The following is a 101,203-nucleotide window of genomic DNA, read 5'->3' as shown; positions in this document are numbered from 1 at the left end:
AGCAGCGCTGCCTGTCTGTTGGAGCCTATGCTGGGAGCCTCAGCGCTGCAGCACCTTCCCTTAATTACTTTTTTCCACACTAATTGGATCTGTGGGTATGCCTGGGGGGAGCCCTGGCTGCTGGATCTGAGCTCCTGGTTTGCATGGGAAAGATATGGCCACAGCAGCTTACCTCTTCTTCTTCTTCTTCTTCTTCATCATCCTTCTTCTTCTTCTTCTTCATCATCCTTCTTCTTCTTCATCATCCTTCTTCTTCTTCTTCATCATCCTTCTTCTTCTTCTTCATCATCCTTCTTCTTCTTCTTCATCATCCTTCTTCTTCTTCTTCTTCATCATCCTTCTTCTTCTTCTTCATCATCCTTCTTCTTCTTCTTCTTCTTCATCATCCTTCTTCTTCTTCTTCATCATCCTTCTTCTTCTTCTTCTTCATCATCCTTCTTCTTCTTCTTCTTCATCATCCTTCTTCTTCTTCATCATCCTTCTTCTTCTTCATCATCCTTCTTCTTCTTCTTCATCATCCTTCTTCTTCTTCTTCATCATCCTTCTTCTTCTTCTTCATCATCCTTCTTCTTCTTCTTCATCATCCTTCTTCTTCTTCTTCTTCATCATCCTTCTTCTTCTTCTTCATCATCCTTCTTCTTCTTCTTCTTCATCATCCTTCTTCTTCTTCTTCATCATCCTTCTTCTTCTTCTTCATCATCCTTCTTCTTCTTCTTCTTCTTCTTCATACCCCACCACCCATCACTCTCAGTTCCCAGCCCACCCCTTGGGTACCAGCCTTTGTACCTCTGTCTTGCTCAATTATCAATCAATTATCACCTGGAGCTAATTATGAGCTCCTCACCCACCCCACAGCCCTCAGCTGGCCCCCGCTGCCTCTTCCCAGCAGGAACCAACACAACCCTCACGTGGTTCCCCCCAAAAATAACGCGGAAATGCTCGCGCTCCCCACGCTCCACTCAACTCCAAGGATGCAGCTGCATCCTTCCTGGCCGGGGGCCAGTGGCGAGGAAGTTTCCTCCAACCACTCGCCTCCTCCTCGGCTCCTACAGAAAAGGGTTCTGGGGACCCGCTGGCCCCCCAAGGGCCCCCAGAAAGTGCATTTTCCAGCCAGGGTGGCTCGGAGGTGCTGAGCCTGGGGCTTCTCGTGCTGTGGGAAGCGAGGGTTTGCGAGAACGGCCACGTGCGCATCCTCTCCGGCCTGAAACCCCATCCCTCCCTGTGCGCAGCCCGGCTGCTGCCGGTGGATTCACTGTCAATAAAACCACTGCAGGGAATGACTTGTCATCTGGAAGAAGAAGAAAGGAAGGGAGGGAGGAAAACAAAAACACAAGCCCTTTTAAAATGTTGTTATCCCTTATCCCAGCAGCACATCCTTCTCCAGGGTTCCATCAGGAGCCCGAATTAGAGGGCGATCAGCAGGCGGTTGTCGTCCCGGCACGGAGCGATGGCGCCGCGCTGCAGGATGGAGCGGGGAAGGGAAAGGCAGAGCTGGTGCCAACTGGGGATGCTAAAGCCACTTCCCCGGCCTTGCAGCCACGTTTCCAAGTGCTGGCAGGGCCATCTCTGTACCCAGTGGTGACCAAGGGAAGACAGTGGCTCACGGGGGTGTCCCTGGGCCCCATCTCCCCCTAGATGTCCCCCAGCAAAACCCCAGGTTCCTGCTCCGATGAAGAACGGGCGAGGGCCCAGTTTGGGAGAGGATGTTCCAGAAAAGCAGCAAACCAAGTGTGTCCAGGACGGGATTTGGAAACAAGGTCCAAACACCTGATGCTGCTGCACCCTTACCTGCCCATGCTCCCATTGACCCCAGCTCTGACAGGGATGGCGAACTGGGAGGGCAGGGACACAGTTTGTGGGAACAACCCCAGGGTCTGGCTGTCCCTTTCCATCATCCCACTTGTAAAGGACACGGAAACACGCTTTTCCATTCAACTGCAGTCGCCTTACTGGGAGCAGCGGGCAGGCGCCTGCTGGGCAGAGGTCTGCAGTGGGGTGTGTGACCCCAGCACGGCTCGGGTGACGAGGACACCCCGTTCTCTAGGCATTCACAGGGAGCAGATGGAGGCGAGGCCCGGCTGGGGATGCTGCGGCGCTGGGGGGAAACGGGCAGCGCTGGGAAACCCTTGTGCTGTGCCCTGCGGGGAGAGGGTGGTGAGAGCCTGGCCCAGGTTGGCCAGAGAGGTGGTGGATGAACCATCCCTGGAGACATCCCAGGCCAGGCTGGACGGGGCTCTGAGCACCCTGAGCTGCTGAAGATGCCCCTGCTCATGGCAGGGGGGGCACTGGGGGAGCTGGGATGGTCCCTTCAACCCAAACCCTTCTGTGATTCTATTCTGTGAGTATAAGGAGAGCACCCAGCACCCCATCCCTCCTGCCCTGGGCAGCACCCTGGGGACCACAGCACCTTCCTGATGACTCTGTACATGGCAGAAAGCAAATCGCTGGGACAGGAGCAGCACGTCCTGCGTGGGGCAGGAGCCCTGCGTCTCCAGCAGGGTCTCATCCCCATCATGGCGAGCACCGTACTGGGGACCACACCGCAGCGAGGAGCGGGGCTGTACCAGGACAGGCGCTCGAGGGACCACGGTGTCCTGGCCAGACTGGACTAGAAGGCACCCACCTCCAGTTCTCCCCAAAAGGACCAGCCCAAGCGAGTCCAAGCACCCGTCCCAGTGCTGGGGCCACCCATGGGTGCAGCCTGTGAGGGCAGCAGAGGCCGTGGCAGGCAGAGCGGGGTCAGGGCTGTTTGGGGGGGCTCCAGCAGAGCGAGGAGCCGGAGCATCGCTGGCGGCGCGGGGGGATGGGAGCAGCACACGCACACACACGTTACCCACATGCACACGCCAGCAGCACCAACAGCCCCTGCCAGCAGCCTGCAATCGCTGAGCGCCCCGCTCCTCCTCCTCCTCCTCCTCCTCCTCCTCCTCCTCCTTCTCTTCCTCCTCCTCGCTGCCCACCGGCCTGCAGCATCCCTCCGGCCCCACCAGCGCACAGACAATGACTTCATGCGGATTATGCATCTGAAGAAATCACCAGCTCGCAGATAGCCCCAGGGGGAGGTATCCATGTGTTTGGCAGGGACGCAGCCTCCCGCTCGCCTCCCTTCTCCCCCTCTTTCCTCCCGGCACCCGGCAGCTGCCTCCTCCCCGCCGATGGTCGCCTTCGGTCCCCCCGCACGGCGCTGAGCGAGGCCCCGGCGCATCCCACGCTTGCACCAAGGTACCGCCGAGGCTATTTTTATTCACCCTCTTCTTTTCCGATTCGCCTGCCGAGCTCGGTGCCTCTTTGCACCCTCCGTGCTCGCACGGCTCCCGCTCCCATCGTCTTCCCACCCAGCAGCGAGAGGTGGAGGGAGGCTCGTCCAAGCCCCGGCACCCGCGTCGCAGCGGTAACGCGGAGCAGAAGACGCGGAGCTCCGGCCCTGAGCCCAGGTTTGCATCTTCGATTCCTTCATCTATTTGTGGATGCGCCGGTGCCATTCGGGGGAGGCGGAGGGGGGACCGGGGAGGGGGGACGATGGGAGGGGTGGAGATGGTGGGGTGCTGGGGGGGCACAGCACGCTGGTCCTGCTGTGGGATGGGGAGGGCAGGGATGAGGTGGGAGGGAGGAAATGCAAAAGGCTGCACCCAAATAAATAAATATAGATATAGATATATATACACATCTATGTGTGTGTGTATATATATATATATATATGTAGGTTTGGGGCGAAGAGCAGGGCATGGCAAAGCATCTGCCCCACACAAGGGCAGCTGGGCATGTCCCCAGCGCCCCTGTGCAGGGGTGTCACGGGCCGGGCAGCGGCAGCACCCCCAAAACTGCCGCGGCACCGGGCACCCACGGGCTCCCTCCTCGGCAGAGTGGCCACCCCGGGGTGCCGGCGCGGACCATGATGGACCTGAAGGTGGACGAGGAGGAGGTGGACAGCGGGCACCCGGTGAGCATCCAGGCCTTCGCCAGCAGCTCCACCCTGCACGGGCTCTCGCACATCTTCTCGTACGAGCGGCTGTCGCTGAAGCGCGTGGTCTGGGCGCTGTGTTTCCTGGGCTCGCTGGCGCTGCTCGCCCTCGTCTGCACCAACCGCATCCAGTACTACTTCCTCTACCCCCACGTCACCAAGCTGGACGAGGTGGCGGCCACCAGGCTCACCTTCCCCGCCGTCACCTTCTGCAACCTCAACGAGTTCCGCTTCAGCCGGGTGACCAAGAACGACCTGTACCACGCCGGCGAGCTCCTCGCCCTGCTCAATAACAGGTGGGTGCCGGTGCTCTGAGGTGGCCCTAGGTGACATCTCCATGTGCAGGCCACCGCGCGTGGCCCCAGTCACCCCACCAAGCCCCGCGCCACGCAGGGCAGCGAGCAGCAGAGACGTGCACCCCATGACTGTGTGGGCAGCATCTCCTTATTCTCCGTGAGGAAGCAGATCCTGAGTTAGTTCAGCTCCGCAGCTGGATGCAGCTGCTGTGCAGCACCGCTGGCTGCCAAGAGCGGGGAGCCACCAGGTCCTGCTAGCTCCTGGACACGTGGCTTCCATGCTGGAGCTGTGCTGGACCGCTCTGGCATGTGTGGCTCCTGTCCTGGGTGCAGGGCACATGCAGCAAGGCCAGGGTGACCCTGGGGTGCTTGTGGGGCAGATCCAGCATGCACAGCTCCAGCACCGCATTCTGGGTGCCTGATACATGCAGCGAGGCCAGGGGTGCCAGCAGGTGAGGCCACTGAGTGTCACCCAGGCCAGGATGAGAGATCAGTGCCATCCCATGAGCCATGGGACCCTGCAGTCACAGGGTTCATGGGGAAGCTCCTTGTCTGCTCATCCCATCCCATCCCATCCCATCCCATCCCATCCCATCCCGGTTGTAGCAGCTCCTTGGTGGGATGGGTTTGGTACGTGGCCACTGCCCAGCTTCTCCTCCTCACCCATCTCCAGCCACCTCTCACGTGCCTCTGGGCCACTTTGTGCTGTGACAAGCTATGAAAACGCCACGTGCACAGTGCCTGGGACTTTGCTGAGCCCATACCGGGGTCAGGGCAGAAGTAGCTCATGTGAAGCCCAAGCGACCTTCACCAGCGGGAGCAACCACTATGGTTAGGCCTGATCCTCTCCTTGCCCTTTCCCCTAAGATACGAGATCCCGGACACCCAGACCGCTGATGAGAAGCAGCTGGAAATCCTGCAGGACAAGGCAAACTTCCGAAACTTCAAGCCCAAACCTTTTAACATGCTGGAGTTTTACGACCGGGCTGGCCACGACATCCGGGAGATGCTGCTGTCCTGCTTCTTCCGCGGGGAGCAATGCGCCCCCGAAGACTTCAAAGTGGTGAGTGCCCCCGCAGCCGCAGCCCGACAGCCCGAATCCCCCTGCGAGGAGGGCGTTTGTCTGTCCGTAGCCGCTCCTGCCTCCTTTCAGCTCAGAGAGGACCGGTGTCAGCTTTATTAAGGGGTTGCCAGGCGATGGTGATGGTTTTAGAGGTCCGGGTGCTCCCCGGGAGCAGGTGCTGGTTGGTGCAGCTCCCCAGGGTGCTCCCACATGTGCGAAGCTCCCCAGGATCCCTTTGGCTCTGCAGAGCACGGTCATGCATGCCGGGCTGGAAACCTCGTGCTGGAAACCGCTGCGTGGTGAGGAGGCACCAGTGGAAAAGCAGGGAGAGCCGCGGCGGTGGCCGCTGGGTCCCGAGGGACCCCTGGGGACAGCGGGTCCTGGTGGCACAGCACAGCGTTGAGCCCCACCATGGAGGTTGTGTCTTGCGCTGGTGCATGGACCCAGTGCACAATAAAGCCTTTATCCCCCCGCGGCTGCCGCTCCCCCGTCCAGCTGGGAATTACACAGTGCCGGCTATTCGGGTGCTGCCTAATAAATTCGGCAGCCGGGGTGGCTGTTTGCAAGGTGGCTCCGGTGTGAAGCGCGCGGCTCTGTGGTGTTCGGGGTCCCTGTCCTGGGGACATCCCGCTGGCGTCCCCCGCCAAGCAAGGACAAAGCCAAGGCATCAGCTGGGTGTCCGTGGAGCTGCTGCCCAGGTCCCAGCACAATTCGGGTGATTTTAATCGTCTGCATTAAGTTCTCTTGGTGGGCTCTTTGCGTAGAGCAGCTCTGTGTTGTCAACCGTCAGGCGTTTTATTTGTTAAATGGAGGCAAATTGCAGCCAGGGGAAGCTGGACCTTCTCTGCTGGGGCTGGCGAGCGGGTGCGTGGCCGCCATCCAGATTCGATACTGAGCTCTTCCCAGTGCACGGTTGTGTTTTCTGCGCCGAAACATCCTCATGGACCCTCATCCCAGCTCCAAATCCCTTCATCCTCATCCCTCCATCCATCAGGGTGCAAACACCCTGCTTTCCACATACCCTCCAACCAGCAAAGGCAAAATAACCTCGCAGCTGGTTTGTTATTCCTGCCTGGATTATTCCTTGCGAGCAGGTTGGGTTGATTTAATGGATTTGATTAGGAAAAGCTGGCTCTGTGCTGTGTTTCTGCTACTCTTTGGGTTTCCCTTGCAGCCTTGTGCAGGCAGGTCTGTGCGTGGGGCTGGGACGGTGCCACCGACACGGGGGATCCACGGAGCAGTTTAGGAACCCTTTGCCCTGGCCCTGCGGGGGTCTCGGGGTCCACAGAAGCTTTTTTGGGGGCTGTTTGACAGGTTAATTCCCACCGCCTCGCTGCTCCCTCCTCCCAGCTCAGACCACCCTGTGCTGGGCTCCGTGCTGCTCTGGGCCCGGTGGCACCGGTCAAGCCTGGTGGGTGCTGGGGACCGTCACCCAGTGATGACCCCTTGTCCCCCAGCCCCTGCCGGTCCCACCGCCCCGTGCCAGGGAGCAGGGGCCACGTTCACCTCTGCATTTCGGGAAGCACCATCCAGCCTCGAGCGCGCGGTTTTACCGCCGGCGCTGCCCCTCTCTTCCTGCTGATTCAGAGATGCTGTGTGTGGAGAGAGGCCTCGCTGGGGAGGGGGTTTGGGCTGCCCAAACACCCCCAGGCTGGGGGGAGCTGCCTGCATGCAGGGATGCATGTCGGTCCTCTCCCTGCGCCCGTCCCCTTTGCAGCCGTTTAACTTCAGTGCGGTGGCCGGTGGGGACAGCCGGGGCCGATGGGGACAGCGGGGGCTGATAGGGACAGCGGGGGCCAACGGGGACAGCGGGGGCCAAGTGGCCACCCGGGCGATGCTGGCTGCATGCTGATGCTGGCCGGCGCAGGAGGTGACGGGAAGGACCGTGGCTCTGCCGCCCAACGCGCCGCGGCTGCCGCGGTATTGGTCCCCGGCAGAAATGAGGGCTCGGGGGGAGACGCGGCAAATGCAAATGAGGGGCTGCCGTAACCGAAATGTAAATAGCCAGGGTGACAATGAGGTAGCAGGAGCTGCCTCCTGCTCGCATCCCACCTCCTCTTTCATCCCGCATCATCACCAGGCCACGTCAGGGGGTCCCTGGTGTTGTTCGTCCCCCTCCATCTCCACCCAAGGCTGGGTGCTCCCAGCAGCAGCCGTGTGCAGGGTCAGAGAACACAGAGTCATTTTGCTTAGAAAAGACCTTTAAGATCATCGAGTCCAACCGTTAACCCGACACTGCCCAGCCACCCTCTAAACCATGTCCCTGAGAACCCCATCTCCACGTCTGTTAAACACGCAGGGATGTTCTAAGGGCAGAGGTGGAGCTGAGCAGGCTTGGACTCATCCTGTGTGGGGGACTGAACCCTCTCAGAAGACCCAGGGGGTAGAATTTTGCCCAGCCCTGCTCTGCCCTGACTCCTCACAGCCCCTCCTGCACCAGGGGCTGTCTGGCAGCCACCAAATCCCTGTCTGCACCTGTACAGGACAGGGTGGAGGATGCAAAGGGATGAGGATGCAAAGGGGGAGGATGCACAGGGAGAAGGATGCATAGGGAGGAGGATGCACAGGGCAGGGAGGATGCACAGGGAGAAGGATGCACAGAGAGAAGGATGCACGGGGAGAAGGATGCACAGGGAGGATGCACGGGGCAGGGAGGATGCACAGGGAGAAGGATGCACAAGGAGGAGGATGCATAAGGAGGAGGATAAACAGGGCAGGGAGGATGCACAGGGAGAAGGATGCACAGGGAGGAGGATGCATAAGGAGGAGGATGCACAGGGCAGGGAGGATGCACAGGGAGAAGGATGCACAGGGAGGAGGATGCATAAGGAGGAGGATGCACAGGGCAGGGAGGATGCACAAGGAGGAGGATGCATGGAGCAGGGAGGATGCACAGGGCAGGGAGGATGCACAGGGAGAAGGATGCATGGGGAGGAGGATGCGCGGGGAGGAGGATGCATGGGTAGGAGGGTGCACAAGGAGGAGGATGCACAGGGCAGGGAGGATGCACAGGGACAAGGATGCACAGGGACAAGGATGCATGGCGTGGGGTGGGGGACAAGGATGCCCAGGGACACGCAGCCGTTTCCTCATCCCAGCCCCTAAATCCTGACACAGCCTTAAAGCCCAGAGGAAAAAACACCAGACTGAGGGGCAAGTCCTGAACCCCCTCAAGGCATGGCCTTTCCAGCCCTGAGCGACACGGGCTGAGGACGTCCCTGTCACCAGGGCTGTCCCCAGAGCCTCATCCCCACAGCAACACACATGGGATGGGCAGGGGGCAGCCGCCCAGGTCCCCTTTGCATGACAGGGGGAATCACCCTCCCTGTCACCTCCGTTTCGGAACCGCGCTCCTCGATGTGCTTATTAGCAGTGGAGATCGATGTTTCACGCTTTGCTACTTCATTATTTATAAGTTCGAGCCCTCGCTTCTCTGCAGGAACGCAGGGCCCCGCCAGCTCCCAGCTTGCGTCTCCTCTCCCCCCACAGCCCCGCTCGCTCCCCATGCATCCGCTCCTCGCTCAGCCAGGGAAAAGCCCAGGAATCTTTTCTCTGGGCTCTACACCCCGTTCATTTTCTTTCCATCCCAGGGAAAAGGAGAAACCAGAGGAGAAGATTCCCCTCTACACCCCATGGGACGGAAACTGGGGCTGCACCATGTAAAACCAGCACTAAACCTTGGGATGGTGCCCCGAGCTTGTGGCAGCTCTTTTTGGGGGTCGGTGCTGCCAGGGGTGACGCGAGAAGCCGTGTCTGGCACGGTGCAATGTCCCTTTGCAGTTTCATTCGCACACCCCGCCAGCCGGTCCCCAGGGAGAGTCGCGTCCCCAGCTCTCGTCACTGAGCTGGGAGCCCTGGGGCAGCGCGCACGGGACATCCTCGATAAACCACAGAGGATTAAGACCTCTGGACCATTTCCCTGAGGCTCCGGGGCTGAGCTGGCACTGGGGAGAATTGAGTTTGACATGGAGATCATGCTGCTGACTTTTGCATTGGATTCTGCAGCCTCTGCCCTGGAAATACCGAGTATGCAGAGAAAGAGCAAGGGAGGGAACAGGAATGGTCTGGAGTGACCCCAGCAAACCCTGACCACAGTCCTCCTCACCCCCAGAGCAATGCAGGAGCTGCTGGGATAGAGGTCGTAGACTCGTAGAATCACAGAATAGTTTGGGTTGAGGGGATCATCCCAGCCCCCCCAGTGCCACCCCTGCCATGAGCAGGGACATCTTCAGCAGCTCAGGTTGCTCAGAGCCCCGTCCAGCCTGGCCTGGGATGTCTCCAGGGATGGTTCAGCCACCACCTCTCTGGGAACCTGGGCCAGGCTTTCACCACCCTCAGGAACAACTATTACTTATATCCATTCTCAATCTCCCTCCTTTAGTTTAAACCATCACCCCTTGTCCTATCACAACAGGCCCTGCTCAAAAGTCTGTCCCCATCTTTCTTCAGGCCCCTTTTAAGCACTGAAAGGCTGCACTAAGGTCTCCCCGAAGCTTCTCTTCCCCAGCTGAACACCCCAGCTCTCTCAGCCGTTCCTCCCAGCAGAGCTGCTCCAGCCTCCCATCATCATGGATGGATGGATCCAGCAGCATCTCACTGTACCCCACATCACCCCATTGCACCCCACTGAGCCTCTCCACTGCCCCCTGAACACCATTGCACCTTGGGGAACCCCACTGAATCCCCCCAGATCCTGCTGTGCCCCTCTGCACCCCACTGTGCTCCCTGTACCCCACTAAACCCCCCCTGCACCCCCAAATCTTCTCTGCACCCCGAGCTCCCTGCTCAGCCCTCACCCCACCTCGCTCCAGCCGGTTGCATTTGGGCTCAACTCCTGCCCCCCCAGATTCCCCCCTGAAAAACAACCCTTGTGCCACTCACACCTGCCTCGTTGGTGGGTACCAGGGTGTCCTCCAGCACCCATGGGAGCTCAGAGGGAGGTGCAATTGGACACCCTCATAGTGCTGCTCTCAGGGTTCTCAACCAGGGGATGCTCCTGGTCTCCCTGCTCTACCACAACCCCCAGCCCCCAGGGACCCCAGCACCTGTGGGGGGCCCCAGGCGTCCCCCCCATGGCCATCGCAAGCCCGGCAGCCCCGCGGTGAGCAGAGCTCCCCCGCCGTGCAGCGTTAGTGGATAATCATAGAGCCAGAGTGAAAAGCATCTCCAACACAGCTGGAGAGACCGGGCGCGGGAATTACTGATACCCAGATATTTCCTGGAGCTTTAGGCACTTCATAAACAAACCGCATGGCCCAGCTGGCTTTGGAAAAACAACCTGGGGACCAGGTGTGGGCGGCAGGGCCGGCTGCTGGCCCCAAAAAGCGTTGTCCTTCTGGTTTGGGGCCGGTCCCCATGGCACACGGAGCCGTGGCAGCTCCCACCGCAGTGCCTGGCAGAGCCGGCGCATTTACAAATTCTGTAAGACATTCAAGTGATTTATGTAAATCACTTTTTAAAGTGGCACATGGGTTCCTAAATAACTTATAAGTGTTTGAAACTGCTCGCGTGTATCCGTTATTTCTGAGCAGCGATCCACCTCCAGCATCCCAGCCCTTCTCCCCAGGGCCCATCTCCACCTGTATCATCTGCAAACTCCTGGCCGGGCTCACCCTCCACATCGGCCTCTTTCTGCTGTCAAACAGCAGCATCGTTTGACCCCAAAGGCTGCATCATTCTCCAGACAAACGAAGCAAACCCAGTGGGACGTGGGCTGCCTGGTGCAAAATAATTGGAGGTGATGGAGCAGAGGAGCAGTCGCTGATGGGACCGCAGCCGTTTGCTGGTGGGGACTCGGCTCTCCTGGGAAACACGGCAGGTTGGGATCACCCTGACTCCATCGCAGCTCAGAGCCTGTCAAGTATCACGGTGTTTTGCTCGAAGCAAATGATGCAGAAAGCAGCCGTGAGGCGTTTAGCCCTCAGGTGCGGAGCAGAGACGCCGGCGAGCGTTGCTCCGCAGCTGCGTCCCTTCCCCAGCCTCATCCAGCTTTTCCAGCCGCGGCCGCCCGCGGGGTGCAGGCGGCAGCATTGGGGATCCCTCAGCTGCTTGTGGCTCCGCTCGCCCCACGCTGACACCAACACAGCGCCAGCAGCTCTCACTTGAAGGCGGATGCATTTCACGCTCACTTTGCAGCGGGACAGCGACGCTGCGGTGCGGCCCCGGTGCCGTTCCTGTGCAGGAGCAACACCACCAGACCCGCCGCCATCTCGGCCAGGTTGGAGCAGAAACGGGTCAGGAACAAGTGGGCTGAGGACATCGGCGCCGGGCACAGCGGGAGGCCAACGCGTGCCTCTGCCTCGCAGCCGCTTCATTAGCAGCTCTGCAACGGAGCAGGTAAATTGTTTAGCGCCTGGAACCTCGAAGCTCTGAGCAACATCGCTCCCGCCCGAGCAGGCGATTAGGAAAGGAGAGAGAAGGACACGCAGGAGCGACACCAGGTCCCCACAGGGGTCGTTTAGTCCTTGGCCTGGCCCAGGGGTGATGTCCAAGCCCAGCAGCGTGCGCAGAGCCACGGTGCTTGGCAACACACGCTGAGCTGTGCACACCCGGACACACCGTGCACATCTGGAGCACTTCGCACACCCAGAGCGCTTTGCACACGCAGATGCACCATGCATACCCAGAGCACTTTGCACACCCAGAGGTGTCATGCACACCCAGAGCATTTTGCACACCCAGAGCGCTTTGGACATGCAGATGCACCATGCATACCCAGAGCACTTTGCACACTGGGAGCACTTTGCACACCCAGAGGTGTCATGCACACCCAGAGTACTTTGCACACACAGATGCACCGTGCATACCTGGAGCACTTTGCACACCAGGAGCATTTTGCACACCCGGAGGTGTCATGCACACCCAGAGCATTTTGCACACCCAGAGGTGTCATGCACACCCAGAGTACTTTGCACACGTAGATGCACTGTGCATACCTGGAGCACTTTGCACACCAGGAGCATTCTGCACACCCGGAGGTGTCATGCACACCCAGAGTACTTTGCACACGCAGATGCACTTTGCACACCAGGAGCATTTTGCACACCCAGAGGTGTCATGCACACCCAGAGCATTTTGCACACCCAGAGGTGTCATGCATACCCAGAGCACTTTGCACATGCAGATGCACCATGCATACCCAGAGCACTTTGCACACTGGGAGCACTTTGCACACCCAGAGGTGTCCTGCATACCCGGACCACTTTGCACACCCGGAGGTGTCATGCCAAGAACTCACAGCAGCTCAGATGCACCTCAGGCCATTCCTGCTCCTCTTGCGATGCCTTTGCACATAAAGAATCATTAACAAATGAATTATTAACTATCATTAATATGGTTTAATGGCATCTGTGGCTGCTGGAAGAGATGAGGAGGCTTTTGAGCGCTCTCCGGCTGCGATGGAGGGCAGGATGTCCCAGCTGGGTACCCTGGGCACACACTCTGCCAACACCAGCCCCCAGCCACCACCAGCATACGGGAATTTTCCAAATCCATCTTCTTTAATGCCTCTGTAGTGTTTATCTGAGCCCCAGCCAGGCACACGGCGCCTTCTCCAACCACAGGTATTGGGAAGAATCCACCCAGGAACCCTCCTGGTGCCATTTTGCGTCTCTGCCCCCGTGTCACGCAGGGAGCATCTGGGATGGAGGGGCCAGGCCCCCGAGGTCATGGAGCTGCATGGGAGGCAGAGATGGCCACAGGGAGATCTGGGAAATTAACTGTCTCGAGGCCTTTTGCCTCACTTTTAATTTATCTGGCGTTTTATAGACGCCTTTGTTTTATCGCCCGCGGAGACCCTGGCTGGAGCCGGGGCTCTCCATGCAGCATCACTGCGATTCCCGAAACAACCGTGACTCACGAAGCTTCTCACCATCTTATTTATTTATACAGGCCGTGACACTTGGATATTATAACCTTTTCTTTATGTTTTTGAGGCCTTTTTTTTGCTGCATGAAGGGTTTGGTGCATTGACATCCAGGCTTTTACCACAAGGACAGAGAGAGCACGGGATGGCGCTGGGGCTTCCCTCCCACCCTCCAGTTTATTGGGGGTTTTAAGCCCATTCTCCTTTCCTCTCCAGCAGCACCAGAGCCTGATAAAGTGACGGGGAGACCCATCCAGAGCAGCATCACGCTGGGCTGTGTAACCACCCTGCTTGGATTAGATTAGATTTGAAAACCGTGATGCGTGCAGAGCCGGAGCAAGCGAAGGCAGCAAGAAAACCAGATAGGAATACCATTTCTTTCCCCCCCCCCACCAATAAAACCGTCAGCTTGAATCCGCTTGCACAAACCATCTAAGCAATCGTGAAGGATGTCGGAAAAAATTGCAACCTGCTTATGGGTAATTTGTGATCAGCAGGAAACACGGAAAGGCATCAGGATAAGTGTTGGCACCGAATAATCCCGGCTGCCCCTCGGCAGCATCCCCTGGCGGTCCCAGTGACCCCTCCGTGGCACGAGGGGACGCGGCGATAGGTAAATCACCCGCAAAGCTCTATGCGTTACAAACTGTTTCAACTATAAGAGCATAAATAGATCCCCAGCAAGAAGGAGAAGGCGGCTGTGGGAGCCATGGAAGCGGATGGACAACAAAGGGCTCGGCTGCAGGTACACACTCGATGGCTGGGGAGTGCAGGGGGTCCTGGCTGAGCCCCCCAGAGACCCCGAACCAGCGGCACTGCAGGTGGTCCCTGCACCCGGAGCAGAAGCCTCAGCACCCGCTGGGCAGCACTGGCCCAGGGAAGCTTTGAAAGATTAATGGAGTTTAAATGGAAGCATTTGGAGAGGAGATAAGGCTCGGCTGATACGAAATCATATGGAACAAGGGGAGCCAGGGAGGCCCCGGGCCCGTAATGAAGTCCACTTAGCGCATTACTCACCATAATGTGCTTTTTATTAAAGTCCCGCGCTGCAGATGCCGGGGCTGCAGCCGATAAAGGGGACAGGATGCTCCAGGGACCCCTCCACCCTGAGCCTTACGACCAAAAGCAGCTGGGACAGAGCACACCAGTCCTGCACGGTCCCAAAAAGGGACATTCGGCTTCCCGTCTGAACCAGGATGGGGCTCCCACATCACCCAGCGCCGCAGCATCACTGGCCCCCATGGCTGGGGCTGAGCTACCCAGGCCTGCGGGGCCGGGGTGGAGAGGAGGCGGAGGTGGGGAATAATACAGAGGAAAAAACTCCTTTTTAATCATCAATTTTTCTGCATTAGAATGTGACATGCTAATCCACTGTGAAGCGTCTAATCTGGGGGATAAAGGGCCGGATAACACAAGCTGTGGCTGGCTTGGCCGGCGGAGCGAGCGGAGGCAAGGTGGCAGCATCTGATAAGGGGCAGCAGGATTAGTCCCGGCAGCCATGCCGGCACCGGGGCAATCCCACCTCGCTCGGCTGCCCCGGCGCTGCCCCTTGATGGGGTGGGGAGCGACCTGCATTGCAGAGCTGTCCCAGAGCGGCTCATCCTGCCCAGGGCAGCTCCGGGAGCTGCACAGCACCCTCATGGGCCACGGCACATCACAAACCTCTATCTTCCTCCCCTTTGATGCAATGAACCCACTGCGTGGTACCCAAACATCCATCCCCCAAATCCTGCTCCCTGTTGCGCCCATCTCATCCCTCCCCACCAGTTGCTCCAGGCACCCCAGGGGTGATAGAGGTGGCTCGGCAGCACCCAGTGACAAAGCCAAGCGGGTCCAGGGCACCCCAGGGGTGATAGAGGTGGCTTGGCAGCACCCAGTGACAAAGCCAAGTGGGTCCAGGGCACCCCAGGGGTGATAGAGGTGGCTCAGCAGCGCCCAGTGACAAAGCCAAGCGGGTCCAGGGCACCCCAGGGGTGATAGAGGTGGCTCAGCAGCGCCCAGTGACAAAGCCAATTGGGTCCAGGGCACCCCAGGGGTGATAGAGGTGGCTCAGCAGCGCCCAGTGACAAAGCCAAGCGGGTCCAGGGCACCCCAGGGGTGATAGAGGTGGCTCAGCAGCGCCCAGTGACAAAGCCAAGTGCGTCCAGCTCCCGGGGCTCTTTCTGTGACAGCCTCCCCGGGGCTGGGCTGGGATAACAGAGCTTGCAATGTTGTTTTCTCCTCGCCTCCTCGGGGATTGGTTTATCTCTATGAATAACTCCATCCCGGCTTTGATCTCCTCTGCCATTAAAGCGTGACAGGCTGTGAAATGTGCTGTTGCTGCCGTCAAATCCCCCTCCCGCTTCCCCCCCTTGCGCACTCCCCCGCTCCGGGGAACCTCCTTTCCCAGGCCCGTGATGAGCTGCAGAGCAGCGAGCGGGGCCGAGCCGCCCCGGGACGGCGGCCAAACGCTGTTCCGGAGCCAGGAAAAACCAGGCTCCTTCCACCATCCCGCATCCCTGGCTGCGGCACCGGGGGCCATCGAGCATCCCTGGTCCTAAGCGGCGGGTCGGGGTGCAGCGGCATCATCCCAACACGCGCCGCCACGGGGGCTGATGTCCCAGCTAATTATAGCATCCCCCGTCCCTCTCCCCCGCCAAAGCTTTACCTGAGAGAGGGTAAAAATAACTCCTGGTGAGGGAGGAGCTGGAACGAGCCCAAGGACTCCTCCAGCATCTCCAAAACTTGCACAAACCAGGACAGCACCCCCTTGCCCGCAATGTGGGGACACAGCCGTGGCTTGTCCCCACCTGGGGAGTCAGGACATGCTCCCGAGTGCCGGTGCCACTGTGCTCCTGGCTGCGGCTGTCCCCAGTCACCTTCACCCCGGCTCGGGTGTCAGCTTGGGGACAGGTGGTGGTAACGGGAGCCGTGTTGGTCCTCCCGCTGCTGGGAACCGGCCCCCACACGCTCCACGAGCTGCTTAGGCTGAAGGAGGCAGGTTAATGGCCCCAGCTGATGATGGAGCGTTTTCATTACAGCATCTCCCTCTCCCTGCTGCAATCGCTCCCGAGAAGACACATTAAACCTCCCCCCGCTGGGGGAGCAGCTCAGCCCCTCGCTCTCACCATCAGGGACTCCCTGGGCAGCTAAACAAACCCCTTCAGGCTTCTCTTCCATTTGTCTTCCCCTCTCCCTCCTACAGACGTTGCACAGAAACTCCCAGCCCCAGAGCTGGGGAATGCCAGGAATCCCACCCGACCCCAGCCAGCTCCAACCTGCTCCCTCCTGCCGAAAGCAGTGACCTCCAGCACCAGTCTGTGTGTGATCACCCCAGTTTGCTTCCAGCTTGTTCCCCCAGAGCTGAACCAGCCCAATATCCCAAAACCCCTCCCAGGCAGAGCCCTGATGCCTTTATAGCCCAGGGCTGCCCACGGTGCAGCTGCAGCTCAGTTCTATCAAAGGCAAAGGGCTGGGATGTGACCTGGTCATAGGATCATAGAATCACAGAAGGGTTTGGGCTGAAGTGACCTTCAAGTGTCACCTTATCCCCCCCTGCCATGAGCAGGGACATCTTCAGCAGCTCAGGGTGCTCAGAGCCCCATCCAGCCTGGCCTGGGATGTCTCCAGGGATGGTTCATCCACCACCTCTCTGGGAACCTGGGCCAGGCTCTCACCACCCTCAGGGCAACAATTTCCTTTTATCCAGCCTGAATCTCCCTCCTTTAGTTTAAACCATCACCCCTTGCCCTATCACAACAGGCCCTGCTCAAAAGTCTGTCCCCATCTTTCTTCAGGCCCCTTTTAAGCACGGAAAGGCCGCACTAAGGTCTCCCCGGAGCTTCTCTTCCCCAGCTGAACACCCCAGCTCTCTCAGCGGTTCCTCCCAGCAGAGCTGCTCCAGCCTCGCATCATTTCTGCGGCTCCTCTGGCCCCTCTCCAGCAGGTCCAGGTCTGTGCTGTGCTCAGGACCCCAGAGCTGGACGCGGTGCCTGGGGGGTCTCAGCAGAGCGGAGCAGAGGGGACAATCCCCTCCCTCCATGACACCATCTCCCCCATGACATGGGGGTTCCCAGCTCCCCAATCCTCCTCCCTGGCCCCGTTTTCCAGGATGAGTTTCCAGCTCAGACTCTCTGGCACGACCTTGCTCTCAGCTTTATGAAATTTCATCCTGTGGCCCTGGCGCTCGTCCCCAAGGTCACCTGCCTTTTGTCCCCAGTGCTGACAGTGTCCACAGCCTCGTGGCAACTGCCACCATCCCTCTTACACAAGGGCCACATTGGGAATACTGAGCTTTAGGAGCCCCAGAACGGAACCTTGAGGGGCAGCCGGCTGTCACATCATTGGTCGTAACCTCCCATTGTCCTGGCTGAGCCTGCCCGGGCAGGGATCCCCAGCACACACCCTGCCCGATACACTGACATCACTTGCTTGGAAATATCGGATAATTTTGCACCAGTATCAGATCAGATTTGTACAGGTTTCCCAGCTGCATTTGTCCACCTGGTTTGGTGGTGCCCATATCCATGAGCCAGGATGTGCCCAGCCTGGGGGTGCTCATCGCACCTGGGCATCAGCAAAACCCCCCATCCAGCTCCTGCGCATCGAGGCGCTGCCGTATTTAGATGCTCCCCTTCCCCTTGGGCTGGCGATGGCGGCTGCGGTGCCGGGATGGGGCTGGAGATTGTTCTGTGGTCGCATCGGATGCTTTTATGAAGTGCTGAGCGCAGGAAAACAGCAAACCGCAGCAGGGCCGTGCTGCTGCAGCGCTGCAGGAGGAGAAGCCTTTGCTCCAGCAGCCAGCCCGGCCACCAGCTCCGTCCCACTGCCCAGCACCAGTGCTGCCTCCCCAGGACCCCCAGCTGCTCGCTATGAGGCCTGGACACCATCCCTGGGGAACTCACAGGTCCCCGTCTCCCCTGGGGATCTGGAGCATTGAGATGGCACACCCTGAGGAGTCATCACGTGAACCATGGCAGCGCCCAGATCCTGCCGAAAACAGCTCTGGCTTGGAGGAGGATGGACCTGGCGCCACTTGGGACGTGGTACCACTCAGGACATTGCACCCCTTGGGACATGACACTGCTTGGGATATGGCACTGCTTGGATCATGACACCCCTTGGGACATGGCACCTCTTGGGATATGACACCGCTCAGGATGGGACATCGCCTTCACCGGGTGTCCCCACGCACAAGCTCCTGGCCTGCGGTGTGGGAAGACGATCCTGCAGGGACGGGTGCCACCAGGGCTGGAGGAGAACCACGAGAGCTTGGGAACACCACGGCATCCTTCCACCCCCCAGCACGACCCAGCTGGGCACTGCAGCAGGACGGTGTCACGGGCATTTTGGGTAAACCTCTGGCTCCAGCTGTCCCGATGAAGAGCGCGTTGAGCCTCGCAAACTCAGCATATGGCGGCTGCGGAAACAGCCCGGAGCCCGGCAGGGAGCGCCTGGCCGGAGCAGCCGGTCGGGCTGCCAGGGCCATGCAGCCCTGCAGCGAGGATGGAGGATGCGGGTGGGCAGCACGCTGGGGGCTGCGCACACACTTGTGCACACACTTGTGCAAATTGTGTTTGCCGGAGCTGGTGGTCCCTTGGGTCCCCGAGCAGCACCGGGAGCTCCCGGAACGCTGGTGCCTCTGGAGCCGGTGTCTCTGCTCCGTCCTGCAGCCACAGCCGGCCGGTCCCAGGGGACCCGGGGAGCCCGCAGAACCGCCCCTCGCTCCTCCTCTCCTCCTGCTCCTGAAATATCCTCCGTTCGCCGTCCCCGCTGAGCATCCCTCTGCTCCTGCTTGCCTCTCGCTCCTTTTCCTTTCTCCGTTTCTCTTCCCTGAACTTGCCCCTTGCTCCTTCCCTGCTCTCCCTCAACCCTTTTTCCCCACACCTGAACACACAGACCCACCATCGCAGACCCCCAGGCTGTGGCAGGGAGGGGGTCAGGACCCCCACACTGGAGCCAGGACCCACACACTGGAGCCAGGACACCCACACCAGAGCCGGGACCCCCACGCTGGACAATGCCCCTCCAGATATTCTGCACCATCTCCTTCTCCAGCGAGGAAGGACCAAGAGACACCGAGACCACCGGGAGGGGAGAGGACAAAGCGGACGAGTTCCTGTACGGGCAGGAGGAGGATGAAGAAGAGGAAGAAGACACAAGGGCAGCAACCACAGACTTCGTGGCCTTTGCCAGCAGCTGCACCCTGCACGGGCTGAGCCACATCTTCGTGGAGGGCAGCCTGGGCGCCCGGCAGGCGCTCTGGGCCGTCGCCTTCCTCCTCTCCCTCTCCGTCTTCCTCTACCAGGTGGCCGACCGCATCGTCTACTACCTGGAGTACCACCACGTCACGCTGCTCAGCGAGGAGGAGAGCCCCGAGATGACCTTCCCCGCCGTCACCTTCTGCAACATCAACCGTGTGCGGGTCTCGCAGCTCAGCCACGAGGACCTGCTCTACCTCGCTCCCCTGGTCGACTACGAGCCCGGGATGGAGCTGGGCTTTTCCCCAGCCCAGCCTGGCCCCGGGGACGAGGACGAGCCCCTAAATTTGTATGGGTTTTTTAACCGCACTTGCCACCAGCTGGAGGACATGCTGCTGAGCTGCAGCTACCGGGGCGAGCGCTGCGGCCCCAGCGACTTTGCGGCGGTGAGTAGCCCCGGGATGGCCGGGCAGCGGGAGCAGCTCTGGGCGCACCGTGCTGGATCCGGCACGGTGGGCGATGCTGTCCTTGCCAGTTCACTCAGCCACAGGCTGATATTTCAGCCCCATCCGCCGGCGCCTGGGTGTCTCGCTGGAGATGGGGACGGCACCGGCTGCAGGACATGGAGAAGCAGCCCCAGGGTTGTGTTTGAGGAGGTGGCCGGCACCTCCGTCCCGGTGTCACCACCACCCGTGGGGCACCACACACTCGGCAGACGGTCTGGCAGCGGCTCAGCGGCCTGGAGACGCGCCGGCTGCTGGAGGTGTTGGCTGGAACGGCCGAGGAGGGATGGGGGTTCAGGATCCTGGCCACCTCCGTCCTCTGCAGGGCTGGGAAGGGCTTGGGGCAGGCGCTGGTGTGCGGCTGAGCGCTGTCTTGGGAGGTTGGGGCTGCGGGGTTGAGGTGCAAAGTATCTCTGAGTCAGCACCGTCCCTGTGCCCATCACCTTGGTGGGGGACGTCTCCTCCTCTACCGGGGCAAGGACGGGCAGTTCCAACAGCAAGAGACACCCCGTAGGGCAGCAGCCAGGGTCGGATCATCCCCCAGGCCGGGGATGGCTGTGTCTGGAGGTGACGGTGCCCTCCCTGCTCCGTGCCATGGTCCTGGCAGCAGTTTGTGCTGGCAGAGGGTCCCGGCCTCAGCCCCATGTCCTCTCCGCAGGTTTTCACGCGCTATGGGAAGTGCTACACCTTCAACGCGGGGCAGGACGGGAAGCCTCGGCTCATCACCATGAAGGGGGGCACCGGTAACGGCCTGGAGATCATGCTGGACATTCAGCAGGATGAATACCTGCCGGTGTGGGGGGAAACAGGTAAAACAGCGCCCCAGCAGCTGTCCCGCGATCCCCTCAGTCACCGGCTCCCAGGTGCTCCCCAGCTCCTTCCCACCTCCCCACCCCATGGGTCCACGTCCCTCAGGCTCTATCCTCTTCCCTCCTTCCATTTCTCATCACTTTGGGTCCCTTTCTTCCCTTTTTCCTCCTTGTCTTTGCTCTTCGCCATGGCAACTCCCCATCGGTTTAGACAGGCAGCCACCACTTGTTTATAAATAGAGGCAAACGCTTTCCCTGCCACTCTCCCCAGGTGCTGGAGTGGGAGGGTCAGAGGGGACAAGGACACGAGGTAGCAAATGGATGGATGGATGGATGGATGGATGGATGGATGAATGGATGGATGGGACACAGGAATGAATTCACCAGGGGAAGGGTGGGAGACAGGAGAGGTTTGGGTCCCCCTCGCAGCAGGGCTGGGTGCAGCCCCGTGCTCACCTCACTCCCCTGTGCCACAGACGAGACCTCGTTTGAAGCCGGGATCAAGGTGCAGATCCACAGCCAGGACGAGCCGCCGCTCATCGACCAGCTGGGCTTCGGGGTGGCCCCCGGCTTCCAGACCTTCGTGTCCTGCCAGGAGCAGCGGGTAGGGGCTGAGGAGAGGCCGGGGGTCCCATCCCTCTCCAGGCTGTGGGCCAGACCTGCCGTGGGACACGGAGCCTCCTCCCTGTGTCCCCCACCCCATGTGGGATGGAGAGGGGGACCTAGCCCTGGGGACCGACACAGCGAGGGTGTTGGGGGGCTGCTCTCCTCACTCCTGGCTTCTTGCAGCTCATCTACCTGCCGCCTCCCTGGGGTGACTGCAAGGCCACGGCGGGTGATTCGGAGTTTTATGACACCTACAGCATCACCGCCTGCCGCATCGACTGCGAGACCCGCTACCTGGTGGAGAACTGCAACTGCCGCATGGTGCACATGCCCGGTGAGCCCCGCGCGCCGCCGCTCCCGTTCCCCCCACGCTCAGCCCACCGGTGCCAGCCCACCGGGAACACCTGCTTTGTCTCTCCCGCAGGGGATGCCCCTTATTGCACCCCGGAGCAGTACAAGGAGTGCGCGGATCCCGCCTTAGGTGAGGCTGCCCGGCCCCGGGAGACCGAGCAGTGGGTGTTGGGTTTGTCCACCTCTCCATCTCCTTCTCTCCCTGCACAGATTTCCTGGTAGAGAAGGACAACGAGTACTGCGTCTGCGAGATGCCCTGCAACGTCACCCGCTACGCCAAAGAGCTCTCCATGGTGAAGATCCCCAGCAAAGCCTCCGCTAAGTACCTGGCCAAGAAGTACAACAAGTCGGAGCAGTACATCGGGTAACGCACTGCGGCCGCGGGGACGGGGCAGCGTCTTGTCGCTCCTTCCCAAACCTCAGCCTGACCCCGCTCATGTCCTGCGCAGGGAGAACATCCTGGTGCTGGATATCTTCTTCGAAGCCCTGAACTACGAGACGATCGAGCAGAAGAAGGCGTACGAGGTGGCTGGCTTGCTGGGTGAGTGTTGGTGGCTGTGCTGGGGACCCCATGGCAGCACCTTGGTTGGCATCTCCAACAAATCGGTCTCATGTTGTCCCCATGCACCGTGTCCCTGATCCCGAGAGCGGGCACCTCAGGGGCTGGTCACAGCGGTGACGAGTTCTGCCCGTTCTCTGCTCCCTCTGCCACCAGACGCCAGACCTGACCCCCACTTCCCTCTCCTCTGCAGGCGACATTGGAGGGCAGATGGGGCTGTTCATTGGGGCCAGTATCCTCACAGTACTGGAGCTGTTTGACTATGCCTACGAGGTGAGTGTCTCTGCTCGGGGGGTCCAGGTTGTCCTGGAGCACCGAAACGCTTGTGTGGGACGTGGGGCAGAGCCCATGAGCCCCCGTGGAGCTGGAATCTGGCTCTGGCAGGTGATAAAGCACCGGCTGTGCCGGCGGGGCAAGTGCCACAAGAACCACAAGAGGAACAACACGGACAAGGGTGTCGCGCTGAGCATGGACGACGTGAAACGCCACGTAAGTGCCGGGCATGTCACAGGAGCTGCTGGTCCCCCCACGCAGCCCAGACGCTGCCACAGATGTGCCGTGGGGTGGGGGGTCACTGTTTTGGGGACCGCCTGGGACAGGAGAGAGGGACAGGAATGCTGTGGGGAGCCAGGACTTGGTCCCTACATGGGTCTGAGTGGAACTGATGCCCTCAGCACCCTCTCACCTTCTGCCCCACAGAACCCCTGCGAAAGCATACGGGGCCACCCGGCAGGCATGACGTACGCAGCCAACATCCTACCTCACCACCCGGCCCGGGGCACCTTTGAGGACTTCACCTGCTAACCGACGTCTGGATGTACAACCTGAGCTACCAAAGCCCTCCGGAGAGCTGCCCGTCTCCCTGCCAGCGCCAGCGGAGAGACACATCCAGGGGACATTGCTCCTCGCCACGGTGGGACATGGACAAGAGCGACGGCCTCGGATTGCGGGGCAGGCAGCCGGGCCGGTTCGGCTCACGCTCGAACTCAGCGCGTGGCCCCCGCGGCAGCTGCTCAGCGCCTGCCCCGCGACTTCAGAGACTCGAGGACGCTCCGGCCCGGCCGTCCCCGCGGCGCGGGGAGCGACACGCACAGCGGGCTGGGGCACGGGCCTGCCCTGTCCCCTCCTCGGCTCCCCTCGGCCTTTTTAACTAGAAACCCAGAAGCCAAGAAGAAGCAGCCGTTCGGCCGCAGAGTCTCCATCCACAGCCCTGTCCGTCTGTCTGTCCATTGTCTCCATGCCTATCCTGCTCCAAAGCCTTGGCCGGCGCTTGCTGGGACCCTGGTTCGTGGGGGAGCCCTGTGGTGTGTCCCCGGGTGGTCCCAGGAGAGCCTCGCTGTCCCTCAGCACCGCAGTGGCCCATGGCCCATGGCACTCCCGGCCGCTCCATGTGCACGAGGACGGGGCACCTCCTTTTCTCCAAAACGTCTTCCTCGGCACCTTGCCCCCCGGGCTCACTGGGAGCCCCACGGGGACCCAGCCAGGGGTGGCATCGAAGACCCCCCACCCAGGCATCTGCGCTGGGTTGGGCGATGGTCGGTCTCCCTGCCCCTCTCCTGGGCTCCTGGCCAGCACCAGCCCCGCTCTGCAGCCCCTCTATCCCCAGGGAACCTGGGTTTCCCCGTGCGGCCCCCAAAAACAGCCATTCTCGGGGAGAAAGGCGGAAGGAAAGCTCCGGGCCCCTACTTTGGCTGCAGCCACCAGCCCAGCTCGGCCAGGGGGACACGAGGGACAGCCCCGCGGCTCCGCTTCACCACAGGAGCCCCAACCCCAAAAGGGTTGGGAGGTTGAGGGACGCCCCATGGCACAGGGTGCTCTGGTCCACGGGGCCGCAGGTTCCCCCCCACTGAACCCCCCGCCGAACCAGCAGCTGCCCCCAGGAACCACCCGCCAGCTCCTGCCCCGGGACGGCCGCTGCTCCCCCTGTCACCGTCCCCTCCCCGGCACGGGGGGTCCGGCACCAGCCCCGTCTCTGCCCCCCGGGCCCGCAAGCGCCGCAACATTTCGCTCTGGGGTCAGTGGAAATTGGCCCCCCTGGCCCCAGCCCCCCAGGCCCCACACGTCAAGCCAGATCCCTCCCAGGGCCGAAGTGCTACTTATCTTTAGGAGCTTTTGCAATAAGTCTTTTTAGTAATTATTATTTCCAAACGGCGGTTTTGCTTTGATGATTGTCATTATTATTATTATTGTTATTATTGTTTGCTTCCTGACCAAAATTAGGAACTGGGGGTCAGTCCTTTGTATCCAGCGATCACCCAAAGATAACGGGTCGGCCACATCCATAAATTTTCTTATGGATTTCTCCTAATGTTTCATTGCGTTTCATTTATTTATTTTCTTCCTTTCTCTTTCCCATTCAAGCTTTTAAAGATGGGGCTGGGATTTCACCTTGACGCTCACCTGTTGACGCATACACTTTTTGTTTGTTTCTATTATATCATCCGCATTTTATATTTCTTATATATAATATATATGACTATATATATATGTGTACATATATATATATATCTCTATATATGCATCATACCAGTGTAGATACCCATCTAGAAGCATTTAGGCCTTGTTCTTGTGCCATTCTCTTTTTCTGTTACTGATCTCTGAATGCCTTCAAGTGTATAAAGTGTTGAATTCTCTCTGGTATCTGTACTATGTACACACATTTTCATAGGAAGCACAATACGATGACAGATGCATTGTACATCAATACCTGCTACTCTTAACGGTGATATAAAGAATGATATAAACTCTGAACGCTGAGCCTTTCTCTCTCGCTGAGCTGCGGGAAATGGTCCCCAAGGAGGTGCCGGTGGGGATGGTGACAGCTCGGGGTGTTCTTGAAGGTGGCACCGAAATCCCGGAGCCAAGAGCGAAAGGAAGGGGGGAGCATAAAGCTTCACTCCAGACTTCCAATCCTGTTTAAATGTGCACACAAATCCAGCAACACGGAGTGGATGGGGAATGGAGTCACGTTAAAGGAACATTTTGGGAGGGTGGGAGCTGCTTTTTGATCTCAAGCTGGAGGAGAATGAGCATCCGCACAGCGGCTGATGTCTGAACACCTCTGTGCTTTGGGACGGACACGTGAGATTCAGCAGAAACGAGTCGCTAGCGTGAACATCACCTGGTTTTAATTTAACCAAGCTCGTAGCAGTTGTAGCTCACACCATCTGCAAGCTCGCTTTTGTGTCCTAAAATTGCCCAGCGACAAAAGAGCAAAAGTAACCCGCAGGATCCAATGTTGGGCATCCAAAAAAGCCCTCGGGACCCCATGGGGGCTGAATAATAGTGAGTGAGGAGGGAAGACTGAAATGCCAAACTCCCGCTGGTCACTTGGCTCTGGCCACGTCCCTGTTGCTCCTGGAAATGGCAGACGGGTGTTTTGCATTTAAAGCAGAATGGTCTGACTGCTACTCTGGTCCTTCCCTGCCAGAGCTGGTGCTGCAAAGGCCACAGGGTGGGCTTTGAATAGGAACGAGATAATATAGCTGAGCCCAGAAGGGAGTTAATGAACCTAAATTAATTGCGGGCAGGCACTGTGAGTAGCCGGAGCAGCTGATGGTGTCGGCTCCCTCCATCCACAGCAGCTCCCGGTGCAGGGGCAGGCGGTGACCCCGGCTCTGCAAGCTCTAATCTCTTCCACAGCTCCCCATTAACCTGCCGGGCTGTGCTGGGAGCAGCTCGGCCCCTCCATCTGTCACAGCCGAGGTTTCTGTTGCCGGTTTGCGAGCCTGGAACGCGCGGCCGGGGAGGCGTCTGCGTCCCAAAGGTGCACAGCCCGTGGGGAAGCCAGACAGGACACCAGCGGGAGCAGCTTTGGGATATGAAGTGGAAAAGCTGCACATTGTCAGGCTCAAGTTGCACCAGGAAAGGCTGAGGTTGGATCTGGGCAACAATTTCTTCCCCAAAGGGCTGTGGGGCATTGAACAGGCTGCCCAATGGAGTCACCATCCCTGGAGGGGTGAGGAGACGCGGAGATGTCTCAGGGACACGGTTTAGTGCTAGATTTAGGTTATGGTTGGACTCGTGATCTTAAGGGTCTCTTCCAACCACAATGATCCTACGGTTCTGTGCGTGCGGTGCAGGCAGCGTGTGTACATCCACGTCTCACTCGGCGGTGCGAGACTCACGCTGCGCACAAGACAGGGAGTTAATTACATTTCACAGGAAGCATCTCTGATGATCCACGTGAGGACGGGGCGTGATACACCTCAGCCCGAGATACTGGGAAGCACCTGCTCGCACGGCGCCGTGTTTACCGTGCAGATCGTGCGGCTGCTGGAACCCTACAGAGCGAGGATTCATCATGCAACGCGCATAGAACCACAGCGGAGATAGCATCACCTCTTCTCCCTGGCAATAATTCCGATACCGCTTGCTCGCTGCTAACGCTGCCAGCAGAAACAGGCGCTGAGATATAATTACACAGTCCTGGATGCTGTTGGGCTGCCTGGAGCCAGAGCCACACTGGGTGGGGAAGGAGGTTTGAGCGGAGCTGCAGGTGCAGGAAAATGAAGGTGCACGGGGTAGCGTTTCGCAAACCATTTCCACTGAGAGGAGCGAAGCAACCAAACCCTCAGGGTAGAGGAAAGGAGAAAGGACAAGTGTAAGGAGACACTGCGCCAGGGAAAACGGGGATATTTTATGCCTGTGTTTCTTACCAAATGTGGCTGGTACAAGGGGACAAAGAGGACGGGTCAGAAAGTGTCCCTGGGGACAAAGTCCTGGGGTCACTCTCATAGAATCAGAGAAGGATTTGCAATGAAGGGACCTTCAAATGTCACCTCACCCACCCCTGCCATGAGCAGGGACATCTTCAGCAGCTCAGGGTGCTCACAGCCCCGTCCAGCCTGGCCTGGGATGTCTCCAGGGATGGTTCAGCCACCACCTCTCTGGCCAACCTGGGCCAGGCTCTCACCACCCTCAGGGACGACAATTCCCTTTTATCCAGCCTGAATCTCCCTCCTTTAGTTTAAAACCATCACCCCTTGTCCTATCACAACAGGCCCTGCTCAAAAGTCTGTCCCCATCTTTCTTCAGGCCCCTTTTAAGCACTGAAAGGCCGCACTAAGGTCTCCCCGGAGCTTCTCTTCCCCAGCTGAACACCCCAGCTCTCTCAGCCGTTCCTCCCAGCAGAGCTGCTCCAGCCTCGCATCATTTCTGCGGCTCCTCTGGCCCCTCTCCAGCAGGTCCAGGTCTGTGCTGTGCTCAGGACCCCAGCGCTGGACGCGGTGCCCGGGGGGTCTCAGCAAAGCAGAGCAGAGGGGACAATCCCCTCCCTCCACCTGCTGCCCACGGGGCTGGAGATGCAGCCCAGGGCACCCCTGATCTGGTGCCAGTGCACATTACCAGCTCATGTCCCATCTACGACCCCCAGCACCCCAAATCTCCGCAGGGCTGCTCTCCAGTGATATGGGGTCTCTCCAGACCCTGTCACTCACCTGCTCCCTGCACAATCTGAGCAGGTCCCCAGGTCTCACCTCCCTCTCCCCACTTCCCAGGTTACCCCTTGCTTTCTGTCGCCCCACCGCACTCCGTGTGTGCCCCCGGAGCCAGGCAGCTTGCCCACCTGCCCAAAAGCTCCTGCCAGGCTTTCAGGCTCAGTCCAAGTTGCATCTGAACAATACAGAGCAGATAAGTTCCACCGCTTTTCCTCCCCATGAATATTTCATCAGGCTGCCGGGCGCCAAGCCTGTCGGAGGTGGCATTAAATTAACTGCACGGACACATGGATGCTGAGACAACAGTTAACGGCCGCGCTCAAAGCTTTGTGCTTTCCATCACGGATAGGAACTGCCGTATCTGGCAGAAAAGGTGCCAACACATCCCCACTTCTTTGCTCAGTCACCAACACCACTCACTCCTCAGAACAGCCTCCAAAAGGACCCATGATGGTCATTAATTGCTTAATTAATACTTGTGGTGTGGCTGCTCATGGATTAATGTTGGCTGGATTCGCATCCCTTTTTATCTCCAAGGGTAAGTGCTCCGGGGAATAGCGAACTTAATGCTAATACTTGCAGAAAGTGGCCTTTAATTCTAGCATCGCGCTTGCTGTAGCAACCCAAGTCACTGTCAAGGGAGACAGGAATCATCTTCGTGGGTGCTCAGCCTAAATCTGAACAAACTGACTCCACTCACGTCCATTTGTGCCCCAGGAGTTTACCTCTTTTGGTGTTAAGGACGGCGGTTCTGGTGGGAGGTGTTCCTGCCGCGTCTCCATCCTGGGGCAGGTGAAGCCCCTTCCCCAGCACATCCCTGAGCAGACGAGGCCTCAGGAGCAGCATCTCCTACAACAGGCACATATTTATACCCACAAATGCTGCAGCTGTGGCCCGGTGAGCACAGGACTGACACCCCAACCCCCCTCGACCCCAAGGGATGCACTGGAAACCAGGGCCGCAGAGAGCAGGATGCGGTGTCCACTGAGGGAGGCGGACGAGTCCCTGATACACCTGAATGCAGCTCCATGGCTGCTGGGGAGGATTTGGGGAGCTGCAGATTCTCCTACAGGTGGTTTCGCAGATCAGAGCCTCCAGTGCACCTGCAGCCTCTCCCACCGTGTTCCCAATGCCCACAGCATCCCCACCTCCCCATGGCCTTTGCATCCCCCCTGGGCTCCCCATGAGCGTTGTCCCCAGGCCCCTGCACCCCAGAAACAACTCACACAGACCCTACACCCCCAGGACCCATCGAAAGATGGGGAGAGACTTTGAGCAGGGTCTGTTGTGATAGGACAAGGGGTGATGGTTTTAAACTAAAGGAGGGAGATTCAGGCTGGATAAAAGGGAATTGTTGCCCTGAGGGCGGTGAGAGCCTGGCCCAGGTTGCCCAGAGAGGTGGTGGATGAACCATTCCTAGAGACACCCCAGGGCAGGCTGGACGGGGCTCTGAGCACCCTGAGCTGCTGAAGATGTCCCTGTCATGGCAGGGGGGGATAAGGTGACATTTGAAGGTCCCTTCGACCCAAATCATCTGTGATTCTGTGAAAACCCCGCTCTCCGCCTCACCCCCCAGCGTGCGCTTCCACCCCGACAGAGGGCGACGGTTGTGGGCGGGGCCTCTCTAGCGCAGCACCTGCGCGGGCTCTCTATGACCAACTTCCGGTTCCGGCTCGATCCCCTTTGTGCTGGAGAAGATGGCGGCGCGGGCGGGATTCCAGTCGGTCACTCCCAGCGCCGGCGGGGCGGCTGCTGCCGGGGCCGCTGCGCTGGGCCCGGGCACCCCGGGCGGGCCGGTGCGCATGGGCCCGGCTCCCGGCCAGGGCCTGTACCGCTCCCCGCTGCCGGGAGCTGCCTACCCGGTGAGCCGGAGGAGGGGCCGGCGGGGCGGGGCGGGCGGGAGCGGGGGCGGCGGGGCTGCGGCCGGGCCGGCCCCTCCCGGCGGGCACTGGAGCGCTTTGCTTCTCTCCGCAGCGCCCCGGGATGTTGCCAGGCAGCCGACTGGCGCCGCAGGGCCCGGCAATGGGCCCGCCTGGGTACGGGAGCCCCGCGGTGCGGCCCGGGATGGCGCAGCCCGGCCTGGACCAGGCCCGCAAGCGGCCGGCGCCGCAGCAGCTCCAGCAGGTGCAGCCGCAGCCCGTGCCCAACCGCAACCACAAGTAAGGGCCGGCGTCGTGGGGTGGGGACATCCTGGGAGGGGGGGACATCGCTGGGTAGTGGGCCACATCCTTAGGCAACGGTGGCATCCCGGCACAGCGGGGGACATTCCTGGGCAACAGGGGACATCCCAGGGAGGGGGACATCACTGAGTGGCAGGGACATCCTGGGCAACGTGGACATCCCAGGGAGTGGGGACATCCGTGGGCAACAGGGACACCTGGGCAGTGGGGACATCCTGGGGCAACAGTGGCATCCCTGGACAGTGGGAGACGTCCAGGGAGCAGGGATGTCACTGGATGGCAGGGACATCCTGGGCAACAGGGTCATCCCAGAGAGTGGGGACATTCCTGAGCAATAGGTGACATCTTGGGACAGTGGGGGACATCCCTGGGCAGCAGTGGACATCCTGGGCAATGGGGACAGCTCAGGGAGTCAGGACATCTGTGGGCAACAGGGACACCTGAGGAGTGCGGACATCCCTGGGAGCTGGGACATCCTGGGGCATCTCTGAGCAGTGGGTGGCATCCCGGGTCAGTCAGGGACATCCCTGGGCAATGGGGACATCTGTGGGCAACAGGGACACTCAGGGAATGGGGACATTCCTGAGCAATAGGTGACATCCCAGGGCAATGAGGCCATCCTGGGCAATGGCAACATTCCTGGGCAAGGGGGACATCCCAGGGAGTGGGGACATCTGTGGGCAACAGGGACACCTGGGGAGTGGGGACATCCCTGAGCAATGGGGACGTCCCTGAGCAATGGTGACATCCTGGGGAGCAGGGACATCCGCGGACAGTGGGAGAATTTGGGACAGCAGGGATGTCCTGGGGTGCCTTGGGGCATCTGGGGACGCCCTCAGGCTGGGACACAGACACGTTGTCTCTGTCCCCCAAGGCCCCATGGGGAGATGTGGGTTTGGGGGATGGGCAGTACCCCAAAATCAGAGACCGAGCAGCGAGTCCTGGCTGAAGCGGGGACTGTACCGGGTATGGGGCAGCGTCAGGTGCCAACTCCGTGTAACCAGCCGGCGGTGCTGAGCAGGCAGAGCTGTTCTCTTGGGCTGCTCGTGGCTCCTCGTTGGGTACTGAAAGGGACATCAGCTTTCCTGGGACGCTCCTCTGGGAGCTTCCAGCAGGTGAAAGCGTAACGCACAGCAGTTAGACAAGAGCAACTTGACGTTTCTGGCAGTATAACGTGATGCCGCAGTAACCCTGGTAATTCAGCCCTTGATTTAAAATGCATTTCCTAGCAGAGTCAATCTAAAGCTAATTGAGGCCGGTGAGTCGCTTTGTTTCGGTGTTGTGCCAGCGCGCCCTTTCCAACTTGGCGTAACCCGGCTCTCCGAGCTCTCGCGGGGTCTGTGACACGTCGGGGTGATCGGTTGGTCACGCTGCTGTGGCTGTGTCAGCTCCACAGTGACAATGAGCATCCCTGACAACGAGAGGCCAAGAGCAGCATCCCGCAGCACGAAACTGGGGAATAACCCAGCGTCTTGCTCCCTTCGCAAACACCTACAGTTGATTTGCACAAAGCAGTTGCCATTTTAACACCTCTGTGTGCGTTTTCTTCCCTAACAGCGCTAAAAAGAAGAAGATGGCTGACAAAATTCTACCTCAGCGGGTGAGTGGCGCGGGCAGCGGCAGGCGCTGTCGGTACGAGGGAGCCGGGGAAGCGTGGGTGTGCTGACGGTGATTTGTGTTCTTGCTTGGCTGTAGATTCGTGAACTTGTACCCGAGTCTCAGGCCTACATGGACTTACTGGCTTTTGAAAGGAAATTGGACCAGACGATCATGAGGAAACGGTTGGATATCCAGGAGGCTTTGAAGCGACCCATTAAGGTAGGAGGTTGGTTGTAGTTATCATAGTTTGTAGTTACCATAAGCAAAGTTTGGAGGCTCTCACTTCAGTGACAACAGCAGGAGGGTACTGAAGCTCGGGCTGTGTCCCTGTACACGTGGCGTATCAGGAATTATAATCCTCCAGACATAACCAAGGGATGGAACCAGAAATGCCTCTTTCAAAGAATCACAGAATCATTTTGGTTTGAAAAGCCCCTCAAGATCATAGAGTCCAAGCATTCCCCACCCCAGCACTGCCCCACGTCCTGAGAACCTCATATCCGTCTGTCCAACCCTCCAGGGATGGTGACTCCAGCATTGCCTTGGGCAGCCTGTTCAATGCCCCACAGCCCTTTGGGGAAGAAATTGTTCCCCAGATCCAACCTCAACCTCCCCTGGCGCAACTTGAGGCCGTTTCCTCTGCTCCTGGCGCTTGTTCCTGGGGAGCAGAGCCCGACTTCCCCGGCTCCAAGCTCCTTTCAGGCAGTTCAGAGATCAGAAGGTCTCCCCTCAGCTCCTGTTCTCCAGCTGAACCCCCCAGGTTCCTCAGCCGCTCCCACCACACTTGTGCTCCAGCTCCTTCTCCAGCTGCGTTCCATTCTCTCAACTCCTCGCCCTGGGAGAGGGGGAATATGAGGCAGCTAAAAGCATTAAACTTAGTTTTAGTGAAACATAAGCAAGATACTCAGCCCTTTATTTCAGAATTAACATTGAGCCGATGCTTTTTCTCTCAGCAAAAACGAAAGCTGCGTATTTTTATCTCCAATACCTTCAATCCAGCCAAGTCAGACGCAGAGGATGGTGAAGGAACAGTTGCCTCCTGGGAGCTGCGGGTGGAGGGACGGCTGCTGGAAGATGTAAGTGTGACATACCCAACCACGGAGGTGACTTTATGGATCTGGAATTGGCGATGAAACCGGTTTCTTAGTGTCTGAGGCTGTAGCTAAGGGCTTGATATCCTCCTTCATCTCTGTTTCCCAAGGAGTCTGATGGTGAAGAGACCGAGAGCCCAATTTGGAGAGCGCTGGGTGTCCCCGTGGCAGGACATGAGTTATACAAAGTTCTTGTAGCTTTAAGAATAAATGGTGAGAGCAGCTCAGTGGCGCGCGTGTCCCCTGGCGCTGAGAACCAGGACACTCGCGCTGTGCGTAACTGCCGAGTGATTTAATTCCCGCGAGCTCATCTTTACCTCCAGTCTTTCATTTTCTGACTTGGAACTCGATTTTCAAGCACGTATTGGTGAATGTAGGTGTTTGGAACTTGAAGCTGTCGTGCACGGTGGCTGCGCTTGAGTGCTGAGACTCGCTGTCCTAACGCTTTTCCTTCCTGTGTTGCTTGCAGTCTGCTCTGTCCAAGTATGATGCCACCAAGCAGAAAAGAAAGTTCTCATCCTTCTTTAAATCTCTGGTCATTGAACTTGATAAAGACCTGTATGGCCCTGACAATCACCTGGTAGAGGTGAGCTTCTTTTTGCTGCGTTACCTCTAAAAATGGGTTGGTGTTTCAGCAGACAGGGTTGAAATATCATGTAGCTTGAGATTTGGGGATGCTTGAGGCTTGAACAAGTGTCTGGGAGCCAGGAGCTCTTCAGTTCTTATCTTGGCTTTTCCTTTGACTCGCCGGGGCTTTGAACAAATGTATTAACTCTTGTTTCAAGCTGTAAGCGGGAATAAGGTGAATGTTCTCAAGGTGGGTGGGATTTACTGGCCATCCTGTGGGTGCCAAGCAGCAGGAGCAAGGAGAACCAAGCGTGGGGGTGCTTCTAAACAGCCTCTCCTGTTCAGTGGCACAGAACCGCTACGACTCAGGAGACAGACGGCTTCCAGGTGAAGAGGCCGGGAGACGTCAACGTGCGCTGTACTGTCCTCCTGATGCTGGATTACCAGGTGAGACGCGGTGATGGCGCACGACGTGTGCCGCTGGCGGCGTGTGCGGCCGCCTCACCTTGCTGTGCTTCTTGGTTCAGCCTCCCCAGTTCAAACTGGATCCCCGCTTGGCTCGTCTGCTGGGGATTCACACTCAGACCCGGCCGGTGATCATCCAGGCTTTGTGGCAATACATCAAGACCCACAAGCTGCAGGACCCCCACGAGCGGGAGTACGTCATCTGTGACAAATACCTGCAGCAGGTAAAGGTGGCTGAACAAGTGACTGTTGGTTTTTCCTTGTCAGCAGCCGGCAATCGCTGGTGCTGAGCTCCCGCTCCCTTCCTTAGCCTTGTGTTTCTGTCACAGATATTTGAGTCTCAGCGGATGAAGTTCTCTGAAATCCCACAAAGACTTCATGCCTTGCTTATGCCCCCAGAACCAATCATCATTAATCATGTCATCAGGTGAGACTGGACCGTTTGACTTCATATTTCTCAGAAGAGTGGGAGGGATGGATGATGCTGGCGCAGGAAAACAATGTAACATCTTCTGATTTTGAGCAGCAGTTTGTGCGTTGCCTGTGATTGTTTCAGTGCACAAGAACAGCCGCCTGTTGTGTTTACCGCATCCCATTGTCACAAGGCGCTCCCACGCTCGTGCTGTCCCTTGCATTACACTTCTCTAGATAGAAATCTGCTCGGAGCGACCGCTTGTGCTGCAAAGCCATCGCTGCGTGGTGGCAGAGCTGAAGCTGCCACCAACCTGACTTGTCCCCGTGCTGCGTCATCCTAGAGGAGCCACAATTTGGTGCTTTCTTGAGCTACTCGCTTATTTTGGCTTGTTTTGTGGCTATCCCTAGTGTTGACCCAAACGACCAGAAGAAAACAGCCTGCTATGACATCGACGTGGAGGTGGACGATACCTTGAAAACTCAGATGAATTCTTTTCTGCTGTCCACAGCAAGTCAACAGGAGATTGCTGCTCTGGATAACAAGGTAGGAAGCTCCTCCGTTCTGCTCCCTCCTCGTGCTGGGTGGGAAAGTGTCTCTGGAGCAGGTGAGCCCTGAACAGGACAGTTCAGTTTGCGCTCTCGTGCATTTGGAAGCTGGAGTGGGGTCAGCTCGCGTGAAAACAGGAGCCTTTACCTGGAAGCAAATGGTCAGTGGGAAAATGGGTAATATTTAGAGCAGGAAAGTGGGAATTGCAAATCATCTCTGATGGGTGTGAGTCAAACAGGGAGTATAAGAATTTGCCTTCATGTTTGGTCTCCTGATGTTTCTGGCTGACTTTTTCCCCTATTCAGCAGTTTAGTTGCTTTGCTTATCTCCTTCAGATTCATGAAACAATAGAGACAATTAACCAGCTGAAGACGCAGCGTGAGTTCATGCTGAGCTTTGCCCGAGATCCTCAGGGCTTCATCAATGACTGGCTCCAGTCCCAGTGCCGAGATTTAAAGGTAAAAGCTTTGTCTTGTGTGGAAGGTGGATCCAGTCACACGCTTCCCTCATTATAACCAGCTCCCACAGAGAGGGAGGCAATTTCCTGCTCAGAGAGCAGGGCTGGAGTTGGAGTCGAGCGCAAGAACCTGACCTGACTGTACCGACCCTTTTTGAGGAAGTGGGAGTGAGCGTGGGTTTGCTCAGCGCAGCCGGAGCTGCTGCACTCCCTGAGCTCTTTTGTCCTTTGTGCTCTGCAGACAATGACTGACGTTGTTGGGAATCCTGAAGAGGAGCGCAGAGCCGAGTTCTACTTCCAGCCATGGGCGCAGGAAGCCGTCTGCAGATACTTCTACTCCAAGGTGAGCGGCCCCGAGCTGGGGTCCCTCTCCACCTGGGTGGCTCAGGGTGCCTGTCACTCCTTGCTGATGTGGAAAGCAGCAGTGCCAAGTGTCACTTGTGTACTCTACCGACGCATCTTGGTTCCAGTTTGAGTCCCCCCCTTTCCAGCTGTGTCACGGGGATGCTGTGGTGCTGCGGCACCCAGGATGTTAACGCTGCGGCTCTGGCTTCTCTCACAGGTGCAGCAGAGGCGGCAGGAGCTGGAGCAGGCGCTGGGAATCCGTAACACATAGGCTGCTCCAGCCAGAAGGCATCGCGGTATTTGTGGAGACAGCTGCAGAGTTCACTGTTCGGGCTCACACAATCCCACTCCGGCAGCGAGACCATCGTTATTCACCCTGGCATTGTCCCTCTTGGGGCAGCTCCAGGGCACCTGGGATCTTCTGGAGTGTGACAAGCAGACAGGCTCCAACAAACACACATTTCTACCTGGTTTTCTTCCTGACTGTTGCCTTGTCAGCCGCAAGGCTTCCGAGAGCCTCCCTGTGACTCCGCGTTGCCCGTAGTGTCCCCGTAGCCAGTACGACCACTGACTTGGAGCCTTTCTCACATTCAGAAACCACAGCCTGTTCTTCCCCAACTGGTGGCACACGTGAGACCTGGATCTGCGCTAAAGGGGCAGTTCTGTGGCCGGTCTCCTCCCTGCCTCGTTTCACAGCAAGGAGCCGTGGGCAGGATGCTGTGAGCTGACATACCTCCCTGCCCTCCCTCGCTGCTCACCGGGCTGCCTCACGGGTCACTCTCCTCCTTGAAGAAGTTACTGGACTGTGTAGAGAATCGCTTCTTCCCTCCTTCCCTCCTCCCTCTTTCCCTTTGTGTTCTTTGACAGATCCCTGCTGGGATCGCAGGAGACACGAGCTTCCTGCTGGGACATGGAAGCACCGGCGCGTTGGGACTTGTCTGTGCTTCACAAGACCGACACTTGCAGTTCCAGCAAGTCACCCGTGTCCTTCTGTTCCCTGTAGCAGCAGCTGCCTGGCGCGATCGTGCATTGTGGGCTCATTCCTTTGGGACGCTTGTCCTGTGTCACTTGCTGTGGGGACCAGAGGCTCCTTGGCGTGGATCTGAAGGTGTCACGGGACAGTCCTGGGGAGCAGACGGAGCTCCAAGTATGCGCGAGTTCGCAGGTGTTTCCGTGCTGAAGCTCCTGTGGTTTTTAGTCAAGGTTTAGGTTCTGAGGCTGCCCCAAGGCCCAGCATGGTTCAGGAATGTACAAGTAGCTTTTATCGACCGTGAGGAGCAGCAGCCCAAATGCCTTTTCACGGAATGAATTACTAGTGAACTAGCGGTCAGGGCTCAGAGCGGCTTGTGACGCCGATGTCAGTATTTCTGCTCGGGACTGTAACCCAGACGGACTCAAAGTTGGTCAGATTCTCTTGGAACAGCTGCAAAGCCACGTTACTGACAAACCTCCTCATCCCCACACCCAGCTTCAAGGTGGTTGTGATGAATTTGGGAGCCTGGGTGGCCCTACTCCATGTGTCTGTGTTATACATGTCTGTGAGTAATAGACTCACCGTCCCTTCTTTGCCCCCTTACGAAACGGCTCCTGTGTGGCACTGAGGCAATGGTCTCGGTGCTGGTGAAGCAGCCCCTGGCTCCTCAGGGTCCTCACACGTGAAGGATGCTGCGTAGGCAAACAGCTGATGCAGAGTAACTGCTTTTCTTAACTGAATATTCTGGTTTTTGCCATGGACCAAAACGTTTCTTTTTGTACTGTACCTTGTAGACGTCACCCAGTTTTAATAAAAGCCTCCTGTGAAGGAAGGTGTCCTGTGTCCTCCCTCCTTACTGGGTGACACTTCATGGACTTGCCTGGGAAGGGACAAGGTTGTCACCTCCCTTTTTTCAATCTGACAAAGCCAGCTGAGTTAAGAGACCGGAGGGAAAATGCTCTTCATGTTTTGTCCTTTTATAGAGAACCTTTCATTGTAAGGATCTCTTGGCTTGTGGAGCCTGCTGAGCCTTTGCAAAGTGCTTTTGTGGTAAGAAAAGTCACTTGAGCAGAACTGGGAATCCAGTGGCCGAGCTGCTGATAAGATCTGGACAGCCCAATTTCCTCGCTCTGCTGCCTCACAGAACCGTGACAGCCCGTTACAGGCCCATGGGAGGAAACAAAAGTTTGCATATAAGGGTTTAAAACTACGCAGAAGGGGCATTGCTCTCTTCATCCTGCCTTGTTTATAAAAATACAAGTGTTGTGCTTTCCAGAAAACAAGGGCTGACAGGTTGCAAAAGAAAGGGATCCTCTGTGCAGAAGAAAGGGCAGTGCTTAAATCTGCTGCTTCAGTTTGTGAGATTAGGGCAGGAGTTGTGACCTGGAGCTGCAACCAGGTGGTTCACGTCTTACTCGAGGGGGAAAAAAAAACCAACAATATTTAGGAAGAGGGGAAAACAAAACACTTTTATGCAGAAAAAGGGCAAGAGAAGCTCAGCAGTCACACCTGCCGGCTCTGCTGGGATTTGGGATCTGTGTTATCTCACCTGGGGAGCGATTTGCGCCCGCAGCACAGCCCCACGCTGCTGCCACGGGGACAGGCGGCGGCTCTGCTGCCCCAGGGCTCGGTGCCCGGTTCCCCAGGGCTCAGTGCCTGTTCCCTGGGGCCGAGGCGGAGCTGGAGGCGGGATGGGGCGGCCCCTGCTCCGAGCGCCCTTGAAATAGCAGCCCTGGGCTCAACGCCACGCAGTGCCCAGCTCCCCGCACCATGGGTGGCAAGAAGGTTTGCATCGTGGGCTCTGGGAACTGGTGAGCACCCGCTGCCCGGGCACCCGTGTCCCGTCCTCCCTGGTGCACCAAGGTGCTGGGATTCACGAGGACACCTGTGTGAGTGACCTGGTGCCCGCGGCTCCGCTCTGCCCATGCAGGGGCTCGGCCATCGCCAAGATCGCCGGCAGCAATGCGGCGCGGCTGAGCACGTTCGAGAACCAGGTGAACATGTGGGTGCTGGAGGAGGAGGTGGGCGGCCGGCGCCTCACCGACATCATCAACACGGAGCATGAAAATGTCAAATACCTGCCAGGGCACAAGCTGCCCCCCAATTTGGTGAGTGTGGCCCGACTGTGGCCTCTGCTGGCACTGACAGCCGGGCTGTGCTGAGAGGTAATAAATAGCCGTGCTGGGAGCTGCTGGAGCCCGGCCGTCCTGGGCGCTGGGGATGCACCGGGCTGCATGGGACTCAGTGACACCCTCCTGGTGACCTTGATCTGTGCTTGGCCGAGCTGCGGCCCTGGCTGCTCCGCTGCCCCCGTTTTGGCATCCCGCAGCCTGGGCTTGAGGCCACGGGGCTGCCGTGGAGCTGGCACCACCGCAGCACGCGGAGAGCGTGTGGGACCGGCTGCCCCTCGCTGAGTTCCCTGGAATGACCCCGGTTCTCTGCACCATGTTCATGGGAGGAGTTCAAGCTCCTCTCGCTCTACACCAGCCCCTCTGCCCCACCAGCCCTGGATGGGAACCTCATTGTGGTGACTTTGTAGCCCCCAGCAGTTTCTCTCCGGCCCCTGCTTCCCCCTGTTCTGGGTTCAGGACACACAGCACAACTTTGGACACAAGTCCTTGCTGTGACGGTGCCGCTCTCCTCAGGTGGCAGAGCCAGACCTGCTAAAAGCCTGTGCTGGGGCCGACATCCTGCTCTTCGTGGTGCCCCATCAGTTCATCGGCAAAGTCTGCGACCAGCTCAAGGGCCACGTGAAGAAAGATGCAATCGGGATGTCGCTCATCAAGGTGTGAGCAGGAAGGACACGGGGCCAGGGGAGCAGCCTGGCCTGGAGGGGCTGCAAAGGGAATCCTGGGGCTTGGGGGCAGAAATGGGGCTCCAGGGTTGTAGGGAGGGTGGGAAGTGGGGGCAAAGTCTTTGAGGGGTTTTGGTGGAGAAGGGTGAGGGTGTGCGGGGATCAGGGCATGGGGAGGAGCGGGTGCAGCTGAGCAGTGGGGTTGTTGGGATGAGTTGGAGCATCACGGCACAGGGGGTGACGGGATTGGGGCAGGTGAGGCCATGTCTCTGGGGGGGCAGGTGCTCAACTCTGTCCCTGCTCGTCCCCCAGGGGGTGGATGAAGGACCAGACGGGCTCAGGCTGATCTCAGACATCATCCACGAAAAGCTGGGAATCGAGATGAGCGTCCTCATGGGGGCCAACATTGCTAGTGAAGTGGCAGAAGAGAAGTTCTGCGAAACGACCATCGGTAAGGAGCCGACACCCCACCTCGTTAGCAGCCTTCGTTTCTGACGAGCAGGACGAGGCAAAGGGGTGAGCACGGTGCAGCTTGAGCTACTGCTGTCCCTATTTCCCTGCAGCGGCCATGAGGCTCCATAGGAGCTGGATGAACTCATTCACAGTGTTTACAATGTGTTTACTCACTTCATTAAGAACAGTTGCATGTCTAAAAGCTCCCGCCAGCACAGGCTCTGAACAGCAGGTAAAAGGAATGGATGCTCAGAAACCCTTTAGGAAATAGAGTTCCTACCTTCATTTTCTTGCGCTTCATGAGACGCTCGCCTGGATCTCATGTTTTTGCCAGCCAGGGCAGCTTGAAAGTTCATAGGGTGATTGTTCCTAACGCAGGCACAGCAGCCAAAACCAACAGAACAGTTTGCTGGGTTAGAAGTTACGGGATTCCAAGTGTATTTTAAAGCAAAGCAAACACGCAGAGGTGGGAGCAGAGCAGGCTGTCGCTGGGAGCGCACAGAAACGTTCTCACGCAGGACATTGCAGGAACAGGGCGAACAGCAGCCTCCAAACCAAAATTTGCCACCTCCAAAGATGCTTTTAATCTACTGGGCATACCAGTTCTGTCTTGCTTGACAAAGCAGGAGGGATTGTCCCCAGCTTCTGCGAATTCCAAGGTTGAACCTTGCTCATTTACCGGGCAACGTGTGCTTGGCACTTTGTGGACCTGCAAATGTTCAGCAAGGTCCATCCGTTGGGCAATAGGTTCCTCTCACTCGCCCGCTGCAAGGGCTGTGCTGCAGGAACGCACCACGGGGCAGGAGAGCACGGTCCGGCCTCGGGGTCATCCCCGTCATCTTCCTTCTCTCCCTTTGTCTCATGAGGCTGCAAGAACCTGCAGCACGGGCCGACGCTGAAGGAGCTGATGCAGACGCCGAACTTCCGCGTGACAGTGGTGCAGGAGGCCGACACCGTCGAGATTTGCGGGGCTCTCAAGGTGAGGGAGCTGATCACCGTGGTTCGCAGGTCTCGCTTAGAGCCGGTGGATCTGCAGAGCTCTGCGGGGAGCTCTGGGGAGGAGGCGGATGGTGGAATGAACCCCGCGTGATTTTGCGTTGAGACGGTTGGGTCAAAGGCCAAACTGTGGAGGAGCTGTGGATGTGACCTGCTCAGGATGTCAGGGCTGTTCAGCCTGGAGAACAGGAGCTGAGGGGAGACCTTCTGATCTCTGAACTGCCTGAAAGGAGCTTGGAGCATGGAGGGGGTTGGTCTGTGCTCCCAAGTGATAAAACAAGAGGAAACGGCCTCAAGTTGCACCAGGGGAGGTTGAGGTTGGATCTGGGGAACAATTTCTTCCCCAAAGGGCTGTGGGGCATTGAACAGGCTGCCCAGGGCAGTGCTGGAGTCACCATCCCTGGAGGGTTGGACAGACGGACATGAGGTTCTCGGGACATGGGGCAGTGCTGGGGTAGGGGAATGGTTGGACTCTACGATCTTGAGGGGCTTTTCCAACCAAAATGATTCTGTGATTCTATGATTCAGCTGCTGGGAGGACTGATGGTCACTGGCATAGGCAGGGACAGGCAGGAGCAGTGCTTGGGATCACACAGGCAGCTCAGGGACACAGCAAAGCCCTGAGCTCCACTGGGAACAGATCCCTCCGTGCTGTTGCTGTTTTTCAGAACGTTGTGGCTGTAGGAGCTGGTTTCTGTGACGGGCTCGGCTATGGTGACAACACGAAGGCTGCTGTGATCCGTCTGGGACTGATGGAGATGATCGGCTTCGCCAAACTCTTCTGTAAGGGCCCCGTCACCTCCTCCACCTTCCTGGAGAGCTGCGGGGTTGCTGACCTCATCACCACCTGCTACGGGGGCCGCAACCGCAAGGTGGCCGAGGCTTTTGCCAAGACTGGGAAGGTGAGCGGAGCACATTGACATCCTGGGCTGTGTCCCCAGCCCCGTGGGCAGCAGGTGGAGGGAGGGGATTGTCCCCTCTGCTCCGCTCTGCTCAGACCCCCCGGGCACCGCATCCAGCTCTGGGGTCCTGAGCACAGCACAGACCTGGACCTGCTGGAGAGGGGCCAGAGGAGCCGCAGAAATGATGCGAGGCTGGAGCAGCTCTGCTGGGAGGAACGGCTGAGAGAGCTGGGGTGTTCAGCTGGGGAAGAGAAGCTCCGGGGAGACCTTAGTGCGGCCTTTCCGTGCTTAAAAGGGGCCTGAAGAAAGATGGGGACAGACTTTTGAGCAGGGCCTGTTGCGATAGGACAAGGGGTGATGGTTTTAAACTAAAAGAGGCTGGGTAAAAGGCAATTTTTGTCCCTGAGGGTGATGAGAGCCTGGCCCAGGTTGGCCAGAGAGGTGGTGGATGAACCATCCCTGGAGACATCCCAGGCCAGGCTGGATGGGGCTCTGAGCAACCTGAGCTGCTGAAGATGTCCCTGCTCATAGCAGGTGGAGTTTTCAGGGTCCAGCTCCCTCACTGTCTCACTGTTGGGTTCTTTCAGACTATTGAGCAGCTGGAGAAGGAGATGTTGAATGGGCAGAAGCTGCAGGGTCCCGCGACGGCTGCTGAGCTGCATCGCATCCTAAAAATCAAGAATGCTGTGGAGAAGTGAGTGCTGTCATCTCCTTTGGCTGCTCTTCTGGGGTGGAGCTGGGATCTTTTCCGCTGCTGTGGGAGGGGAAACCCACCCAAAATGTCTCTGCTGTTGGGGTCAGTACCTGTGCTGCCCACACCAAACCAGGTGGGCAGGGATGGCCTGTTGGATGAGGCACCATCCACTGTCCCCCCTGCCCTGGGCTCCTGCGTGTCGCAGCAGAAGTCGAGGTGCTCTGACCTACCAGCTCTGCTGACTTTGTTCATCCACGCACAGGTTCCCGCTCTTCACAGCCGTGTACCAGATCTGCTACAAGGGCAAACCTGTCACCGATATCATCAAGTGTCTCCAGAACCACCCCGAGCACAACTAAGTGGGCTCTGCCTGCGAAACCACGGATCCTGCCGGGATGAACAGGGAGCTCCTGCCCGCACCAGCCTGCTGCTGCTACAGCTTTGCGAGGAGTCCGGATTTTCCAGGAGCCTTTGCCGCATGCTGGAAGGGCAGAGGTTCCTTTTCTCAGCCCTGGGCACCGCCAGCCTGAGCAGAGGTACCTGCTGATCTCCCTCTCTCTTCAAAGGGCTCGTTTCGCTTCTGCCGCTGTCTCGGGTCTGCCCTGAGTGGGTTCGAGCATCTTCCTCCCTTCAGTTTCTCTTGCTGTGATGGATTTGGTTCTCAGAGGGACTCTGCCAGGCCACCCTGCTCGATACAGGCTGTGCAGGGGACACAGTTTGCTCTGAGCCCCACGGGGCCACTGTGCACGGTACCAGCCCTTTCCTGCTTGCTGCTCTTGCTTTGGGTTTAAGCGTCTCGTGGAGAGGACGCAGCTCCCCACCAGGCTCCATCAGGGTGAGTGAAGCTCCTATGGACTTTCAAAGGGGCTGAGAATCGCTCTTCTTCCTGAGAAGCTCCAGCACAGAAGATCGTGTTCTCTGCCACCCTGTCGTGTGCTGCTTCCCCAGCCGCCACCAGCTGCCACTGCCCAGTAGAACAGCCAATGCTTCACGTGCGCGGGCAGCCCCGCAGTGAGACTTTATTTACTTTACTTTGATTTTTTTGCTCTCATAATCCAACCTGGCCCCTGGGGAACTCCCCTGTTGTCACAGATTTGCCCGTGCTAATTCCATGCCCGCTGGCCGTCCCCAGACAGCCCTTTGTCCCTCCTGTCAGTTTGTCCTCTGGCTTTGGCAACGCAGGGACCAACTGCCCCCACGTCCTTCTGAGCAGCTGGCAGAGCGTAACCCTGGGCAGCGCACCTGACAAAGGGTCGTGTTGCTTTTAGATGAATGATCCACAGCAGCTTTTTGCCATTTGCTCCAGCCTGTACCTCAGCCTGGTCTTTGCTTCTACCTGTGGCTTTTTAGCAGCTGAGGATGCAGGGTGCACATTTAATTTCCCCGCTGCCCCTCCTGTGAGGGTCTGGAAGCTGCACAAGGGGCAGCCATGGACACGTGAGTACAGGGGGAGACCTCCAGCATCACAGGAGGGGGCAGAGGTCTTGTGCTGTGCTTTTGAAACTCGCCCCTTGTCCGGCTGGGCACCACGTGCCTCTGAGGTTGGCTCCCTCGGCTCCTGTTTGCTCAGGCCAGTGTGTCCAGCGGGTCACTGATCCCTGGCTGGGCTGGCGGGCTCGAGCTGCTGCAGGTCCCACTGTCCAAGCCCCGTTCTGGCTCCCAGTGCCCATGTGTCTCTGACTCGCCGTGTACTTCACGAACATTTAAAATAATAATAAACTCGGAGAGGAGAGTGGAGACGCGCACCTTGCTCTGTGGCTCCCGTGCATCAATGTCTTTGGTTTGGTGGCTGCTGGGCTTGCTAAGGGCACAGAACGGGGCTCTGTCGCGGCTCTGGACCCTCGTGTGCTGTCCCACAACCAGCAGGAATGTTCCTGCTCAGTCACAACACACCACAGTGTCCCACTTTTCTCAGCAGCAGTTCCAGTGTCAAGGTTTGGCTGTGGGACCAAAGAGGGTTGGGATTGTGATGTTGGACAGGGTACAGAATTCCAGCTCTGCAGGAGCTGGGCCAGGACTCCCCTGTGCCACACGTACCCCAGTTCTCCCCTTCTCTGATGTCTTGGCTTCTTTGGACACGCTGTGTTGTTTTAGTCATCTCTTCCCAGCTGCTTTTCCCAGACTTGCCTTGTCCCCGTCTTTCTTTGAAATGCGTCTCGTACTGTGTGACCTTTGAGGACTCCTAACCCTCGGCTCAGCCTCTTGCGAGGGGAATTTAATCTGCTGGCGCTGCAGTTGTTTCTGTACCTTTTATTAGACATGCTTTCTCACTAGGCACCCTACGACCTTTAAATTTCACTGAGCTATCGTGCAGAAAGTAGCCAGCGTTGGCTTCCTCTGCTGAGGGACTTTATTGAGGCTGGAGGAGGATAAAGGAAGCCCAGCGTGTTCCTGCAGGGCTGGCACAACTTCTTATTCCCTTTGTCTTGAAGCGCGTCAGGAATCCCAGCTCAAGTGTTTGGACGCGAGGCTCAGAAAGGCGAGAGGGTCTCAGTTCTCCCTTGATGTGTTGCAATCTCTCACCCTGGCTACACTCATGCCAGCAGCTGCTCGAAGCTGCAGCAGGATCCACAGTTGTGTTTTGGACTCGTATTTAGCCGCTACCTCCTTTGCTGTGGAAGTGCTTTGCGCATCCCTCCCGGTGTGGGTTTGTCCAGCGCTCGGTGCTGCCGGCAGCGCCGCATCCTGCACCTGCACAGCGTCTGCTGGAGCCCCAGCTCTCACCTGGGGCGGCCAACACGCGGGTCTCTCACTTTTAGACAACCCCCCTGCCTTGCAGCAGCGCCGGCGTTCACAAGCTATAAAAAGTCTTCCCTTTGCCATTTGGAGTTAAGTTCCGCAGCCTCAGCACATCCAGGCGCTGCGGCCGCGGGAGCTGGGGAAGCGACCCGGGGGTGGCCGCACTGTCACAGCCCCAGCGGTGACAGAGCCCTCGGAGCAGTGTGTGACAGAATCCAAACGCTGCAGGGAGCTCGGGAGGGAGAGCGGCCTCACTGCCGTGGCTGCTGTGGCGCTTTGAGGGGCATGGCCGCCTCATGGGCTTGTGCAGGAGGGAGAGCGGGCTGGACCCTGGGATCTGCGACAAGGCCTCGGGGCCTTCGCTCCACCCCAGGCTGGAGGGGGGTGCTGAGGGGAGCAGGCGGGGGGGCACAGCCGGCGGCCGCCATGACCCAAGGGAGGGTCTGGAGCATCTTTCTGCTGAGGAGAAACTGAGAGAGCTGGGGCTGTTTGACTGAGGAAGAGGAGCTGAGAGGGATCTGATCAATAGGATCAATATCTACAGTTCCATTCTGTGAGATCTGAGCCTGTTCAGCCTGGAGAAGCTGAGAGGGATCTGATCAATAGGATCAATATTTCTATTATTCCGTTCTGTGAGATCTGAGCCTGTTCAGCTGGAGAAGAGAAGCTGAGAGGGATTTGATCGATATCTCTACGCTTCCATTTTGTGAGATCTGAGTCTGTTCAGCTGGAGAAGAGAAGCTCAGAGGGATCTTATTGATGCTGATCGATATCTCAGGGTGGGTGCCTGAGGACGGACCAGACTCTTCAGTGGTGCCCAGCGCCAGGGTGAGGGGCAAGGGGCACAGGCTGAAACACAGGAGGCTCCATCTGAACATCATGAGCAGAAACTTCTTTGCTGGGTGTGGAGTCTCCTTCTCTGACACATTCAAACCCGCCTGGACCCACCTGTGTGCTCTGCTCTGGTGACCAGATGATCCCCAGAGGTCCCTTCACCCCAATTCTGCGGGTCTGTCACAGCGCGGCGGCGCCGCCTCCCGCCCGCCAGGGGGCGCTCTCTCCGGCGCTTTCCCGCCTCCGCGGACTCCACCTCCCGGCAGGCACAGTGATCCCCCACGTGACCCCGGAGGGCGGGGCGCTGACCGGAAACGCAGCGGAGCCGCGCGGGTGTTACCGGAGCCGAGGCCGCAGGTAACGGGACGGGGGGAGCGGGCCCGGCGGAACCGGGCGGGTTAAGGAGCGGGCCCGGCGGACCCAGCGGGTCAGGGAGCGGACCGGGCGGGTCGGGGAGCGGACCGGGCGGGTCGGGGAGCGGGCCCGGCGGGTTAGGGAGCGGACCGGGGGGGGTCGGGGAGCGGACCCGGCCCCGCTCACCGCCGCCTTGTGTTGCAGGCTCAGCCATGGTGTCCGGCAAGCAGCTGGCCGATTTCGGCTACAAGGCGTTCTCCGGCTCCATGATGCTGCTGACGGTGTACGGCGGGTACCTGTGCAGCGTCCGCGCCTACCGGCTGCTCCAGCGCCGCCGGGAGCGGCAAACGGCCCCTGGGTCCGGCAGCTGAGGGCGCCCCGGAGCCGGTACCGCCCTTCCCGGCTGGGGGGAGCGGGGAAGCACCAATAAAACCGTGTGAAAACCCGCAAGTTTGGTGCCGCGTGGTGTTAAAATCACAGATCGGGGAGTGCAACCATCAGCTGCCCCATGTCCCTGAGAACCCCGTCTGTCCAACCCTCCAGGGATGGTGACTCCAGCACTGCCCTGGGCAGCCTGTTCAATGCCCCACAGCCCTTTGGGGGAGAAATTGTTCACCAGATCCAACCTCAACCTCCCCTGGTGCAACTTGAGGCCGTTTCTTCTCATAATTTGCCCAAACCAGCTCCCCCTTAGTCTTACAAACTCAGGGGCTCCACATCAGGCCGAAACACAGAGGAGGGGGCAGACCCACTCCTTGATTTTATTTCCTTGAGATGAAACATATCGACCGAGTTTCTGAAGCATCTTTTAATCAGAAATAAGAATAAAAAAAAAAAAACAAAACAGTAACAACTCAAGAGGTTTCCAGAAATTCTGCCCATGATTGACACTCCGGTCCTTCCATTGCCCCCAAGTACCATCGAGTAAAAAAGTACAAACCAGCAAAGCCTAAAGTGTGGCTGCCCCACCAGCCCAATTCCTCCCCACAGTCGCAAAATCAGAGCAGCAACGTCTGCTCTGCTCTGACTGAAACAGCAGGTTCTGTGAAACACCAGCACCGATCCCCCCTCAGCTCAGGCCCTGGCTCAGCCAACTGGATCCAGTAGGTCTAGAAACACCTTCAAAACCACAACTTGCAACAGAAAAAGAAGTTTTAAAAGGCATGTATTGTGATAGTTGTCTCAGGGGCAAGAAACCACCCCCCTCCCCCGTTTCGGAAGGCGGTAATCAAGACTTCAGAGGGGCTCGCAGCACCAAAATCGGCAGCAAACGCTGGCCTGGTCCCTCATGACAGCAGAGATACATCAGCTACGACCTCCGTGGCGCACGTGGAGAGTTTGGGCGGCGCTCCTGGTGTAGCACAGTCCAACTCAAAGCTCGGCTGGAGTGGAGTGCTCGCAGCAGGACTGAGAACAAGAACAGGAGTCTCTGCTGCAGGCGGGGAGCTGGGCCTGGAACGGCGGCCCCGCGCTCTCCCGTGGTTTGTGGAGTGCACCGGGAGGCGCTGAACCCGCTGCGCCAGAGCAACCGTCACCAAAACGGCACCGGGACCCCTCCTGCGCTCGGCAGCCAAACTCATTCCGCCTTGAGTTGATCCTGGTATAAAGCAGTTTGTCACAAACAAAGGTACCTCTGCAAGTATCAGTGGGACTAAGACTGAAGTACAAAATGGCTTAAAGTGAAATCTGTGGCTTTGTTTTCGCCCCAAGTCATCAGCTTGATCCCTTCTGTCGCGCAAAGCCTCTGACTGGTCTGGATTGTGCCCGCTTCGGATTTGCTGGAGGTTTCTGGGGAAGGGGTATCTTGATTAAAGATCACTCGGGAATGTGGAGCTCAACACATCTAGATATTTAAAGACAAGTTCGTGTTTGCTCAAGGCCAACGCACAGCTTACTCCTCCTCTGTCCACTGCCCGCTCGCCACGTGGCCGTTGCTGCGGTTGGAGCCGTTACTTGAAGTGCTCAGAACTCCTTTTGTGCTGTTAGAGGTCACGTCCTCCTCTTCAGAGCTGCTCTCCACATCGCTGCGGTCATCTTTGGATACCTAAACACAGCAAATGGAATTTGGAAGGGGAAAGGGAAGAAGGGAAGATGAAAAAAACCCCAACCAAACAAAAAATGGCAGAAAACAGTAGTTAGGAGGTTGTGTCCATGTGATTAACCTTGTACATTTGACCTGAATCACTTCAAACTCACAAGGAGGAACTTGTCACCACATACAGAATGCAAGACACAGACACAAAATGACAATTTGGGACTACAAGTTCTATTTTCCAGCCACTCTGCACATCGGTGAAAGCACCACACCTGCTTTGCTCTCACCAGACCAGAGGACAATACAGACCTTTGGTTGGTCTTGTCTTCCAAGAGCTGCATTCTAGATGGGTTAAAGGTCACTTTTCCAAACAACACATTTGTTTTGAATCAAAAAACTCCTCACACCATAATCATCAGTGGGTATGATGACCCAAAACACTTATGTATCAGTTTCAGAGAGAACATTTTGTCCTACAGGGAGTGGCTTTGATAATTTAAAAATTAACCAGCTATATTTATCAGATCACTGTTTGTACAAAGTGCTTCCCCCATTCTCACAGCTTGTGTTTCGTAGATGAGAACTCATTTACGAGCAAAATCCTGTTCGGACGGCAGAACAAAGACGCCCATCCAATCCAGCAAACACCCGTTCTGGAGCAGAAGGAGCATCTCAGCCTGGAGATCTGGGTTTACTTTACAGGGATGTGCCTTGAGTTAAAACCCCAACTGCAAACCCAACAGAGTTTGGGTTGTACGTGGGATTTTGAAGCTTGCGAAGCAGATCCAGGCGCACGCTGCTGCTCCGGGTGCCGCAGGAGGGCACCGTCCAGCCCAGGCGGGGAAGGGAAGGGATCCTAAGCCCGGCCCAAAGCGCAAACAAGCACCACCGGTTGGTGGCGAAAAGCCAGAGCCATAAACTCCGCAGTGCCGAGCAGCGAGTGCACGAACGGCCCGTGCACTCTGCACCCCAAGCCAGGCTCTCCACACTGCCGCTTTCACAACTAATAACCCTAATTTACTTAATGAGTAAGCGCTTTGCTGCAGCGAGCACCTTCCCAAGGATTTGGGGATTTCATTCTTGCCTTGAGCTGGGGTTTGGGCTTTTGAACAGCACCAGGCGGGAGGGTTTTGAACTCAAGGGAAGATCTGGCAGCAAGTCAGGGCAAGTTAATGATCTCCAGGGTTGGTTTTGACGGGCCTGGTGGACGAACTGGCTTCTATCTGTCACCAGAACTTTGGATATCCTTCCCCGCCTCTCCTGCTGTGTTGGAAGTTCGAAGGGTCACTGGCAGGAAGCAGAAATCCCTTTACATTTTTCCCATTATTTGTAGGACGGGTCGCTGTTCTCCTTTTTACAAAATGCATTGCGTTTTCCCCTCTCCTCTTCCACTCAGCACTGTGCTAATGAGCAGATATCAGAGTCCCTGTGGGCGTATTAAAGCAGAAAGGTGAAGGTCGTGCAGCCAGCTGACAGCAGATAAGAACAACCCCCAGGATACTGCTTTGACCTTTGGAAAAACGTGCATTTTAGCATTCTGCCAGCACCAGCACAGCATCAGCCAGGGAAAGAAGCACTTTAAGAAAAGGCACCAGCCATCTAAAGCCCCAAGGCCACAGCTTTGCTTTTGTCTTTGCCTGGAAACAACCACAGATGCGTTTCAGTGAACAAACAGATCGCACTTACATGCAAAGGATGAAACTGTCCAGCTCCCATCTGGCACAGAGAAAAGGAGGGAGAAAAGAATGAAGAAGACAGAGCTTAAAGTCCTTTTTCTGGCTAGGTCACCTGGACAGGAGAGAACCAAGGAAAGGGAAAGATGTAGAACTCAGGATACAGGAACAGCTGCACAGACAGAAAATCAGACATTTGCAGTAGCAGCTGTGGGGAACAGATGAAAAGATCACGTGCGTACCCTGAAACGTGCATTCCGACAATCGCTGCCACAGACAACGGCAACAGAAATATTTCCCAAGGTTACATTCCATGTGGCAGCTAAGAAGTCAAAATCAAGTACAGCTCAGAATACCAAATTTCCGACTTTAAAAAGCATTTGCACTATGAAATCGCTGTTGCCCTCTGGTAGCTGTGAGGGAAGTGGCTTCTCTGGATGGGTAGGCTGGGCGTCAAATTAGTTCCTAGACTGGCTTGTCCTGCCTCATCCCGCTGCAGTTGAACTGCAGCTTTTGGCTCAGCAAGTGAGCACTGTTCACTTTCAGGGCGCTATCTGCTGCTAAGCAGCTGCTGCAGTTTCACCCTCCCTCTGCCTAAGACTCCCAACACGAATTAAGATTAAAATACTCGTGAGTGAAGCTGGATTGCACCCCATTATCCCCATGACAACACTCAAACAATTGCTGAGAACTGCTCTGCACACCTGGCTTGTGCCAAGCCAGACGCGCATTAGCGCTAATGAGTGGAGGATGCGTAACCCGAGAACCAACTGAAGCTGGAAAACATCCTATATGATTGTCCAAAAAAGAGCCTACTACCACCTTAAACTGCAAACGGCGCACATAAGTTTGTCATCATCATTATTACAAGATTGGAAAATAGGGTGATTTCCCTGCACAACCAGAACGTCCTCTCGAGAGCGGCCTTGCCTTTGGAATTACCCAGCAACTCGTCTGCAGAGTGACCAATGCAAAAGCTGCTGTTTGACAAAACACTCCTGGTGCGAGTACCTCGAGATCTCGTACCAGCCCTCACCAAAGGGCCCGGTTTCTCACGATCGCTTAACAGGGTTCGTAGGAGAGGCCCCAAAGCGGCCACCCGCTCTTACCTTTCCCCGCACGAGGGCTTTGTAGGCAGTGCGAACGATGAGATAGGACCAGAAGACGTGCAGGACCTGCAAGGTCACCAGGAGCCCGTTGAACAGCCACCAGGAGGGGTAAGGACCAATCAGCTCCCAGCTTTCAAACAGGGTTGTATTCAAAATCCTAAAAGAGATGCAAAAACACATTTTAGATCGGTTGTGCCGGTAAGACGGCTTCCAGCTCTAAATTAAGATGACCAGCCAGATGCACAACAGTTTCTATCGCATTGAAGCGTCTGTTGCTTTGCTCCCGTCAGAGCCGCAACGCAGTTTGGCTCTTGCCAGAGTCAGGAGACAGACTAAAGCTAATTAGAAACATTTGAACCGAGCAACCAACAGGAGATGCGAATGCTCTGCAATGTGGTTACACAGACGGATCCGCTGCCAATTTGCTTCACAAAAGCATAAGCATTTGTAATAACTTTACAGGAAGTGATGTCGAGCTGCACTGGTCACAAAACAACCATGAATGTGTCGATACTTGTGCAGCCTTCACCCATATTTAAGGATCAGGAAGGAATTCTGTTCCCAATAAACCCTCTTCCCTGTGCTCTATTCTCTTTCCTCAGATTTTTATAGATTCTTCCTGCCAAGCTGGAACAAGAAGCCGCTTTATGGACAAAGCTTTGTGCTTTTCCTTCATTGCTGTTTTGCTGTTCTTGTCTCTGGGAGTTATTGCCAGTACTTCAGTAATTTAATAAACACTTTAGATTTTATGAAGTGGAGAGGTATGGAGAGACCTTTAAAGATGCCAGTAATTTCACACGGCTTTTATTGTTTCACAAGAAAAACAAGCCGCTCAAAGAACAACCCAAGTCCCCCAAAATGCAGCTACAGAAACATCTAACTCACAGCTTATGGATGAATTAAATACAATTCCAGAGATCTGTGGATTTTTCTGCTACTAATTAGGGAATATACGTGAAATGAAATAGCATAGGGTCTGCACGCTTGCCAGATTTCTCTGCAAAGTTGAGCAATTACATTACAGCCAGTGGAAAATACATTAAAGATTTAAAGGGCTGCTGAGCCATCGCATGATGCAAGAACATCACCTCATGACAGGCAAGAGCAATAAAAACAATGACAACTCATCTGTCACTGGAAGGGGCCTGGGAAGACGCAGCAATTAAAGCTCTTCCTTATCCAGGCCCCTTTGGTGCATTTACTGGAAAACGACCAAGAGCTTTAATTGCAGGCCTGATACCAAAGCCTAAGTATTGTTCCTGCCGATCATCAAGGCACCCAAAAAGAATGGGAGCACAAGCTGTCCCTTGCCTGGGAAATAAATATACGCAGTAAAACCGAAATAAACTAAGTAATAATCAGGTGTGAGCAAATCTTCACCACAGTCTTTCAACAGAAACAAGAAGTAGATAACGGCTCATCAAGCCTGAGCTATTGAGGACAGGCTGAGAGTTGGGGTGTTCAGCCAGAGAAGAGAAGCTCCAGGGAGACCTTAGTGTGGCCTTTCCGTGCTTAAAAGGGGCCTAAAGAAAGATGGGGACAGGCTTTTGAGCAGGGCCTGTTGTGATGGGACAAGGGGTGATGGTTTTAAACTAAAGGAGGGAGATTCCGGCTGGATAAAAGGGAATTGTTGTCCCTGAGGGTGGTGAGAGCCTGGCCCAGGTTGCTCAGAGAGGTGGTGGATGAACCATCCCTGGGGACATCCCAGGCCAGGCTGGACGGGGCTCTGAGCACCCTGAGCTGCTGAAGATGTCCCTGCTCATGGCAGAGGTGGCACTGGGGGGGCTGGGACGGTCCCCTCAACCCAAATTATTCCATGATTCTATGCGGTGAGAGGCAATCTCATTACAGTGTGATTAGCTATAAACCATTTAGCCAGGGTTTCAACTTCCAAGAAACCCAAGACCTATTTCAGTCTCCGAACAGTCACGACACAAGCACAGGACACGAGTTGTCATAAGAATCAGAAACTGCTAGGATGACTAAGCCAGATACTCAAAAAAACCCCAAACTCACCTCAAGAGACTATGCCTCATTTGTAACTACTTCCAAAAGTTCATAAGAGAAGCAAGCAACCCTTGGAGTGTTTCAGAGCAGCCAGTGGCTGCCTTGGCTCCAGCTCACGCGCGCTGTCACCGCTGTGCGGCCGCAGGAGCGGGGCCTGCTGTGCTTTGGGAGTCTAAACGCTTTTCACGCTCCCTCCGCTGGCTGTTGAGAGGTTTTTCTCCATCTACCTCACAGATCGTACCGCTCTGAGCAGCGCTTGGGTTGTCTGCAGCTTCATGTTGCCTTGAGGGACAGGCTGCAGTGCTCGCAAGGCGTCTAAATACAAAGGTTTTGCTTAAAGGATTGGAAGAATGAATGAAATCTTACAGCTCGAGGTGCTTACCAGAAAGGATAAATGCCCAACCGTGTAACAATGAATACGACACCAAAGAGCATGAAGAAAGCATCGCATAGACGTTGGTACTTGGCATAATTGGCCAGCTTTGCAGCCTGAAAGAGACAAGAAACATGAGAATATTATTCCCTTTGTGCGCTCGTGTAATTACCAGGCTGTAGAGCTTCAAAAACCCTTCAAGCCATCACATTTGCAAGGAGTTTGGAACATTTAGGGATTATTCTCAGCGCTAAATCCTGAAGAAAAGCTGACAAGGCAGGATCAGCAGCGCAAGTTTTATGGCATATTTAATGCAGTTTATCAGCAATGGGAAAGGCAGCTTGCTCCTCTGAGACCGCATCGGCAAAGATGGGAAAGGAAACTCACCTCTAACAGAAAATCTGATGCGTCGTGGAGGCACAGCACCAGAGTTCCAACCCGCACCATGTTATTCATGTACGAGAATGTAATGAGACCAATTGTTGCCAAATGATGGACGAACATAATCAGGAAGTCCTGGGAAGAGGGAACAAATTAATGAAGAATCTTTGGCTGTCAAACGGTGGGGAACGTCATTCACTTTGGTAAAGTCAGAGTACAAAACTCAACATAATAAACAGTAGCATAGATGCTGTTAATCACTCTTTCTGCAGCTCCAAGATATTCTGCAATGCCTCACCTGCTAATATTGTACAGAAAAAAATCCCAGGCCAATGTTCTTTCTGAACAGTCAATGCAAGAACCGGGCTCGTTTGCTACTTTGCACTTTGTACAACAGAAGCAATAAACCATGATTTACTACGAACTGTTTTCCAACAGCAACAATAAGCCAAACCCTGGAACGCAGCGCAATGGAATTGGATTCCGGCAATTGCGACCAGTCATCATTCTGCTACACACATGAAAAACTCCTTTCAAACAACACTTATTATTGCTTTGTGTTTGTCATTTTCTCAGCCAGCTCAGCAAGGTACTACTTGAGCAGTTCATTTTCAGGTTTTCTTGCAAGCTTTCTAATTAAATCTGCTTTTTATGCAATTATTTGGTAACTTTTTATTGGGAGGTATTGAGTGATTGTTCTTTCCCTGGGAGGTGAAAGGGACCACTCAAGGATACAGCGGGTTGTGTATCGGCCTCGCTCCTCCCTCTTCTGCAGGGCTGGGCAGTGATTAGAGAAGGAGGCAGACTACACAAAGATGGGAATGAGGAAGAAAACACAGATATTACTGCGCTTTAACTTTACTGCCCAGGCACGCTCACATTTTTTGGTAGTCCTATCTATTCAGCAAAGCAATCAGTGCAATTCTGCTTCATCTCACCTTCCGTTTAATGTCTGTAAACTGAGAGAACATGAGAGACCAGTAGAAGGCCAGCTCCAAGATATAATAATAATAAAGCCTGGATGTTAGAGGCTGGAAAACAAAGATAGCACAGTTAGAAGACAAATACTTCAAAATGTATATTAAAATCAACCTTTTCCTTCTTTCCCATCCCACTCTGTTTCTTTAGAACACCGACATGTACATTAAAAGACTCAGAATTAAAGTTTAGTAACAACAAGCTTAAGCACCAGACATCTTACTCTGGGCTCAGTCACAGAAACCTATGTGTGTGCTTGAGCTTTATTCACAAGGAGCAAGATTCCCCTGTCGGTATTTACAGCTCCTACTGGATTAGAAAAGCACAGACTGGTTGAGCTCCACACAACCAGACAGCATGAAAACAACACTGTAAATAAGTTACCAGTCTAATTTTATGCATGATTTATGCAGCATCCACCCCACAGAATAACAAAAACACACAAGTCTGAATTTCAATCTGCTACCATCAACAAAACGCCACCTGGAATTGTACAAAAAGCTGGAATCTGGTGTTTATCTCCTACCTGAAAAGGGTAGTTGTACCAGCACTGTCGTGTGTCCCAAAACCAGGGTGCCTAAAAAGTACAAGGTAAGTTATAATTCTGGGTTTATTTTCTTCCCAATCGCATAAGGCAGTTGAGCACCACAGAACTGTTTGGCTACTATCTCCAGCAGTTCCCTGTCCTTCTGGAGCTGAGGGGCCACATTCCAGGTGTGGTCTCCCCAGGGCAGAGCAGAGGGGCAGGAGAACCTCTCTGACCTACTGACCACCCCCTTCTAACCCACCCCAGGTCCCATTGGCTTCCTGGCCACAAGGGCCCAGTGCTGGCTCATGGTCACCCTGCTGTCCCCAGGACCCCCAGCTCCCTTTTCCCTACGCTGCTCTCTAATAGGTCACTCTTCCTCAGAAAAGTCAATGAGGTTGGTCAAGCACAACTTCCCTTTGGTGAAGCCATGGTGACTGCCCCTAATGTCCTCTTATCCCTGATATGCCTTGAGATGGCACCAAGGAGAAGTTGTTCCATCAGTTTCCCAGGGATGGAGGTGAGGCTGACTGCTCTATAGTTACCCAGGTCCTCCTTCTTGCCCTTTTTGCAGACTGCAGTGACATTTGCTTTCCTCCAGCCCTCAGGCACCTCTCCTGTTTCCCAAGACTTGGCAAAGATGATGGAGAGCGGTCCAGCAATGACCTCAGCCAGCTCCCTCAGCACCCGCGGGTGCATCCCATCCGGACCCATGGATTTATGGGTGTCCAGACTGCCTAACTGCTCCCTAACCCAATCCTCATCAACCCAGGCAAACTCCTCCATTGTCCTGCCTTCCTCTGGGGCCTCAGCAGTACGGGATCCTCAGGACAGGCCCTGGCAGAGCAGACAGAGACAAAGAAGGCATTCAGTAACTCTGCCTTCTCTGGATCTTCTATCACCAGGGCACCCATCTCGTTCATCAGTGGGCCTGCATTGCCTCTGCTGTTAGTTTTATCTGCCACGTATTGGAAAAAGCTCTTCCTGTTGTCCTTGACCCCTCTCACCAGGTTTCATTCTAAGGAGGCCTTAGCTTTCCTAGTTGCCTCCCTACATCCTCTGACAACAGCCTGATATTCTCCCCAAGTGGCCAGCCCCTCCTTCCATGATCTATAACCTCTCCTCTTCCACTGGAGCATACCCAGTAGTTCCCTGTTTAACCACGCAGGTCTCCTGGCTCCCTTCCTTGACTTTCTACGTGTCAGGATGCTCTGATCTTGTGCCCGCTAGAAACAGTCCCTGAACACTGACCAACCCTCTTGGGCCCCTTTACCTTCAAGCAGCCTTGCCCATGGGATTTCCCCCAGCATTTGCCTGAAAAGGCCAAATTTTGCCCTGCTGAAATCCAAGGTTGCAATTCTGCTTGCTATCCTGTTCCTGCCACAGGAGATCCTGAACTCCACCATCTCATGGTCGCTGCAACCAAGGCAGCCCTCGACCTTTACCGCTTCAACCAGCCCCTCCTTGTTAGTGAGGATGAGGTCCAGCAATGCACCTCTTCTAGTTGGCTCTTCCACCCTTTGCATCACAAAGTTATCGTCAAGATATAGAGGGGGAGACAGAACTCACCGTCCAGAGGAACCTGAGTCCATAAAAAAAAATACTTAAATAAAATGTAAACCTCCACCTAGAAAGAGAAGCAAGAATTAAACTCAGAAATAGCTTCTGGTTAACATTTGTAACAAAAACTGAAAAGCTTTCACCCACCAATGGGTAATCCTTCATTTCTAAACATTTAATGTAAGAATAAACCTATTTAAGAGTTTTCACACCACACACCAGTTTGCATCAACAGCAACGTTTGAAATAAAGCTCAGAGTGAACACGCACCATTCATATGTTTTAATATACAATAAGATAACAAGAACAGTCCTTGTTATCCAGAAGGTATCCTAATAAATGTATTTGTCTCTCTTACCTTGTGGCTTTAAGTAGACAAAACCACACTGGGGGGAGAATTAAGATGAAGAAAGTTACTGGAAAGGAGAGAAAGCAGCACAGAAGAAACAAATCAGGAAAAGTATTCAGACGCTACTACACTAACAGAGGTAAATGCAAGTGTTCAGGAGGAGATAAAGAACAAAAGAATGAAGTGAAATGAAAATAAAAACCCCAAGACACCAGTTTCAGTTTGGAAAGAACACACTGCTGGAGTTTAAGATGAAGCCACATCTCGGCCTCTGTGCAAACATACATGCTCTCACAAAACTTGGTGAGGGTGGTGGGTTTGTCCTGGTTCCTCCGCTGCCGAAACCAGCGCTGGATCTTTCGAACGTCCCAGTCCAGCTGCTTGGACAAGCCTTCTAACCTTTTTCCATCTGGAGACTGAGGGGAAAAAAGAAACAAGGGTCATTTCTGCTGCTTCTCAACCTGCTCTCAGTCCGAGAACCCTCTGGACTGTGATAGAAATGATGCAGAAAACAAAAACCGCGCACTAGGAAGGCACTACATCCAGACTAGAAGCAGGAACCCATCGCCGCAAATATTAATTCAAGTTTAGTCTTCATAAGCCACTAATTACTTAATGACTCAAAATGCTTTTGGTTTAACATTTCCTCATCTATTTCATCATTCGACAGCACGTCACGACAACGAATGCAATTGTTCTGTTTCTTAATTTGGAGGGAGGAGGATTTAAAATGTCCTGTCCAACCTGTGAAAACTTGCACATCAACTCAAACAGTCAAGAACTCAGGCAGATCAAAGCTGAACACACGGAACATCGCTACTCACTGCAACTTTAAGGAAACTTCAAAGTAAAAGTTGGTTTAACACACTAGATATTTTAATATTCCCAAAGGGCATCATAGAGACGGTGTTATTTCTGTTATCTAAGCTTATGAAGAAAAATAAATTGATCTACTGTGATCTACCTTGACCTGAGTAAGGCATTTGACACAGTCTCCCACAGCATCCTCACAGCTGAACTGAGGGAGTGCAGTCTGGATGATCAGGTAGTGAGGTGGACTGGGAACTGGCTGAAGGGAAGAAGCCAGAGAGTTGTGGTCAATGGGCAGAGTCCAGTTGAGGCCTGGATCCAGTGCAGTGCCTCAGGGGGCAGTGCTGGAGCCGGGATTATTCAATATATTCATCAATCAGCAAGTTTGCTGATGACACCAAGCTGGGAGGAGTGGCTGACACTGGAAGCTGTGCTGCCATCAGAGACCTGGACAGGCTGGAGAGTTGGGCAGGGAAAAATGTAATGAAATAGAACAAGGGCAAGTGTAGAGTCTTGAATCTGGGCAGGAACAACCCCAGGTTCCAGTGTAAGTTGGGGAATGACCTATTAGAGAGCAGTGTAGGGGAAAGAGACCTGGGGGTCCTGGGGACAGCAGGGTGACCATGAGCCAGCACTGGGCCCTTGTGGCCAGGAAGCCAATGGGACCTGGGGTGGGTTAGAAGGGGGTGGTCAGTAGGTCAGAGAGGTTCTCCTGCCCCTCTGCTCTGCCCTGGGGAGACCACACCTGGAATCTTGTGTCCAGTTGTGGCCCCTCAGCTCCAGAAGGACAGGGAACTGCTGGAGAGAGTCCAGCGCAGCCACCAAGATGCTGAAGGGAGTGGAGCATCTCCCGTGGGAGGAAAGGCTGAGGGAGCTGGGGCCCTGGAGCTGGACAAGAGGAGACTGAGGGGGTCTCACTCCTGGGGATCAGTATGGAAAGGGGCAGTGTCAGGAGGATGGAGCCAGGCTCTTCTGGGTGACAACCAGTGACAGGACAAGGGGCAATGGGTGCAAACTGGAACACAGGAGGTTCTGCTTGAATATGAGCAGAAACTTGTTCCTGGTGAGGGTGGCAGAGCCTGGCCCAGGCTGCCCAGGGGGGTTGTGGAGTCTCCTTCTCTGCAGACATTCAAACCCTCCTGGTTCCTGTGGAACCTCAGCTGGGTGTTCCTGCTCCATGGGGGGATTGCACTGGATGAGCTTTCCAGGTCCCTTCAACCCCTGACATTCTGAGATTCTGTGATTTTCATTATTAAGACCACGACTTTCCAATAATTCCATCAGACCCGGATCTTGCTGCACTTTACTGGGCTTTAACGGTTCGGGCTCCCTGGCATGTCTGCATTGGAAGTGAATCTACCTCAAAGGTGGATTTTCAGTGCTCTGATTTCAGATGAGCAATGAAATCCTTCCCCTGCAGCAGTGCAGCCCCACACTGGGAATCTCCAAACCCACGAGCAGACACTCACACATCAGTTCAGTTACATGCAGCTCTGTTTTCATGGACTGGATACATTTTGCACATTCATTTCAAGGACATCCTCCCCACAAACGGCATCAAATCATCGGGACTTTCCAGTTCACACGTCGTTCCAAATACCTCAAAACTTTAACGTTCCCACAAGGAGAGCATTAGTGAGGTTTTTAGAGCCTTTCGCTTCCATTCACTGAGTGCTTTATCTCTTCCACTCAGGATGAAGTTCAGCATCACCACATCAGGACACAAACCCCCCTGTTTCATTATATTTAATGCACATCTATTGGGGTGTCTGCCTGGATTTCACTGTCAACGTTCAACAGAGCACAGACAGCTCAAATTCTGTAATTCTGAAGTGAAGAACTGTCAGGTTAAGCAAGAGAAAGGCCGTGAAACAACCAAAAGAAATGCCTACTGTCAACAGAACACACAGTCAGGGACTGAACACTTCCCTTAAACAACTGGTGTTGTCCGATTCCACAGCAGACAGCACAAAGAAGAGGAAGGAATTCCCACAGCTGGTCAATAAAACCAGCAAAGGAACAGATCTCAAGGAAAAGAGCAGCACTTTTCCAATAGAATGTGAAAGATACTGGGAAATTTCTTGTTAAACCAAGAATTACCACTTGCACAAAGCCAGGGAACTAAAGGAAGGAACCTTGTATCTTTCTAAAAAGAGAACATTTTTTTATTAAAGACTCTTCTGTGTGCAAAAGCATAGGCCAGCCATTTTCTTCTTTGCTACAAAGATGTGCCAGAGGCAAAGAAAAATAAGAAAGGGCACACTCAGTGTACGTGCACGGCGTGAAATACGTTTCACAGATCACAGAGAATCCCAGAATGTCAGGGGTTGAAGGGACCTGGAAAGCTCATCCAGTGCAATCCCCCCATGGAGCAGGAACACCCAGCTGAGGTTCCACAGGAACCAGGCGGGTTTGAATGTCTGCAGAGAAGGAGACTCCACAACCCCCCTGGGCAGCCTGGGCCAGGCTCTGCCACCCTCACCACGAACAAGTTTCTGCTCATATTTAAGTGGAACCTCCTGTGTTCCAGTTTGCACCCATTGCCCCTTGTCCTGTCACTGGTTGTCACCCAGAAGAGCCTGGCTCCATCCTCCTGACACTGCCCCTTTCCATATTGATCCCCAGGAATGAGTCCCCCCTCAGTCTCCTCTTCTCCAGCTCCAGAGCCCCAGCTCCCTCAGCCTTTCCTCACACGGGAGATGCTCCACTCCCTCCAGCATCTTGGTGGCTGCGCTGGACTCTCTCCAGCAGTTCCCTGTCCTTCTGGAGCTGAGGGGCCACAACTGGACACAAGATTCCAGGTGTGGTCTCCCCAGGGCAGAGCAGAGGGGCAGGAGAACCTCTCTGACCTACTGACCACCCCCTTCTAACCCACCCCAGGTCCCATTGGCTTCCTGGCCACAAGGGCCCAGTGCTGGCTCATGGTCACCCTGCTGTCCCCAGGACCCCCAGGTCTCTTTCCCTGAACTTCTCCCAAACCAGAAAAGTGGAAGGAAAAAGCTGCCCCATATTCCTACTTACAGGTGTCCGTTTCCAGCAGAATTGGAAGCAGGACTCACCTTGGTGATGGATGTAAACACTTTCTCTAAAATTGCATTGGGCTGAGCTCTGTGAGGTCCACTGTCTTGAATGCCGAGCTTTATGGCACATGGCTTAGCAATAAACCTGAAAAAGTTCCAAAGAAAGAGTCAGATTAAAACAAGATCCTTATTTCCCTCCTCTGCCTAAATCACAAGGACCCCAACCTGTCACCAGCTGCAAAACACATTCTAAAAGCTTTTGAACGTTTGCGCTCACTTTGTTTAAAGAAACTTAACAGGTGAAGTAATACATTGTATTAGTGCAAGCGGTAATTGCAGACAGCACATTGAACACACGTAGCTAAAATAAAAAGTTAAATCTGAATGTCCTTGGTTTGTAAGGATCAGAATGTGCTCCCCCGAGTGATTCTCATTACTTGGAAATAAAATAATAGATCACTAATAGGAAACCTCATAGCCCTATAAACAAAATGCCGCTTTTCCAGAACGCGCCCCTCTGTCACACAGCTCAGAAAAAAGGGAACTTCAAGTCACACAGTTCCTAAAAGACGCAGTTTTTGGGGTGGTTTTTATGGCTTTGTGAAAAATGAAGCGTCTTGTTCCGTCCAGGAGAGTGCGGAAGATGTAAGAAGTTCCTCAGTGTGAGACACCCAAGATCTCAGGGTTCCCGCGGTCCTGTGTGCACGGCGTATTCCAAAAGCTGGTCCAACACTTGGTGAATTTAGTGGCACAGACACTCTGAAAACGAGCCTGGTTTTGCAACTAAAAATACATCAGTGTTCAAAATTTATGAGGTTTTGCTGCACCTTTGTGTCTAAACAAGCACGGGACTTGAAGGAAAACACACGTGTTATCTAAAGGTGTGAACTGTTCTCTCTCCTGTGGGTGAGCAAGAAACGGCCGTTTCAAGAAGCAATTTTTGTTATTTTTTTAATCAATTATTTTGAGAGTGAGCAAAGGACCTGTTTCTCAACCCAGTTTTGAAAAGGACCAACACTTGCATCACTCAATCTATTTTGCTTTGGAACAGAGATCGTTTCAAAGGCAACGGAATCAAAGACAACAAATTACACACACGTGCTCCGTTTACAAGACTCGGTGCCATTGAGCACACAACGCTGCTTTTCCCAACCACACTATTTGTTTCCATTTCTCCTTGTGTTTAAAAGGAGATTAAAATCCAGGAAAACAAGGAGTATAAGTGCTCCAACAGCAATAATTCTCAGAAGCACATTGCTAGCCCTTCAGTACCAAATACCTATGGCTTTTTGTTTCAGAAGATCCAGGTTGCAGGGTTTTCCCCTTGAGAAATTACAGATCACGACTAATCCCAAAGCAACTCCCTGCTCTCAGATATTAAAGCAACAGACGCTGCGGCCCCAGGTTTCACTGTTATGCTTCACTTCTTCAGACGTCCTGTTCATTTCGACAGTGAGAGCTTCAAAAAAAGCATAAAATATTCAAAAAAAATACAAAGGAAAGGGTGATTTCCTTTGAGCTCAGCTCAAAAGGCTCGCGGCTTCCTCTACAGACTACCAGCCAGAAAGCATGGCCTGATGTTATGAAATACTTTGGCCAGACCCCCATAAAAGTGTCCATCTTTATACTCTTCTTCCCTACAGGATGTACCGCAACATGTGTAATTACAGGATGCCGATTATTTTTACTTCATTTTCTGGGACATGGCGCTTACAGCTCTATTAAATGTATATATATATATCCTGGCCTGAAGATACTCAGTTTGGGCTGGTTTCCTCAAGGAAGAGAGGAGACCTGAAAGATCTACAAACGTGCACATTCAATTGATTTATAGCTCAGCAGATCTTCTTTTAAGAAGAAGTGAAGGAGAGAAGGAGTGGTTAAGAAAGCTCATAGGGATCCATATAAAGTTTTAGCATCAAGGAGAGAAGAAACAGCACCTCCTCAGAAAAAAAGGTGTAGAAATAATTGACTTTTGGACTTAATGATTAGAAAAACCCCACACAAAATGTTGTATGAAACTGTTCCTGATAACTAGCAGGCCTAGGGAAACATACAGAGAACAAAAAAATCCGCATAGCAATAGCAGTTAAGCACCTAAAAAAGGCTGCCCAGGTTTGCATTCTTGGGGATACTCAAAACCAAACAGCACAGGACCATGAGCAACTCGACTTGGCTAAACCACTGGTCTTGTTTTGAGGGAAGGACAGGACAAGGTGACCTGCAGAGGTCCCTTTTAATCTAAATTATTTTATGATTCCACATAAATCTTAACGGCAGCAACTATTCCTAAGGTCGGCTTACAGCCACACCTTCCCAGCACAGAGTTATCATCACATCAATAGTCGCGTTACACTTTTCTGAGCAGGTATCTGCTCACCAGTTCAAGTCACACCTACCGAGTTCCCCTTTGCACAGACTCATTCTGACACCAACACCAACTCTCAAGTACACAGGCTCAGATGTTACAACAAACGTTGTACTTCACAAACCCAAAGGCAGAATCCTTTACGGAACATTCACATTTGGTGACTATTACAGCTCTGAAAAGGGAGAAGAATCTGTGAAACAGTAAGATTTATAAAGTAGTTTCTCTGTGTTAAGAACAAAACCACCTCGTTTCACAACCGTCCCTAATTTTCCTGACAGAACTGATAAAGTGACATCTAAAATCACTTTCTGCTGCCCCACAGCTTGAGCACAAGCTGCAGATTCTTCCTCAGACCTGGAGAGTAACAGCGTATCTGTTACCAACAGGCATCCCAGTGTAATTTTGCTACACGCTTCACATGAATAACAGGCTCCAGGTTCCCACAGATACCTGGGGTTTGGGGATTTTTGTGCCTGCAGTGAGACAAGATGAGTAGGGAAAAATAATGGCAAGTATAAGCAAGAAAACACAATAAAACCCCACAAGTTCGGGGTTATTATTTCTTCTTGCCTGCGCAAAAGTGCATCCACTGCCACTGAGTCTTCACCTTCCTCTAAGAGTTTTGCCTCATCTCCACAGTCACATTATTTCCCACAGACGGCCCGAATCAGCCTAACGAATATTCTACCACCATCATGACGCAAAGGTTAATCTATAGGAGCGTTCACTCCTAAACATGCGTCAGCCTTACGAGTGTCAGTGTCACTAAAGCGCTTCCTCACGCTGAAGATCTACAGCAAAAAGGAGAAAGAAAAGAACAAAATTAAGAGAGGCTAAAACAAGTGCCGCACAAGTACATAATTCAAGTTGGGAGTCATTGCCAAATGTGTGTCGAGGAAGACATCTGACACAATCAGCCCCAAAGCCTGAATTGGGGTATTTGCACAATGGTTTATGAAGACAAATCAGAACTTCTATGACATGTTCAGAGTGGCAGGAGGAAAGAGAAAAGTGTTTCTTACAAAAAACGGTCTTTCAAAATCAGCAGGCTAGAAAGTACGCTGGATGTCGCCCTCACAATCTGCTTTCACTTCAGGACACCATCACTATAGCAAAGACAGGGCTGAAAAAAGGAACAACCCTCTCAGGAACGGAGCCACAGTCTCTAGTTTTACCTCCCTTAATTAACACTACGAAAAGAATTTCACAAACCAGGTAGATAATTGCCACCAGGAGGGCTGTGTTATTAGGTGAGGTAGGATGTACTGGATCTCTCCAAACATCCCACGCTCCAGTGAATCTGCTGCTCTTCTTCTCCAGACTAAGACACCTGAACTAAAGAGCCCTGAGAAAGCAAGACCTTCCTACAACATCCCTCTCAGGGGATCCTTCTGTCTCACAACCCCCTTTTTCCTTGGCTGTTGGCAAGTGTGAACATTTGGCCAGGCTGCAGTGAGATTTTGGCACCGCCACGTGTGTCCCTGGGTCCTCTGCACCGGTTTGAGCTGCCAGGAGTTTTCTGGAGGAAAAGAAATCGAACCTCAAATTCCTCTCTTACCCTGCTGACCTGCTTCATTTTTCTCCATGGCTTGCTTATCTTTTTACTTTACACCAGTTCCCTCATTTAATTTCTAAAAGCTCAAGCAAACTCACACTTCTTACAGAAAACCCACAAAACGAAACCAACTCGATTCTTACTCACTTTAGTCCTACAGCCCTTTTCGTGCTTAGAAATACTTCTGCCCTTTCAATGGGGAAATTTAAGATTAAATCAACGTTTAATGAACTACCTGAACAGGAATACAAGGTGTCTCGCTCTGCTTCACCTAACGGTTTCCCTAAATAAGTCGTTTTACTAATTAACATCTATGTCATCCACACATTCTGCCCTGTGTAAGATACACATCGCGGGGAGGATAAACCTCAGCCCTGGGCAACACTCAACATCAGATGTCTCTGAACACTTAAGTAAATGAGAAATTACACCTGTTTATGGGCAGACAGGATGATCTGCACACACTTCCGTCATGCAAGGGATCCACAAATTGTTTAATAATACACCAGGCCATGAGAACAAGCCCTGTTTCCTCAAGCAGGAACTTGCAAGGGAAGCACAAGAAAAGGCAGAGCAGCCACACAGCCAAGCGACCGCCGAGCTGCAGGTTCTCCTGGGCGGGAGGAGAAGTAAAAGCCAATTCCCCAAACTCTTTTCTTGTGTTACCTCAGCACAAGGTGCCGTTAGCACCAGAGGAGCCCCTCGGGATCCAAACCCAGGGGACCGAGGGGCCCTGCGGGCTCGTGTGTGTCGTGACAGACACACAGAACTCCCGGACGGGTCTCCAGGGCTACACGATGTCCCCTTTCCACGCAAAAAAGGGAGAGCCCGCCACGGCCTCAGCGGAAGCGCCTCAGCGCTCAGGGGCCGGGGGACCCGCCCGTCCCGGGCCCGGGGCCGCCGCTCCCCGCCCCGCGTTGCTAAGAGACACCGGCGGCCTCGCCGCACACTCGGCCCCGAGGAGGGAGCGGGCGGCGTCCCGGCCGCCTCCGGCCCCGTTGCCCTGGGGGAGCCCCGCGGTGGGGGCGGGCCCGCGCTCACCTCTCGAAGAGCAGCCGCACGGCGAAGATGCCGAGCGCCAGCGGGAAGGCGGAGAGGACGTGGCCCGCCCGCGGGTACTGCAAACCGCTGCCCGGCGGGCCCGGCTCCCCGGCCAGGTCCGCCCACGTCACGTTGTGCGGCAGCCAGAACCGCTCGTTCCAAAACCAGGCCCGCAGCGCCGCCGCCGCCATCTTCCGCTGCCTCCCCTCCCTCCGCCTCCCTCCCGGCGGCCGCAGCTCAGGCGGCCACCGCAGCCGACACGGGGCGGCCCCGCCAACCGGCCCCGCCCTCCCGCCACCCCGCCCCCCACCCCCGGCGGCGAGGGCGCATGCGCAGACCGGTAGCGGAGGGGCGGGGCTTAGCGGGGCCACGCCCCCGCCGCGGACCGTTAGCTCGGAGCAAGCGCGGTGCGGGGCCGCGCGCGCGCTTGGTGCCGCCGTCGCCTCAGGCGCTCGGGGGCGCGGCGCGACGGGGATCGTCACGGGCCTCCCGGGGGTTTCCACGAACAGAGACGGGTTGTTCTGTCTGAAAAAACGTCCTCAGACGGTCTGTAATGGGCCCGAAAACCCGCGGTACTGAGGGGAGTCCGGTCTCCCCGCGCAGGAAGGCGCCCGCCCGAGCCTGAGCAGCAGTGAGGCGGCGGGTTTTAGTCGATTCCGGTGCAAAAACCACCTCCTGCGCAGCCCTGAGGGGCAGATTCACAGAATGTCAGGGGTTAGAAGGGACCTGGAAAGCTCATGCAGTGCAATCCCCCCATGGAGCAGGAACACCCAGCTGAGGTTCCACAGGAACCAGGCGGCTTTGAATGTCTGCAGAGAAGGAGACTCCACAACCTCCCTGGGCAGCCTGGGCCAGGCTCTGCCACCCTCACCAGGAAGAAGTTTCTTCCCATATTTAAGCAGAACCTCCTGTGTTCCAGTTTGCACCCATTGCCCCTTGTCCTGTCACTGGTTGTCACCCAGAAGAGCCTGGCTCCATCCTCCTGACACTGCCCCTTTCCATATTGATCCCCAGGAATGAGTTCCCCCCTCAGTCTCCTCTTGTCCAGCTCCAGAGCCCCAGCTCCCTCAGCCTTTCCTCACACGGGAGATGCTCCACTCCCTCCAGCATCTTGGTGGCTGCGCTGGACTCTCTCCAGCAGTTCCCTGTCCTTCTGGAGCTGAGGGGCCACAACTGGACACAAGATTCCAGGTGTGGTCTCACAGGGGCCCTTTCTCACACCTTTGAGGGGAAGGGCCCAGAGCTGCCAGCAGGCCAGTGCAACCTCTCATATGAAGACTTTATTGTAAGATACCAAAGCTTAGTTTTACTAATGTTAATAGCGATGTGGTTTAACATTTAAGCACAAAACAGAGCGGGAGGCACATGGGTTGGAAAAGTTGAAGATGTTCCTTATAGCTTTTGAAACATTCAGAAAAAAAATTGTGGTTTAGCTTGAGGGGATGAGTGTTACCAAGTAACAAAGGTTTCCAATCAAGTTCTCCAACTCTACAGGTGGTCAGCACCAACTTCCTTGTACATTGTAGCAAAGGATTCATCTTTCATATAATAGCTCTTTTGGCATCTGTCCAGTTAAGAGCAAATTAACCAGCCCATTAAGCACTCAAATACTACGACAACTGATAGATTCAAGGGCAGGCTGGTTCATGATGTTAACTTCTTTGTTTTTAAATCAACAGCTTTATCTAAAAGTAGCGCTTGTGCTTATTTCTCCTTGAAGATGTTCAGCCCATCTGAGTGAACAGTGAGAGTCCTTGTATCTCAGAGATTCACAGATGCCTCAGACTGAACCACAACTAATGATGTAAAACATCAAAGTCTCTGGCAACTGCAGCCAGTATTGCTTTAGGGTCATGTAACTGGGGAGGCGTTGTAAAATTCAATCGCGTTTCCTAAGAAACAAATAGACATATTCAATAAACCCAAGTCCACCAAACATTCTTCTCTTCCTTTTCAAATACACTTAGCACAATTGCCAGTCAGAAAGGTCTCCAATTGCTTTGCAATTTGAGGAAATGTGATACCAAATGCATTTTGTTAGGAAGAGATAAAGGTTACAGAAACCACCGTGCGCTCGCAGGTCAGCTTGCTGAGTTTCGCAGCACCTCGATCAGTACAAATTTAGCCTTAACTTCTCCCTTAAAAAGAAATAAGAATTAGCAGTAGGTTGTACACCGCACGACGTGCAACTAATACCTCCCAGCAGGTTCTGTTCCCTTCTCTCTCCCTCCTTCCCCTATATGTTAATATATGTTGTACACACACGTGCATTTCCTCATGCTGCTGGACACCTGCATTTCCTCATGCTGCTGGACACCTGCATTTCCTCAAGGTCTCAGCCCCATCCATCCCAACTATACCCACCTCAGGCTTAAGTGAAGATAACCCCAATACAAAGCAGCATATAGAAAGGGGAAAAAACATACTAAGCCCTTAGTTGTCCTCAGCTACCATGCCCGAGGAGCACCTGAAGTCAGGAACAGGAGTGTAAAACACCTGTACATCCTTATTTCTTTTCCCCATCCTGTATTGATCCCTCTTCCACACGTTCTTGCCTGAGAGCACAGTCTGTCTGACTGTCAACCAGAAAGTGGACACACAGTGTCACCTAGTGGCACCAAAAAATCACTGTCTGGTCTCCAGCTTCTAGTGGAACACGGGTTTTTCACCCAGCTTCTCCCGCTGTCTATTTAAAAGGCCACCTCTTTGTGCAACGAGTACGAATCCAGTCTTCAGACTTAAATTTTAATGTAAATGACCGAACTTTATTGAAGGTTTTGGAGTTAGCAAGACTGTTAAGAAAGCAGGATATTTTACACCTCAAGTATAGTTAAGAGCTAATTCTCATGAGAATACAGTACAAATAAAAGCTAATACAAAAGGGCATCCTCCTCCCACCGTTCAAGATTTCATTATTTGTAAAATAAATGAAGTCAAGTTTAAAAACGTACTAAGCTTCAATGCTAGCGATCAGAAAGTTTAACTCTTCAAAGGGTTTTATTCCAGAGATTCTTGCAACGCAGCGGAATTTCACGGCCATAACGGAAAGATTTACGGCAGCTTGATACAAGTGAGATTTCAAAGTTGTCGAAAGGCCTTAAAAATATCATCTGCAGTTTAGAAGGAATGATGACGAACTCCGAGCAAACAAAAAACAAAAGACAACACCACTTCGAATGCATATGAAATGCAAAAGTAATGCCCTGCAGGCTACTGCCAAAGCGTTGACTTGTCCTCAAAGAGATCTGTCCATCAGCACAGCTTCTGGATAAGCACTAAAATACGTATGTTCCCACGACAGGCACACCATTCCAGTTGAAAAGAGAAAAATAAAGGGTGTTGGGAGCCTTCAATGGATCACAGACAGTTTTGAGAAAGAAAAGCCACATTCCACTCAGTTTAAGATGCCTTCGTTGTTGGACGCTAAGCACGTGTTTTCATTATTAAAAAAAATCCAGTTGTGCCCTTTACATGTATTAAAGTGCATTAAGTCACCACTTGGAAAGCAGGCCAGAAAGTCCCTTTGAAATTGGTCCCTAAGCGCTGCAGTAGCATTGGAGTGGTAAAACAGTGGTCTAACAACAGCCTGTTTCACAGCACCATTGGGAGTACAGTGAAATTCCAGAAACTGATAGTGAAACACATACTGAAGCTCCAAAAGGATAAGACGGTAGGAGCACAGAACAGCTCTGCTCTCGTGCTGGGGACAGAGTTACCTGTTGAAGCTGTCCCACAGCCACATCCTTGTTTCCATGCACCTAAATATACTCTTTGCAGGCTTCTGGAGTATTTTTCTAGTTGAGATAATTTGTACAGAGGATTCCCTTAATGCCAATGTGCAGTATAGCATCGCTTTTGTGGAGGACAGCTGTTTGTTAAAGCTAAAATCACCAATTTAAAAAGGCCCAGCACCTTGCAACAAGTTTTCTAGTAAAAGGCCAATTTATTCTTCATCATCATCTTCATAGTAACGATTCCGTTTGATCTGTTCTTCCACTGACAGATCTTCCACATCTTCACCCTCCCAGAAACCAACATCTTGGGATTTGCGATTCTGGTTAGGAGATGATTCCTTAGCAGTCAAGACATTGGTTAAGTTGGAATGTTTAGGAGAATTTGGCTCAAGGAGTTCTTCATTTGGAATTTCCTGCTCTTCCATGGTGTGTTCTTCCTCATCTGTGTCTGCATTCACCTGGCCATTTTCTACAAGATTGTGCTCCGCTGTTTTAACACCAGCCAATTCCCGTTCTTCCTCTACGTTTTGCTCTTCAGCACTCTGGATCTTCCTATTCTCAACCTTCTTTTCTTTTTGCTTTTTGTCCACCACGACCTCTCTCTCCAGCTCCTCACTTCTTTTCAGCACGTCTCTCTCTGCCTTAGAAGGAGATGAATTCTCTGATTTTTGGCCTTTCACAGATACTGTTCTAAACGAGGCTGCGACGGTAAAGGGACGACTTCTTTCCTTCAGCGAGGAAGATCTTCTTAACTTCTTGAGATCCAGATCCACGTCCTCCAGCACATCTGGCTTGGAGGTCTCTTCTTCTGGAGGCCATTTGGGTTTGAACACTTTGATGCCCTCATCTAAGGCACTTCCCTGAACACTTTGGTCAGACGGAGGCGGCCAGGCAATCCTGAGCTTCTTTGTCTCTGCTGGTCTCTCTTCTCTTTCAGGCAAAGCCGAAGCTTTTGCTTCCATACTTGCTGCCAGAACTCCTACTTTTGCAATCGGGGCGTCCTCTACTCCGCTTTGCGGATTTTCTGTTGCATTTACACCATGGACACTTCTCTCTGGGGATTCTTCACACTCAGTTTTGCCTGCCCATAATTCCTTATGCTGTTTGTGTCCAAAGCCTTCATCATAATTGCCTTTAGATTTGAAGAGCTGATTGAAGTGAGGCTTGCAGTAAATAGTCCCACGCAGAGATGCGTACGTCCCAAGACTGTTGAGGAAAATACAAAGTCAAATGTTAGTATTCTGTGTCTCAGCCACCCAGACAGGTGTATATTTTATTTATGTTATTGATCAGATTCAATTCCAGTCTCCCCACGTGTTTAAACAAGACAAGCTTTCAGCTTTCATAAGTTTCTATGGCTCCCTTTTCAAACATCAGGCATTCTTTATAAAGCTGAACATTGTATTTTTCCCCACCTAAAAGTACATTAAGAGTTTAAAAATAGACTGCACCAAGTGTAAAAGCCCCTGGCAGGACTAGGACTGTATCACCACTGCTACACTCCTCTCCAGTTCACTGAATTATCATTATCTTCAGCTCAGCTAAGCCTGAATGGCATCACAGGATCACAGAAGGGTTTGGGTTGAAGGGACCTTCAAGTGTCACCTTATCCACCCCTGCCATGAGCAGGGACATCTTCAGCAGCTCAGGGTGCTCAGAGCCCCGTCCAGCCTGGCCTGGGATGTCTCCAGGGATGGTTCATCCACCACCTCTCTGGGAACCTGGGCCAGGCTCTCACCACCCTCAGGGACAACAATTGCCTTTTATCCAGCCTGAATCTCCCTCCTTTAGTTTAAAACCATCACCCCTTGTCCTATCACAACAGGCCCTGCTCAAAAGTCTGTCCCCATCTTTCTTCAGGCCCCTTTTAAGCACTGAAAGGCCGCACTAAGGTCTCCCCGGAGCTTCTCTTCCCCAGCTGAACACCCCAGCTCTCTCAGCCGTTCCTCCCAGCAGAGCTGCTCCAGCCTCGCATCATTTCTGCGGCTCCTCTGGCCCCTCTCCAGCAGGTCCAGGTCTGTGCTGTGCTCAGGACCCCAGAGCTGGACGCGGTGCCCAGGGGGTCTCACAGAGCGGAGCAGAGGGGACAATCCCCTCCCTCCACCTGCTGCCCACGGGGCTGGGGATGCAGCCCAGGGTACCCCTGATCTGGTGCCAGTGCACATTGCCGGCTCATCCGTTAGAAGGGGAACTACACGTCCTATACGGCAGCCGAGCAGAGCAGCGTGTTTACCTGAGTTTACTGTTGCAATAGGAGCAGCGGAAACAGCTGATGTGAAACACCTGCTTGTTGGCAAGGAGCCTTTCCATAGGGTACACAGTCTTCTGACACCCAACACAGGTTTCCTTCATTGGCAACTGAAATTTCTACAGGAAGAAGAGAAAGCTCGTTAACTGGAAAATGAATCAACCGCTGGGGGACTTGGCTTGGGTTCATGCAGAGTTCTCAGAAAAACTGCAGTGATTCACTTTCTGCAACTCACTGCTAATTACGGTAGAGCGGGTTCTGGTGGGCAGCGAGTGAGGAAGAGGCTATGGTGGGATTGCTGCGGTTTGACAGCCAGCCAAGATTTTCCCCCAGTGCATTCCACTGCTGCAGCATCACAAGTTGAACAATGGTCGAGAAGGAACAATGAAAATACCAGAACCTTGACTGAGCCAGTTCCCAAACAGCTGTCTAATCTCTTTCTGCAAAATCATATTTTCTTGGTAGGAAAATGATGAAGAGACATTCAGGTAAATGATAGCCAGTATGAGACTTATGGAAGTAAAAAAATAGTATGGAAAAAGAGCTGAAATAACCTCAAAATAAAAGGTGGAAGGGGAAAGGAGTGAAACAGGCTGCTCAGCAGTTTGAAATTATGCACTTTTGCTTAATTCCTCTCTTTAAGAAACAGGCAATGGTCTGAGCACAGATGCAGGCAGCAGGAAACTCTTCTGACTCCATTGGTAAGCAACGCCAGCTCGATCGCAAAGGAACTCCACTCAAGTTTCAGGACACGCAGCCCTCAAATTCGCTCGAGACTTAAAGTGAGGAGGTTAAACAGCTAAAATTGTTTATGTGTTCACTAAGAGAATTTCCTGGGAGTTTACTGCAAGAGTAAACTTAAATGCTGAGGAGTCAAGTGTCACTGCTGTGCTGTGTGGGAACAATTTCACATTTAATTTTCTGACAGCATCAAGGAAGCAAGTACATCGTCTGTGAAAAAAGGTCACTTGATGCCATTCACCTCTTGGAATCTTGGCCCATAGCAAACACACTTTAAAGGCAAAATTAAATAGCTTACGGTTGAAAAATTGGCAATCTTGGGCTGTGTTGATTACAACTACTTTAGCAGCAGGGTAAAAAGAGCCTATGCTCCATATCGTGGGTCTGCACGGGTACGTTGATATTGTAGCTTTTCTTTGACAAAGAATTACCTGCCACGTACTTACCAAAAAGCTTTACGGAAAAATACGATGGGCAAAATAAAAACAGGAAGGTCACAGGAAGACATAATTACAGCAATTTATTTATAACAGACTAGAAACAATGGTTAGGCAATAAAAGTTACAATAGGTGAGGGATGGATTGCTGAAGACAGAGCCAGCTGAAGTCACTTTGTCACAACCATAAAGTTTGCTGCCAATTTAATTCCAGTTTAATCGGTATTTTGATTTTGTTAAGGCATTGCTTGATGTTATAGTAGATTAAAGTTCTAATTACAGCTTGACCACCAAAAGCTCAGAGGTCCTTTTGGAAAAGTATTCACCATTTCTAGGTGAACTATATGAATTCTGAATTTCGAGCCACTAAATGAAATCACTAAGAATTAGTTTACCAATGCAAACAAAAATCAAATCACCCACGCTTCCCACAGGGAGCAAGGCAGCAACAATTTGCTTGCTCATTGGGAAGTAACTCGCCCTGAAACGTCACTTTTGCAAGGTGACATTAGGGTGCTGGCGTGTGCTTCCGCAATGCACATCCCCAGGGAAGAACGGGAACTTACTTGGATAACGATCAGCCCTATGGCTGATGGAGAGGCCTTTGGGGTGTGAAGAGAAAGAAATTCCAGGCATACTACAAATAGGAGCTACAGGAGGAAGGCGAGGCCCAATAAATATAAAGAGACTTGAGAGAAAGCTGAGAGTTGAGCTCACATTAGGAGGGAAGTGAAGGCAGGAGTAGAGGTTAGGAACCGAGAGCAGGAAACAGAAGCTGGAAGAGACAAATTGGAACCTTACATGAATAAGCAGCATCTGGGTTGCTATCTTGGCATCTAAAGCAGTAACGAGGTAGAGCACTAAAATGGTTCTAATACTAGAAAGAGAGCACAGAGGACAAAGAACACAGGTTGTGTGTATCTTGTGTGCTGTAACTGAGACTACGGAAAGGCTATGGGCAGCTCTAATCTGGCATTAATACTCCAGCACACGAGGAAGCCGCATCTCGCTGGTCTTGGTGAGGTCAGTGCTGCTCCTCCCAAAGAAGGGGAAACAACAAAAGCACAGTTGTTTCCTCAGGAGTGAGCCAGGAAGTCTGTGGCAGCCCAGGGAACAGGCATCCTAACTCCAGGCAGCACACATGACATGTACAGTGTGATCAAAACGCTCAGTACTGCTGTCTGTATCTCTAATAACATTGGCAAATACATTCCTACCAAAGAAGTTCTTCATCTGCTTTATAGCTCCCACTAAAGAAAACGTAACATTAAAGACTGATTACTCAGAATGCCAAACTCAATCTCTGTGGAGTCAGTCACCACCTTCCTATAAAGTTGCTCCCACTTGCAGTTACCTTGGGAGCAGTGGGAAGAGAAGGATGCAAAGCCAAGTCCCTGCTGAAGGCTTTAAAGTGAGTTGGTTTTAACCAGCACCAATGGTTGAGAAGAAATCGCTGCTTTACCTTCACTGCTTTTGGCAGAGGCGCATCTGTCTGGCCAGCTGCTTTAGAACCGGAGTTCTGCTGCTTTGTGCTCGCATTTTTCTGACCTTCTGTCTCACTCTCCAAGTTTTGTCCAACTAAGGGATAAGAGGAGGAAGAAAAGGCAATGACGATGATTTTAAAAACCATGGAAACCTTAGGATCCTAAGACCAAAGTGCAATCCTACCAGCTAAGGGCTAACGCATCTGCTATTAAACCTTTAGACCTAGATATTCAAACATGATCATTTTAGCTTTTCTTATTTACCGGGAAAGTTAAGTTGATAATGTAAAGAAAACTAATAGAGGGGAATCCAACATCTAACCTGCAGGAGCTGTTCTTCGGTTCTGCAAAGTGCTCGTGTGTGGGCTTGAATTTAGGTGTAAAGCAAAGGCAACATGAGAATGTGGTTACGCACTTTACTGAATAGGAACTTGTGTATCTCTGGACAACACCAAAGACACTCGGTAAGTGCCCTGCATTAATAATTAAGTACCTCAGCCTATAGTAGTTGCCAGAGCTGTACTTAAATGTGTTCAATCAGAGCAAACAAGTTACAGATGTCTTAGAATTATAATTGCAAATCATCCACTCAACCTGAAAGAAATTCTTATAAAGTTGGAGTTAGGCACAGGACAGATTTTTAGTACAAGACAGCTTTTAATTGGGTCCAATTCATCATTTGACAGGACTGATCTCCAGCATCCTACACACAGCTGGGTAACTGGTGCTTCTCCTCAGCCACGGCCTTTGCTCCCATTGAGGCAGGAGAACAAGGACCTACCATTGCCGTCCTCTAGAAGAGCAGAGTGGAAAGCCAAGCTGTTCTCCCCTCCAGAAACCTGCAGGAGAATATTAGACAATGAGCGCCTCTGACCTTCTAAAGTCTCAATAATCACGACCACAGCAACACAACAGGCAGTTGGAAGCACTGAACAGGAAGAGACCGGTCACACTGGGGTGTGCATGAAGCTGCTTTTTGTTTTAGAAGGCACGAGGCAAAGTCCAGCTGACTGGCCAGGATGTTCAGAAATCTGCTGTTCTGAGATTGAGACAAGATGTGACAAAATGAACTGCAAATCATCACTAATTCGCTTTAATGATTGAAAGGTCCATTGCGAGCAACTGAAGTTTGCAAACTAATGAGGAAACAAGTCACTTATATTAACATATTCCCATCTACTGAAAAAATAACACCAAGCACTGGGAAGTGCTTCAGCATGGCCATGTGTGGCAGAATGCAAACGCCCCTCTCTCCTTCGATATGGAAGGAGTAGACACATCTCCCTCTCTCTCTGCTACACCTTCTCTTGTTTGGCCCCAGAGCCCCTGGTCAGGGCTGTTAAGAGAGAGGAGAGGGAGTGCCGAGGCACCCGTGGCCAGCGTGGGGGATGTTTGGAAGCTTCAGGGGCACCCACAGCCAGTGTGGGGGGTGCAGAGAAGCTTCTGGAATGCCCACAGTCAGATCTGATCAAGCTATAAAACAGGATTCTCGTCGAGGCTCTGCCCCTTGCGCGGATCTCTTGGAGTTCCGAGCTGAGCCGCTGCCGCCAGGAGCCACTGCCCCCCGGGATGGAGACTCCGCTTGCTTTGCCACCATGGGTGTGAGTAAAATTAACCCTCGCAGGATTACGAGTGTATTATAAATTTACCCTCGTGTAATCGCGAGTGTACACTTTCCGTACTCACTACGAGTACGTGTACCCCTTTAAAATAACCCCACACCGTGTTCATGCAGTGTGGGCTCTTCCCGGACTCAGGGACACCCCCAGTATTGTTTCGGGTGAAGCCACATGCATGCACACTGTGGACCTCCTGTTGTATTAGTTGCTACCCCTTAATAATTTTCCTCAACTGATATCCGAACCTGTATTCAAGTCACTTTTGCAGCGCTAAACCCCTGTTTCCCCGTTTAATACAAGTTGTTTTGGACCCTGTTGTCCCTTAAACCTCGGGGTGCCTCGGTGACACCGTGGCTGTTGAGTCACACATCTGGCTACTACATCTTTCACAGATTCAGTGTGAAAAACGACAAGTTAGAAAGTTTCTTTCCTTTCCTTTTTGCCAGAGGATTCCTGTTTCTGACATTACTAGTAGCAGTTTTAATTAGGTTTGTTTCCAAAGTTCATCACGTCATTTAATAAGGACAGTCCTGGCTCTCAGCATCCTATTCAGCTTCTTTATTGCACCTGGACTCTTCAACAAGTCCCTTCCTAATTACAGCTGAACACAAGACATTTCATTCAAATCACCCCTTCAACAACAGGGATATGTTCTGATTTAACAGGTGTTCTTTCAATTAACGCACCTTTTAGCGCAGCGCAGCCCTGCCCGGCCGCACACAAGCTGCTCAGCTGCCGGGAGGAGCAGCTGAAAGCAGCAGTTTGGCCCCTTGCCCACCAAGGCTGGAAAGCTCTCAAAGCCCTCCTGGCATTCAGCTGCCACGTGCTCGGAACGGCTGGGACACACAGTACCCCAGTTCTTATTCAGCTACTCTTATCCCGTCTGCTCTCCCCGGTTTAGCGTACAAAGGCTTGAGCGTGCTTTATTATCTCTAATTCACAGAGTAATTTAGTCTCAATTTGCAGCTGAGGCTCAAAACTGGGAGCGAACCCAAGCTGGTGTTCTCAGTTACCTTCATCAAAATTTAGCCACTAAATGCTGAAGAAACAAGGACAAACTCCTTTTACTTGTGTCACACAAACCAAACAAAAAACCCCATCACAAACACCAAAAATCCACAAACAAAACAAATACAGGCACCTCATTACTGAAAGAACAAGGGGAACACTCCAAGAAAACTTAAAATGTGTCTCAAGATATTCTCTAGGACTGCTTCAAGTCTTCACAGAGACTTGATCAGTTATAATTCTGATACAGTCTAAAAAATAATTTTAAAAATACATTATCTGGAATTGTGCAGCATGTCAATAACCTGCTCGTATTCCATTTCTAGATGGCATGTGGAATAAGTCCACCAGCTGCGCTTCTACAACAAGTTCTGCTTAAAGTGAAGCCCTTGAGCTTCTCCAGCGTGAGCATCTTACCTTGTCCCCATCCTGACGGGACACGGAGTCCTCAGCACCTGGTGGCACATTCTCCTTCTGCTCACATCTGTAATTCTTGCGGTCACTGTCACTGCCTTGAATCTCATTCTAAAGAATAAAGCGCTTGAAAGTTGACAGGTTCTTTTCCCCTAGGAATGTACTTGCTTTGTTTTTCTTAAAATCTTTTTAAACTGTTTTCTTAGTATATACGGTGATAAAAGAAAGGGTATAAAATCTATATGAACTTGGTAAGTGATACATTCTAATGAAGAACAAAGACGGGGCTGTGGAATTTTACCGTGCTCCATGGAAGCAATGCCAGCATTTACTGAGGGGTTTGTTATTGAAAAAATGACTTGTTTAAGATTTCCACAAAAGAATCTTTCAGACTTCAAAAGAAAAATCCAGTGAAACCTCGTGTTTTCTTTATTGCCACAGGATACAAGATAACTGGAGAAAGACTCGTGCCCTTCACAAGGCATCTTCTCTGCAACGAGGAAGAGAAACAACCAACTGCCAGCACCAGCATCTTAGCGGATTTTGTAAACAGGTCTGCACAAAACCAAACACCTCTAACCCGTATGTAATTGAATATTACAATTACAATGTATACATCTCTAAACATGCTGTCCATCGGCTCTCCCTCCCCTTCCTGCATCACTTGTAGTGCACAGAAACCATTGCTCCTCAGCCAGACTCTAACCATGCACCCAGCAGTTTAATCCAGGCCTAATCACCCCACATGCCCTCAAAATCACAGAATCCCAGAATGTCAGGGGTTGGAAGGGACCTGGAAAGCTCATCCAGCGCAATCCCCCCATGGAGCAGGAACACCCAGATGAGGTTACACAGGAAGGTGTCCAGGCAGGTTTTGAATGTCTCCAGAATAGGAGATTCCACAACCTTTGCCCTGCTGAAATCCAGGGTTGCAATTCTGCTTGCTATCCTGCTCCTGCCACAGGAGATCCTGAACTCCACCATCTCATGGTCGCTGCAACCAAGGCAGCCCTCGACCTTTACCGCTTCAACCAGCCCCTCCTTGTTAGTGAGGATTAGGTCCAGCAATGCACCTCTTCTAGTCGGCTCCTCCACCCTTTGCATCATAAAGTTATTGCCAAGGCACTGGAGGAACCTCCTGGACTGTGGTTGGCTGAATGGTCCTTCCAACAAACATCGGGGAAGTTAAAATCCCCCACCACAACCAGGGCCTGTGACTGTGAGGCTGCTCTCAGCTGCCTGTAGAGGCCTCATCATCTTCCTCACCCTGATCTGGGTGCCTATGATAGACGCCCACAACAGTATCACCCCTGCCAGCCTGCCCCTTAACTTTCACCCACAGACTCTCAACTCGCTCCTCATCCGTGCCGGGACAATACTCAATACACTGGAGTTGCTCTCTCACGTAAAGAGCAACTCCACCACCACGCCTGGCTGGCCTGTCTTGCCCAAAAATGACACAGCCATCCATGCCCACATTCCAGTCATGTGTGCTGTCCCACCACGTCTCTGGAATTGCCACCAGGTCATCATCTCCTGCCCTAACACAGGTTTCTAACTCTTCCTGCTTATTCCCCGTGCTGCATGCATTGGTGTGCAGGCATTTCAGAGAGCGAGCCGAGCACACCCATTTCACCCCAGGGGTATGGGAGGCCTCCCAGCCTTCATCATCTCTAGGGTGATGCCCCACTGATGCAAGCCCAGCTACAACCCCATCCCCCTTCGAGTCTGGTTTAAAGCTCTTCAAATGAGCCCTGCTAATTCCTGTCCCAGCATCCTTTTGCCCCTGAGAGATAAACCTTTCCCACGTATCACTGTTTGGACTGGTGTCTTGTGAAACCAGCCGTTATCAGAGAACCCAGAGCCCTGCCTGTAGCACCAGACCTGGAGCCAACTGTTTACAGACTGAATTGTTCTATTCCCTCCCATATCATCACCCAAAACTGGAAGGAGGGAAGAGAAAAATCACTTGAGCCCCAAACTCATTTCCTGATCAAGTATCTGCAAAATTGGCATAAGTTCATTTACTGCAAGAATCAAACTGGGTTTAGATAATGGGTGAGAAGAGTTGAAGGGAGGTGAAAGGCAAAAGGGAGGAAAATTGACTGGAGATCCCAAAGCTGCAGGCCAAGCCATCCGGGTTCTATACATTGTATGACACTGAAAGTTGCTCCATCTTGCTGTGCCTCAGTTTCCCTCAGCTTCTAGCTAATGTACAATACAGGATGGAGTTTGGTTGGTTGTGTTGTTTTTAAACAAACATGCAGAGACCTACCAACAGGCAGAAAGAAAAAGAATGCCAGCTATGTTTCAGAAGGGTTCCAGCAATTAATTCCTTGGAAAACTTCCCAGATTACTCCAGGAAGATGCAAATGCTTATTTCTTCCTGCAGTAGGTAGAGGCCAATCTTCACTAGAAATTACTCCTACGGCCACAAAGTTATTTGCAAAAGGAGATGGCATTATCTTCAAAGGGCCTGGTTTCCATAAGATCTTCTTTCCAGCCTCCGGCTGGGACAAAAGTTCATTTCTACGCAAGCCAAAGAACGGACTTACCGTAGCGCTGGGGCCGGTGGAACTGCCCTGCTTGGACACGGCTGCCTGGTACTTCGCCAGCCGATCCTTTATCGACGTTTCCGTCAAGCGAGGCATCTCCAGGCTTTTCTTGCTCTCGGCCTTCTCTGGGCTGAGTGCTGGGCTATTATCTACAAGATGCCCCAGAAAAAGAGCTCCATAAATAAAGGGTGACTTTCAGGGACACCAGCAGACTTGCCTACAGAATGATTTATAAATCCCATCCCTTCACCACTCCCAAGATCACAGAAATTCCAGATCTGAAAAGCACAGGAATGCTTCAAAAATTTCTGCTCCAAATCTCGTCATTGATCCAGCGAGTTGCAGCAGTAACATATTCACCAGATGCAGCGTCCAGCCAGCAGTCTCAGAAATAATGAGAGCAAAGAGTTTTAACCTTGAAGGTTGTTTTACTGTTATTGTCAAATGAAAGCAGCTGCTACAGTGGCTAAATGGAAATGTACCCGATTCCTGTAGTGGAATCAGTGTCAAAGTCTTTTGGGGAAAACATGGGAAGCGAGGAAGGAAGTCGCACCTGCCGCTTCCACCTCCTCTATGGAAATGATTTAGCACGACACGTTACAGATGAGGATCTCAAGAACAAATATGTTATTAAATAATTCCATTTAGTCTCACAGGATCATTTGAAGCACCTGGTTTTAGCTCAAGAGGAAAGAAATAGGTGCCCATCTCCGGACTCTCAGAATTACGCCCCATTTCTTGCCATCCATCTCTCACTTTTGCTGTCAGACGCTAGCAAATTGGTTTCAAAAGCCAACTCCTGGGACCGCTCTGCTATCTGACTTCCTTCTACAATGGTCAGGTCTCCAGTAACAGCTTAATTGTCCAATAAAGCATGATTAAAAAAAGACCTTTCACTAGCTGGTGGCCTTGAATGACTAAAAAGCTGTACGAGTCATTAAGGTCCCTCCTGGGGACAATAAACAAACATAAGCAGTTCTTGCCATTCCAGTATTGCTCAAATAAGGACACAATGCGCACCTCTAAACAGCGAGATATAATATCAACCATAGCCCGAAAGCACAAAAGATTGTGAATGCTTTGTTAGAAGAGAGTCTCCAAACATATGAAAAGGACATAATTTTGCTCAAGTTGTAAATTCGTCTGTAATTACCCATGTCTGGAGAAGGCAGGAGGGATGAGAGTGAAAGCCAGAGGGAAGAAGGCACATGGTCTGGCTGTTCACTGCCTCCTGAATTAGTCTATTAAAAGTCTTCTAAAATTAAGACACAGGAAAAACCCAGGTTCCATTCCTGAACTCGCTGGTTATCTCCTGTGCCTTGGTTTCCCCTGCTCAAGGGTATAATGCTTTGAAATCCACAGCAAGACTTAAGTCACTAAATGTGATGTTCCCACAGGCCTTACAGATGGAAGATGGCTGCACTTCCTTCCATTCCTGAAAAAGCAACCCCCCAAAGCACGAGCTTTACTGACCTGATGCACTGCGGCTCTTCTCCCCTTGGCCACCATCGAAGTCCTCCGAGGAGAGGCTGTTTTCAGAAATCCTCCTGCCCCCCGCCGGCTTCCTCGGCTCTCTGGGGACCTGGGAGAGACAAGACCCACCTATCGGCTGCTGGGACAAGCCCAGCTTGTCGCGTATAATCCTTTAAGATGCACAGGTGTCACTAGCAAATCTGCTTTACTGGAATAAACAAGTCTAGCAGGTGACATCTTATTTAACCAATATCAAGTTTGATCACAGAATACCTGACCCTGTCACCTGGAAAAACACTTTCTTGGAGAGGGCAGTGGATGCGCTTTGACTGGTTATCTTTGTGGAAAAGTCAGAGAAGCACAGGATTGAGCTATCACAAATTCACACTGATCTTCAGCAACAGGAAGGAGAATAAATACTATTGTACTAAAAGTTATCTAAAGTTACTTGTTTTGATTTGGATAGCTGGTGCGTTTGGGACCAAATACTTCCCTAATTAGGTCTGATAAGGCTGAAGCTTAAGCAGGAGAGTGCCAGAGATAAATATTCTCAGATAGCCCGGATAATCGGTCTCTGCGAGGTGCTGGACACAACCACACAGATGCTCTGGGTGCCTCAATCTCATTTCATACTCATTCATAGAGATCAGCTCCCCAAAATCTAATGCTCAAAGAAACTGCGAAAAGACATTTCAGCAGCTTTAATAAATACTCATGAAGCGCAGAGTTTAATTGGACTTCATCAAGATAAGTTGTTTGCACAGCTGAAAGTCAACCTATAAAATACTAGAAGGTGATGGACCTTTGCTCCCTCCCCGGGAAGAGTTAAATCAGAGCCAGTTGGAAATGCAGATGGAGGCTAACGCAGGGAGGTTTGGCAAGATGCTCCAACCACACATCCCCCCCGCCCCAACTTCCAAGAAGTTTCTTAACTGCTGGTCACCAAACTGAAGGAAATGCCAAAGTTCTGTTTTAACAGAACGGCACTGTAAGATAATCACTGTGAAAAATCGGGCTGCTTCGGCACACAAAATCTCAGCTTCACCAGGAAAGGAGAAAGCAGCTGGAAAGCCTCTTTTTCCATTAGCCTGAGAAATATTTTCTATTTCTGTGGTTTAAGGCTTCAGTAACTTTTCTTGCTGGAAAAGAGCTTAGCTATGACAAGGCTTTTCCCTCCCCGGAGTGTGTCCAGGGTTCAGTCTGGGAGTGTCTGCACACTTGTAAGGACTTGCAGATTCCCCATTCTGCGCAAACTGGCCTTCGATTATTCTTATTCCGCCTGTGTCTGCTTTTATGTCACCTCCAGCCCACAACAACTCAGACACTTCTCAATCAAAGGGTCTCACTTTTGACTGGTGTACAAAGATGATTATTGGCAGAATACACTTGACGACAAGATCCTTTGAGGACGCAAACCCCATCTTTATTACCCACTTGAATATCTTGACTTTTATCACTGCTCTGGGGTTGTTTTTTTTTTCATTATTATTTATTTTATTGGGGGGGGGTGCTGGGTTTTGGTTTTTTCAATAATACATCACCACACACACACATTTTCTTGCACACAGCGGGAGTAACGAAGCTACATACGAAAAGCCAAGCTTGCAACCTAGATCCAAGGGCATTTTAACCGGTCACCCCTCAGTCTCCTCTTCTCCAGCTCCAGAGCCCCAGCTCCCTCAGCCTTTCCTCACACGGGAGATGCTCCACTCCCTCCAGCATCTTGGTGGCTGCGCTGGACTCTCTCCAGCAGTTCCCTGTCCTTCTGGAGCTGAGGGGCCACAACTGGACACAAGATTCCAGGGGTGGTCTCCCCAGGGCAGAGCAGAGGGGCAGGAGAACCTCTCTGACCTACTGACCACCCCCTTCTAACCCACCCCAGGTCCCATTGGCTTCCTGGCCACAAGGGCCCAGTGCTGGCTCATGGTCACCCTGCTGTCCCCAGGACCCCCAGCTCCCTTTCCCTTACGCCGTTGTCTAATAGCTCATTCTTCCTCATAAAAGTCAATGAGGTTGGTCAAGCACGACTTCCCCTTGGTGAAGCCATGTTGACTGCCCCTAATGACCCTCTTATCCCTGATATGCCTTGTAATTCATGTAATTTAGATCCAGCATCTGGAATTCCAGCCTCACTGAAAGGAACCATCAGCCCTTTTCAGGAGAAAAAGACAGAAATCAGGATTGGAAATCATTTGGGTTGCTGCTTCTCATTCACTTTTGTTTCAGAATCTCATTTCAATTCATTTTCAACGTAGTCGTTCTCCAGTAACATCAGGCTGAGCTGCCCTCGTGTTAAGAAGGCAAAGAATTATCGCTGAAATGAAGTACTAAACAAATTCAAGCTCTACATAAGAGTTGGCAAGAGGCCGGCGTGTTGTCAAACAATTACACCACGTGTTTGCTCAGCACCCACCAACAGCCATTCTGGAGCGGGGTCCAGAGCTCATCCAGACACATGCACAAAATCAATGTTTTCTTCCAAGCAACCAAAACTCTCCATATTTTCACCAGCAGCCACCTCAGACAGCTACAGGTGGCCCATCTGCACCTGAAGAACTGGAGATAAGCTGTATAACACAATGGTGACACCTTCACATGGAGGGATCCCTGACTCCCAATCTTATTCATTCACCCCTCAGTTTACAGCCACAACTCCCACGTCACAGCTTCTGCTGCCTGTAAATGAGATAAAATACTCACGTCTGGAAAGCCCCGAGGTTCTAAGACAAAAGAGGTGGGTGCAGAGGCACCACAAACAGCGTTCACAGCGTTTCGCCCACGGCGCAAAGAGTCGTTGGGCAAGAGACCAAATAAAAGCTACACCTACTCCATCAAATAGGAACCGTGTCAAATGTGACCCCGCACACCAGGCTGGCTACGCAAGACAATAAGTTTTTACCTTAAAGGAAAACCAGAAACCAACCTGGAGGCGACTTTTTAAGAAGTATTTTAGATCTGCTTGCTCGCTCTTCTGATCTTCCTCAAGTCCACTGTCGCTATCACTTACAGGAAGAATTCTTTGAAGCTGATGAAAGACCTGATGTTCAGCCTTAGCTTTGTGCTGAGCCTATTTAGACCGACATTCCTGGCTATACCATGGTTAGTGCATTTTTTTCCAGGAAGACACAACAAATTAAGATCTGCCTTGTGCCTCAATTGCAGAAGACGGAGCAAGATCTGAAGGACTAAATGAATGAAGTAGGAGGTTTTGCTCATAACTCTGAAAACAGGTTTCTTTAGGGCGGGCGATTGAGTCAGGAAACCCAGGCTCTAATCTGGATTCTTGTCACAGCCTTGCCCAGCAACCAGAGAAGTCCTTTTATCTTTAGTGCCATGAAGTTACAGCCACTTCGTTTATACAGATGTTTTGTCAGCAAAGCTCTGACAGCACTTCTACCTTAAGTCTTAAGAAAATACCAAGGAAAAGGGCCGTCTCTCAGCTAAATTTATGGTTGGACTCAAGGATCTTAAAGGTCTTTTCCAACCTGAGTGATTCTATGACACCTTGTTGCGCTTAAACCAGGGGTTTATCGATGGGCAGGGTTCATAAATGGAAGAGGCAACTTGCAGTTACCCAAATTGACACCATTGCTTAGTGAAAAAAAACCCTGTGTCCCCATAGCTCCAAACTCTTCATGGTACGTGACTGCGTGACACCACCCACAGATAAACCCCCAGAACCACAAATCTTACCATAGTGCTTCCTAACCACAAAGACACCCCCTCTGATTTATTCCCCAGGTGAAGATAAAGTCACTTGGAGCCCATCTGCACAACGGTTCCTTCCTGTGGAATCCTGCCCGACGGACCCTGCAGCAGGAGGTGAGAGCAGCGCTATCGGGAGATCGTGATAGCGCCACAAAACCCACCAAAATCCTTGTGAAATCACCACATACAGATCCAGAACTCACTTTTTATGGCAGAAATGCTCATCCGAAGCCCATAGTCAAACCAACTTTTGTACCAAAATGTGCTCATTTTGCTCAATGCTGCAAGAAAACCACTCGCAGCCAAACAAAGCCAGAACTATAGGAAACTATGAGAAAACTGGAAAATCCACCAGCATCAAGGCCCCGGGACTATGTTGCAAGTCACCAGCATATGCAACTCATTTTCTAGTTAAGCAATTCTCCCCCGGGACACAGTCTGCAGTCCACATGCGGGATCAGATTTCATGAGCAGTTGTAGGAAAATGCAAGCCCTGTGCATTTGCAAGTCAAAACTCGTGAAGGCAGGAGCTTGTCTGGCTATCTCTGCTTATTTTTTTCCCCTGTGAGGATTCTTTTTTCGATAAGAAACATTTGTTAAGATAGGAAGATGAGAGAGCAGCGAGGAAAAGATGGGAGTATTTCACAGCACATATCTATGTGCATATTCTGTGACTCACATACTGATACATATATAAAAAACCCTCTGAATTCTGGCAGCGCTTCCATCTCAACTGCACCCGCCCGGGACTGTTGAGCTCACTTCAAACAGTTGCTTTTTCTTTTATATATATAAAAATATATACATATATATATATTTTTACACAATTCATGTTTACATAACTCATCTTAATCTCCCGAAAATACATAAACCGCCCCAACTCAAAAAAGAAAACATTCCCTACTTATTTCTCTCTTCTAGCCCTTCCATGAGCAAATTAACTTTACAATCAAATATAGCACAGCCCCAAGCGCTCTGCACATATTTGTGCAGCTCAAACAAGTTATTAACACCAGCTTCATTATGTTTCCACTAAAACAATGCCTACAACTATTTGCAGAGTCAATAGTTGGGAGCCACTCCCTCCACGGACTTTTCTTGGTGCCCGAGGGGCAGTGGAGTTTTAGTTTCTCTCAAGATCCGAAGGGACAGACCCTTACCTTGCTCTGAGCCGCTTCCCCCTTCTCAAACATCATCTTGAGCTTGTTCAGCGGGACGCTGTACTTCTCGATCTTCCCCGAAGAGTCCGCGCTTTCGCTGCCTTCGGGCTTTTCCACCTCCCTGGGCTCTCGCAGGCAGTTTTCCATTTGACCGCTCTCCACCGAGTGGCTTCTCGACGTGGTGCTGTCCCCAGCGGGACAGGGCAGCTGGCTGGGGATGCCCGAAGGGGCCCGGGTGGCCGCGGTGGCACCAGCCCCCGGGTTTTGCTCCGTCCCTGGGGGAGACGTGGGGCTGCTCCCCGCTGCTCCGGGGCTGCCGACCTTGCGCCGAAGCTCAGCACAGCTGCTTCGCTGCGTTTCCTTCCCAGACTCTTCTCCCAGCGCTGGATTCTCCCACTTCTTCTTGAGTACACTCAGATTCCCCCTTCTTAAATGAGGGGGAAGGTTTTCTGCGCTCTGCAAAGAACAAGAAGTTGATTCCAGTTATGTGGCTGATGAAGCATTAAAGCACTTCCTTTCTCCGCGAAAGGAAGTTCAAGGCTCAGCACTGATCGCAGCTCTCTGCTTTTTCAGACAGCTGTGAATAGTTACAACTGTGCCACATGGAGAAAGCATCCAGGATAGGAGAGGAAGGAGGGGGGAGAAGAGAAAAATCAGGAGCTAAAGCAGGAAGTGAGCAAACAGGATGGCCTTATAAGGAAAAAGGGAGTCCAGCTCTAATGAGTTAAATGCCACACAAAAGGCCTCAATCCACATATGGGGGAGAGGGGACCAGGATCCACATGTGGAGAAGGGGACCAGAATCTACACATGGGGAAGAGGGGACCAGAATCCACATGTGGGGGAGTGGGGACCAGAATACACACGTGGGGAAGTGGGGACCAGAATCCACACGTGGGGGAGAAGGGACCAGAACCCACATGTGGGGGAGAAGGGACCAGAACCCACACGTGGGGGAGAAGGGACCAGAACCCACATGTGGGGGAGAAGGGGGACCAGAACCCACAGGTGGGGGAGAGGGGGTCAGAATATACACATGGAGAAGGGACCAGAACCCACACGTGGGGGAGAAGGGGACCAGAATCCACATGTGGAGAAGGGGACCAGAATCCACACATAGGGGAGTGGGGACCAGAATCCTCACATGGGGGAGCAGGGACCAGAATCCACACGTGGAGAAGGAGAACAGAATCCACACATGGGGGAGTGGGAACCAGAATTCACACATGGGGGAGAAGGGACCAGAACCCACACATGGGGGAGAGGGAACCAGAATCCACAGGTGGGGGAGAAGGGGTCAGAATCTACACATGGAGAAGGGACCAGAACCCACACGTGGGGGAGAGGGGACCAGAACCCCCCGAGGGTCTCCAGCCCCAGAGCACGCAGGCAGCAGCACAAGCAGCCAGAGCAGGGCTGGGTGGGGCTCCAAACCCTGCAATGTCTTGCAGCTGCTTCAGGAGACAACAATTAACAGGCCTTCCAAAAAGCTCCAGATGAGCTCTCAGAAAGCCCTGCTTTGCTGCAGTTGTGTATTTCTACTGTCAGTTAACATTAGCATTTGAGTTACAAGAGTAAATGGTAGTACCTGGAGTGGTAGTTCCCCTCGTATTCAAGCATTTTGCAGGCTCGTTTTGCTTACAAGTCGTTACCTCTCCCCGGAGTAACAGAGCGGCCCGTGTTTGATTCATTCACATCTCACATCAGCCACCACTGCGCTGCTATTCCCTCCCTTATGGAGACCCCTACGTATCAAACCCACTGCAAGTGGAGCAGGTCTGCAAGGCTTATAGGAATTAAACAGGATTAGCAGCTATATTGGGATTTAAGTCTCTCACCCTATTACTCTTCTGGTCACATTTCGAACACTGCTTTGCAAATTAACTTGAATCCACACAGACTTCAAAAAAAGATCAGCTTGCTGACCACGGTTAAAAGAAAGTACTAAAGTTAGAAGGCAAATGTTGTAATACAACAGAAGTACTGAAAAATGTGCAGCGGGTTTCCACAGGAACACCTCTGGATGTGGCACCTGTGGGGTCCCCGATACTTCACACCACCAGCAATTCTTGCTTGAGATTTGCCTGTTCCCTGATCACACAAGCCATGAAGAAATTGTAAGACTGGAGAGTAATTTTTAGAATGCTTATTTTATCCTGAACAGGAAAAGAATGACTCCCCAAACACTAAAGAGGTCGAGGCAGCGTGGTCTGACAAAGACTTACCCAGATGTCCTGAAAATATCGGTAGGCTTTTTAACTAAAAACTAAACAGAGGATCTGCTTACACAAAGACCTGCAGTCCTAGTGCCTGGTGTGCCGGGCAGGGTCCCCAACCGGGACCAGGGTGAGCAGTGCAGGTACTGAAGGGAATGTGAGGCTGTACCATCCAGAAACAAAGAGGGTACCATCCAAAAATGGTGGCTGTACCATCCAGAAATGATGTACCACCCAAACATGATGGCTGTACCATCATCCAGAAATGATGTACCACCCAAACATGATGGCTGTACCATCCAGAAATTATGTACCATCCAAACACAGTGGCTGTACTACCCAGAAATGATGTTCCACCCAAACACAAGGTACCACCCAGAAATGATGTACCACCCAGAAATGATGGCTGTACCACCCAAACATGGTGGCTGTACCATCCAGAAATAATGTACCATCCAACCAAACATGATATACCACCCAAACATGGTGGCTGTACCATCCAGAAATGAGGTACCACCCAAACACCATGGCTGTACCACCCAAACACGATGACTGTACCATCCAGAAATGATGTACCACCCAAGCACCATGGCTGCACCATCCAGAAATGATGTATCGCCCAAACACCATGGCTGTACCATCCAGAAATGATGTACCACCCAAACACCATGGCTGTATCACCCAAACACAGCAGCTGTACCATCCAGAAATGATGTACCATCCAGAAATGATGTACCATCCAACCACCACGGCTGTACCATCCAAACACAATATACCACCCAAACACTGTGGCTGTACCATCCAGAAATTACGTACCATCCAAACATGATGGCTGTACCATCCAGAAATGAGGTACCACCCAAACACCATGGCTGTACCATCCAGAAATGATGTACCAGCCAAACACGGTGTCCCTCCCCTACCCAGAGGCATCTGGAGCCCTGAAAGCCCTTCAGGAAACATCCCCCTTAATGCATTCTACAGCTATCAAAGACACACGTTAGATTTCCGAGAGGCCGTCAGCTTCGCTTAAGCAGGCTTTTCAACTTAGTTAAGAAAGGCAGAGGTACCACACAACCGCCTGCAGCTACGAACAAAGAGGTGGATATTCAAGTGTGCGGTTGGCTCCTTGTGCCTTCAGCTCGGGAGCGAACTGGTGACTCAACACGTCGCTGTGGGCAAGGCGCTTGGTTCTCCTCCCTTCCATTCACACCGGGAAAGGGCAGGAGTGAATCAAAAGCAAACACTCCGCCTAAGCCAAGTTTGCTGTAGGATACACAGCAGCGAGTTTGATATTCACCAAATCAACCGTCACAGCAACTCTGCGTGGAGCTGATCTGTTCCGCTTGCATTGCGTGTAGCTGACCTGTTCTTATTGCCCAGAAAACAAATACTCACACTTCTTTTCTTCTCAGCAGTGGCTTCTTCAGCTGCTTTCTGATACCTTCAAGATACAGGAGAAAAAGGACAAAACCAGTTTTTAGCCAGAATACTGAATGCTCTTGAAGACAGGTATGAATTTTCCCCCCCCAAGCATTCTGTGCACTTCCCAGACCTATCAAATAAAAGCAGAGGCTGGAAAAACAGCAGCAAATAACACCAGAACAATGCAAAGCCACTTATACATTTCAAGTCACGCAGTTTACAGTAATAGCATACATTAATATTTTTCATTACCTAAGCACTCTAATTCTCCAACACAGTTTACCTTGGAATAGCTGTATTGTCTCCGCCACCCAGCTGTCTGCTGTGCCCCCTTGCAGGAATAACTCAGCTATTTATACAGCAGCTGCCGAACCGTAACAAATTACAGCTTGGCATACGCAGAAAATCCACATAAGTGCCAGTTTATTTTACTCCGCTGGGTTGTAAACGGCACCGATTCAGCAGTTGCCTCCCGAGCAGCTGAACCGTCCCAGCAGTAATCACAGCCCTGCGCAGATAAGCCACCCTGGATCATGAATCAAAGTCCTTTAAGAAGCTCTAGAAAACTCCGGGCAATCTGCACCCCACGCCGGGCCAGCACACGGCCCCGCTAATCACCGCACCGCGCTCGTCAAAGGAGCTAATTGGTCGGATGGGACACGTTTTGCTGTTTGTAAGCAGAGCGCTGCTTTTTAAAGGAAGATCACCCAACGTCCGCTTGGGAAAATGGTGTTTGTGTTTCCCTTATCTGGAATTCTGCTTTTGATACAACTGGGAGTATGTTACAGGTAGTAAGTGAGGCACTAATATAATAGTGCTTAGCTTCAGACTTTAAATTATTGCTGGTATCAAACCAATGCATATCATAGGCTCAGTTCCTTCTAGGAAAAAACTCCTTATGTGCAGATCCTTGCTCTATTACTCATTTTTCTTTATATCAATTCCTTTTTTCCCACCGTGCATGATGTGCTCCTATGTAGATTTCCCCTCTTGTTACAATATAAAGTAGACAAATTGCACCCTTACTTATTTCTGCTCTCCAACCTGCATTTGCTGTACGGACCGAATGCTAACAGAGTGTAGCAGTCCCTCTTTAATCAATACAAATACATTAACCTATGTCTCTGTGCTATAAAGGGTCCAAAATTTGCGTGTGACATGCTGCGAGATGGACTTTATGGAGGAAGAGGGATCAACACTGGAAGAAGCAACAGAGACACGGGGATGAGAGTCAAGTACCGCAGTGAAAACAACCCGGGGTGGCCGAATCCCCATCAGCACCGCTCGGTGAGTCACGCTGGTCAAGTCTCTGCTCTGCCCTGACAAACTGACCATCTAAACACTATCTGGAATGGAAAAAATGTCCTTGCATACAAATATTTAGGTAATAGCAATTGAGAAGAACTCTGCTCCTCACTGCGAGTGTCAGTGCTGGCAAAGCCCGTACGCGGGACGGTGTTTTCCCAAGGAATCGACGCTGCTTATGCAGCGGGACCCCACTTGATTAAGGAATAGCAGTTTGGATTATTTCCAGTAAGCCCTTTTCAAAGGATTATCAACATTTAGCAAGATGACCAGGTTCTGTAATCAAGCTTCAATGAGTGAATAAATTACCTTCACAAGAGCGGTCAAAGCAAGCAGCTTCTCCCTTGGACACAGTACTTCAAGGGTAACTTAAAGAGTCCAGACTGCAGCTGTCTTTCCCCTATAGACTTCATAAAGTTTCTCCCACACTCAAGATCTCAATACTCCACAACCTCACTACGCTATTAATGCAATAACCTGGGAGGCCTGGTTGCCTAAATCCCATTGGAAATCCAAGCTGGACTGGAGATATTTAAAGAAATAAAAGCCAGAAAATATGTTTAGGCTCCTGCCACTCCGCTTTCTCAGTGGACAAGATATCACTTTATGATTTTCCTGTAGCCCACCGTCCATCCCTCAGAGAAAAGCGAAGGGCAACGTTCCTTCTCTACACAAGTTGCATGAGACATCTGGAAGGGACAAACGTGAAGAGCAGAGGTGCTGTGAAACCCTGCGACATCCATCGCAGTGAGAACGACCATTTCTAACTGGTCTCCAATTAACAGATAAAGCGCTACTGCTACTTTTTATAGTACCAGGCAGGAAACGCCGTGTTAACAGAGAAACCTGCATAACATTCTGTGATTCTGTGTGATGAAATGGCAATAGCCTCCTACATCCCGCTACTCTGCCCTCAAAAACAACTGCAATTTGTAGTTGGACATAAAACATTCTATTTCCTGGCAGCAGAAAGAAAAAAGATATGATCATCCAGAATGCTGAATCAATATAATGTCGGCAACCAGAACTTGCCCAAACCAGACACTCAAATGCCTACGGAGCTGTGTTATTTTTAAGAAGCAAAGCAAGTGTCGGTGGCATTGCTGAGGGTTCCAGCTGTGAGTCTCAGCATAGCAGCCTCCAGCACTTACTTGGAGAACCGTTCCACCAGAGCTGACGACTTGTTCCTGTTGACTAGAGACAGCTCTTTCGCAGTGATTTTCAAAGACTGTGAAGTCCACTGTCTTCTATTAAACGGGGACGGCTCCATCTTATCGCCAATACCTGTTCAGGAAGGAAGTAAAGGGTCAGTAATATGAATTATGTGAGCAGAAAGGTAAATCACAAAGTGGTTTGATACTCGGTCACCACCCAGGTGCTCCCAGCATACTAGAGCCACCGAGCCTGATCATTCAGGATCTCACAGATTCACAGAATCCCAGAACGTCAGGGATTCGAAGGGACCTGGAAAGCTCATCCAGTGCAATCCCCCCATGGAGCAGGAACACCCAGCTGAGGTTCCACAGGAACCAGGCGGGTTTGAATGTCTGCAGAGAAGGAGACTCCACAACCCCCCTGGGCAGCCTGGGCCAGGCTCTGACACCCTCACCACGAACAAGTTTCTGCTCATATTCAAGTGGAACCTCCTGTGTTCCAGTTTGCACCCATTGCCCCTTGTCCTGTCACTGGGTGTCACCCAGAAGAGCCTGGCTCCATCCTCCTGACACTGCCCCTTTCCATATTGATCCCCAGGAATGAGTCCCCCCTCAGTCTCCTCTTGTCCAGCTCCAGAGCCCCAGCTCCCTCAGCCTTTCCTCACACGGGAGATGCTCCACTCCCTTCAGCATCTTCATTGCCCTGTGCTGGACTCTCTCATCTCGTCCATCAACCGACCCAGAAAAAAAAAAAGGATCATATTAAAATTATCATTTCCTCTGCAGATGCCATTGAGATGGTGCTGCTGATAAAACACCGGCCACAATGAGAAGTCGCAAGGCAGGAGTGAGACGTGCTGAGATTGAGGAGGACGCAAACGTGAAGCTCTATGTTTCCTCCGGGCTCCAGGAAACCTTAATATGCCCTCTCTTGTTCTGGTTTCTAAACCAAATGTGCTGGCGTTTATGTAAGAAGGCTCGAGTTATGAAACCTAAGAGGATGTAATTCCTATGCAAACATTTTTCATTCACTCTTGTGCTGTTCATTCTTAACGCAGCAGCCGTTTCCTCTGGGAGCTGAAACGCGTCTTGTGTTCAGGGAGGCAGCTGTAAACCTCGTGTTGCAATCGCTATCAGTTACCTAAAGGAATAGTTTCAACCACCCTGTCCTGCTAGAAACGGGAAGAGATTTTGTACAGCTTCTCCCCACAAAAGTCAGCAAGGCTATATCAGATTTTTATGGGTTTTTACATACTTAGTTTCATGAAGGAGGAAAGGAGGGGAGGTTAAATTAAGGAGTTCACTGATAAGACCAAAATAAAGCTTGTGGGGCAACGCCTTTCCTTTTTTCCCCTTTCTTTTATCCCTGTCACACAATGCCCGCAGCAAGTGCAGTGACCATCCTGCAACGCCAACACCAGGCAGGCTGAGCTCTTTCGCATGTTTTCCATCAATTTCCTTAACTGATTTGCACCGTGGAAGTCTGAGCATAGGTCACACTGCAAATGGAAGCACCTTAAGGCGACTTAAGAACAGTCAAACGCAGGAAAAGAACACATTTCTGGAATGCGGCTGCTCAGAAATGACAAAGGCTCGGGATTCTGTAATGCCTCAGCCCAGAAGAATTTGGCTGCGGCAAGAACTGAGCCGTGGCAAGAACTGAGCTGCAGCAAGCGGCATCTCGCTGGCTCCGAGTCCCAGCGGTTCCTCCCCGCTGCTGCAGACAACACGAGCACACGGAGACGTCACCGTCCTGGGGTACGGCAGGAGAATGAGACCTTCTCTACCATTCCATAATTCACCTGATGTCATGGAGAGGATGCCACGCCGTGCCAGCACGCGTTCTTTCGAGATAGCAATTTAGATGGTGCTGTCAGATGTACAGGTTGAAGTAACGTGGCAAACGAGAAAAGTCACGCTGGATTTTCATGGTGATGTTGAAACAGGCTGGAACTCATCGGTGCTACAGTTCCAGTTGCAGCTTCAGACCTGCATCTCCCCCTCCAGGTGGTCCCTGAAATGCTGCCCCTTCCCATGGGCACGAGAAACTCGGATACTGCCTGAAATTCAGGCTTTAGCACCGAGTTCCCCTCGTCTGTGAAGCTGCCTTAAAATAGTTACCAACCCGTGCCAACTGCACAACGATCACCCGCAAAGAAAAAGCATCTCATTAGAATATAAGAGGAGCGTGCAATTTTCTCCCTTTTTAAAAAGCATGTTGCACATGGAAATAAATGAGCATTTCTATGATTACAGGACACAGTCCCTAGTGGGGATGTCCAGCAGCAAGCATTCAGCATACGGATTTAATAAAGCCACAGAAATACATAGAGATTACAGAAAGAATTTACTTCTGAAAAATACGTCCCCATTCAAAAGAAAATGTGAATCAGCCGTGTAATGCTACCGTTTAAACTCCATTTTATGAATAATCTTGAGCCAACAAGAGATCACCTGGAGCCCCACTCTGCAGTTTAAATGGCCTTTGACAACACGGAGCCCGTTCTGCCGGGAACAGTCGCGGGGTTTCATTATTCCCTTGGCAGAGATAACAGGTCGCTCATTGACAGGCACCTTACACGGAAGGACAGCTTCAGTAAAACACCGAGACAACAAAATCCAGCTGAATTGTTCAGAAAATAAGCCGGGTTTGATGCCCAGACATTCCACTGCAGCTCTTTGTGGACGCGTTTTCTCCCCATTGTTTTTGTTCCGTTTCCCTACCATTTTCTCTGCTAAAGCCACAGGGTCATTAAGACAATCAGGCCTGTTTTGGCAAAAAAACCCTCTTTATAAAGGCAGCAGCTACTGCTCAAATGTTCAAATGGAAAGTTAAGAAGCATATTTGGAATCTTAGTCACTAGAAAAGACACAAACCAGAACACTGAGATGCCCTGAAACTCGTGCTCCCACATTTTTAGCACCATTCCACATCCTTAGCACTTTCCCCTACATTTACACTTCCATATTCAAACATCTCCGTCCTTTCTTTGCTGCTTCTTCTGAATAATTTATTCCAATTCATTTCGGGAAATAGTCCTTTATCGTACGTATTAAGATTTAAACGAGGTCATGAGCATCCTGCACATTGCAGGAGGGGACGGGAACCCAGAACAAGGTGTTGAGAGGAGCAGAGCTCGGATTTAACCACAAAACGCACCAAATCTGGTAACTTTAAGAGTTTAACAGTGGAATAAAAGCCCACATATCTGCATAGGTCCTGAAAGAAGAACTTTCTATAGGTGGCTGCCCCAGAGTGGCACAGGGTGGTTTATTAGAGGTGGTTAAAGCGTCTGCAGGACCGTGTGACAATTCCCGACAATTCCAGAGGCGGCTCCGCATCCCCCCCGGCCCCATGAGCACCGGCCGAGCCCTGAAACACCTGACGGGCCCCGCACCGAGCGGCGGCGGCGGGACGGGGCTGTCCCGCCTCGCCCCTCCAGCCCGCGCCAGCCCGCAGAGCCCCGGCGCCCCCCTGCCAGGAGCTGGGGAGGGGGTGCCCGCTTCTGAGTTGCCCCTGCGGCGGGGCACGGGCTGCGGGCAGCGGCACAGCCCGCGGCCCAGCGGGAGCCCCTGGAGAAGATCCCGCTCTAAGCAGCCCCGCACCGACAGGACCCCCCTGTACTGTACTGTACTGTACTGTACTGTACCGTCCCGTCCCGTCCCGTCCCATCCCCGCTGCCCGGTCGTGCCCCCACACCCCACGCACCTGCGCCGGCCGGAGGCGGGTCCCGCACACCTGTCGCGGCCGAGGCGGTAACTGCCCCTCCGCGCCGGCGGCGGCGCTGGGCACCCGCGGCAGCCCCGCCCCCAGCCCCGCCCCGCCGCCTCAGGACACGCCCCCTCGCCGGTGGTCTCCAGGGCGCATGCGTAGTTCCCCCACCCAGTCTGTGTCTGCAGCCGTTTCCCGCCCTTTCGGTGGCCGCTGTTCGAGGCTGAGGGCGCTGAGGGAGAGTGGGGGTTTGTGCCTTCTCGCTCCTCGCTCCATGCTGCGGTGTCCTGGCAGTTGGTATGTACAGCCCTGAGCACACGAGGTGGGTTGGGGGCCCACGGGCTCCTTCCGTGTTGCTGAGGTGAGGGTGAAGGGGCTCAGGGCAGTGGCTCAATACCACTGCTGGAAACGGCCCCGTGCTCCGGTCTTCACTGTGACTGGAACTGCTGGGCTGTGAGAGCGGGCTGTGTGCTGAGAGGAAGGAATCCCAGAATGTCAGGGGTTGAAGGGACCTGGAAAGCTCATCCAGTGCAATCCCCCCATGGAGCAGGAACACCCAGCTGAGGTTCCACAGGAACCAGGCGGGTTTGAATGTCTGCAGAGAAGGAGACTCCACAACCCCCCTGGGCAGCCTGGGCCGGGCTCTGCCACCCTCACCACGAACAAGTTGCTTTTCGTATTTAAGCAGAACCTCCTGTGTTCCAGTTTGTACCCATTACCCCTTGTCCTGTCACTGGGTGTCACCCAGAAGAGCCTGGCTCCATCCCCCTGACACTGCCCCTTTCCATATTGATCCCCAGGAATGAGTGCCCCCTCAGTCTCCTCTTCTCCAGCTCCAGAGCCCCAGCTCCCTCAGCCTTTCCTCACACGGGAGATGCTCCACTCCCTCCAGCATCTTGGTGGCTGCGCTGGACTCTCTCCAGCAGTTCCCTGTCCTTCTGGAGCTGAGGGGCCACAACTGGACACAAGATTCCAGGTGTGGTCTCCCCAGGGCAGAGCAGAGGGGCAGGAGAACCTCTCTGACCCACTGACCACCCCCTTCTAACCCACCCCAGGTCCCATTGGCTTCCTGGCCACAAGGGCCCAGTGCTGGCTCATGGTCACCCTGCTGTCCCCAGGATCCCCAGGTCTCTTCTGCCCATGCTGGAGTCCCCTGCAGACTTGGTTTGTTTGGAAACAAGAAAAAGGGTTTTCAGCAGCCAAGCGAGATAACCTGCATTCCTGAGATGCTGGAAAGTTTGTGTATCTTCGTTAGCGTGACATGAGTGCTTGCTCTCCAGCCCGCGCTGCAGCTCCTCAAGATGTTTATCTGAACAATGGACTTTCAGGAACAGCTTTAGGTGTTTCATTTTATTTCTATGTTATTCATAATGTGTAAAGTACTGACTTACTGAGTTTAAAAAAAAGAAAAGCAGGTAATTGGTGCTATAGCTCAGTCTCCCTGCTGCTGTTAATCAGGCCAAGAGTTTAAGTGGCCTTTGCCAGACCCATGGTTCGTGTATTGTTTGAGCTGTGTGGAATTCCCAGCCTGTTCTGTGCTGTGGAGCAGCTAAAGTGACCATTTAAAATGAACACACTGCTCTGCTTTTATGGCAGTCTCAGCACTGACATGTGAAATTCACTCATTCCAGTAAAAACCTGAATTATGGCCCAGAAAATACATAAACTTTGTAAATACAGGCATTGTGGCTTAAACAACAGAGCGACCCGTGTGCGGGAGCTATGTCCAGGTGGAGCAGATGGGACGCTGTTATTAGGGCATGTCAGATAAACTTACATGTGCTGTTATTAAATGCGTGACTCGTACAGGAAATTGCGTGTTTATCTGGGTTAGTGAGCAGGACAGCCCAGTTGATTCTCTTGCTGGAGCAGAGGTACCTGCTGCCCTTTCAGACCCCTCAGCTGCCCGGGACGTCGGCACTGGACCGGAACACCACGGGGCATCTAAATGACACCAGACACTGATGCTTAGGCAGTTTTAGCAAGACATTCCTGCTCTATCGCTGCGCAGCCTCATTTACAGAAATGCTGCAGTGATTTAAGGGTTATAGAGAAAATATTATTTCAATAGTAAGTTTCTCCCCAAGGAAAACTATCCTCACTCTATTTTTCTCCAAATCCTAGTTTTCGGAATGTGACTTGATCATTATATGGAATAAGTTTACATTTTGACCTGTAATATATTTCATTTGTGTATATGGTTACAACCTGTGGACAGTAACTTCCAACATAAGGCATTATTCGCTCAGAGAAAGGAGGAGTGCACTTTAATTGGTGATATCTTTAAAACACTGGAAAATATTTTCTTAAATATATGACTCTATATTGAATTAAATGAAATATGTAAAACTACATCTAATAGTTCCATGCGGCATAATTACTGTTAACGTAATTATTCTTATTATTTTTCCATATGCCAAAAATCAGACAAAAGTGATCATTTTGAGTGTTGCATATATATGATGGAGTAATTATTTGGAAATATTTGGAATACAAAATATACTGCAGTAGGGCCTGGAAGTTTAATTATCCAAATATCAAGGATAAAATGCTGCATCTCACGACTTATGTACATCACAGCAGCTCACAGGTTGCTAATCAAAACCAGTGACCAATGATAACATAGAAAACAAAATAAACTATACGTTAAAGATAACGAAGCTTTTGTGCTTCCTCACCCCTGCAGCAGCTGGCTGTGCTGGTTTTGGCAGAGCTGGCGTGGATCTGCCTGTGGGATCGGTGTCTGAACGAGGCCTCGCACACCGCAGCACGGATGGGCTGAGCGGCAGATGAGAAACAGTGAGAAGATACCACGTTGCCTTAATTAATTGTGCGTAAGGATTTGGGGATTTAAGTTAGAATGTTAAAACATCCTCGTGGGTCAGGCCCATGGCACCTCTAGCCCTGTAGCCTGTCTCTGGTGGTGGCAACAGGGGATGCTGTTTGGGCAAGCACATGAGCTGGGGTGCTGGTGCTGTTCTGTTTGCCTCTTTGGCATCCTGAATGTAGTAGAGATGTTACAGGGTGTGTCTGTGCCCCTTCAGCTGCTGTTTATGGACCTGTTGCTTGGGAATTTATGTAGAATCACAGAATCATTTTGGTTGGAAGAGCCCCTCAAGATCATGGAGTCCAACCATAACCCACCCCAGCACTGCCCCATGTCCTGAGAAACTCATGTCCGTCTGTCCAACCCTCCAGGGATGGTGACTCCAGCACTGCCCTGGGCAGGCTGTTCAATGCCCCACAGCCCTTTGGGGAAGAAATTGTTCCCCACATCCAACCTCAACCTCCCCTGGCGCAACTTGAGGTTGTTTCCTCTTGTCCTAATCCCCTTTAAAGTTATCTCTACAGTCTTTTGTGACACGAAGTTCCAGACTTGTGTCAAAAAATACTTTCTTCTGGTTTAAACTCATCTTGTAGTTTAAAGTGTGCCTCCCTGTTCTTCTGTAGCAGGATTCTGTGAATATCGAGTCTGCATTCACTTCTCCTGCCGTCCTGACTTTGTGAACCTTAATAAGATCCTCCTCAGCCACTTTTTTAATCAAAGAGTCCCAGCCTTTCCGATTGCTCCTTATTAAGGCAGCTCATCGCTCCCCTCCTCTGCACCTTCTGGAGCTCCATCACGTTCTTCTTGAGCAGCTGAGGATTTGTCAGAGCAGCGAGGGCTTTGGCTTCACCTTGGTGTCTGTGGCCAAAGCAGCTGACGCTCACCGGGCTTTTGCGGCTGCTGTCGCACCCTGAGCCGGTGGCTTCAGAGCCAGGTCAGTGACGATGCCCCGATCACTTTCCAGAGTGGCAGCTGACAGCTCTGAGCTCAGCGCTGCTTTAAAATGTGTTTCCTGGTGGTTTGATAAGAGGTTGTTGTGAATTGCAGGTATAAAGGGTGACTTGTCAATAATATATGAACAGCCTGCTCCGGGAAATAATCTCAGGTATAATTATTAACACATTTATAGTGTTTGTTTCTTTCAAGGGATGGCTTCTTTCCTAGTGCTACTCCTAGATCAACAGATTGCAACTCCCCTAATAGATTTATACCAGAGTGGGAAATTCAAAGATATATTTTCTGTCTTCTCAGTCCTCCCTTTTTGATGTTTCATCTGCTCCTTGCTGTTGGTGTAGTGGTGCTTCCCGAAGAGTCCACGTTCTCTGGCTGATTCTCTGATTGTTGGGGTGGCCGGACTTCCTACACAGGAGGCCTAGATGGGGTACGGCAGCAGCTGGAGAAACACCATGCGCTGTGGACAACGCTCAGACACCCACATGGCTCTTTTCTTTCTTTTATTTTTTGAGATCTCCACCCAACCAGTGAACCTCATGTGACCCCTCCCAACGACACTACTGGTTTGTTTAATCAGTGATTAAACTGGAATTTTCCTTCCATTTCCCAACATGCTCTGTCAATCCTTACATTCCCCTTTTGTTTTTCAGTAAAGCCAAGGCAGTATAAAAGTACAACCGCCGTGGCATAACGTCACTGAGGAGGCATCACACATCCGTGTGAGATGTGGCGACGTGTCTCTTAAATCTAAATTACTGCCCAAGTGCCACTGCCAGGCCCTGGAGCCATTTCTGAGCTCTGTTCAGACAGGTCCCATTGCTCCTTCCAACAGTGTCACCTCCACCGGGAAGAACAAAACCTGAACTCTGCTACCCTACAACAGCACCACAGGTTTTTCACTGCAGGTTTTTTCCATGTTTTCCTTTTAAAAAATATTTCTTGTTTTCTAACCACCAGTGAGTGTAGAGCTGGATATCACGTAATGATTCCCTGAGCTCTTTCCTGAGCAAGAACAGTTAACTTTGACCCCCATCCTTGTGTAATTAGAGTTAGGCTTGCTTTGCCCTTGCACCTTCCGACTCGATAGCGTTTTGTTTTGCTGTCAGTTTGAATGCCCGCGTACTTTGTGTCCTGAGATCCTTCTCTGGCTCTTCCTACTTTGGGTATGCTGAATAATTTTGTAACCTCAGTAAACTTGGACATTTCAT

The 101,203-nt window shown here is 52.7% G+C and overlaps 6 protein-coding genes and 1 long non-coding RNA gene across 12 annotated transcripts; 5 read left to right on the top strand and 2 right to left on the bottom strand.

Moving 5' to 3' along the window:
* The first annotated feature begins 2,874 nt into the window (after positions 1–2,874).
* ASIC1 (acid sensing ion channel subunit 1) lies at positions 2,875–24,942 on the top strand. Of its 2 annotated transcripts, XM_065858778.2 has the most exons (13): positions 2,875–3,222; positions 3,340–3,434; positions 3,863–4,257; positions 5,125–5,320; positions 20,525–20,675; positions 21,152–21,279; positions 21,465–21,615; positions 21,706–21,762; positions 21,843–21,996; positions 22,082–22,173; positions 22,385–22,464; positions 22,576–22,680; positions 22,891–24,942. In XM_065858778.2, exons 3-13 carry the CDS (start codon positions 3,893–3,895, stop codon positions 22,993–22,995), a joined length of 1,584 nt encoding a protein of 527 aa, XP_065714850.1. In that variant the 5' UTR covers positions 2,875–3,222; positions 3,340–3,434; positions 3,863–3,892; the 3' UTR covers positions 22,996–24,942. The 2 variants fall into 2 exon arrangements, with proteins under 2 accessions (XP_065714850.1, XP_065714849.2); XM_065858777.2 differs by lacking the exons at positions 2,875–3,222; positions 3,340–3,434; positions 3,863–4,257; positions 5,125–5,320 and adding an exon at positions 17,384–19,809.
* A 4,364-nt stretch (positions 24,943–29,306) lies between these two features.
* SMARCD1 (SWI/SNF related BAF chromatin remodeling complex subunit D1) lies at positions 29,307–37,099 on the top strand. Its single transcript, XM_065858780.2, has 13 exons — positions 29,307–29,491; positions 29,604–29,788; positions 31,367–31,409; positions 31,505–31,627; positions 32,362–32,484; positions 32,969–33,085; positions 33,412–33,513; positions 33,594–33,755; positions 33,861–33,958; positions 34,354–34,489; positions 34,828–34,950; positions 35,191–35,292; positions 35,512–37,099. The coding sequence occupies exons 1-13, from the start codon at positions 29,327–29,329 to the stop codon at positions 35,563–35,565; spliced, it is 1,533 nt and encodes a 510-aa protein (XP_065714852.1). The 5' UTR covers positions 29,307–29,326; the 3' UTR covers positions 35,566–37,099.
* An 883-nt stretch (positions 37,100–37,982) lies between these two features.
* GPD1 (glycerol-3-phosphate dehydrogenase 1) lies at positions 37,983–43,851 on the top strand. Its single transcript, XM_065858786.2, has 8 exons — positions 37,983–38,078; positions 38,198–38,375; positions 38,913–39,053; positions 39,374–39,512; positions 40,381–40,493; positions 41,179–41,412; positions 42,000–42,106; positions 42,369–43,851. Exons 1-8 carry the CDS (start codon positions 38,038–38,040, stop codon positions 42,463–42,465), a joined length of 1,050 nt encoding a protein of 349 aa, XP_065714858.1. The 5' UTR covers positions 37,983–38,037; the 3' UTR covers positions 42,466–43,851.
* Positions 43,852–45,846: 1,995 nt separating this feature from the next.
* Positions 45,847–46,483, top strand: COX14 (cytochrome c oxidase assembly factor COX14). 2 transcript variants are annotated; one of them, XM_065858796.2, is made up of 2 exons: positions 45,847–46,036; positions 46,238–46,483. In XM_065858796.2, the coding sequence occupies exon 2, from the start codon at positions 46,246–46,248 to the stop codon at positions 46,402–46,404; it is 159 nt and encodes a 52-aa protein (XP_065714868.1). In that variant the 5' UTR covers positions 45,847–46,036; positions 46,238–46,245; the 3' UTR covers positions 46,405–46,483. The 2 variants fall into 2 exon arrangements, with proteins under 2 accessions (XP_065714868.1, XP_071656148.1); XM_071800047.1 differs by having other exon boundaries at positions 46,034–46,106.
* Positions 46,484–46,826: 343 nt separating this feature from the next.
* Positions 46,827–66,086, bottom strand: CERS5 (ceramide synthase 5). Of its 3 annotated transcripts, XM_065858783.2 has the most exons (11): positions 65,822–66,086; positions 60,894–60,999; positions 57,310–57,440; positions 56,685–56,742; positions 55,116–55,166; positions 54,550–54,642; positions 53,618–53,746; positions 53,240–53,346; positions 50,851–51,007; positions 49,755–49,784; positions 46,827–48,077 (listed from the first exon to the last, which is right to left on the bottom strand). In XM_065858783.2, the coding sequence occupies exons 1-11, from the start codon at positions 66,010–66,012 to the stop codon at positions 47,925–47,927; spliced, it is 1,206 nt and encodes a 401-aa protein (XP_065714855.1). In that variant the 5' UTR covers positions 66,013–66,086; the 3' UTR covers positions 46,827–47,924. The 3 variants fall into 3 exon arrangements, with proteins under 3 accessions (XP_065714855.1, XP_065714854.1, XP_071656147.1); XM_065858782.2 differs by lacking the exon at positions 49,755–49,784 and having other exon boundaries at positions 65,822–66,084; XM_071800046.1 differs by lacking the exon at positions 46,827–48,077 and having other exon boundaries at positions 49,755–49,856.
* Positions 66,087–68,564: 2,478 nt separating this feature from the next.
* LIMA1 (LIM domain and actin binding 1) lies at positions 68,565–96,303 on the bottom strand. 2 transcript variants are annotated; one of them, XM_065858765.2, is made up of 11 exons: positions 96,212–96,303; positions 92,500–92,632; positions 90,017–90,062; positions 86,403–86,858; positions 81,535–81,643; positions 80,062–80,210; positions 77,510–77,617; positions 75,247–75,304; positions 74,444–74,559; positions 71,789–71,922; positions 68,565–70,761 (listed from the first exon to the last, which is right to left on the bottom strand). In XM_065858765.2, exons 2-11 carry the CDS (start codon positions 92,616–92,618, stop codon positions 69,765–69,767), a joined length of 2,292 nt encoding a protein of 763 aa, XP_065714837.2. In that variant the 5' UTR covers positions 92,619–92,632; positions 96,212–96,303; the 3' UTR covers positions 68,565–69,764. The 2 variants fall into 2 exon arrangements, with proteins under 2 accessions (XP_065714837.2, XP_065714838.2); XM_065858766.2 differs by lacking the exon at positions 77,510–77,617.
* Positions 96,304–96,419: 116 nt separating this feature from the next.
* On the top strand, positions 96,420–100,145 carry LOC139825798 (uncharacterized). The gene is made up of 4 exons (XR_011735997.1): positions 96,420–96,511; positions 98,901–99,044; positions 99,665–99,975; positions 100,089–100,145. It is a non-coding gene; the product is annotated as an uncharacterized lncRNA (long non-coding RNA).
* The last annotated feature ends 1,058 nt before the right edge of the window (positions 100,146–101,203 follow it).

Source organism: Patagioenas fasciata, chromosome 28, assembly GCF_037038585.1.
Source record: "Patagioenas fasciata isolate bPatFas1 chromosome 28, bPatFas1.hap1, whole genome shotgun sequence".
Taxonomy (NCBI): Eukaryota; Metazoa; Chordata; class Aves; order Columbiformes; family Columbidae; genus Patagioenas; species Patagioenas fasciata.
The sequence above is the reverse complement of the archived record's forward strand: the minus strand, read 5'-3'. Positions and strand labels throughout refer to the sequence as shown.

What these genes read in the sequence shown, in the direction of transcription:
- ASIC1 (XM_065858777.2), top strand. Translation starts at nt 19,183, where the DNA reads ATGCCCCTCCAGATATTCTGCACCATCTCCTTCTCCAGCGAGGAAGGA. An exon ending in TGTTTGACTATGCCTACGAG is followed by an intron (nt 22,465 to 22,575) that starts GTGAGTGTCTCT and finishes TGGCTCTGGCAG; the next exon opens with GTGATAAAGCACCGGCTGTG. An exon ending in TGGACGACGTGAAACGCCAC is followed by an intron (nt 22,681 to 22,890) that starts GTAAGTGCCGGG and finishes TCTGCCCCACAG; the next exon opens with AACCCCTGCGAAAGCATACG.
- SMARCD1 (XM_065858780.2), top strand. Translation starts at nt 29,327, where the DNA reads ATGGCGGCGCGGGCGGGATTCCAGTCGGTCACTCCCAGCGCCGGCGGG. An exon ending in TCCTGATGCTGGATTACCAG is followed by an intron (nt 33,514 to 33,593) that starts GTGAGACGCGGT and finishes TTCTTGGTTCAG; the next exon opens with CCTCCCCAGTTCAAACTGGA. An exon ending in GTGACAAATACCTGCAGCAG is followed by an intron (nt 33,756 to 33,860) that starts GTAAAGGTGGCT and finishes TTTCTGTCACAG; the next exon opens with ATATTTGAGTCTCAGCGGAT.
- GPD1 (XM_065858786.2), top strand. Translation starts at nt 38,038, where the DNA reads ATGGGTGGCAAGAAGGTTTGCATCGTGGGCTCTGGGAACTG. An exon ending in AGATTTGCGGGGCTCTCAAG is followed by an intron (nt 40,494 to 41,178) that starts GTGAGGGAGCTG and finishes GCTGTTTTTCAG; the next exon opens with AACGTTGTGGCTGTAGGAGC. An exon ending in CTTTTGCCAAGACTGGGAAG is followed by an intron (nt 41,413 to 41,999) that starts GTGAGCGGAGCA and finishes GGGTTCTTTCAG; the next exon opens with ACTATTGAGCAGCTGGAGAA.
- COX14 (XM_065858796.2), top strand. Translation starts at nt 46,246, where the DNA reads ATGGTGTCCGGCAAGCAGCTGGCCGATTTCGGCTACAAGGCGTTCTCC.
- CERS5 (XM_065858783.2), bottom strand. Translation starts at nt 66,012, where the DNA reads ATGGCGGCGGCGGCGCTGCGGGCCTGGTTTTGGAACGAGCGGTTCTGG. An exon ending in GTGCGGCTGCTCTTCGAGAG is followed by an intron (nt 61,000 to 65,821) that starts GTGAGCGCGGGC and finishes GAACTTTTTCAG; the next exon opens with GTTTATTGCTAAGCCATGTG. An exon ending in TTACAGACATTAAACGGAAG is followed by an intron (nt 53,747 to 54,549) that starts GTGAGATGAAGC and finishes CCCTCTTCCCAG; the next exon opens with GACTTCCTGATTATGTTCGT.
- LIMA1 (XM_065858765.2), bottom strand. Translation starts at nt 92,618, where the DNA reads ATGGAGCCGTCCCCGTTTAATAGAAGACAGTGGACTTCACAGTCTTTG. An exon ending in CCACCGGCCCCAGCGCTACG is followed by an intron (nt 77,618 to 80,061) that starts GTAAGTCCGTTC and finishes TTTATTCTTTAG; the next exon opens with AATGAGATTCAAGGCAGTGA. An exon ending in TATTGCAACAGTAAACTCAG is followed by an intron (nt 70,762 to 71,788) that starts GTAAACACGCTG and finishes TTTCCTCAACAG; the next exon opens with TCTTGGGACGTACGCATCTC.